Source organism: Neopelma chrysocephalum, unplaced genomic scaffold (genome assembly GCF_003984885.1).
Source record: "Neopelma chrysocephalum unplaced genomic scaffold, ASM398488v2 Primary Assembly neopelma1_97, whole genome shotgun sequence".
Classification (NCBI taxonomy): Eukaryota; Metazoa; Chordata; class Aves; order Passeriformes; family Pipridae; genus Neopelma; species Neopelma chrysocephalum.
In genome coordinates, this window is record NW_020897760.1 from 5,980,875 (window position 1) to 6,112,892 (window position 132,018).

The 132,018-nt window shown below is 38.6% G+C and overlaps 9 protein-coding genes, 1 long non-coding RNA gene and 1 other non-coding gene across 15 annotated transcripts in view; 8 read left to right on the forward strand and 3 right to left on the reverse strand.

Moving 5' to 3' along the window:
• Positions 1-3,082, reverse strand: part of EVI5 (ecotropic viral integration site 5) — an 81,238-nt gene extending 78,156 nt beyond the window's left edge. The window contains exon 1 of the mRNA XM_027694281.1: positions 2,911-3,082. The gene's annotated coding sequence lies outside the window, so the exon portion shown is untranslated. The remainder of the gene's footprint in view (positions 1-2,910) is intronic.
• A 99-nt stretch (positions 3,083-3,181) lies between these two features.
• RPL5 (ribosomal protein L5) lies at positions 3,182-9,889 on the forward strand. The gene is made up of 8 exons (XM_027694302.1): positions 3,182-3,312; positions 4,047-4,116; positions 4,218-4,333; positions 5,782-5,916; positions 6,465-6,667; positions 7,492-7,669; positions 9,014-9,102; positions 9,726-9,889. The coding sequence occupies exons 1-8, from the start codon at positions 3,310-3,312 to the stop codon at positions 9,823-9,825; spliced, it is 894 nt and encodes a 297-aa protein (XP_027550103.1). The 5' UTR covers positions 3,182-3,309; the 3' UTR covers positions 9,826-9,889.
• On the forward strand, positions 7,235-7,331 carry LOC113972959. Its single transcript, XR_003536092.1, has one exon. It is a non-coding gene; the product is annotated as a small nucleolar RNA SNORD21 (small nucleolar RNA).
• A 977-nt stretch (positions 9,890-10,866) lies between the features above and the next one.
• Positions 10,867-25,280, reverse strand: DIPK1A (divergent protein kinase domain 1A). Its single transcript, XM_027694298.1, has 5 exons — positions 25,080-25,280; positions 16,023-16,157; positions 15,639-15,746; positions 14,801-14,977; positions 10,867-13,670 (listed from the first exon to the last, which is right to left on the reverse strand). The coding sequence occupies exons 1-5, from the start codon at positions 25,131-25,133 to the stop codon at positions 12,858-12,860; spliced, it is 1,287 nt and encodes a 428-aa protein (XP_027550099.1). The 5' UTR covers positions 25,134-25,280; the 3' UTR covers positions 10,867-12,857.
• Positions 25,281-41,328: 16,048 nt separating this feature from the next.
• On the forward strand, positions 41,329-61,324 carry MTF2 (metal response element binding transcription factor 2). 2 transcript variants are annotated; one of them, XM_027694166.1, is made up of 15 exons: positions 41,329-41,544; positions 48,180-48,378; positions 48,525-48,606; positions 50,123-50,218; positions 50,605-50,705; positions 51,016-51,164; positions 52,345-52,440; positions 53,530-53,598; positions 54,434-54,557; positions 56,249-56,316; positions 56,671-56,841; positions 57,471-57,579; positions 57,747-57,805; positions 57,941-58,045; positions 58,868-61,324. In XM_027694166.1, exons 1-15 carry the CDS (start codon positions 41,540-41,542, stop codon positions 59,220-59,222), a joined length of 1,788 nt encoding a protein of 595 aa, XP_027549967.1. In that variant the 5' UTR covers positions 41,329-41,539; the 3' UTR covers positions 59,223-61,324. The 2 variants fall into 2 exon arrangements, with proteins under 2 accessions (XP_027549967.1, XP_027549968.1); XM_027694167.1 differs by lacking the exon at positions 41,329-41,544 and adding an exon at positions 46,023-46,042.
• A 5,618-nt stretch (positions 61,325-66,942) lies between these two features.
• TMED5 (transmembrane p24 trafficking protein 5) lies at positions 66,943-75,441 on the reverse strand. Its single transcript, XM_027694168.1, has 4 exons — positions 75,247-75,441; positions 72,940-73,037; positions 72,077-72,260; positions 66,943-69,857 (listed from the first exon to the last, which is right to left on the reverse strand). Exons 1-4 carry the CDS (start codon positions 75,424-75,426, stop codon positions 69,639-69,641), a joined length of 681 nt encoding a protein of 226 aa, XP_027549969.1. The 5' UTR covers positions 75,427-75,441; the 3' UTR covers positions 66,943-69,638.
• Positions 75,442-75,889: 448 nt separating this feature from the next.
• CCDC18 (coiled-coil domain containing 18) lies at positions 75,890-96,436 on the forward strand. The gene is given in 24 exon segments (XM_027694411.1): positions 75,890-75,991; positions 76,333-76,480; positions 76,672-76,822; positions 77,397-77,543; positions 78,472-78,581; positions 79,182-79,310; positions 80,826-80,922; positions 81,663-81,784; positions 83,167-83,476; positions 83,668-83,771; positions 83,881-84,041; positions 84,585-84,805; positions 85,586-85,696; positions 86,326-86,457; positions 87,195-87,332; positions 89,487-89,603; positions 90,467-90,631; positions 91,089-91,231; positions 91,686-91,849; positions 92,656-92,869; positions 93,441-93,540; positions 94,537-94,653; positions 95,096-95,203; positions 95,206-96,436. Coding segments are annotated over 23 exon segments (3,261 nt in total). The 5' UTR covers positions 75,890-75,991; positions 76,333-76,349; the 3' UTR covers positions 95,275-96,436.
• A 206-nt stretch (positions 96,437-96,642) lies between these two features.
• LOC113972892 lies at positions 96,643-97,547 on the forward strand. The gene is made up of 2 exons (XR_003536055.1): positions 96,643-97,057; positions 97,315-97,547. It is a non-coding gene; the product is annotated as an uncharacterized LOC113972892 (long non-coding RNA).
• A 464-nt stretch (positions 97,548-98,011) lies between these two features.
• Positions 98,012-107,837, forward strand: LOC113972891 (retinol dehydrogenase 8-like). 2 transcript variants are annotated; one of them, XM_027694413.1, is made up of 7 exons: positions 98,012-99,627; positions 100,250-100,318; positions 101,455-101,616; positions 102,835-103,014; positions 104,052-104,145; positions 105,807-105,990; positions 106,897-107,837. In XM_027694413.1, the coding sequence occupies exons 2-7, from the start codon at positions 100,288-100,290 to the stop codon at positions 107,128-107,130; spliced, it is 885 nt and encodes a 294-aa protein (XP_027550214.1). In that variant the 5' UTR covers positions 98,012-99,627; positions 100,250-100,287; the 3' UTR covers positions 107,131-107,837. The 2 variants fall into 2 exon arrangements, with proteins under 2 accessions (XP_027550214.1, XP_027550213.1); XM_027694412.1 differs by having other exon boundaries at positions 98,012-100,318.
• A 1,379-nt stretch (positions 107,838-109,216) lies between these two features.
• DR1 (down-regulator of transcription 1) lies at positions 109,217-121,407 on the forward strand. The gene is made up of 3 exons (XM_027694427.1): positions 109,217-109,818; positions 115,094-115,257; positions 118,495-121,407. The coding sequence occupies exons 1-3, from the start codon at positions 109,599-109,601 to the stop codon at positions 118,639-118,641; spliced, it is 531 nt and encodes a 176-aa protein (XP_027550228.1). The 5' UTR covers positions 109,217-109,598; the 3' UTR covers positions 118,642-121,407.
• A 10,145-nt stretch (positions 121,408-131,552) lies between these two features.
• FNBP1L (formin binding protein 1 like) overlaps positions 131,553-132,018 on the forward strand; it is a 57,857-nt gene continuing 57,391 nt past the window's right edge. For all 3 annotated transcript variants that reach the window (XM_027694185.1, XM_027694186.1, XM_027694187.1), the window contains exon 1: positions 131,553-131,838. In XM_027694185.1, coding sequence (XP_027549986.1) covers positions 131,815-131,838 — 24 coding nt within the window. In that variant the 5' untranslated portion in view covers positions 131,553-131,814. The remainder of the gene's footprint in view (positions 131,839-132,018) is intronic.

Consider the following 132,018-nt stretch of genomic DNA (forward strand, 5'->3'; position numbering starts at 1 on the left):
CCCGGCCCGCGCCGCGCGCAGGCGCACTGGGCGCGCAGCCGCTGCGAGGGGCCGCCGCGGCCCCCGCAGCCCCCGGGCCGGGAACGGGAAAGAAAGGGACGGGAAGGGACGGCGGCGGCTCTGCCCCGCCGGGCTCCCCGCGGAACGCACCGGCGCTGCTCTCGGGGGCTGCCACGGGGCCCCTGTGCTGAAAGGCCGGGCGGCGAGCTGTCTCCGCACCGTGCAGGTGTCACCGCTGCCGCACCGGCACAGCCCCCGGCCGTCAGCCGAGCCCCCGCCCGGCCCCGCGTCGCGGCATCCGAACCCCCGCCCCGAGCTCGCCCCTCACAGCAGCGGCGGGGACACGGAGCTGCCGCCACACGAGGCGAGGACGCGAAGCCCCTGCTCCGCGAAGAGTTGGCTTTTTTGGTGTAATTAGAGCGTCTGCCCAGGGATTTTCATAACGCGTTCTCTGCGTTGAAAGCTGCCCACAGTAACGCGTTCTCCGGGAGCACCACGCAGCCTCGGGCTACATGGGCCCTTCCCCACGCACATTTGTCAGACACGTTTCAGCCAGATGCCGATTAGGTTACACAAACAGTTGAGACACTGTCTGCCCGGCGCAGCTTCCCGTCTAATAATGAGCCCATTTGCCATTGTCCTTCTACAATGAGTAGAGGCTCCTAGACAAAACCATACAGAAATTTTCATTTGGAAGAATTCTAATAAAATCTTAAATAATTTTCATTTAAAAATATAAAAGTAATTCCAGGACACATACAGCACTCCATACTACTGCTTTATAACACAAATATGCAAAGAATACACTCTTAAAAAACCAATAAGCAGCAGTAGCAGGAATATGTTAAAGGTAGGCCTTCAGCATAACTCTTTTGTGTGGAAATAAGGCTGTCACTGCTGCGAGTACAGCGGAAAAAGTACAATTCCTACAAGTGACCACAGGTCAGTCCAGTCACAGACAACAGCGTTTCTGCCTTAAGTCGTCTGCAGACAAACAGGGACAGGGGCCCTGGTTGCAGGAGGTGCTGATAAAGTACCGGTTTCGTCAGCCAAAGAGACTTACAAATACAAGAGACTGCTCTAAAGGACCTGCCTGATACCTTGCTCTCCAGAACTCAGCTGAGTAAAAATAACACATAAAATATGACAGAAATTGAGAAATAACATCGGGAGTGGGGGAAAAAGAGTGTATACTTTTTTCTTATCAATGTGTTATCAGTTTAAAGTACTTCATTATAGCACTGAAAATACTGGCTTTTACTGCAACACGTTCAGAGCCTCTGTGAACAGCAGCCACCCTTTCAACAAACACTGTCACTAAAGGCCAGAGGACCAATTCACCCTAATAAGCTCAGCTGGAGCCTCCGTTTTCCAGAGTGACAACGAGCAAGAAAGTGTGTGGGTGCGATGGGTTAACAGGCTGATTTCTGTCATGGTGAGCTACTTTAGGAGTAAAAGGTCTTCTTATAGAGAAGAAGAAATTGATTTTTTTTACTTGTTTAACAACAAGATTAATGGAGTCTTGCTTATGATACCATTGACTGTGAGACATTTGTCACCGAAGTAATTGCCTAGCAGTGGCCAGCAGACCCTTATTGGAGAGCATGAATTTATATGCTAGAGAGTAGCTAAGACAATGTGCTCCCCTAGAGATACTTCATGTATAAATTGAAAAGCATGCAGAATTCTGAGCTTTCTAAAATTCATTCTTAGATCACAGAATTATTTTTCATAAATGACCTCCAAGATCATCAAGCCCAATCTTTGACTGATGAACACCTTGTCAACTAGACCATGTCTAGTCATCCAGTCATTTCTTGAACACCTCAAGGGATGGTGATTCCATTCGTGGTAGGAACCATGCTGGTACTTGCCTGATGTAGGAAACATTTATTATTTCTTTAATTCTCTTGGTTATTTATATAATATTAAAAACTTTTTAAAATATTGGTCAATGTATAACTAGTGAGATGGGTTCTTGGTTTTTTTTAAGTAAAATGAATGAGGATAACCAGATAAATACATCAGGAAAAAAGAAGCATTATTGCCTGACAATGTCAAGAAATCTGATGCCACTTGACCTGTTTGATTCAGTGTGTATATATATATACATATATGTGTATAGAAGCATATGTTCAATTCTTGCTTTAATTCATCAAATATCAGTAATCCCAAACATCTATAATTTATTGTAAGAACAGCATTCAACTGGGTTTCTTGTTTGTTTGATATTTTTAATTACTTACTGTTTTATCAGTTGTGAGAATTTTCCCTAGAAAATGAAGGGAATTAAAACCCTATCATATTTCCATAATTGGTGATTTTTTAAAGATCAAATTTATGTATTTTTTTTTGTTTACGAACCCCTTTGCTGTGATATATCCCTGGCTAATAACTGCTTAGGTAGTTAACAAAAGGAGACTTGCAAGTGATCATGCATTACACATAGGTGTTAGATGACAGCAATATTATTTTTTTTGCTTAGAATTGTATTTCTCTGATATCACAGAATCATAGAATCAGTTAGGTTGGAAAAGACTTCTGAGACCATCGAGTCCAACCTTTGACTGAACACCACCATATTAATTAGACCATGGCACCGAGTGCTACATCCAGTCTTTCCTTGAACACCTCCAGGGACAGTGACTCCACCACCTCCCTGGGAAGCCCATTCCAATGTCTAATCAACCCTTCTGTGAAGAAATTTCTCCTGATGTCCAACCTAAATCTCCCCTCGCTCAGCTTAAGACTGTGATCTCTCGTCGTGTCGCTGGTTGCGTGGGAGAAGAGGCCGACCCCCGCCTCACTACAAGCTCTTTTCAGGTACTTCTAGAGAGCGATAAGGTCAACCCTGAGCCTCCTCCAGCCTAAATATCCCCAGCTCCCTCAGCCACTCCTTGTAGGACTTACCCTCCAGACCCTTCACCACCTTCGGTGCCCATCTCTAGACCCGCTCAGCACCTCGATGTCTTTCATGAAGAGGGGGAAGCAGCACTGGCGGCAGTACTCGGGGTGTGGCCGCAGCAGTGCCGAGCGCAGGGGGATGCGCCCCAAGGAACGCCGCGGTGCCGCGGGAGCGCCGCCGGTGTGTGAGGCCCGTTCCCGGGCTGCCCGCGGGCGCTGCCCGGACCGCGCGCGGTGGCTCCTCCGGGCCGGCAGGGGGCAGCAGGTCGCCCGCGGCGCCCCGCCCCGCCGGGCAGGGAGGAGCTGCGGCTGCGCGGGGCGCGCGGCCTTTCCCCCGTTGCTGCGGAGTGCAGTTGTCGTGCGGAGCGGGCCCCGGCCTGGTGGGACCGGACAGTGCCTGGCACGATGGTCAGTACCGGCCCCGCGGGGCTCAGGGGAGTCCGGGAGGGCTGCGTCCGCCGCCCGGCACCCGCCGTGCCGCCCCGCCCGGGCGGATGGAGCCCGATTGCGCCGGGCCTGGGGCGGCTGCCGGCGTGGCAATGGCTGCCATTGCTGGGGCTGCGCCGCGGGCGGCTACGAGTGGCTCTAGCGGGTCACCTCCCGGCCCCGGCACCAGCGGCGCTGTCGCCCTGGGCCGCGTTCGGCCGGGTCCCGCCGGCCCGGGGCGGCGGCGCTGGGTTGGGTGCGGGCCGCGGGCGCGGGGCAGTGGTGCCGGGTCTGACAGAGCGGCCGGTGCCCGTCGGACCGACCAGGGCAGGGGGCTGCAGGGGGGGAGGCTCCGGGACAGAACGCGCCCGAGAAGTCACTGGCTGTGCGCGAGTGACAGGAAATGACCACGGTCACTGCTCCGGTCCGTGCAGACAGGCCTCCAGTTGACAAATACACTGTTTGGTTTTCTCCTTCTGTACGAAGTTATGGGGATAAGTATGCATTAGTTCCTGTGGGAGGGGCAGAATTTATGGGATTTGATCTATTGTGGTTTTTTCCCCCATTTAATTTTTATGACGCTTTTTATCTAAATGTATAAGAAAACCCGTTTTATTCCTGATTGCACCACGGTTTTATTCATAGCACGTTTAGTTGGATGGTCTTGGCTTATGTGATTATATGTTAATAACATCTAGTTATATTTCTTATCCAAGGGGTTTGTGAAAGTTGTCAAGAATAAGGCATACTTCAAGAGATACCAAGTGAAATTCAGGAGAAGGAGAGGTATTAAATTTCCTGTAACATATAATTAAATGTTATTGATGATTAGTTTTACTAACTAAACATTTACACATTTTTCCACACTGCAACTCTTGCTTTTTCAGAGGGAAAAACTGACTACTATGCCCGCAAACGTTTGGTAATTCAGGATAAAAACAAGTACAACACTCCTAAGTACAGGATGATTGTGCGTGTTACCAACAGAGACATCATTTGCCAGGTAAGGCCTGCGGTGCTTCCTGCCTGCTCACCGGCCTTCCCAGGGTGAACAGGAAGGGGGATGGTTGGAGCAGCTGGGGATTTTTAAGCTGGATCTGAGAAGTTTTTGTATTGTAAAATAGTTCCTTAGAGGAGAACAATCTTTAATGTTGTCACAACTTCAGTAATAAATTATGTTCATCATAGAAAAGAAGTTTTATTAGTGTTAGCGTTCTTCTGTGAGGTTATTTGCAATATAAGATTGTACTGCTTTAATCATGCTGTAATAAGTAGCAAATTTTAGGGAGAGGTAAGATTTCTCTGGGGGGTTTTTCTGCTATGTAAAGGGCTTCAAATAGAGGCCTTTTTGCTTGGCTGAAGACAACCAAGTTGACAGGGTGACTTGTCAACCTTCATCGGCTATTGTGTTGTATCTGAAGGTGCCTTCTCTTTTGATAGTTTTATTTCCATGATGTTATGTGGGTCATATGAAGCAGCAAGGCCTTATGATGGCTTTCCTGTGAGATTAAAGGATACTGGTAAATAAGAATAGTAAGCATTTTTTCATGTTTATGAAGTATGCGGTTGTGTCTTGCATCATATGCTGTTTCTCACTGGGCTCACTTTCTTGGTTCATTTTCAGAATGTTTTGACTAATTTTGAAGTTAAAAACTTAGGCATGTTTGTTGTATCATGAATATATGTTGTTAAGCTCAAAAAAAAGGCAGCTGGAAAAATATAAGTGTTGTTCCTTCATAGAAAGATTATCTGTTGAGAACAGTCAGTCATTGATGAGGTTATTTAATCTTTGAAACTCAAAACAAAAATCAGTGGCAGGTGCTTGCATCTGACTGATAGTGCCTTTCCAGTATGTAGGAATCCAGCAAAAAGGGGACAACTTTTGGATGTAGAAAGGAGGTGGGGGAGTGATCAGAAACATACCTGATAGTACTGCTGTCTCACGGGAGACCCCTGAGATGATGATAGTCTCAGACCCATTAATAAAATCATTCCATAAGGTTAGTAACAGTGTTGTCACAAACTCTGTATCACATGCTTTTTGCATTTTTCTGAGGTGTGCCAGAAAGTGGGACAGAATTCACCCACATCTGTAATGATTCTTTGAAAAGTTGATTTTGTAGGCAGTTTCCTGGCCTCTTGATCTATGTGAAGAGGTAATTACAAATACGTTTTCGCTGTCCTAATACAGATTTGAATTCTTTGTGTATTTACTTGAGGAGTTGATTCTTGCTTTAACCAAAAAACCAACCAACCAAAAATCACAAGGAAAAAAACCCAAACAAACCCCCAGCAAACCAAACCACCACACTCCCTTGAGCTTGCATGCAGAGGTTGGCGGTTAGTGGCACACCTCCATACAGTATTCCTGTTGGCTTAAGTAGATGCCAAAGGAACAATAAATGGAGCCTGGAATTGTGAGAACGCTAACGTTTGTTTCGGTTTTGTCAGATTGCCTATGCCAGGATTGAAGGCGACATGATCGTCTGTGCTGCTTATGCCCATGAGCTGCCAAAGTACGGCGTGAAGGTTGGCCTGACCAACTACGCAGCCGCCTACTGCACAGGCCTGCTCCTGGCACGCAGGGTACGTATTGTCGTGGCGCCTGCAGGTGGCTGCTCTTGTTTTTCTGGTTCTTTTATGAAAGGGAAAGCCCACTTCGTTGAATGGTGTGTCAGCCCACCTCATCTGTGGGTTTCTCAAAATAATAACTTTTGCTCTTTACCATACAGATTTGATGGCCTTTCCTGACTGTCAAATCACAGAAGTATGACAGCACACAGTTTCAGCTCCAGCAGCCCACTTTTAAGTCTCAGCCCCTAAGTTTGGTGGAGGGAGGGAGTCTAGATGAAAATGTAAGAAATGTACCTTAAAGAGTTTGAAAACATGTAAACTGCATCCATCCATTTCCTACATGAGCTCATGAATAAGTCTTAAGTTCATTGGTGTGCCTGTTGGAACTGTAGGTTGAAGCATAACAGACATTCTTACAGTGGTGATAGTTAAAAAGCTTTCTGTAAAGAAATTTGTTAAAAACATGATTCTACTGCAAATTCACATTTTAAGGTGGTGGTGACTCTACCTTCTGTCAACTAATGGGAAGAATTTCAGAAGTGCCTTTCCTTTCCCCACAGCTTCTGAATAAATTTGGCCTCGATAAGATCTACGAAGGCCAAGTTGAAGTTACTGGTGATGAATACAACGTGGAAAGCGTGGATGGCAAGCCTGGTGCTTTTACATGTTACTTGGACGCAGGTCTTGCCAGAACTACCACTGGAAACAAAGTCTTTGGTGCTCTGAAGGGTGCAGTGGATGGTGGTCTGTCCATCCCTCATAGGTAATCTATGTTTGGAAGAATTTCTTCAGGGTTAACCTGAGATGCTTCTGTATATGACAGTCTGCTTATACTAAAGTGCTGTTAACACTTTATGTTAATAATTTTGTTCTGACCTGGTAATGATTATATAGCCTAGGTACTGGGTTGGTGGGTTTTTTGTTGGTTGTTTTTTAATCCAGAAGTGTAATTCTGATATTGCTGCTGGGAATCTCAAAACTGTTGAAATGCTGAGAAACTTTCAGACACTGTTGATTCTACTAAAAGTCAAGTGACTGAATGCATTTACGTAAACATCCTTTAGAGCTCTGTTAAGTCTTTACCAAATTGTGTGTAGGTATTCATTTCACCATGAAAACCTGCGCATTCCAGGTACGTTGCTCCAGTTGTCAGTACAATAGTAAGCCTGAGCAGTCCACCTGCATTTAAAATTATCACATATTACAGCTGACTGCTGCTTTCTGCTGGCAGCAGCAGAGGAAAGAAAATCCTGAGATCTCTTAAGTATTTTCCTTCCCTCTCCCATGCTGTCCTATTTTTGACTACTTGTCCAGTTTTTCTGACTTGGCTGCTACATGATGACACTCGCAATGACTGAACACTCTGTAGTTGGTCCATGGTGTGTGTATGATGTACTGCAGTGTTTCAAGACGGGACTGATGGCAGCTGAGATGAACTTAAAACTTCTGCTTCTTATTTTTAATTAGAGGGTCCTATCCCTCAGTTATCTGTAGGAGAATCTGATGTACCAATAATTTGTGTGGATCTTGTCTCTGAATTAGAGCATTTGGCAGTGTCTTAATTTGACTGTAACTGCTGTTCCACAGTACCAAACGTTTCCCTGGCTATGACTCGGAAAGCAAAGAATTCAACGCGGAGGTTCACCGCAAGCACATCATGGGCCAAAATGTTGCAGATTATATGCGTTACCTGATGGAGGAGGATGAAGACGCTTACAAGAAACAGTTCTCCCAGTACATAAAGAACAATGTAACACCTGACGGGGTAAGATTTACCTAGCTGATCTTGTGCATTAATAGAGCTGCTGGTAAGTCTTGTGTAGGGACTTCTGTAGTAATGGAAGTAAGTTTGATATGTAAAATTATGTGATTCATGCTGTATGTTACCTGTGGAAAGAAAATATTTTTTTCCTTCATTCAGGGCTCTGTAGTATATCACAGAACTTTCGAAATGCTATCCACTCAATCCTTATCCTGCACCACAGCCTGTCTTTTCTGCAGCTGTAGCAATTGCACCTGTGAGCATGTGGTTCCACGTCAAATCTGTGTTAGGATTTGTGTGACCCTATAGGTAGTTCTGTGTTCCAGGTGAACACAGAATAGCCCAAGCTAGCTGTATTGTAGGAGCTAGCATTTCATGAACCTATGGAGTCTAATACATTTTATTTTAGTACTGCTTTAAATTCTAGTGTTTTGTGCAAAACACTGGAAGATATGTAAGAATACAGAGGTGCTTCTTCCACTTGTTCCAAGTATTAAGCTCCTTTCAGATGTTTGTCCTGCTGCCTGTAATATTCTTGCTTGGTTTTCCTAGTAAGTGGTCCTGGAGCTTTAAAACATATGTTCCTAGAAAGTTTTTCACAGCTGAGATCTAGTGGTCTTAATTAACCACCAGCAAAGGTATTCTTAAAATTTGTGCCATTATGGAGCCAGAGTTGTCTTTGGGACAGAGCAGCATTATTGCATCCCTGGGGAAAATGCAGGCACTACCATGGTTCTTGCAAGACTTGTAAAAGCAGCTACAGTTTCACAACTTCTGCCTTTTATTAAGCAGCTTTGTAGTGGGTACTGCAGTAGGGTCTGAAAAGTGATAAGATTACATGTCTGGTGCCAGAGTTTGTGTGAAGAATTTTTTTATTAAGTAAACATGAAGCATTTTATTCTAGGTAGAATAACTTTCTGGCTTGTCTTTTAATTGAAATCTGGGGAAGCTGCAGCACTGAAAGTAGGCTTCAGCAACTGCAAGATGCCAGCCTGTAGTTATGAGACTTCTGAGTTATGAGACTTCTTAGTTCTGTAGGGAACTAAGGCCCTAGAGTAACTAACTATAAAATAAGGATAAAATTACTTTCTCTGTTAAATGCCTTGAGTTGGGGTTTGGAGATTTAAATTTAACATAGTGACAGTAGGAATTTCTTAATGCTGTGGCAGTACTTTTCTGTATGAAGGAAGTGTTTTAAAGGTAACCATGCCCAATTACAAGCTGTATTGTGATGAAACTGGTTTCTAGTGCATGCTCAGCTAGGGATATCTTGGATTTTTGATATCCTACAGCTGGACCATTTTGGTGACTTTAAATTTTAATTTCTTTTTTTTTTTTTTTTTTTAGATGGAAGAAATGTATAAAAAAGCCCATGCTGCTATACGGGATAATCCAGTCCATGAAAAGAAACCTAAGAGAGAAGTCAAGAAAAAGAGGTAAAACTCTCATTCTCTTTAACATCCATGTGACTTCTCAGTTGAGGATATTTTAGTTACAGTAAAACAAGTAATGCAATTCACATAGCAGTTGTGTCAAAATTCACATTGTAGATCAGATTAAGATAAAAGCAGTTCTTTATAACTTAGGAGTTAACTTTAGCAGTAGGAATCTGAAATTCAAGAGCAAAAAAATTCCAGGTGAAGCATGCATGTGGCCTGAATAGCTGGAACTCTGAGGTGTGTATCTTCAGGTCTTAGTGTTTTCAGTGGGAAAGCTGCTTCTCTTCAGCTGAGAGCACTACTTTGTCAGTACTAAACTATTTTGATTTTTTAGGGGTGTGGGAGAAAAGAAATCAAGGCATAGCTATTGCATTGGGCTGATAATGTCTATACAAAAGAGTACAGGGTTTACCTCTTGAGAAATCAAACTGTCCAACTTTTTGTGGTGCCCTAACTACAGCCTTAAGTCATTGCAAGAAAATAAAACATGTTACAGAACTGGGCATACGTACATTCTTCCATCAGACTCTTAATCACAGTTGTGGTGCACTGCAGGCTTCTTGGCCACCTTTTTGCTTATTTGTGCCTTGACTGTATCATACCCTGTGCTTACATTGCAGATGGAACTGTCCCAAGATGTCCCTCGCCCAGAAGAAAGACCGTGTTGCTCAGAAGAAGGCCAGCTTCCTCCGGGCCCAGGAGCGCAGAACTGATAGTTAAGACAACTTCCACAGTTTTCTGTGAAGCTTTGGAAAAAGCTGGAATAAATTTATCAAAGAAGCAACAGTGTAAGACTGGCTTATTTATATAGTTTATAAAAAGAGACAATATTTTTTATTATCTAGATATTCTGTACCTGAAAGGGTTTTTTTCCCCTTTCAAAGTACTGTGTGAATTGAATTTTCACTGCGAAGAGAGGTGATAAGGCTTCAAAGACCAAGGTTGCTGCATTAGAATTACTCCTATAAGAAGGGGAAATCAATTTTATTAATCTTTGGCATGGTGAGTATCAAAGACTAGGTATAAGAGTTTGCTGCTTCTAACTAGAAAAAGATTTTAACATTTTAAAAAGGGCTTTACATGTCCTTCACAATTTTTCTTTCAGCATAATGTTAGGGGGCAGTCTGGATGTAGCTTAGGAAAAGAACAAGAGTAGTCAAAATAGGTTCTAAAGCCTCTGCCCACAGGTAACCTTAGGCTTTCAGGCACTTCACACACTCACCTCCCTGTTCTGGCTGCTACTGAAACAGGTACTGTCTTAAGCTGAATACTTAACATTATTAAGTGATTGATAAGAGAATTCACTTTGAGTTGCACACACATGCTTCATTACAGAGGCCTTGATAAGGAAACTTCCCAGTCTGACCCTTCCCAGACTCCCTGGCAGCCACGACACCAGAGAGTGTCACTGCTGGGACCAAAGGCCCTTCCCTGGGGGCATCTCCACTGAGCCCATGGGTGCTCCACTTGCCTCTCCCCCACCCCCCCACAAGACACAGCCACACTAGGTTTCCCTGAGCAGAGTCCAAGACATCACATTCCACAAGGCAATTTATCCTGGCACAGTAACACAACTTGAGACAGCCCCTCCAAGGAGCACCCCCAACCCAAGAACCCCCAGGTCCTACAATCTCAGTTTCATAGGTGCTTTGTTTCCCATTAGACTTACTGAAGTTGTTTGCGCAGTTAAAACATGGGTCAAGTAGGCTAAGTGAGGAATGTTTTGCTTTAAGATACTGACTGTTGGTGTAAATACTGCTCTTGAAAGAGAAAAGGAGGCCTGTGATTTATTGTAAACAAGTGTTTTGTTCCAACAAAAGCTTCAACTTGATGCAACAGCAATAAATATGAAGGTTCTGTACAACAAATCACATTAAACATGTTTTCCAGTTGTTAACGGCAGGAATCTTCTCTGCCCAAAACCTCTTAGCCATCACTCAGATTTTTTTCACCAAGAACATGACCACTTTACACTTGAGTGCATTGCTGGTTACAAATACTTATTAGTTTGTGGTTGGAGCACAGTAGCAACTTTGAGACAAGAATTAGCATGAGCACAGTATTTCTTAAATTAAAAAGCTGCTGTTCACAAAACAGTACCCTCTTAACCCAAGCTGCATATTATCACGTAGGGTATGAAGACGTGACTTTATGGTGGCCCAGTATTTCAGTTTAATCATTCAAGGACTGCATTTAAGACAGGATACCTAAAGCAATTAATCTTTCAGATATTTAAATAAAGCTGAGAGTGAATTAAGGGGCCAGGATTCAGACGTAATATGGATGACTGGCTTTAAAATCATAAGGATTGAACAACTTTATACCTAAAGCATCTATAAATTAAACATTAACAGATAAGAACTGAGCACAATATTAAGGTGTTTTATGGACATCCAATTCTGCAAGATTATGAACATAAGATGTAAATCTGAAGAGCAACAAGGGGATAATAAAGGTGGTAGAGTGGTCATGCCATGTGGAGTGCCAGGATCAGATGGTGTTTATTTACTCAAGACTTAACAATGACTCATAGATGCTACTAGAAAAAAAAAGGATAACAGTAACACACTGCAGCTCACTTACTTTCCAGCTCTTTCCTAGCTGTTACTATCTCATAGGCTCCAATTTAAGCAATATTCCATGGTCCTGAACAATCCAGCTTCTGTTCTGCAGTTCAGGTCTAGCTCTCACATAAATCTTCTTCATCTATTGCAAGAAGTAAGTAAAAGTCTAGCTAAATTGGGAGGGACAGGAAAGAGTCAAGACTGTGCACAACTGTTAACTTGTTTCTTATATTACACAGCAGATTCCCACCCTATGCAAGCTTTCTTTTTTTAACTGGTAGCACACTTCTGCTATCAGTATTTTTGAAAATTAATTAACTTCAGTTTTCATACAATAGCTTAGTCCACAAACTCCTTACTTTTCAAAATTTGCTACACCTTGATTTGGGTTACAGATTTCAACTGAAATACAACAATTTACAGCTTTTGAAACGGATGCTGGTATTGCTGCTAGACCACATAGATGATTTTAAGAAATAACATTCTAAAATTCTTGGCCCCCACCCTGGTTCACCATACAATGACTTAATTAAGAAGTGTTGAACTACTTAAACATTCAAGATGTAAGCATGAGGTAACAAATGTGTAAACAGAATCTGATTTAAGTCTTAAATTACAACCTGTCCATTCTAGAATAAAATTTTAATTTTCCACAGTTAAAAAATTATTAATGTGCAAATTCTGCCATGCCAAGATATTAGTAAACTTCAATCTCACAATTCAGTTTATTCCTAACAGCAGCTTGGACTTGGACACATTATTTGCAGTAGTGGTGATTCTTCAGAAAACTACTCAGGATAAAAATCCTTTGCAGGTATTTCACAAGTGAGCAATGATTTTCACAGAATTGTAAGATGTTCCATCTCTTGATGTGGTGGCACAGTGAATACTTTCATCCTGTTCAAGATCTGACAAAGTGCACAGAACGGTCAAGCATGCAGAGTTTTTGTTTCTGTAACACAGCACTAAACACCAGAAGTACTTCTGGCCTCTGCCCGATCATTCAGTGGCATGTTCATTCTTTGAGAAGCCCTGTCATAAGGTACCTACTGAAGGGCAAGAGTGAAAGAACCATTAATAAAATCTGAGTAAAGAAATATCTTTTAAAAAAGGTGCAGATTGTTTTTATCAAATGTGGCAGACCACTTCTAATGGCAGGCATCAATACTCCCTTTGCTGGTGAAGAAGCTAAGAATCATTTGTATGAGAAATTTTCTTCCACAGTAAGGTTTTTAAGTTATTGAGTATTAAAGAATGCTCCATTTCCATCTGATTTGCTGTGACTTTAAGGGCAATACATAAGTACAGTTGTTTTTCTAATTCTTCATGGATATCAGAAGGAGCACCACGAAGCAGATAGTCTTTAAGTAGCTGACAGGCTTTTGCCAAGTTTGGCTGAATTACTTCTGTGGTACATCTCATTTTGCTTTGGTCACATAGTGTTCTACAGTCTGTGCCATAAATGCAGTCCAAATCTGAGTCACACTGACGATCTTTAATTATTTCCTTCAAATTAATTTCTGGCACAATTTTTCTCATGTCCATCATTTTCAAATCATATTTATCATTATATCCCAAGTTTTTGGCACTTGTATCACACATAAGAAAGTTTCCATAAGGTCCATGGAAAATATCTTCCACAAATTCTAAAAGCCCTATAGCTATTTTTGCCTTTCTTGGCCATGATGGAGTGAACCATTGGTCCATGCTTCTTCTGAAGCCAGAGGGAATGAAAAGTTCTATAATCCATGGAAGGCTGATTCCATAGAGAGAGGTATATTCAACTCTTTCCGTCACATAGAGATCCCCACAAAAACCCATCAACTTGGGAGTATGTTCTTTATCCTGGAGGATCACCATTAACAGAAACTCCTCTAGCTGCAGAAGTGCCCACGCAGATTTCGCCTCTGGCAAAGAGACTCTGCCATCTTTGTTTCCATCAGCAAAAGACAGGATGAGATTAACCAGTTCTGAAAGATTTCCTTGTTCACCCAATTTCGCCTAAAAGCAACAAGCAAAAAAGATTAAGTATGACTTCATTAACTACCACCAATCCATCTGTCATTCTACCTCCTGTTAGCTCGTATGAATAGCATGGTAGTGTATGTTCTAATTTCCATTGGCTATGGATGTTACAGGACCTGCTATCAGATGCCTGAAGAGCTTCCTTTTTGCTCTTTTTTCATAGGCACTAAGCATATGATCTTCTGAAAGTACAAGTGTTCTTTGCATTTCAAAATGCAAACATTAAAATTCAAACATTATTCTTGGTCAGATCAGTCTTTAGAAAAATCGTATCAACTAGCTTGTTCAATATTCTTTTAGAAAGAGTATGCAGAATTCAAATGTTTAGATCAGGTTTAGTTTTCAGCTGGTTAAACCTTACAGGTATAGAGAAATTACATTATAAACTACATTTTGGCCAACTATAAAAAGTACTAAGATACACTGGGTACAAATCCCGTAACCTAAGTGTACTGAAATGCTTAATTTTGTTATTTGATATAACCACCTGGATTGTGTCAATACACAGAAGCCACTGCTGGAATCAGAACTGTTCCATTTTCAGCTACCATGAATGCACACACAAGGGCAAATAGGAGATATGGGAGACATAGGAGCTATGACAATAGCAAGATAATTTTAAGACAGGAAACCCAAAATCAGAATTAACAGAGCATCAAGGTGATTATATTATGAAAATTCTGGGATAGCATTAAGGTAATAGAAATAAGCATCAAGTGAATGTAACACAGAAAGGACAAGTATGACTGGTCACTCTGGATAGAGAGATTGCTGCTGCTCAGTTAACACAGGAACTCTTCCCAAGCACGAGCAATAACCTCAAAAGCACCAAAAAAGAAATGTTTTTACCATATTTTCTATACAAATACAAGTCAAAGCTGTAAACACGCAAGGTGAATGCCAGCTTCCATAATTTAAAAAGTAAGGAAAAAACCTAATAATTAGTTACTTCAAACTTCAAGGTAAGCACCTCTGGGAAAAACTAGTTTTGTGCTGATTATTTCTACAATATGCACTTGAACAAGGCTCATACAATAGGGTATTCTCTCCAGCTTCAGGAAAACGAGCCTTTCAAGTAAAAATAGAATAAATAAGCATATACTTACTTTAAAAAGACCATATACCATTTCTTTGAATTTCTCAACAGTGGTTCCTCTTGTTGGTTTATCAAATAGGACTATTTCCTTCCTTGGTTCTGGGTCAGTACCAAAATCAAGTTGAGCAGCTTCCTCCATCTGGCATTTTATAACACTTTGCAGATTTCCCCAGATTCCTAAGTACATCTGTGCAGAAAAAGAGGGAAAAAGGTAAAAAACACTGTACAAGTCCATTTGAAGACTACCTGTCTTCCAGCCACTGCTTCAGGAGTCAAATGACAACACAGCTCAGCAAACGGAGTCCTGTGCACAGACAATGCATAGAGCAATTTGAACAACGGCAACCTCGAACATAACACGCTGCTGCAGGTACTGAGGAGACACTATACTACTGGCAAAACACAGCTTCACAAACAGTGTATTGGCATTACTGCCACTCTGCACAGGCTGTTCTGAGGCTGCTGCTTCTAGTTGTGAAGCAGGATAGCAGAGGAGCAGTATGCTGTACAAATGTATGCTTATTCTGTCAAATTGTGGAAGGATCCAGTATATTTGTTTCCAAAACACATATATTATAAAATAATGATATACGCCTCTACATACAGGAATAATCTATACTATCGAATATAGGAGCATATTGTATAAATTAATAGTATGTATTATATCTTCCATGTATAGATATTTTTATGTACATACACACACACGCTCTGCACGTCACAGTAAACGAAGTTTGAAATAATCTGTATTAAACAGATACGACTTGCTGACACTAAGGTCTTCTTGATGTTCCAGACAATGACATTTCAGTGGGAAATAACAGAACTAGGTTGGATGAGTAAAGCCTTACCTGATTGTTGGGCTTTGTTGACAAACATTTTCCAAAATACAATGTTTCTTTAGCACAAAGACTGCTACATGCTGACCCATCAATAACTCCAGTCTTGTATTTATCACACTGAAACAAATAGGGAGAAATATATTTAATAAATTGCCTGAGAAAGGAGACAACAACTGCATCTCTTCCAACACCTGACTCTTGAAAGAAAAATCTAAGAAAACAATTTTAATAACCCTATACCAAAATAATGTTAAGAGATACAAGTGGTTTTATCTGTAACTGAAGTTGTAATCTTACTTCAATATGAGAATTTGATTAAATTACACACGGCACTGACTGAATTGGCTGTGGAATTAGTCAAACACTTTAGAAAGCTATGCTAAATATACTTACTATTATTTTCCTACAGTCATGTCCTCTGCATAGCTCTGTGTAGGTGGAGTACTGAACATACATAACCCAGCTGCCAATAAACACTACTAACCAAGAGATGAAGAGATACTTCACACGCACGTATGACAAACGTACCTAGAGGACACAAAGAGAAAATATGATTTGCAATTCAGTGAGCAGCAGTAAACATGACTTACTATTTCACCTTTAAGGAATGTGACTTCCATAGTGATAAAATAAGCAGACTACATTACATGGAACATTCACTTCCTTCAGGGAGCAAAACTGACAGGGGAGGTCAGTTTGACTTATGTAAATGGAAGGAAAATTGAGATATAAATAAATAGAAGAAAAGGTGTCAGATCCTTATAGGGCAAGCCAGGGTGCAGGAACCAATTTGATCAAAATCATAAACTGCCAGAGCTCAATTACATGCATTTTTCTCTAAGACCAGTTACTTTTGTTGTAAATGGTAAATCAAATCCAACAGATCAGGACTTTTTTTAAAAAATAATCTGTGTTTATATGTAAATATGCAAGGTAGATATGCAAAGAGCATGGTGGATGTCAGGGTTAGGTTCCATTGCTGAAGTCTCCCTCTCCTTCCTTGAAATTGCATCATTTAATTATGCAAATAAAATTCCTCTGTACTAGCCTCACCTTCAGTCATCTTTCCCATAACTGTATGCAAGACTTTCCTGTTGTTTCTGTGGCCTCACATTTACAATTTTCACTAGGGACAGAGGAAAAAAGTATTTAAAAATTAAGAACCGAGGGAGAGCTAAGTGTCTTGCAAATAGGAGGGATGTTTTGATCTTTTTCTTTCTTTTTTTCCCCTCAGAGTCTGATGTGATAACAGTTGGATTTTCTCACATCAGGATTAGAAAATAATTAGAAAGTTAACTTTAGCAACAGGATATAAGGAAAGTGCATGAGAGCAGCTATATCGGGTCAGTATGAGATGCATTTCTATGAGTATCCTGATCTTCAGCATTAACTATAAGAAGATGCTCTCACAGACTGAGAAAATATTATAAATCCCAAATGTGCTTGCAGTTTCCTCTAGAAGAACTTGCTAAGCCAGATGTGATATTCTATATTTAGTAAATCTTAAATCATTTATCTTTCATGAACTTACCCAGACTCCCTTAATAATCCACATAAGCTTTTAGCATCCACAACACCCTTTAGCAATTAATTCCATAGGTCTACTATCCACTGTACCAAGGTCAGGGACCAGACTTTATTTTGCCCAAGTCTGATTCATATTTAGCTTTGTTTGAGATCCCCTAGTTCATTCATTGGAAGAGAGGAGTTATCAATTTCTGTCCACTCTCTCCCCATCTGACATGATTTTGTAAGCCTCCATCGCATGCCTCCCTGTCATGTCATCTCATTTCCAGATCAACAGGTTCTAACTTAGCAGTTCCTCAGAGAAAAACTATTCCATGTTTGGAAAGGGTTCCAAGAAAAGTAGTAATGATGAGCAGTTTTGCTATCACATCCAGAGAACTGCAGCAGACATAAATAAGTCAGTTATTTTTAACTAGGAAGACTGCAATAACTTACTAATATTTATTAAAATACGACAAGACAACCAGCATGCATTACACCCTTTCCTCTTGGGAAGAAATGATCCAACAAAAGCCAGTTTCAAAACACCCAGAGGAGATACCAATCCATACACCTGTTGTCCTGCCACGTGCCTCAGCAGTGCATCCCTATTCCTTCATGCCTTCATACACTTGACAATCTTAAAACTACCTAGTTAAAAAAAGAGAGAGATACAACTAACTGCTTTTATTCCAGTGATAAATCTTGAGCAGAGAGATCCTTCAACCTGTTCTTCTTTTATGATATTTTATTGCACGTGTTGTAAAGACAAATAATTTCTGCTCTTTTCCTCAGAGCCACAAAGACCTTAGTTGGAGTAACATGTAATTTCCTCTAAAGCGTGGTATCCACAGTAAGGATATACATTGGATGGAGTACAAAAGGAGACCAACAGTAATGCTGTGTGGTTTACAGCACATTTAGAAACAGCTAAGAAAATGTATGAGAAAGCTGGGCATAGAACACAAGAAAACAAATCTGACAGCAAGAGGCTGGGCAGCATCAAAAAAAGAAAAAAAGAAGAACATATAAAGAACACTTCTAAAATGACAGAACTGCAAGCCTTTTATGCAATTTCCTAGCTTAAAAAGAAGACAAAATACCACACCTACATGCTTACAACATGAAGCATCACAATCTTCCTTGTAGACCACACTACTTGAACAGACGAACGAAAAGCAGTAGAAGTCAACCTACATGTGAACCAACAGAAAATGAAAACTTTTGGGTTCACAAATACTGCTCTCACCTCCTAAAGAAGAGAACTGAAATCTTAGTTCCAGCATAGGTGGACTCAGTCTCATCGATTCTTTCTTCCAAATCATTTTCTGTATTTAGTAATTTACAATTTTCACTTACTAATTTTTTCTTTCCAGTACTCATCACAAACCATTTGTTTAGACAGTCTTAGTGTCCCCCTCCCAAACCACACATCCTCTGCTATTCTTTTTCTTCCAGTTATTTCCAGTCTATTTTCATCCGACTGCAACACTGGCCTCAGTTCCCATCTTCCTCCACTTTGTCTTCCATCTCCAGTAAGTTTCCAGCACTACTCAGCGCCTCATCCACTTCTTCAGTTTCTCCAGCACAACTTTCCTCCTTCAGAATCCTTGTCCTGCCTCTGTACCAAAGGTGCTTACCATCCACAAGCATCCTTCTCTCTCAGCTCTGGGAAGCCAGCAGAGGTGGTATGGCAAAGCATTAGAGGAGGGTCTCTCTCCCTGTTCTCACTTCCAGAACCAAAGGAAAACTGTAAGCAGGACAAATGGATTCTTTCCCCAGTTTAGTTCTTACACCCACACTACACAAAATAAACCAAAACAAACCTAGAGATCTATTGCTCCCCAGATCTCTAGGAAGCCCAAGATACCAGCTCAGAGGCAGCCCTCCAGCAGAGAGGGCTTTGAACTGAGAGGTGAACCAAAGCAATAGACCTGAATCAGTAGTGAGCACACAATCAGATCTTTCTCAGTCCATCTACAGAACACGATGCGCTTTTTCTTTGCTCCCTTCATACTTTCTGCTGGTCAAATGACAAATGAATAATTTTAGCACTTAGAAACAAGAACTGCTTCAGCACAGTCATGCAGGTTCAATGTCTTCTGTAATAATTTCTCATTTTTTGTTCTTATATCACAAAAAAATTCATGGTTCCATAAACATTTTTTGAATTACTAGGTTTCAACCCAGTAATATACCACTAAGCGCTCTGTAGTTATTGCCTGAAATTATCTAACTAGGTGAGTCACTCATCTATTTTTGCTTTGGCCTAGTGTTTCTGTAACTAGATACAATATGAAAAAGAAAGAATTACTTTGCAAAAAGCACCATGAGATACCATTTGTGCTTTTCTTTAGATGTTGCTGTATTTGTAATTAAAGCACAGTATTTTGATAAAATCAGATCATATTCAATTATTGATAGCTACGTAAAGAAGGCATGTTTAATCATTAGGTTTTTTGTGCACATCTTTTTATCAGCATTGACATCTAGTTGACTAGGCAAGCAACTACCTATTATTTCCACTTCCATTCCCTTGCTCAAATCCTCTGTCAAAGGTTACCACCACATGGCAGACACTGGAGAAGCGCACACAGTTAGGTGTCATACTCTGCATCACCATTTGCAGGAAGAAAAATTGTTTTCACCGGAAATTTCCAGTAGTCAAACAAATAACAAGCTGGAGCAGCTAAGGTATGGGCACGTGCTCACTCTGCCTCTTTAGCTGTAGGTACAGTAAACTAAGAGGGGCATCTTGGACTACCCAGCCAACTCCACAGCACTGAGCAAGTACAATTAGAATGTGCCAGGCTGAAATGAGAATGGCCTCACTCAAACCATCCTGAACTTCTTGCCTTTAAATTGTCACAGAGCTAACCTAAAACATTCTATTTTCCATCTAAATGTATGCCACCAGTGTATTGTTGTGAACCTAATATCAGACAAAGGTTCATCCTGTATTTTGTAAAATAAACCCCAAACAGAACCATCACACACACAGAACTCCAGCAACAAAACTCTTGAGCATCTAACCTGAAAAGGAGGTATGTTTTTTAACAGCTTATGGTATTAGATCTAAATTTCAGGCAGGGGCTTGGGGAGGGAGGCAGGGGAGAGAAAAAGAAACCCTAATCAAACAAAAAAACCCACATAAAAAACACCCTCACTCTCTCCACCCAAGGAAAAAAAACCACCAAAAAAACACAAACCAAACACCAACAAAACTCACACAACATAGATGGTGCTTAGAGTTTCAGGAAAGTCCTCTTCCTTCCCACCCAACCTCTCATGGTCTTTCCTCAGCCTAGAGCTGCTGAGATCAAGAAAGAATGGTCTTCCTGAAGCTCCTCACAAAATTTTTCTCCACAAAAGTCTTCTCTTAACAGGATTCCTGAAAATCCTAATAAGTTAACTTTCTTCAGTATTTCCCCTATGCATAAATAAGGGGAATATTCTATGAATCAGGAATTATAGAAAATAAGTGCTAATGATTATTTTTGATTATTCGAAAGATAAGATACAGCGATTTCCTTTAGAGACGGGATTTTGTTATTTTGCGTTTTTTAAAACTATTTCTAATAACCCTATTATATTGTAGAACATAGAGCACAGAAAACTACTGATAAAATCCAGGGAAGATCAAAATAAATACATTTGATAATTTTAGGCAAAGCTGTTTCACGTATAAAAACTGCTTGGGAACCCAAGCTTCAGGGACAACAAACCCTCTACGTTCCTCAGTGTTTCTTGCTGAAACTTTCCATGAACCTTTATAACACTAAACTTTAAACCAATGTGCTATTTAATGCAAATCTGTATTAACTGCATACCATTTAGTACAAACTCAGAGACCAGCAGTGGCCTGCAGGCTTCAGGACCACTGCAGAATATCGACCATATTTATGTACGGAATAATGTATATATGGGTTTATCAAAATTTTTCCTCCTCAGGCAGAAAGCAAAAGTGTTTGAGACAGAAAATCCTTCCCAAATGCCATCTGACTATATCACATATTTGGCAGGAAGTTCCAGAGAAGCGAGGTTTATTTTGAGCTCAGCACTGTGCCAATGCAGTCGTGTAGCTTTTGACTTGCAAAAGCCATCCTGCCAGTTCAGAGCACGGACAACAGCATCCATCTGCTTACAGACAACCACAAGCTTCCACTCTGATTCAAGGGGAATTACTTTTCTAAGGACTTCCTTATCACATTCAGCAAAAGGCCTGTTCATTATTTGATTTCTTCCCATACATTCCTCCTATCCAATTTCTATTTCCTCCCCACAATCAGCCTGTGAGTGTAGACACACTTGGTCCACTTCATCCAGCATGATCACGTGCTGCATGTGCAGCAGGGACAGGATTTACCAAGCCTGGTTTGGTCACATGTGCACTAATGCACCCACAGTACAGAGGACTCACTGCACATATGCCATGCATGTCATTGGAACACATTTCTGAGCAAGGAGTCCCAGGGTTGCATTTAGGGAGCAACACATACAGACAGGTTCCATTTGAAATTGTGACAAACTGCTAGGAAACTTGTAATAAGAACATATTCGGGGCAACGGGAGGACAGAGTTCCAAAAGTATCAAAAAGGAAGAAAGTGTTCAAACTCAGGAAACAATTTCTCTTTTCAACGTCACTCTTCCATCAAGACACTTAAATATGAGCCAGGGAACAGAAGAATGAGGGAAAGCACATGTAATGCTTGATGTTTCAGAGTCAACTTCTTCCATCACTTGTATATTCTGCTAAGTCATGTGCATTGAATAATAATTAGACATTCATCCCCTGAAATAGAACTGGAAAACCACTTCTGGCAAAACTCAAGCCTGGATGAGCTCCAAAGCATATGGAGAGTAGTGAATCAACATGCAACATAACTTGACAGTTTTTTGTTAAGTGTACTTTTTATTTAAAACACTTTTACGGTTAAAGAGTATGAAAGCATTTCTTTGTTTAGTAGTACAGAGAGCTTAATTCTGCAAAGTATTCCAGACAACCATAGTGCACTTATCTCCTCCAAATCAGAGCTGTTTACTCCATTCGTTTTACACGCTAGCAATAGGAAAGGACAGATAAAAAAAAATGTAGACCAATCATGTTAGAAATCCTCTTTTGTTCTCTGTTCAGGTTGCTTTGTGGATCATGAGATGCACTTCAGGTATGCTGACATGATGTCTGAGAGCATTAGCCCACACTGTCTTGGATGCCATGTAATGGACACGTTCACATCTTTAAGAGCAGAAGTGAATTCTTAAGATTACGCCAGTGTCTTGAATTATTTTGTATCCTGAGTAACTAAACTGAGTAAACAGAGCTGAGGTATCTTGAAATAAAATAGTGACCAAGATAGAAAATGGGATCTCTCTCCTTAAAAGGTTAAACAAAACAAAAGGGATTAAAATCTTAAAGCAAAGAGATGATACAGGAAATTTCTGTTATGTGTGGCTTTAAACTTGCTTATTTTTTGGTCCTTCAAAGACAGTCTTGTACATTACTGAAGTCCATGGGGCACTTCTAAAGAGTCTGAAAACTTGGTCCAGAACCTCTAGAGGCCAGAAAGTTTCCAAGCATGCAAGTGCTCTTTACATGATTATTGTCGTGAGCAACCCTACCGGCTTGTCCTCTGCCTCACGATACAATTGGTAACTACAGCTATCAGAAGGAACTTCAGGTCAATGTCTCCTAAATTTGGGACACTAACCTCTCTTTATAAAACACAAAATGCCAGTGTTAATCACCCAACTGAAAAATCCTATAAATACAATTAGATTACTTTTTTGTGATCTTTAGTGGTATTCAAAAGTTTGTCAGGTTTTACAGTATTTTGGGGTATTTTTTTGCTATTATTACATTACCTATGGATCTAGCATTCTGCATAAAAGCTGAGATGCAAGTAAATTTGCCACAGACTATCTGTTGCAAACCAACTCATAACATCCTGCTCCTATTACAGCAGGAAAACTAGAACAGGTATTAAATTTTGTCTCGCAGAACCTGATGTTCTGTCAAGACATTTCACAACACAGTTTTAAACGAGTCTGGAACACCAGCCATCAAAAGCTGGAATTCACTCAGTGATAACCTTCCACTGTACAAACACCTTCCCCACTGTGCTACTTGAAATGCTGCATAGAAATACTACACAAATCTTTTATCTTGCTCAGAGGCCTCAGTGAGTTAAGTCTAACATTTACTTAGAGAGCACTGGCTTCTTTGGAGACAAATCCCCATAAAGCACTCAGCAATTAGTGCAGTTAAACCATGACTACATTTGTCAAGTACCAACAGTAATGTGCAGTGACAAAAGAAGCCAATATATTGATAGCTTGCTGCCATTCCACAGATGCATCAAACATCAACACAGAAGCTAACACTAACACAGAAAAATATGTTTATGTTCACAAAACCACTATTAGATCTCCTAAAACGAATCTGTAGAATACTCAAAAGCAGCTTCCGGTATAAAAAAAGCACAGTCTGAAATATTTTTTTAATCTGCAATAGAAAGAAAAATTTAGCTTCTTTGGCTTTTCTAATAAATAATTTTGCTGTCTTCCTGTTTCTCAGTGGACTTTAAAATAACATATTTTGCTTGGAAGGCCTTAAATTAAATTTTGAGAAGAAAAGAGAACAATGTTATCAGACATCCCCATATAATGATCAGAGAGAGGTTATCAAGGCAAAGGAGGCAAACAATTTGGAAAATCCTAATTTGAATGGTAGCGTATAGATTACAAATTCATTTTTATTTGTATTGAAGGCTTTCTCCTATAGGAATCCAAATGCTTTACAAGTAATTCAGTAAATAGATCTACAGTAATCTTTTCCAGTCTAAAGCCCAAGTGATACTGACCCAGATTTGCAGATACATACCATAAAACAAATACTAAAGAGGGTAAGATTATACTATATCTGCATGCTTTTCCTTAAACATTATACCCTCTTCTGGGCACTTCCAAAAACAGAGTAAGATTGGAAAAGTTCCAGATAAGAAGAAACTAAAACATTCAAGATTTTAAAATGCATCGAAACAGAGTATAAATTTTTTTAATACAATGGTCACGAAGCATATCAACAGATGATGGACGCGTAAGTAGCATATATAAGAAAAGTAAATATTTCTCTGCTCCAACTTAACAAATACTCATTTTAGTTACAATTCATTTAAAATACAATCCAACCGATAAAAAGGAAACCCAGAGGACACCTGTCAAGAAATCACAGGGTCATATCTGACTGGCATTTCACAGCAGAACTTCCCACTACGCGACTGACACAGCACTTCCAACCAATACGTCACTACTCAGGTAACGTAAGTAATGCAAACGTGTACCTGTATACGTAAATACAGAAGTCTGTCTACGAACACATACACAAATGCATGGAGCAATTACCTACTGGGCAGCAGAAGAAAAGTGCCCGACACTAATTTTTTTAGAACACGTGAAAAAATGAGTCTGCTCATGCAAGTTCTATTTCCCCCGCTGACAGGACGGGTGCCCGCGGCAGCGGCGATAGGTGTAAAGGTTGGACGTGGAGAGGGTTCCCCGGCCCGGCGGTGCCGCAGGTGTGGCTGCCCCGCTGACAGTCCCCCGAGAGCGCGGGGCCACCGCGGACCGGCCGCCGCGTAACAGGTCCCGCGGCGCTCGGGGAGGGCGCTCCGCGCACCGCCAAGGCCCGACCCGCCCGGCGGGGGCGGCGAGAGGCACCGCGGCCCCGGGGCCGCCGCCACCTGCTCTGGTGCCCCGACACCCGCCCCAGCCCCGGAGCCGCCACCGCCCGCGGGCCGAGCCCCAGCCGCCGCCAGGCACCGGCGGGAGGGAGCGGCGGCCGCGCCGGGCCGGGGGGAGCGGCGAGAGCCCTGCGGGGGGCGCCCGCTCCGGAGGGAACTTGGCGGGGAGGAACGGGCGCCGGCACCGGCCCCTCGCCGGCCTACCTGAGCGGAGTGGGGCTTTCTCAGCCAGGCCCCCGGGAAGAGCCGCCTCGCCATGGCAATCACACATCCCCGCAGCGGGCGGCGGTCGGAGGCGGAGCGGCGAGGAGCGCTCCCCCGCCTGCCGCTGCAGCCGCGCCGCCGGCTCCGCGGGGCTCGGCACGGCGAGGGAAGCGCTGCCTCCGACACCGGTGGCTGCCGAGAGACGGCGGCTGTCAGCGGGCAGGGCGGGCGGGCGGGCGCACAAGCCGCTCACGCCGCTGCTCGAAGGAGTCGAACGCAGCAGCTGTGAGGGGGCGAGGCGGGGCGGAGGGGGCGAGGGCGGGGAGCCCCCGCCCCGCCGGTCGGCGCTCAGCGCCTTGGCCGTGCCCGCCCCGAGCGTCCGGGGCTGTCCCGGCCCGTCTGCCCGCTCCAGGGCCGTGCGGGGCTCCTGGAGCCGACAGCCACCCCCGGGTTCCGCTCCTGTCTGCCAGAAGGCACTCGGGCGCTGTCTGGGGACAATTATGGAGAAGTCAGTTAATAAAAAACGTGTGTCGTTGATTGCGAACAGGCTCCTGTCATTTACGGGGCAGGGTATTAAAAACAGCTGCAGGCTTGTTACAGTCTTAAAAAAAAAAAAAAAAAAAGAGGAGTATTTCCTTCGAAATAAGGAAGGGGCATTTGCCTGGGGCCACGTTAACACACGGGAGGGAATTCTTTATTGTGGTGGTGGTGAGGCAGAGAACAAGTTGCTCAGGGAAGCTGTGGTTGCTCCATGCCTGGAAGTGTCCAAGGCCAGGTTGGATGGAGCTCTGAGCAACCTGGTCTAGTGGAAGGTGTCCCTGCCATAGCAAGGGGGTTGGAACTAGATTATCTTTAATTATCTGGGTCCCTTCCAACCCAAGCCATTCTATGATTCCACACTAGTGCCATAAAGTGGGGGAAAAGTTATGAATTTTTTCTTCGCCAGAGGATCTCTCAACCCTTCATGCACTGTGGGAAGTCTCAGTCCAATTGAAATTTGTGGGAACACTGTTAACTTCAAATAAAATAGCCCTTTCTTATGTGAAGTTTGATTTTTGTCCAGCCTTCTTGTGTTTGTGATTTGACTGTGACTCCTTTTAGTGCAGGGGCTATGGGGCCTATAGGGCCTATGGAGTCCTTGAGGCCTATGAGACCCAGAAGGCCTATGGGGAGTCAAAGTCAGAAGTTGGGAGTCTCCAGTTCTGATGCTTTTTGTCTGTGAGACTTTGGGCACAAATATTATGCCATGGTGTGGGCATAAAAATGAGATGAATGTAGCACATTATGGCTTTGGGTGTTCAGTGCAGAAGGCAACTTTGATGAAAAGATAGGTCACAAAAATACTACTGTAAGGATAAGCTGCCATTTTTTGGCAGGGCTTACTATTAAAGAAAGATGTGTCTGTGGCTGGTTTTTGAATAATATAATCACTGCCAGAGTGACCATGAAGTATAAATCTGAAAATTAATTAGTAAGATTTGGCACTCCTGTAAAAGCAATCCTGGTTTTAATAACAGCCAGTGACTCTCATGGTATGGAGGTTTTCTTCTCTTCCTCTTCAGGAGACCCAGATGGCTGCACTTTCTGCATCACCTCCCATTACAGTTCAGTGATTTGCATGAGTTTAGCTTGGTTATGGACATGAAATGGAGCAGCTACACAAGAGGATGCCACAGAGCAAACAGTTTAACATTTTGCTGAATAATTGCAAGCCCTTACTTCATCCAGTGCTCTCTGCCAACCCTTGGAATGACAGGCTGCGAGTAATTGTGAAATGTGGGTCTCCCATATGGCTGTCAAGGATCTAAATGTCTCATTCCTGTTACATCTAGATCCAAACATTTCCTGGCATATGTTCATTAGGGGATATATTTTTCACTTAGTACATGAGATCTTCATCATTTGTGAGATGTGTTATTCCAGCACTGAAGTACTCTTTGTGCCCAGGCTTTGCCAAATGCTAAAAAATGAGGCTATATCAGCCTTTTTGAGTTACCTGTTAAATTCCCAGTTAAGCCTCAGCAGAGGAAACTCCCATAAAAAGCTAAGGCCACGTAAGGCAGAACAGTAACAGAAAAGGTCTAACATGCACTGACTTGGCATTCGCTGGTTGTGCAAAACCAAAGAAATATTCTAAAACTGCAGAGCAGATGCAGAAAAACCACACAGGTAGAATATGTCATATTGATGTATTATTTACTGTACAGCCTTTCAATTCTGCAGTTCACGCATTACCCATTTTTGTATGCCAATGCCAAAACTTTGGTATATCTTAATGTCCAAGTAGTGGACATTATGCTGATTTATTGCTACCTATTAATATTTACGTTTCCTATCCAGCTATAACAACACTGAATGTTGTTATTGTAGTGATGTAGGGTTTGTGTATAAGGTAGAAATCAACTGCTAATTATACAAGTGCAACGTTGTCACTCACAGTGTCAAAAGATAAATGTGGTTTTTTAATATCTTCTTACCTTCATCTGCAGTTCTATGACAACTTGGAGCCTATTACACATTAAGAATAACTCAGAAAAATCAAAGAATGGTTGCAGACGCTGAAGTCTCCAGGAATTCTGAACATATAAGAAATGAAAATGTGAGACAAATGAGAATATTGAAAAACTACAGAGAAGAATCTGATTTCTTCAAGATAGTATAACATGCACCTTTAAAAATATAATAAAGAATTTTATCCAAATTCAAGGAAAGTTTCTTTTACTTGAGCAAGAAATACAGGTTTTAACATTAAATGAAATTAGTATTAAATGAATTAACGTTAACTTATTGCAATGGTGCTGGACTTACTTCTTTCAGTTATCTGAAGCAGCTGCACCCACACATCGATTTAACTGGAATGCTATCATAAGAGACTCCATGGGGAATCCTCAGGGTTCACACATTCTCCCCACCATCACATTATATGCAGGGAGCCTCTGGCTAATGTTAATGATCACAAGACTTCTAATGTTAATAATCACAAGACTTCTGATGTTGATAAATCACAAAACTTCTCTGTCTCACAGCAGCTTTGCCAATTTCCAGTCTGCCTAGCACAGCATCCTAGATCAGTGCTCTTTTTCTTTGGATAGGCCTAAGAAATATTCTATGATCCTGAGCAGTTGTCACAGTTTTAAAATATTACAGCACTAGTAGGAATGAAATTCCTTAACATTTGCCATTTAATTAACATTTAATAAGTGTATTTACACAATATATAACATTACAATAAGTTAAAATTACCTGCATTTTCTAAATGAAGTCTAGAAAAAATTAGAGATTTCTCTCTTTTCCTATTACTTAGCTATCTATTTGCTAAGACATCTATCTAGGAGTGTGTTTTTATACACACCATACTTCCTTAGGCCTTTCTTTGTGGATGAGAATGAAGATCTGGGGACCCATCCAACCTTTAGACCTAAAACTTTCCCTCATGCTCCCTTTGTAGTGAGATTCTGTTTCCTTTCCCTCTGCAAATTTCTCTGAATTCTGACTTAATCAGTGTGTTAACTTTAATTTTGTCCTAATAGATTGTTTCCTATCACATTCAGATTTTTATAAATGCTAATGCTTCTGTTACATGAATAGGTGGAGCCATCTTTTACCCAGAAAGCAGACACAGCCTGTTAAGGATTCCCTTGTGGCTTAACTTGGCATAAACAAATCATTAATCTATTTGAGGAAACAGACTCTTCCAGCCAGCAAGTTTCATTTCTAAGGCTGTACTTACATGGTCAGTTAAATCTCACATAAATCCACCCTGCTACAGAAGCAGATGCTGTCACCTTCTCTTGCTGTTGGTACCTACCTTCTCCCTTGGGTTGGCACAACCATTTCTGTTGTATAAAGAACTAGATCAAAGATCTGAAGTAAAAATTAATCTTGATTCTTTTTTCCTCTGAGTTAGGTTAGAGGCAGTCCAATTCCTTTCATCAGTGGCTTGGACTTAACGCTACAGTAAACTGGCTGTTTGTAATCACTGAAACCTTTATCTTATTTAAACACATATCTGTATAGAAAATCGTGTTTTAATACAGTCTGATAAATTATATAAATGTGTGTGACTCATTTGTCACTCTTGACTGAGATTAGATACAACCACTATTATTAAACATTCAGAGAGACTGATTAATTTGAGATACAAGTATTTACTTTAAGAGACACAATGTCTGTTTTATTTTGGTATACTTTTTAAAATGCAAAATGTACTAGAAAACATTACAGTAAATAGGTCTTAATAACATAACATGTTTAGAGTAAATAGTTCTTTATAAATTCAGAATAGAAAGCTTTACATGTTATGGTCCTGTATACATTAGAGGACTGAAAAAACTCCAGAAATACTGTGCTCAGAAGAAAAGATTTGAAGGTGGTCATTATTTCAGTAATAGTACACATTTGTGTTTGTATTGTTTCAAAGTCTACAAAGACAACACAGCTCAGATTCAATCAACCAATAAAGTTAAGGTTCATTTGTACATATTTGTCTTTCAAGGCTATTTCCTCTATAGTTGTAAGAGTTATGAGGTTCAAGAATTTTTCTCAAGATTAATTGAGGTTATATGTTAAAATGCATGGTGAGTACACTTGCTAAGATTAATCTATTTCTGGTTTGGAAAGTCTTTTATCATTTTCAGAGAACTTATTTTTGTCAATGATTTTTAAATGTATCCAGCTTTCAACATGGTTATTCAATTATCCAGGCTGTTTTCTTCTTTGAATTAGTGGCAAAATAAAGTTATAATCCACTATGAACTTCTATTCACACTATTTGAAGTAAAATACTTCTTTGTTCTGTTTATTTTATGCTCATGGTAGGCATCTGTTAAAAAACAGAAACATTTTTATAGTAGAAATGTCAGTCTTATTCCTATTTATGGACTTTCCCATAAAGATAAACAGTCTAGTTGGCATTTTCTTAATGCCCTACTCCCATTTCCTGAAAATTCTTCCCCTGAATTAGCACTTCCATCTTACTGCTTACTTTATAAGGTAGCTCAGAGAGCCAGGAAACATCCAAGCTCTAGCCCACACTCTTTCAAAAATCCTCTTAGGTCCTAAACACTGGATTCCAGTACTGAAGCCAGTACATGCTGATATAAGAAGGCCAATGATGAGAAGGATATGTTGGCAGAATTCAATTCAGAAAGAAGACATGAATTTTTAACTCCTAAGGAAGTTTAGCATTGGAACAAACTACCTGGCAGGGTAGTACCTTTTTCAGCACGTGGTGCACTTAATTAAAAGCTCTGACTGAGATGCAAAGAGGAAAAGAGCTGCAATGGTTTAATGCATTGCAACCCCCAGCTGTCCTGCCATCCCCTCTGCCGGAGGACATTCCCTCAACAGAACTGTTTCAGTTCACAGTCGAGCACATTTGCTTTAATTGCCTGAGAAGACAGTTCACACTAAAATGCTAGACTATGAACCTCAGCTAGTGAGGTACAGCTCTGCCCTGCCTTCTGCCAGCTATGGTATGGAGGAGGAAAATGGGCAGAAGAGCAACTACAGACAACAGAGCTGCTGTGTGAAGCCCTTTCCTCGCTCGTCCTCTACTACTTACACCTACTCCTGTGCTGTTCTCTCACTTCTGCCGTGCAACTCTGTGTAGCTGAATGGTGAGCTGTTTGCTGAACTCAAATTGAAGTAACATCAAAAAAGAAAAAAGCCACATCAGTTCTCTGTTTTGATTCTGCATGCCACTTCAGTCTGTCATATTTAGAAATGCAGGAATAGCTTGACATTTGGAAGAAGTGGCAGAGACAGGAACTGCTTAAAATGGGATAAGAAGAAAAGCACTTCAAGTCTGCCCTAAAATCGATGTTTCCTTAAAATATATACTCCAACCTGGTGATTTGTTGGGCAGAGTGAATGAATAATTGTGTTAGTTAGGAATTTGAACTGAACTAATCATTGTGTCAGGCCTTAAATCTTACATAAGTAAATCTGCTTCAGTTCACAGGCTTTAATGAAGCTGAAAATCTGGCCCCATATGCAAGAATTAGTACAATGTAGTGGCATGCTTTATCAGACTTCATGATATTGGCAAAATTACTAAAAACATAACACTTTGTCTTACTTGTTTTGCTACATTCAAAACCTCTATAAGTGAAATGCAGAAATTTTGTACTGAATTGTTAAAGGATTCTGACAGCACCCTGAAAAGCAGTAATGATTAGCAGAAATCTTTAGAAAAAAAATATTTCCTTTTGGGAAACCTCTAATTGTAAGGATTATCAATTTGTTAAGTCCAAATCCTTATGCTAATAGAGTACTCACTATTATTTTTATCTATATGCTTCATTTAATTTTGGCGAGGCAAGTATCACTACAGTCATAGATTGACTACGCCATATCAATATGATGTTAAAGTATCTTGTCAAATTAGGCTTATGCCCAGTTGCTACAAGGCTCTACAAGTCTGGTGCTGCAGCTCTCACTGACCAGTTCTGCCACGTGCTTTTTCAGGAGTTCACAACAGAAGTTATTTTTCCCCTGCTCTCTATCAGATCATTTTATTTCTGCATCATGGACATCACATTCCCCTCCCTCCTATCCCCCCTCCTGCCCATCAATATTATTCAATTATTTTTAACTAGATGTTATTTTAAATCCAGATTATTTCTTTTATGAAATTTGAAGCACAGCTGAACAAAGGTTTTGCCTGCACTAGGGGTGTGTGGAGAGCACCCAAAAAGCAAGTTGTGGTCAGAACTTCTTAAACCAACCCAACTGCTAAAGAAAATGCATAATGGAACTGCAACTAAAGTAATTTTGTTATTTGATGATATGGTATCTGTAAGAACATAGGCCTCAAAGGTGTATTTTAAGATTGCTCTGTATGAATCTACATCAGCAATCATGCTATTTGATTCCCTGTCTTTTGTTTAAAAGAAACCAAGGCTGCTTTTTACATACAATTAAGTCTATTAAAATTTCTATAATTTGTCTACATATATAAGTAATAAACTATTGCAGTTAAATAAATCTTTTATTATCTCAGAGGAAATGCACAGAGCATAAATCTTTTGCGATAAACTGAATATATGCTGTGTCATTATGGTGAACAGTGCAAGTGTTGTGCATGCCCTGAGTTCTCTTTGTATGTAGGTCCAGAGCCCTCTTTCCAAACACAGCATTCAAATGACACCACCGTCGCTCTCGGACAGAAGCTATAAGAGAGAAAGCATTTTCTTTTGATTGAGCAAAGGCAAACCGACCCTTTCTAGGTCTTTTATATTGCAATATAGCTGCACAAAACAAAACTTAATTCACAAATCCACATCTCCAAACCACAACACCAATTTTGGTTTGGGATTTGAGAGTATACCTAAAAAAAAAAAAAAGTAGTAGTGAGGTAAACTGAACAGTTCTCTGAAGACACAGAGAGTCTTTGTTAGACTTTTACACCTCTAATATGGGTTAACTGGTAGCTGGTCAATGCAGTCATTGTATTTGACACAGATAGTGTGATTTCTTTGAAAATATTTCAAACTACTACAGATATTTATTTTCTGTTTTGTCTAGATATGTACTAAATAACTTGTTATAATTTAGGTCTACTTTGATGTGAGATTTGCAGAGTTTTCAATCAGCTTATTTTGTGACTGCCTCTTTATACACAAACAAAGGCTTCCTGTGTGTTGACATCCCAGCTGACCTCCTCTTACCTATGTTTTATCCTAGCTTCTTGTTCACATCCTGCAACTGTCCACATAAAAAACCCTTCTACACAGTACTGTTTGAACCTGGACTCATTTACGCAACTGAGGATATAGATTTATGTCCAGTTTTACTTCAAGTCAAACTCAAATCACAATTACTGTTCCCCATCAGATGGGTTACAATTTGTTTTAATTTAAAACCAGAACAGAGTGGAAACTACATAACTTTTCCATCTTTTTTTCCCCTTCCCTCTTCCCAGCCATCATGTATTATTCAAAGTGCCTTCTAAACAAAAGAAAATTACATATTCAATAAATTTGCTGTTTCTGATAAAAAATGTTTCTAAATAAGACCTGGATTACAGGTCTAGGAAGTAAAGATGCCCTTTTCACCACAGGCTATGCATTGGTAATTAAATCACACCAGTAATCTGATACAGCATTATATCTCTGCTAGTATGATAGCATTGTCACAGGCATTTTACATCCTAGAACCTGCAGTAAATTAAAAAGTCCTTAGAGGCCATCACTACTTGACCTCTTTGTCTGCTGAATTCCAGGCAGGTTAAAAGAAAATCAGTTCTACTTTTAGCACTCCTGCACATTAGTGCAGTGTCTTGTCAATGCTTGCCTGCATTTCCTCCTGTCCTTGGCAAGTACAGCTCTAGAATCGATCCTACCTGAGAAATTTGAGACAGCTGGTAAAGTTCCTGGAAGAAGCAAGCTGACAACAGTCTGTCATAATTCGAATGAGAATTGAACTATAGCAAACTGACTTCTGAATTACATAATCCTCACAAATGCTTATTAGGCTTTCTCTTTTGTGCACTGTCTTCTTTAATTTGTCTCAGCTTTTTAGTGAGTTTTCGTATCGACAAGCCCTTTGAATGTGGTCTTTCACATCCTGAAGTTGTCTTCACATCTGCTTGGCAGGTCTGGGTATTCCCCTTTGTGTTCCTCATGGGCATGTGCATGGACTTTGATTTGCTGTAATGGAGCACAGGAGAGCAGAACCATCAGGACCCCTGTATGGCTGTCAGGGCTGCCCAGGTGAGGAAGCATGATTTGATTCCAGTCAGGCTGAGGCTATCATATGATGCCTTTCAATAGCAGCAAATTCACAGGGCCAGGGTGTTTACTTGGAAGTCCTACTTGGCAAACTTCTGCTTTCCTGACTCAAGAAGCAGCTCATTTGTCCCATAGTCAGAAATATTTCAAATGTTCACTTCGCAAGCTGCCCACAACCATGGAACATGCATTTGGCCATCTGAAAGAGATGGCAGCCCATGGGATCAAACTGAAGATCAGCTTCCCTTTTGGCTTGTTGCAGATGTTCTATTCTATAACAGGAACAGAGGAAGAAATAAGCCTTTTGTCTCTGCATTTCCATTTTTATATGAATATTTTTATCACCACTTCTGCTACCTTGGTTCTCTACTCCCTCTTCAATGTATATGTACTCTCAGCTCCTACACCCATCAAGTTACTAAAAGCTGACTTGTCTGCAAACAAACCCATTTTTACATATGCATATATGTGTTATATATACATATATACATCAGTGTTTTTCAGCTAGAGCAGCTCACTGACCTGCATGGCTCCTGGCATAGGGACCAGCCAACACGTCAGATGACACCAGCAGCCCCCTGAGCAGAAGTGAGTGCAACATTAGATGGCAGCAGCTGTCAGACAGGTGTGGCTGGGTCAGGTAACTGTACCCTCAGCTACAACTCCAGAGAAGAGACAGACTCACAGCCCCTTGCTGGGGCTCTCCTCCAAACCCCCTTATTCAGCCCAGGCCTCCCCTGCCTCTGTGAGGAGTACACTCAGGGGACTGAAGCAGCAGAAAACATTTTACCACTGATGTGGGCTTAGTTTATACTACTGAAGCTATGGAGAAGGTCAGAGGAGCACCCAAGTGGGCTTTTAGGCAGCTGTGGCAGCATACCAGGAGGGAAGCAGTGGGACTTCCAGCTCTTAGCTCACATTAGCTACCTGGCAAAATTCACACGTTGCTGCAAAAGCTGGGGCAGGGGATAACTCATCTGGTTGTGTGCATGTGCCACATTCCCCCAGTTCTCCCAAACCCACTTGTAATTTTAGCTGTTTGGTAGCTACATCCATGCTATGACAACTTCAGATTGTACTGTTTTAACTACTTAATCTAATAGAAATATAGCTCTTTTGTGTTTATAAGACCATGTTTTCCTACTATTTTAATGACATATTAGAAGAATTTCACTGGTTTACTGAGGCACAGCCTGGCTTATGGTACACTTCTGCAGCCTGATGATGTTGCAAGTGAAAGTACCGTTACTTTGGCTCTATGTTGATATTTAACTAATGTTTATAGACTCATCACAAAAACACATAGCATGAGGAAAAACAAAATAGAGAAAAATTGTCTGTGCCAGCATCCCCAAATTTTAGGGATAGAGTCACAAGTGTAGAGAGGGGGATGTCAGTGCTGGTGTGAAACATGGCAACATAGAAAACAAACGACTGATGTAACAAGAACTGATTTTGATCCTGTATCTGTATACTGTTTTTTTAGCTGAATGCAGATAAGCAATGCTGTGTTAGAACAGAATCTCGGCTTTCAGGCTGAGATAATAGAACATCAGTGTGGAGTGATCAAAATGCATGCCTGACAATACCTATTACATTTGCATTAGCTAAAACAATGATACTTAGATTGCACCTTTTAAGTAAGCATATCAAAGTTAACAAATGTACCAGTATCATTATTTCATCAGCAGTGCAAGAATGAAGTAAGGAATTGATGAGTTGGCTGGTGCGCTGGCCTGGGACCAGTTATGGTTATTTCTGCACAGCCCCCTTGGACTGGCAGCAGCTACAGAAAGGGCTACTGCCTTATCTTCAGCCCCTGCAGCCGAATTTCCGGGCTGCAAACAGCTCTTCAGTGTTAAGTGAAACAACTCTAAGTGTTAGCAGGGTCCTGTCATGCTGCACTGTTCAGAAGTATTTTGTCTCCATCTTCATGGCTAAAGAGATGTTATCAGGAAGATGAAAAAAAAAGAAGAAAATAATAAGAGAAGTGAGGAATTTTCCATCTGAGTGGGACTTGGCAGACCTGCTGAAAGCTTGTGAGAAGGCCCATACTGCATTCCAGGTGGTGGGAGAGCAGAAGGAATGCTGTACTAATTCTCCCTCCAGCCAGACTGATGTCCAGAACAGATTTTTCACTGCAGATGAAATGGCAATATTCTGCCATGTAACTGTGTCCTGAGGGGCTGTTAAACATATTTTAACTTCAGTTTCGAGTTAAGAGGTAAGTCTGGTCTGTACTGCTACAAAATTTAACCACAAAAGAGCTGGAAATTCTGCTCTAGCAGACATTTTTACAGTCCACAAAAGAGCATAGATGCTGACAGACAAAACCTTACCATAAAACTGTATAATGCCACAGTCTTCAAGAAGTTACGATACAACCAACCACAATGTAAAATATTTGAGATTGCAATTACTTTTGCAAATCAGCAGAGCAGAGCTAAAGTGAATGAATAAAATGCTTGCTGAGGCTTTAACTCTTAAATGCTGACTCTGCATTTTAACTTTAGTCACTAACTAGAGCTTCAGTAACTGCTTTCAGATTTGTGCTTAGAGAGTAGGGGAAGGAATGCATCGCACTGTAGCACGACTGAATTCCCAGAGAGTTTGAGAACTGGAATCTCTTTCCGATCCAAGCAATTAACCAAATTTCAAGTCCTGGCAGCTGTTTGTTTTCTGGAAGGAGGCAATTATATGACCACAGCAGCAGAATGACAGTACAGAGAGAGAAGTAAACCTCTCTTAAATTCCATCTCTGGGTAATGACCTCACATTTTTATGAACTGATCTCATAAGAAAAAGGAAAAAGATTACTCAGGACTATGCTTGCATACCTTCGCAAAATTCCCACTAGCTGGAATAGTAGTAAGTTGCAGTTCTCTCACAGCTATTTTCTGGAGCTAAAGTACTGCTATATATGCTCCTAAGTCTTCAATATAGAAAAGACAGTATTAGCAGTAAGAACATAGGAACTCATACATAAGCACTGTCAGCAAGGCCAAATCTAGTCAAGCACTTATTTTTTCTCCTTCGGACCCACTCACTGTCTTTAGGTACAAAAGAAGTGTTAGTAGAACTAAGATAGATGGAAGACATAATCTCTTACAATAAAAGCCTTTCCTGCCCATTCCAGGATGAGGACGGTCACCTCTCAAACAGGGACAGAGATAAGGCAGAGGTGTTTAATGCTTTCTTTGTCTCTGTCTTCAGCACAGCTGACCGACCAAGGGGGTCTCAGTACCCTGAGCTGGAGGACCATGACTGCGGGAATGATCAACTCTCAGTTGACCCTGAAATTGTGCGGGATCGGCTGCTACAGCTGGATCCCTACAAATCTATGGGGCCTGATGGGATTCATCCCAGAATCCTGAAAGAGCTGCTGATGTCATCACACAACCTCTCTTGAAGTGCAGCTGGAAATGGCAAAGTGCTTGCACTAGAAAAAAAATGCGGTTTTATGTGAAGACCAGTATCAGGGTACCTTACCACCAGTAATATTAACGTAGTTTCCTCTGTATTGTTGTTATGTGAGGATGAAAAAATTAATATTAAAAATATTTTAAAATGTCTATTTTAAAATATTTTCAGTGCTATTTTTATATCTTTAGTATAAAGAGAGAATACTGCAATTTTATGAGAACAATTGTTAGCTAGTGGTAAGACAATTAATACAAAATTCTTTCTATCTTATAACATCACTTGCCTATTTTTTAAATTTTGAAATTGAAGATTCTTTTCTGAGTTGAGCCCTAATAAATGCAGCATATGTGCACTGTCTCACTAATTATTATGTTTATGTAAAAATGGATGTACCATATTTGTCTTGATTTAAGATAGAAAGATCCCAGGTGAGCTTCCTCGCTGTTCCCATGCTTAAACAATGCAGACAAAATGTCCTGGGATCTAATTTTCCCTCCTTGCTGAACTGTGGTCATGACAACCATCTGTACAAGGATAAGCTTTACAGTATTGTCTTGTTCAAGGGTATCATTTTGACTTTATGTTGTGTGATACAATAAGGTAATGGAAAATAATACTGTGCAGCAGTTGGTGCTCTCATCCACATACACTGCTGACATATTTTTGGGGTTTGTGTGTTTTGGTTTGCTTGTTTAATATTTATGTGGACATCGTGGCAATGAAAGTATAAAAAACATAACAACATATTTTTAAAAACACATTAGCATTTGAGAGAAGGGCCACGGGCCAAGAGAAATGCCACTGTTCTGACTCTTCAAATTTATCCATTTCTGCTGGGTACCAGGGAATTTATATGTTGAATATGAAATTTAATTTTTCTCTGCTATGTCAGCAAGGCAAGATACAGTTTTAAAAATCCAAGAGTTTGCTTTGGCAAAAGAGATTGCCTACTAGTATGTGGTCAAGTACAAAGAGAGGTAAAGACAGTGCCAGGTTGTTATTATTTAGCTCCTTTCTGAAATACAGCTATTTATAAGATGATGTGGAATAAAGCTGAACATATCTATTATTAAGCACAATCTGACAGATAAACAAAGACTATTTCTTTCCCCAAAACTTCTACAAAAGAAAGCCTTTACTGACATTGGTGGTAAAGTAATTTAATTTTACTTTGGTCACTCTGTGCCTCTAAGTACATACATAATATGTCTGGAATTGAAAATACATGAGGAGAGATTGTTTAAACTGTATTTTCAAATAATTTTGAGATATTAGCAGAAGATATAAAAGCAAGTAAGTCAAGAAAGTTCCTTCTAAAGCCATGACATACAGTCTTGCCAAATATTAACAGAAGAAATAACTGGTTGTTTTACTACTGGCACTGAATAGAAAACAGACAAAGATTTTAGCTTGCTCCAAATCAGATTAATCCTACATGTCTCATAGTATAGTAATGGGAATGATGGAGTGATTTAAACACTTTAAATTGCTAAAAATAGCAATTTTTACTATTGCTTTTGATTTCTTTGCCCCACATATGCCAGTGATTAACAAAGGTCCTCCTTCTGGCAAAATAGATTTGTCAATTTAAGCATTCTAACTTGAAAACCATTTGTAAAGGATCATTTGCACATTTCCAGTAAGATTCCCAACCCTGTAATAATCTGGTAAGGCTGGGCAGAGGAATAACGAATGTTACTCTTTCATTGCAAATTTCTTGTCCTTGAGTACAAGTTATTGACTGTAAGTCACCTGTGTCTATGTATCCCTTGGCCATTTGATTTACTTGGTCTAGCAGATGGATCACATGGGTAAGAGTCACACAGTCTCTACTCTAGAAAGGAGCTCCCTGTCAGATGGAGATTCAGTGACTTGCAAAAGTGATCAAAAAGGATGTTATAGTATGAGTTACTAAATTAAGGTGGTGGGGGATGAGGTGTCTCTGTGGGAGGTATACAGCTTGGAATTTTTCTAGCTATCAGTAATAGCTGGTCTTAAAGGAAACAGAGTTTAAATTTATTTTATTTGATGTTTGGCTATGAGCTCATATTGTACTTCTTGATATTACAGGAGAATTACGTGGAATCTAGGTTGTGGTAAAATACTCATACAGTTTGCTGTTTGTAGTAATAAAGCTAATGGTGACAAGCTTCGGGGGTACATTCTGGCCTAACTAATGCAATCCCTGCAATAGCAAACTAATCAGTTTATTAAATTCTCATTATTCTTATATAACATAGGGATTCCTAGTTTCTTTTTTGTGCTGCCCTCAGATAATGCTATTTTGGCAGCCAGTCCCAGCTCTGTGACAAATGATGCGTTACGGAAAGGATGGAGCCATGCAGCTCTGCAATTCTGCAGTTAGGTTCTGTAAACTCCCTCTGGGAACAATATTTTAAGGGCAAGGAGGGTAGAGCTAGCATGTGTCTAGGGCGTTGTGGTGCTGGTGGTGAAACAATTCACATTATAGGTGATTCTACTTTGGCAAATTTTGATCAAATTAATTTCAAAGATACAGCAGGACAACAGGCCAGTAAGACCTTCCAAGTATGACACTGGAAAAGGAAGTCGTGAGGTAGCCAATTTTTGATGTTTATTCTGTTGCTGACTGGAAAATTTGCTGACCACTGGTTCTCACACTACTGTTGTGATTTAAAAATAAGAATTTGTATGCAGATATACTTCAGATTGAATGTAATTTTTTTTCTCCTGATGGTGGCCCTTTACCTTTAGCACTCGCAGTATCTGACTGCTGCTTGCAGTACATGGAAATCTGTGCAGAACAGACAAGGCCCTTCGTGTTGTCCAAGTCTCTTTTTAGCATATCATCACAACACCTGAACTCTGTCTAGTTAGTACATCCAAGGAAGAACTATCCCCTAACACTTGTATTTAAAATAACTGTGATCAAGAGATTCTGATCATAAGTACTGCTCTATTCTGACATAACTAAGAATTGGCCAGACCAAGCTGTACTCCAGTGTTTTGCCCAGGATTCTCTCTCTCTGTGCCCTTTTCCAGGGATGGCAAACTGATCCAGTATCTTATTTTTGGTGGCTTATCTCAAGAGGAAGGTGGCTTTGAGAACTTGGGCATTTTCAGCAGGAGAGAGACTGGAATCATAAATTCACCCTCCAGTCCACTGAGTTCTGCCATTCCTGAGTGTGTGTTACACCAGTTGGTGAGTGCTGATCCAGGGAGCACTTGCATTCCAGCATTGTACACAGGCCTGAGCAACTGCCCTTGCAGCGTTACGACAAGCTTTACAGTGTTTGGTACCACTGTATTGGGCAACTGCTGTGCTAACCATGGGGACTCTGGAGGCTGGCCCAATACCAATGCCTGAACAATTGCAGAACTCAACTGATGGAAAACAAGAAGCCTATTTCACAGAATTACGGAATTGCTGGAGTTGGAAGGAGCCTCTGCCGATCATCTGGTCCAACCCCCTGCCAACGCAGGGTGACCTGCAGCAGGTGACACAGAAATGTGTCAAGGTGGGTTTTGAATGTCTCCAAAGAGGAAGACTCCACGACTTTGCTAGGCACCTTGTTCCATTAGCTTGGCTAGTACAGCTGCAGCTAACAATTCAAGCTGAGGCTCATCTGAAATGGCTGCAGCCCGCTGTCACTGCAGAGGAGCACACTGTCCAGCCCGCAGCCTCACAGGCCGCCCAAGGCTGCCTCTGCTACCTGTGCCGGGCCTCGCCGGCCCCCTGGGCAGGAAGGCGGGCCCTGAGTCACTGTAGACGGCAGGGCCGACCCCACCAAGGCGGGGAGCTGCCCCGGGGCCGGGCAGGGATCCCGCGGGGCAGTGAATACAGCGAAACCTAAGCGCTGCCGCGTCTCCGCAGATGCGGCGGGAACAATGACCGGCCCCGCCGCAACGAGCGCCGGCGGCGCGCATGGATCCGCGGCGACCGCACGGCTAAAGTAGTCCCTCTTTGTTCGGCAGCGGCGCAAGCCCATCCGCGGCCGTGTCCCTCCGCCGCGCCGGCCCCGCGCCCGCTCCCGCCCCCGGCGCTGGCGGCGCAGGCGGGGCCGCCGGGGCGGGGCCGCGGCCCTTTGTGCTCCCAGAATGCACCAGCGCCTCCTCCGCGGGAAACAAAAATGGCGAGGGGCTGCGCCGGGGCCGGGCTGCCCGTGAGCCGGCTCTGACCCTCCCTCGCCGCCCGCCGCCGCGGGGCCGCGCCCGGGGGCCCGCTGTGCACCGAGCACCCGGCCGCACCGCGCCGCGCCGCCGGGGGAGGCTCCCGAGCTCGCCCATTTCCCTGTATGAGGCGGTTGGCACCACTGGAGAGACCGAATGAGGTGAGGGGTGGGGGGGAGGGAGGGGCGGCCGGGCCCGCGCGGGTTGGGGGGGGCGATCCCGCAGCCCGGGCCGGCGGTGCCGCGTCCCGCATCCCCCGCCGGGCGGGCAGCGGGGAGAGGGGCCCCGCTCCGGGGCAGGGGGCCCCGAGGCCTTGGGGAAAGGGGGAGGGAGCTCCCTGCGAGCGGCCGCGGGCAGCGAGTGAGGGGTCAGCGGTGCTCTCGGTGACCAAAACAAAGGCGGGGAGGCAGGGCCGGCCGGGGGGGCCGCGGCGCGGAGGTACCATCAGCCCCGCGTCAGCTGTATTTTCACCTTCACCTTTAAGGATATTGTCGAGGCAGGCTGCGTTTTCTCGAGTGCGGAGAGAGCAGCACAAAGAGCTGCTGGTGCCCGCTGGTAACTTTGGTTTTGGTTTCTTTTTGTTGTTTGTTTGTTTGTTTGTTTGTTTGCAACGCCTCACCTCTCAATCTCTGTCAGGCTTGACGATTTGAATGTGCACAGTACGTTTTTTGTCCACCAAAATGCGGTAACTGTTGCTGGCTGAAAGGTTGTGCAGTAACGCATTTTCTTTTCTTTGGTATTGAATTCTGTAGGAAGAATGGGCTGATATTTGCGTTAGTCAAAGAGAACAATATGGTTCTGTGCTGGATGCTCTGGACACTGCTATTAGTGTTGAAATACGAGGGGTTGTCGTTCATCCATGAAATATCAGGGTGCTATTAAAAGAAGAGGGGTTGTATACTTAAATGAAAGGGTCTGCCAGGAAAGCAGTGTAGCATTATGGCTGTTTCTGGAATTTGTGATAGGTAGGCCCAGCTCATAACTTTAAAAGGTCAAACGTAGTAATGGATAATGGCATGATTTTCTCCTGACTTACTGTAAGGGAACATGATCAATGACATACAATTAACCTGGCAAAAACGTGGGATAATAGCCAAACAGTTTCCCTGCTGTTTTTTCTTTTGATCTGTAATCAGGTTGGTAAAAGTTCACACGTTAATATTTGTCCCTTTTCTGAGATCTCAAATTACATTTGATTTGAAAACATCTGAGGTTGAAAGAGGGAAAATAGTTTAGTTTCTGTATTATTAGAGTACAGGTTAATGAGTTCATAGCTTCTCAGTGAAAGGGGAATAAGGGAACACAGATTGAAAAGATGAAAAAAGGTGCATAATATAGTGAAAATGAGAAGGATCTTTGCAAGGAGCTACAAGCTGTGAAATGTGGATCTGTACTGAGAGTATAATGTAGCAGTGTTTTCCACAGTTAACCCTTATTTCATCAAATATAGATGTGTGGCTTCTCAACAACTTGCTCTTTCTGTTCTGGGAAGAATTTTAAATCAGATGTAGATGCTTCTCAAAAGTTGACTTAATATGGCTAGTCAGCAGTTATTGAGGTGTGTATATTTTTTAATAGGTGAACGACACATGTATTGGTAGTATCAAGTTATGTTTTCCTTCCCTGCATTAGGAGATCAGGTAAAATTTATGAGAAGAGCAGCTGTAACAAATATGCTACGGTTCATTTCCTAGTAGGGAGTGGACTTCTGTATTCCCTGGAGATAGATGTGAATTAATATAGTACTAGAGGCAGTAAAGCATATTTTGTGCGCCTCCTGTGAGTTATGGAGGAGAAAGCCTGGAGAGAAGAAGCACATGTGATGAGAAACCAACACGAATCTTCTCGTAGTTTGTGAATTAACAGCAATTTTTGTGTGACTGGCCTCTGAGCTTGCTGCAGAGTTGGTTTCACCTTCTTTACAGGCCTTCCTTGCAGGAAATGGAGGGGAAGTGTGTCTTTGAGCAAAACACAACAGGAGAAGAATTATAAAACCACAGATATTGCTGGAGGTATAATCTCCATGGAGGAGTGAAATCAAGCAGCTGAACTTTCTTTGAGGAGAGTTAATGATAAGAGCATTCCTGCTGAGTCTGGACATACTTCATTCACTGAATATCTTAGAGGATAATACTACTTTATTTATGTTTTAGATCTTTTTATTTTATTAATTCTGTGGAGTGCTTATGAAGGTTGCTGCTCTTGTAGATGAACCTTAAAGAAGGAGGCTTGTCTTTATGGGGTTTTGGTCACCTCTGAAATACTCTTTCTTCCCCACTTCCCCTCAGTGCAAGTCAGCATGTTGTCATTTCTTTTCTACTTGGGTGCGTGCTCCTACCTCCCTTAAGTATGTTCCTGCATGTACTGGAGAAACCCAAAAGGCAGTTTCTGTACTCAGGGAGGTGCTAGGTGTACAGTTAAGGGAAATTATGATCTGAAAAGGTGTATTGTGACCTGATAGCATTGTTTTCTTCCCTGTACTATGTTCTGCTTCTTCTCTTTGTGTACAAACACATGATCAATCCCAAACAAATGGCTTTTGCAGTACAGGGCTGCCCAATCCTGTTTCCCTACATACTAAATATGTAAGGAAATATGTTATTCTGTAATGATATTTTAAAGCGTAATACTCTCACTGTGCATATCAAATAGAATTAGAACACTTCTAGTTAGTTAAGGTTTCTTGAGGGAGAACATGAGCAAGTAAAAACAAAATCACAAATGATTGTGTAGTATTATGGACATGAGAGTCACTTATTCCAGTGACTACCTCTTTTGAATAGTATAAATCAATCTTATTAAGGACAGTCATACTTCACAGGGTCAAAATCTGACTCGGGTTAGAAGGGGTCTTGGTGTTCTGTAGTCCTGCTCAGCTTAGCGTCAGCCATGAGGTCAAACCAGGTAGCTTTATCCAGCCAGCCCTTGAAAACCTCCAGTGACAGAGGCCACACAACCACCTTGTGCCCCTGTTCTGCTGCTGAACTGCCCCCATGGGGAGGGGGATGTTCCCTCCCCATCAGAATCTCTCTTATTCCAACATATATGTTACCACTTGTCCTCCTGCTATGCACTACTGTGAAGAGAGTAATTGCATCTCACCAATATTCTCCTAGGGGCCGGAAGGCTGCTGTTAGGTCTCCCTGAAGCCTTTTATTCTCCAGGCTGAATGAACCTGGTTCCCTAAGCCCCCTTTCATAGGGCAAGTGCTCCAGTCCCTGACTATCTCTGTGGCCCTCCACCAAACTCATCTACTTCAATGTCTCTCTTGCACTGGGAGAACAAAAACACAGTATTCCATCTAGGTGGTGTCTAACAAGTTTTAAAGAAACTGATTAATCAGCAGTAATGCCATGCTTCCAGAATTTGAACTGATTATCTCTGGTTATCATAAGTTCTTTCACTAGGTCTTCCTCTCCTGTGTGATACCGCATTTTCCAGTTTTGAGATAGATCTTAAACCTGCATGAGTTCTCTTAGTAGGGTGGTCTGTGTGTGATTTCTAATCTGAATTCCCTTCTGATAAATCTTTAAACTCATCTTCCCTTCCGTGTGATTTGTATTTAGTAGGAATAAATGAGTTATCTGTCCCACTTTAATGAGTTTTCTCAGTGGATTAAAATTTTCCCTTAATATTCTTTGGGCATTTTGTTGTTAAAACTTAGTATCTTTAAATTAACTTCCAAGAACTAGCTGTGTTTATAGGGTAGCTATGACCTGTTACTGTTGCAGCACTTGTGAATCAGGAGCTCTTCTGGAAGAAGTTTCCTGAAATTGCATGGATTGTCAGTGAACCTGTGACTGTAGTTCAGTCATGCAGTCTGGCAGTGACAGCTGAAGGAGTTTGTGTCCCAAGTTGCTTGTTTGAGTTTATTCAGTTGTGTTTTCAAACCATTCTGTGAAACAAACCAGTGAACTGAGATGGCCCGGGAAAAAAAAAACCTGTCAAGGGAGTTTTTTGTAACAGAAGTTTCACAGCAGTTGTTGCAGCTGAAGGAGTACAGGAGTATGAATATCTTAAGGAACAAACACTTGGAAGCAAGAGTGCTCAGTCTTTTTAATCCTCCAATTTCTTCACATCTTTTGCTCTAGCTTTTCAAATATATTTTAACATGCAGACACATTTTACTGACTTCCACCACTAACTTATGAAATATTGTATGGGTGTGTAAGTACGTTTTGTTTGCATTCTAAGTGCTTAAATAAGAATACAGCACAACATACTTAGTATTGAGTAATGGGTGTAAAGCCATACATGCTGTGTGATGTGCTGTGTAGCTTGGTGATGTGAGTTAAATTAGATAAAGCAGATTTTTATATCAGGTAAGTTTTTCTGAAAAACAAGGTATCGGTTGGATGTTCCGTGGTTATAAGGTCTTGGAGAAAAGCTTTTTTAAGAGGGGGAAGTTGTTACTTAAAGGTTGTTAGTTTAGTTGGTAACTATAAATAGTGTGGTAGGAAGGTGCTATGAAGCTAACTTTAGGGAAAACTTGAAAGCAAGTTTCTGGAAAATGTGGAACCTTTAAATTAATTTCAAAATCAGCAAGCAAGAATTTAACTTCAGTTTGCATGTTATCTTCCAACAAAAGTTTTATTTTAATGGTAGGTATAACTTCTTGGTATTCCACTACAGCTGAGAGAGCTGTGGCGAGACAGATGAGTACATTAGTAACATTTTATGCATGTAGCTTTTACACTGGTCTGCACTACATTTCTTGTGCAATGGTTCCAGAAGATACTTCAGAGACACCTACTTTAAGTAACTTATGGCCTGTTCATTAAAGTCCGCTTGTTAAAAACAGTGGCTCTTCCTACTTCATCTCCATCAAAAACATTGAGGGAATGTTTCCCTGAAGAGAAACTTCCTATCCATGTGGAAAGCAACTGTTAAGCTACTGTCAGCCTATTGTGATAACTAACCCTATTTTCAGTCTCTGTGAGATAAACCATAAACTGCCACAGCAGGAGCTGCTTCATGAACTGTTTAGCCTTCACTTCAGCACTGCTATCACTCACAAAAACAGCAGTGTGGACAAAGGAGAAGTGTCTGGTTTATTGGCTCACATCTTTACTATGTATCAAGATTCTTCAGTGTCTGAAGCTGCTGTTGTGAATTTATGCTGTTGTATAAGTCAATGTATAGATTCATTTAAGTGTGTTGTGCCAGAAAATGATGCACGCTTTTTTGTTATCATTTCAATGGGGATGTGGGACAAACTTCAGTACTTAAAAGAATGCTTTTGAAGAATTTTTTTAACATAGAACTCAGTTGTTTTTTTTAAATGGACTTTGTGTCTTCTTGCGTATTCCGTATGAGATCTTTCACACCTTTTTTCAGGTACTGGAAAAGAAGAGCAAACATTCCTGCCTTGTAGCTGCTTTCTCTAGGCTCTTAAACTGGATAAAAATCTTTGAACCTTTTTAAGAGAGTAGTTCTGTCAAAACACTTGTAAACCAGATGTTACTGCTGAGAAGGCAGCAAAAAATAAGTGTCCTGGGCTGCCATGCTTTTACTCCGTTATTGTAAACTTATTTTGAATGCTGCATGTACCCTGTCCCATCTATCAGAGGTTAGAGTTGAACTGGGGAATAGCAGCAGTAACTTGAAGCAGCTTTTGCATAAGAAGCAGCAGAATTTATAGGATTCTAACATTGCTATAGCAATGCTCAAACTATATGGGACACTGATTAATTTAGTGCTTTTGTTGGTGCTTTGCGATTAATTCAAATGTTTCTGGTGCTGATGATGTACCTAAGCTATCTTGAGTGAGGTGGAACTGCTCTTTCAATTGACTGTATCCTATTTATTTCCCTAATCTGTCCTATGTTTGCATCCTAGTTATACATACTTTAGTTTCTATAGAAAATACATCTGGATATACAAGTGGCAACTTTATTACATAGTCTCAGATTCTGCCTATTACTTATGGAGATTCTTCCTTGTGCACTATTTGATCCTGTTTTATAATTTTCTATATTTTATTCCTTTACTTGGAATATGATGTTTGATAGCTAGTTTGACATAAAAACATATTCACACATGTAAATAGGCTACATTTCATGGAATTGTATGTGGAAAAATGGTTGATTCAAGTAACTTATAATTTTGGGTTTCATGTATGAAGAAAGGTTGCAAGATGTTTTGTTTTTCCTTCCTTATTATTTTCCACTCTTGTTCTAACAGAGAGGAAAATTTATTTTCCATGAATTTAACATGTAGAAGTTCTTTCTATGCTGGAAACCTCTACAGCTCTGCCTATGGGTCAAGTATTTACCTTGGGTGGTTTCTCCACACCTCAGCCTCTGGTTTTTGTTTTGTTTTGATTCTGAGTAACTGCTGAGCACCCCATTAGTTGTCAACTACTACTCTCCCTACCAAGATAATGCAGTTAGAACTGGCTTAGGACCTTTTTAGCTTCCCTGGAATTTTAGAAAACTGTCAGTCATTTGAGTGACTGAAGTTTTGCATAAGTAATCCTGTATTGAATGTTTTTGATGTGTTCTTTGATGCCTCTGGTGACTTTATGAAGAGTCTCTGAGCTGGAAAGTTTGTGTCTCCCCATCCCCATTTACATCAGCTGATTTCATAGAACGCTTTTTTTTTTTTTTATAAACTCGTCTCTTTCAAATTTTGTAGACTTGTGTCATAGCAGAGGCACCACTACTAAAGGTGTCTAAAGTCTGAAGACATGAGCAGGTCTTTAGTTACCTGAAGTTCTGGAGTTAGTCATATTTAAAATACATGGTTTCTTTATCCTAATTGTGATTACCTTTTTTTCTTGCTTCCCTGTCTTTAGAGACTCTACAGCGGTGGGTAATTCACTGGTCCATAAGCGCTCTCCTTTACGTCGCAGCCATAAGAGCTCAGCATCTCTGACCAAGCTGTCCTTACGTGATGGACAGAAAGCCAAAAAGCCACTTTGTAAATTTGAGGAAGGTCAGGATGTCCTAGCTAGATGGTCAGATGGCTTGTTTTATCTTGGAACTATCAAAAAGGTAAACGAATTTTTAACTTCACTGGAGTCTTAAAGTAATATATGTAGTTGAAAATTGCAGTATTATTGTGCCTCTTTTGTAGTATGAAGTACATTCTTCTGTTTAGCCCTTTTACTCATGGCTTCCACTGTATTTTTGTTTTTCAGATAAACAAACTGAAACAGAACTGCTTCATTATATTTGAAGACAGTTCCAAATCCTGGGTTCTCTGGAAGGACATACAAACAGGCAAGAACTTCAATGAAGTAGTCCTTGTTTAGTATCTTTTTTGTTTAGATTACTATATTTGTTAAAATAAATGGTTACATTATATTCTCGTATCCTAAAGAGTGATATGATTTAATGTGATCCAGGATCACAAATTAGGCAAATGGAAAAAAAAAAATCTTTTCAAACAACTGTCTATCACTGAAGTTCCTGTTTTTTGGGTCTGGGTTTTTTTTGGTTATTTTGTTTTTGTGAGTTTTTTGTGTTTTTGTTTTCACGTAACTATGTGCGAGAGAGTGGAGAAGACTTCTAAAAATAATCACATTTGATTTTGTTTGGATGGGGATAGAGTCTATCCTCTGTCTTAACAGAGTACTCTGAGCCCTAATTTACACCAAGTTTATGTCCTCCTACTGTTTTCAGTTGAAACAACATGTTGTGGAAATAAACTAAAACCTGGAAAATCTTTAATGGAGTTTTGACATTTAAAAGTAACACCGTAACTGTTGCACATAAGAAACCATTACAGGTTTTTGAGTATTCATATCATATAAGAAAAGTGCAATTATCAACTGAGACACCTATTGTATAATACCTTTTTGGTTTTCAGATATTTGGAGAGTAGTAGAAGCATGGATGACAATTTCCTCATCATATAAAAGCAGTGGAAGCCTGAACTGGCTGTCATTGATTTTTGATGTTTAAACTAAACACTGTCTGCTAAAAGGAGAAGCTTTTTATTTATGACAGCAAAAAATCAACTCTTTTATTTCTTAGAAGCTTGTAAAAAAACTGCTGTTCTGCTTCTGTATAGTACAAGTTCATGATCTTTGATTCATTTATTGTAACTATCAAAATTTAATGAATGTGTATAAGGGCATTTCAACTCAGAATATTCTGTGATTAAGAAACTTGTGTTTTAATCCAGATTTTTACATTGAGACGTGATATAAATGGAGTAAGATGTAGTTTTGTTTCCAGATTGCAAGCTTACTTTTTTCCTTACCTCTGCTGTAACTGTGTGCTTTTGTATGCTTGCAAATATGTATAAGTGGTAATAACATCTTTCCTAAGAATGTTGGAGTTTAATATTAAAGCATCTTGAACAGATCTGTCAAAAAGATATACACCAAATTGTGTATGTATTTACATGAAAAGAAACACAAAGTAATATAAACATAAAGGATATTTATTAGTTGTTCAGATAGGGTTTATTTATCCGTATTTTTAGCCGGAATTTACATTCTTTATTCAGTTGTTGAATTTTTATTGTTGATGTTAAGGAACCGTGGACTGCATATTAAGTAGGCAATATAAAGCCTATAAATATCTTATAGCTTATGATAAGTAATATAAATATTTGTAGCACAGTCTGTACAAAATGTCTGAATGTATTCTTGGTAAGAAATTTTTCTCTGTAACAATGTGTTTCTACAATGCATGCATCTGTAACTGAAATTAAAAAAAAGCTATACGTGTGGTAACTGTTCCAACTCCAGATGTAATCTGAAAAAATCACACTCTCATCTTTGTCTAGGAGCCACTGAAAGTGGGGAAATGGTCTGTACAATATGTCAGGAAGAGTATTCAGAAGCACCGAATGAAATGGTTATATGTGATAAATGTGGGCAAGGTAACTAGATTTTTTTTTTTTCCTATTTACTGCATTTTAAAAGATGTTTTGATTTGTTTCACAAAGGGGGATATTTGCCTGGCAATGACTGACTGCTCAACTGATCTTAAATTTTGTAGCCCTTAGTGGCTATTAACAGCTCAGTGAATGATGAGAATCCATGTTAAAGTGACTAACACCTGTTCTGTAAGTCAAGATTATTATTTTTCTACTAAGAAAATTTAAAATACCATTTTGAATTTGTTACTGATTTTTTTTTTTTATCAGATTTTTGGCACTTAGTGATAGATAATGCCTTATAGTTGCATTAAAGTTATATGTACTTAATTCTGTGTAAGCTTCTTTTGCCATTTTAATAACCGTTTGGCTGATCATTTTTTATACAGGTTATCACCAACTGTGTCACACACCAAATATTGATTCCAGCGTGATTGATTCAGATGATAAATGGCTCTGTCGACAGTGTGTTTTTGCAACAACAACAAAGGTGTGTTTCATATTGCATGCATCTTTGTTTTTGAAATTGAAATAATAAAAAGATAAAGCATTTTTTTCAGTGATTTCTTTTTTGTTATCTTTGATCTGAATGCAAGTTTTGTATGTTGAGAAGTAATACTTATTTTAGAAATAGGTGATAAGTTGCTTTTAAACAAACATGCTAGTATTAAAACATAAATGCAGGTGAAAGTATTTGAGTTGATTATAGACAAATTTTCATAACTTTCAAATTAAAAGCTTTGAAAGCTTCAGAAACGTATTATTGTTTCTTGTAAACTAATGTGTTTGTTTTGGCCCAGAGGGGTGGTGCGCTTAAGAAAGGACCAAATGCCAAAGCACTGCAAGTCATGAAACAAACGTTACCATATAATGCAACAGACCTTGAGTGGGATGCAGGTCATAAAACCAATGTGCAGCAGTGTTACTGCTATTGTGGAGGACCTGGAGAGTAAGTAAATGGATAATATATAAGAACTTTTCTCTATAATGCAGCTGCAAACTTTGACTCTTTTCTTGTAGACTTTCTTGTGAACTTGTTAGTTTCTTTTCCTATTGTGTGTAGGTATTAAAAACTGGATGCAAAGTGGGCTTTTGTATTCTCTATGCATTTTTAAGTGTCTCATGGGAAATACATTATTTCTTCTCCCATAAAATATTTAGTTTTGTTTTAATTTTGTCATGTGACCATCACATAAAATCACAGTACATTCTACAATCAGCAAGAGGCAGTATTTTTCTGATGTTAACTTGGTCATAAGTCACAAAAATAAATGTACCTAGAGATTAGTTTATTAAGTTTTGTTGGAATATGCACCTGTCTGATTCTACCATAACATCATACCCTGGTTTTCAATCACTGGCAGGGGAAAGATTCTTTTTCCTCTTATGGCATTACAGAGTCCTCTGCTGGTTCTTTTTTACAAGAAAGGCAAGAAGAGGACTTCTTAAGCAGGTAGAGATGAGTACTCTGGTGTCTGCATGAATGAGTGAATGAATAAGATAGCATTGAAGATTTGAGATCAAGGCAAGTAAGGAGTCAAAAAGTCAAAGAAGCAACGTTTTTGAATTTACACTCACAGGACAGAGCTCTGGTTTGAGAATTTTGGAGACTTGGACAAACATCACCTTCAGTTTTGCATGGTTCCTTTTCTCAAGGGAGAAGCTGAAAAAGGAAAAGAAAACCCCTGTAAACTATGAGGTTTCTTTTGAGGATTCAAGTAGTTGAATCCCCAGAACAAATGTTTGTGACTTAATGCAGCTGTGTTTTGCTTTGAAAAATAACAAGGAAGCTAATCTGGTATGTCAGAAGGAGTTTTTTTGGAGTTACTAAATTCTTATTATTCTGAATTAGAAGCTGGTTGACAGAGTAAATGAAATGTCTATTTTCTTCATTTAATAACTTAGTTCAGTCTTTTACTGGACTGTCTTTTATTAGTCCTAGTCTCTCTTTTCTAGTAGTGATTCATTAAGGAACTAAAAGTTGCTGAAATATCTCTAGAGATGGCTATTTTATAAACTGTGAAAATCAGTTTGGGTCAAAAGATCTCTTGATATTTAATTTACATGTAACAAAGAACAATTTCCAGTAACTTTTTTAACACATCTTGTTTTTCTTTCTGTTGGCGAAGCTGGTATCTAAAGATGTTGCAGTGCTGCAAATGTAAGCAGTGGTTTCATGAGGCTTGTGTGCAGTGCCTCCAAAAGCCAATGCTTTTTGGTGACAGGTAAGAAAATTGAGCTGTACTTCATGGTTGTCTCTGTTTAAAATGTGTAGGAAATCTTCCATGAGCTTTTATTTGGGCAGCCATAATACAACAGTATTTTTCAAAAATGGGTTGTGTTTTGAGTAGATTATACAAAATAAACATGTGTTCAGGTGCCAGGAAAATGCAGTTCTTCATCTCAGTTGAATGAAGGAGGGTGTAGTGGTGGGTGATGGAGATGTAACCAAGGGTTAGTTGAATTCCAACTGTTGCTGATTTCATTTTGTGCGTAAGTCCATTATACTGTAGGAGCTGGCAACTGGGAGATGGGAAGCTTTTAAAGCAGACCCCTTTAGTGGGCCTAAGTTAGGATAAGGGCTTTTGAGGTCACATTGTGTAGGTGACTGATGTCTTACAAACGATGGACACCCTGCTTGGAGATGGGCTGTCAGTGAGCGTGTGCACTGACTGTGGGGGATTGGAGAGAGCTGGAAGGATACTTAGTCTGAGGGGAACTCTACATCCTCTGTTCATGTGGGATGAGTCAGAACACAAGGAAATGAAAAAAGGTGCTGGTCTGTGCTTTCTTTTGAAGAGGAACTTGGAGCATTTGCAGCAGATGAAAGAAAACTGGAGAAAGGAACCAAGGAGTATCTCACTTGTTATCTATTAGACTTTCTTTTAGCTGTTGGTTGTGCTGGAATATTTGTATGAAAGAACGGAGTTAGGACCCAGGAAGGCATGAGTCCTTAAAGTGCATGCTTACACCGGTGCACAGGGTTTTGCATTTGAGAGAATGGGGTGGGGACATTACAGAGCATCTTCACTGACACAGTCACAGGTTGAGGGAGTTTCTCAGGGAGTATGAAACAGTGGGTACCAGGATGGAATTCAAGTACCTTGGATCTGACCTAGTAGGTATCAGCGCAGATTGTGGAAGTTGCTTAAGTGAGGTGCAGAATAAAGAGACTGACAAATATCATATGGCTGGGTTTCTAGCTTGCTTAACTCTCATTTTCATAACCAGGATGTTAAAACATTGAGAGCATGTGTGTGTAGGGACACCCACCACCCAGACACATGTACATATACATATGTGTATATTTTTAGGTTTTATACGTTCATTTGCTCAGTTTGCAGTTCTGGACCAGAATACCTCAAACGTTTACCCTTGAGATGGTAAGTATGAATTTAAAAAAAAAAAAGGGTGAGTTAAATACATGCTCTGCTTTTCTTTTTGGTGTTTTGGTTCTCCTTGCTAAAAAGGAAATCCACTTGTTAACTTGAGCTGTTCCCTGAGTCATTCTTGCTGTTTATCAGGGATAAGTTTCATTCAAAGTTTATCCTTAAATGTAGAGATATATTGTGATTGCATGCTCTTGAGGTTTATTTCTGGGATTGTTCAGTGAAGTAGTAAGCAACTACTCACTTGTTGTATATGTGAAGATTAAGATATCTGAGTTAAATATTTTTTGCAGGCTTAGGATCCTGCCGTTATGTAAGCCAGATGTAGTGAGTACTGGAGTACACGTCTTGATACATTTTTATAATAATGTCCTTGATGAGTCTTAATAGTTGTAGTTTGGAATCTTTGAACTAACCTCTATTAGAAATTATATCCAATTTAGTGTAAATGTGCCTAATGCTAAATATATGGAGGAAATTATGTTGTTAAATGTTAGTTCACCAAAATACTTGCATGAAATCAGAGTTGATACATTCAAATGTGAATTCAGACTTGCTTAAATATGCCATGGTTCTGACCAGTTTTGGAGTTTAAAAGAAGATCATGACAGTGCAATGAAAATGCAGAAATGAAAGTAAAACGCAAAACAGAAGGAATCACTTGAAGAGAAATTACAGAAGCCTTTGTGATATTGTCTGGATTGAGTGTTTTGTGCTTTGTGTTTTTCCAACTGTACTGTGATAATATCTTTTCTACTAAATTATTTCAAAGGAAAGCAATTGGAAATAAAATGTGGTTTGTTTTTTTTTTTTAATTCAAATATTCTAGGGTAGATATAGCACATCTATGCCTTTACAACCTAAGTGTTATTCATAAGAAGAAATATTTTGATTCGGAGCTTGAACTTATGGCCTACATTAATGAAAACTGGGATAGATTGCATCCTGGTGAGGTAAGTAATTGCAATACCCTTTCTTGTTTTTTCTCACAGTGCATGCATGTGTCCTGAAAGTTGGCAACCTATGAACTGTCTTATTCTGCATGTTAAATCCTTTAGTACCTTAAAATCTGGTAATCCTAAATAAGGAGATAAAAAGCATTCTATTTCTGCAAGGAAATTAGGTGGTGTTATGTTTTTCTGAGCTGTAAAATTTCTTCACATTATCCATGTAACTCATTATTTTCATGGTGACTTTTAATTATTTATACTCAGCTGTGTATACTATTGTATATCTCTATTTGTCTTTCATGTTATAGTTCTCTTACTATGTTGATATTTTCATGTGCCCCGACCAGAAAATCTAAATGTAGAACTGAATGCAGAGTATATTGCACATGAAGATATATCCAAAGTCTCTAAGATATAACAAAATATTGTACACAAACATTTCTTCTTCCCTTCCTCTTTCAAACAATGGGGATGGTCAGTTTGTGTCCCGGTCTAAAAATTGTTTTGATCCTTTTCCAGTCTGATTCGGCTACTTGTCACGGCATCTTGTTTTTAGCTCATTACTAGACTAGTTATTTTTCCAGCTGTTTTGATAACTGGACATTTATCTTAGCATTAAAAGAAATCCATTTACTCAAGTAGATTGACTTTATATTTAACTAAGTGGGTCAGTGTCAGTCTTTGTTTCTGCATGTAATGTTAGATGTAAACAATTTATGTCCAAGTTCAAATTGGCACACTGCCAGTAGAGTATGTAGAGTACACAGAGTATGCACTTTTTGTGCATGAAAATTGTTTAGGGTTTTAAAGTTGTTTTTTTTTAATACAGGTGGCATATAAATGGTTTGAAATTTTCTTATCATGAGTACATCCTACTTTTATACTTTTCAGTGAATTCATACATCTGTAATCCATTTTTACTAGCAGACACAATTTGAGAATCAAATACATGTTCTTGGTTTAAATGAGTAACTATTTTTAATAGATAATGGCAAATAGTTTAAAATACATATGTTCAGACTATCAGTGTAAATAGTTTGTTAGACAGGCAAACACTAAAACGTTACTAAAAAATTAGTGTCATTATGAATAGATGTCTGGTTAATTGATATGTATGGCATCTCTTACCTAAGTTGTATCAAATCAATAATTCTGTCATATCAAGTCTCAGACTTTAATTAAAAAAAAAGGCTGCACAAAATGTAATTCTCACACCATCTTTTCAATAGAATATATTACTGTATAGTTTTACAAATATGCAAGCTGTGTTTAGTTTTGATTTTTGTTTCTCTTAGTATTGAGGGAAATGTAGAAGGAATTTGTTTGTTCATTTAACACTTGTCCACTTCTTTCTTTGTGTCCAGCATACTTGCTCTCCTTGTCTCTGTAATTCTTAATTTTTCAGAGAGAAGATTCCATGTTTTAAAAGCTTGATAGGGACTAGTTACTTCAGGCTTCAGTGAAAGGAGGGAAGTTAGACTGGGTCTTAGCAAAAGAGGCATGAAAATGGATTTACTTTTTTTTTTTTTTTAATTCTAATAGCTATTCTGGGTGTTTTCCATATTTTATTTTTTGGTATCATGTTAAGTAATGTTGAAAAATTCAAATCTGTAGTTACAATGACTCAAAGTAACTGGAATCTTTCTACTACTGAAGAATTCAGATAGGCTAAATGATTTCTTACTACTTTACAGCTGGCAGATACACCAAAATCTGAAAGATATGAGCATGTCCTGGAGGCATTAAATGATTACAAGACCATGTAAGTTATTGGTACTTTTGCTTTAAATGTTGTTCACCTATTTAATCTGACCTATATTAGTCTTCAGTCTAGGTGATAATCGCTTTGGCCACAGATAACATTTAAATTTTAATTCTGTGTCTATTTCAAACTGTAACATTTTGTAACTATTTGAGTGGAACCCAGATGATGAGAAAAATTGTTGTAACTTCCATCCTCTTTCCACTTCACATTCTGTGCTTGAGAGTGAGGATTGTGTAAAGTAGCATTTGAATGAATATTCTGTTTGCATAGTTTTGTTTGCATGTACACTGTTATTTTGAAAGTTGCTTTCCCTGTGATCAGAATTATAACAATTTGTTTAAAATTGTTAAGGTTTATGTCTGGAAAAGAAATAAAGAAAAAGAAGCATTTGTTTGGTTTGAGAATTCGCGTTCCTCCTGTGCCACCGAATGCTGCTTTCAGGGCTGAGAAAGAACCAGAAGGAGCTTCTCATGAGTTCAAAATTAAAGGCAGAAAGTCATCTAAACCCGTTCCTGATGTGAGGTAAAATAACCCAGTCATTCTAGCAATGGGGCTCTTTGGGCTTTTTTTTTGGTGCCTACAAAAAAGACCTTTTCATTGTAGAATGTATTTTTTAAAAATAACTGTAAAGGTGGATTAGTTGTGAGAACAAGGTCTTAGAACAAATATAGTTAACTTTCTATTAGGATTCTTCTAAAAAAACCAACATGAAATTTAGCAGTAAGGACAATAGAAAATATGTCGACTTTGCTACCATTTGGGAAACAAAATCTCTTGCCTTTCTGGGTCTCTTGGGCAATAATCTAACTAGAATTCTGAATAGGAATTATGTTGTGAAATTGTAACTTGTATTGGTAAGTGTGCCACCATTTTGACCAAGTGTGTTCATATGAATAAACAACATTTAACACCTGTTCATTCCTCTCAACATGTGGGAATCAGTAATGTCCCTAGAAATATCTTGTATCTGTTAATGTTATTATGCAGACAAAAACATGTAGCTTTGTAGCTGACAATTTTAATTTGCCAGAATAACCTCATTTAGTACAATGTTTCAGTAACAGATATCTAAGTGCGTGTTCATTGCCAAAGGAAATATTAAATGAAAATTATCATCAGTAATACAGAACAAAATACAAATTTTCTTCTAGGGAACTAAGTAATGGTATAGAGAAAAAGGGGAAAAAAAAATCAGTAGGTCGTCCACCTGGTCCCTATACAAGAAAAATGATTCACAAAACTCCAGAGTCGTCTCCTCTGGTAAGAATATTTCTTCCCCCTTCCCCTCTTCCTTCTAACTGCATCGTAATTGTTGAAGAAAAACATAACAAGTTAACATGAATTGTGATATTCCCCCACTAACTCTCAAACAAAATTGGTACAACAGTCAAAACCTAAGCTGAGGTGTCTTTTTTTTTTCCCCTTAGGACAATGAACCAGTTCCGGTGATAGAGAACCCAGCCTTGGAATTACCCTGCACTGTTGGGTAAATTTAAAAAAAAAAAGTCCTGTGAAACATTATAATACCATGTAATTTATCTGTTTGCTTCTGAAGTGTCAACTCAGTTTTTAATATAAGATTATTTTCATTGCATGGCAATCCTGTTATCTTGCAAAACAGGAAATCTGATGGAACTGCACATTCATCCAATACCTCAGATGTGGAATCCACAGGTGCTGCCAGTATGAAAGAAACTACCTCATCTAGCATTTCCAGACATTATAGGTAACTATTTAGTTACTCTATCTGCTATAAAGATTAAGATTTGCAGTATATGAATTTTAATATGATTTTCTCAGAGTAGAGCTATAAATTGCATGGGGAAATCTAAAGAAATAGGACAAAAGAAAACCAGTCTTGATTAGTTCTGTGTACAACTCACAGAGTGAGGATTTTTTGGTGCTTGCCAACTGTTGTTCTTTGTAAAATGTGTAGCTAAGTTATATTTGCTTAAAAGAGTTAAACTCCATAAACACTTGCTGAGCTTAGCTTCCTGATAAAGGCCACAAAAGAACTGATGTGTACCCTGAATTAATTTTAGCAGCTTTTGTTTCTGTAGGTTTGTGTATTCATGTTAAAGAATACTAAGTATGCTGTGATTTTCTACAGTCAATAGAGCATGAAAAAATTCTGGCACAGTTTTCATAAATAAATTATTAACTACAGTTGGCTTTCCTGCAAATAAATTGTTACTTGAACTTTTCTCTCTCTCAAGTTCAGCAAACAAAAATTTCTCTTTTATTGAGGTACATGTATTCTACTACTTTGTCTCCTCTTTCTGGTGCATGCTATCAAGTGCTTTCATGAGTCAATTTTGTGTGCATTACTGCTCTAAATAGTCTCCTTTCAAAAAACTCATGTTTAGAGTTCTGAAATTGTTACCTAAGTGCCATACTTATAGTTACCTATTTATAGGCAATAAGTATTTTTATCAGTGAAAAACAGAACAAAAGTTATTTCATGAGTGGCATGGAAATAGCTGATGGTAAGGCATACATTTTGAGTAGATTCCTTGGAGTTAATGCTGTGGGGTTTTATTTTCAATAGTTTATCTGACTCGAGAAAAAGGACTCGTACAGGAAGAACTTGGCCTGCTGCAATACCGCATTTGAGAAGGAGAGGTCGCTTTCCACGAAAAGCACTCCAGACTCAAAATTCAGAAATTGTTAAAGATGATGAGAGCAAGGAAGATTACCAGTATGATGAACTCAATACAGAGATACTTAACAATTTAGCAGATCAGGAGTTACAGCTCAATCATCTAAAGAACTCCATTACTAGTTACTTTGGTGCAGCAGGTAGAATAGCTTGTGGGGAAAAATACCGTGTCTTGGCTCGTCGGGTGACACTTGATGGAAAGGTGCAGTATCTTGTGGAGTGGGAAGGAGCAACTGCATCCTGACTGTAGGACTGAACATTATGTTCACTGCACTGTCATCTGTAAGTACAGTTCATAATGCAGAGCCACGAGAGAAATGGTCTTTAAATGTATTTCTAAAAAAAAAAAAAAAAACAAAACCTTTTTAGCCTTAACATGTAATTGTTATCATTACAGCTCTTGCGATAAAGACTTATCTTTTTAAAATCTGATCTGAGACTTAAATTTTTTAATCTGAACATTGTTAGATTGTTTTAGGTTGGGATATTTTGGGTTACAATTGCTTAAAAATGTGCATGGTGTTTAAAAAAATATGACATTTTCTAGAGAACATTCCATGGATACAGTTATTGTGATTTAGAGAAAATATTATGTAGATAGCACAAATATTTGAAAAATCTTGGTTTGTTTTCTTACCCAAATGTTTGCAGAAATGTATTTCTATTTCAATACTTTCTAGATTTCATAAGTGCAGTGTATATAATGCCTACTGAAGACTGTAAAATACTGAAGTTTTCTTTCAAAGTGTAAAAAAAAAAAAAAAGAAAAAAAATATATTGAGCCTGTAAATTGCTCTGTGACCAGACTTCATTGTCTTCTTAATATATTCTGTGTGTGTGTGCGTGTGCGCGTGTGTGTGTATATACATATGTATATATGCACACACTTACCTGTGCGTGTATATATATGTGTGATTGTGACTATGCAATACAAATTATGGGATTGGGCAGCTTCTGAGAATTCATCCCATAATTCTTTTTTCAGGAATAGTTGCCAGTATTTACACAGCAGCATTTCTTCTCAGGCTTATTGGGTGCTGTTGCTTTTTATGTACTAAGGAAGAGTGTCCAACCAGTGCAGTGTGTTCTGGCAACGGGTGCAGTCATTGACGTTCATGTGCTCTATATTCCATTATTTTCCATTTGTCAAAAAATAAGGCAGGATCTGAACATTTTGAAATGAACTCTACTGGAAATAACAATGTGCAAGTTCTTATAACACTCTGATTGTAAATTTTGTGTCCCCATTATAAAGAAAGTTGACAGGAGTCACATGCAGGATTTCTGCATATCTGTAGAAACAGTCATATTTTGATAAATGTAGTATGAACTAAGTGTATTATTGCACAGGGTCAACAAATGTTGCCATTTGAAGTAACATTACTGATTTTATTACAATATTACCTCTTTTGTGTTTATAAAATGTACCAAGTTTTAAATTGAGGAGTTTACTTGTTTAAAAAAAAGTCAAAAAAGTCTCTTGCCAGTATTAGATGTTTTTTCTTTGTCTGCTACTTTTGAGGGGGTTTTAGCCAAAGAGTAAACAGAAGAATATTTTTACTTTGGTGGTTATTCACTGTACTGTATAAGGTTAGATTTCTTACATGCTTACAGTTTACCACCAAAATAAAATTATGTAACATTAACAAATGACAGAGTGGTTTAAAGTGTACTACCCGGGTTAGTACCTATTTATTCCATTACTTGGTTATTTGACTTTTTCTGCTCATCTTGAACATCTTAAAAAGGTGATTCTTTTTCTGGATTTTTTTTTCTGTCACCTTATAGCCAAAGGAAGCAGAGAAAGCTTTTTTTTTCCTGTGCTTGGATTATGGCTGGCTGGGTTATATTAGCTTTATAAAAATGCTAATTAAAAACTGCCACTTCTGTTTACCTTCACTAAAATGTGTGGGTTTTTTTCTCACACCCTCAGCTATTAATTTAATGTTGCCTTGCCTATAGCTGCAATATTTTGATAACACAGCAACTTCATGTTAATTTTTGAATGTTTATATCTTGAGATAATGCAAAATGTTAAGCCTTTGTAACCTTACTCACACCATCTGTATTTGTTTTTATTGTTTCACTTTATCCAAGTCCTTTAATTCTAACTGAACACCAGCAGTATTTTTCATAAAGCTTCGTTTAAAGATAAATATTGGAATGTACTTGGGGACTTCAGTGGGGATTGGGGGGGGGAGAAAATATTTGTCAAACTTGAGCTGTCCATAGACTTAACTATTGTGAATGTCATTTCATTTTATTATGGTGGTTGATTTAACTCTGATGTTCAGTTTGTATTTTTGGAATTGATTTTTTTCTTAGAATTAAAAGACCAACATTAAATGTGTGTATTTTTTGAGAGAGAAGAATGAGTTTTGATTCTGTATTCTTGTGAAGCACATACTTGGTGGCATCCTCCCATCCATTATATCCCTATCTCTAGCTTTCCTGTTCCTGTCCTGGAGACACTTGCCCTGCACATAGACACTAACTTGTGTTTCAGCTCTGGTTGAGGGATGCTTTGTTACATACAAGGTGTCATGTACTGGAAAATGCTGCAATAGTGCTGCTGAAGATAGGGCTAGAGGAGTAGTTAAAGCACACCTACAAATGCCTTTTTCATTTTATGTGAATTTCATTGTACGTGGTAGTGGTGTGTCTAAAGGAAAAGACAAATGTTGCTGTATGTAATGATTTCATTTTGGTATAACTCGCTCACTGTATGTATGCATCTGTGTAAATATATGTAATTCAGCTTTGTTGTGGTCGCTGATTTAGAACCATTTCTATGTGTATGAGATCTAATATTTTTCCAATATATATAATTTGTATTACAGTAGTATTTAGGTAGGAGGAGTCTCTTGTGACTGTTCTAAAAATATAGGTATTGCATGAACAAGACAGCAAGGAAATAATGGCACAATACTGGCCAGAATTGTAAAATAAGCGTCGTAGCAAACTATTTGTCAAATCATTGTTCTCACAAAACTTCAACAGAAAATTTAAATAAAAGTATGCTTTTCTATGCATAACAGGCAGTTTGAGTGAGATTACGAAGGAATTTGAAAAACCTCTCAGCGTGATATGTGAAATGAAGGTCAATATTTTAATTTAACATGAAGACAGAGGTAAATCAAAAAAAGGCATTGAAGGTGATGACAAGCACTTTATTGTCTAGGGAGGGGGGAAAGATAATTTAATAGAAAGAAAAATGGTTTTGTCTGTGGAACATCCTATTAAAGTGATCTTTAGTGTTATATTTTAAAAGGAAATTGGTGAATTGAGATGGAACTTGCCAAGGCTGAAGAAGGAGCAATAGTCAGAACACAGTGATAAGGATGAACTGGACAGGAACATCAGTTCTGTGCACAGAGGGAAGAGGATGAATCTTGCAAATGCTATGCAGGTAAAATTTTCAGGGACATCTCTAGTTCCCTCACATCTGTCTGAATGAAAAGTAACATTGCAGTTAAGGGTATCAAGTCAAGGCAGGAAATTATATTCTGTAGAAATGGAAAAAAAGATACTGAATTTGTTTGGTCAATGCTGAACTTACCTGATGGCTAAACACCCATATGGATGTGTTAGATCTACTGATGTCCTAGTTTGGTCAGAAAAACATAGTGATGCACATGGAAAAAATCAGAATTGTCAACATTTGTAGAAAAGTTAGTTTATTTTTTTGTGTAAATTGGATCATATGTAGGTGAGGTGTAAAGAGAAAGACATGGGAAAAGAGTCTTGTTTTGGAGTTGCTGAAGGAAGTTGAAAGTGAAATGGCTGTCTTCTAGAAAAGAGTGCAGGACAATAGCAAGGAAAAGCAAAAGACAAGTACTAGTACAAGCTGTGCACAGCCTGAGAATTAGCTTGGAATTTGATGCTTTTGCTGTCTTTCACTTTCATCATTCAGCAACAATGAAACAAGATTTTTGTATTGTTTTGATGTTTTAATATTTTCCATTTTTGTAGCCCTTAATGTTTCTCTCAGCTAGCTCATCTCTTGCTGTCTTTTAAATGAGATTTGTACATATTCCAGCATTGAGATCCACGTACCATAACATCAAGAGTTGTTCTGGTTTTTGTAGCTACCAATGCAATGTTTTGCCTGCAGATATTAGTTTTTCAAATACAGCTGTAGCTCAGACAGTTCTTTTCTTATAATCTTTCTTCTGATCTATCCACTATTATTTCATCAGCGTGTTTGTCTCTTCCACTTTTTCTAGTTTGTTTCCAGCTTCTGAATTTGACAATATTCTGTTTGTTTCCCACTGTTAACTATTTTGTGTTTGGCAGTGATTGACTTCCATGTGGTTTTGGTTTCCTAGTCTTCTGTTGACTTAATGTTGAGTGTAGTAGCATTAACTTCTAATCTCGACATCTGCATTTTTACTGTAACAAGCTCATTTGCTTCAAAGCCTGCTTTAAAGCAGGAAGCTAATTAATGATTCTATATTGCTCTAAATAAAGTTTGTTTTTCTGTAAGCACCATTTCCAAGTCCTTCATTTGTGCTTTGCCATTCCCTAATGAATACTCGCAAAACTTGCTATCAGTGTATTCACTTGTGTCACTCTCTGATGGGACGGTTACTGCTTTGCTATGTGTGTTTCTCTCATTCTTGTACTAAGGTTGCGTACTTTGTGTTTTTTGGTTGCTCTAATTTGGTATTCATAACTTCACAAATTGTTTGCATGACAGCAGAGATCAGAAAGCACTAAGATAATAAAATTGTAGAGATCATCAACAACGGTTGGAAATTCTGGGAAAGGGAATTAATGAAAAATTGGAAAGGTTTTCAGGCTGTAGGATGCTGAAATATATTTGTAGTCATAGCAGGAGGAAAAGGGAGCCTAAGAAGGAGAAGAATAGAAGGTATAGCAAAGAATTGATCAAGATAACAATGCAGAGCTCCTTGATTAGGGAAAGTAGGGATGCTTTTCATACAAAATCTACATTCAGAATTGTCCTGCCTGAGAAACTGAGCAGGGAGACTGCCTTCCTGCAGAAAAGCGTGTCTGTATATGTATGTAATATATACATTTATGTGTAGAAATACACAAGTGAGAACTACAACGAGAAACAACTTGAATGTATTCAATTACAATGGTAATTTATTATTTTTAGAGAAGTTTTTAAGCAGGCTACAAAATACTTTGATGGACTGTAAAAAAACTAAACCAAAATCAACCCACAATAAAAATTGTTGATTCAGTCCTTGCTTTTTTCACTCCCATGGCTTTTCTTCTCTGCTTGTGATAACAAGCCCCCAATATTGTAGGTGCTCACCTGCTCCACAGTCATTGATAGGTAAGTGCTGAAGCTTTAGGAGGGGAACTCCTGTTGGCCATCTGGCACCTGAGCCTGCTTCCTTCTGCTCCAGAAGAGGCAGCAGAAGGGAATAATGGCTGAAGCATGCTCAGGGCTTTGGAGGGGGTGTGGTGGGGTCTGGTTCTCCCTTTTTCTGTCTCTTCAGAGAATGTAATTAAGCGTCTTCTCACTGTTTGGAACTAGGATTGAGTGAACTGTCAGCGGCTTTTGGTATGGACAGTCACAGGTATCTTTGACTTTGGTTTTTACCGCTCCATGAAGTCCTTCGGCATAATAGAAAAATGACTTTAATTAGACAGTTAATGTCAGGCCCCTCAACATAAGGTTGAAATCTATAGATATATGCTTGTAGAACTTTCCTTTTGGCCACTCTATGCCTTCCTTATGCACCTGTATTTCAATTTGGCAGGTAGTAGCAGATGGAGAGTGAAGAAAGATATCTTGTTTACAGAAATCGGTATGCACCAAGGAAATAAAGGGATTTGTGAGTTGTGTGGTTCCAAGTCTCATTAAATGTCATAACTATAGCACTAGATAGCGTGAGAGAAGATGTAATTCAGATACTTCTGGTGAAATTTCAGCACTGTAGGTATGTTTACTAATATTTTTAATTTTTCATAATTATTTTATTACCATTTTATTATCTTTTACTTTTGATAAAAATCAAGTTATATGAGTTTTGTTTTGAAAACCAAATCATACAATAAGGCATATATAGCTTTTGATCTGCTCTGTAGTAATTTGTGAAAATTGTGCTTGCTCATCTCTGTGCCTCACTGTTCATACAGCATTCCTCCTGCATGACTAGTGAATTTCTGTGCCAGGATACTGCTGGAGCAGGAGGAAAGCATGGAGAAGGAAGGGCTTAACATAAGCCATTTCTAGGCAATCACTAAGAGTTTGTGTTTCCTGTATGCACCATAAATTGCTAAGTTTTAAAATGAAAGCGTCTCAAAGAGAATTATTTTTTGAAGCACTGCTGAACATGAGAAGCAATGGACTTGTGCCAGTCTAAGGTAGAAGACTGTTGTGTTGTACATGCAAAGTGAAGGCAGAAGGTGTTATTTCTTGTGGTGCATACTTCTAGAGAGCAGGAAAGGGAACTTCTGCGTGCATTTCTGAGGTCTGTGTCCAAAAATTAGTCTTGATAATTTTTATTGTGCACGTACCTTCTCAAGTCAAACCACTGTTCCTTCTATCATTAATTGCCCGATCTGACAACCTAATGTTGTCCTTGACTATTTTATGATATCTACTGCATTGATTCAAAACACAGCCCATGAAGGAAGTTCCTGTTTCATTATGTGAACAATGTGGTCAGCAGGCTTCCGGACAGGCCCAGGTTTCTCAGGAGTCTTATGAAATGGTAAACAAGCATGGATTTGTCATGTGTATTACTTAATTAACCTGAAAAAATGCTCCAAAATTTTGAGCTTTATTCTCAGGATCTTGTGTGTCACCTTATGAATAATGTAAAAATACTACATATTAATAACTAGTAGTAATTTATTTTATGGGATTCTTAATTGTGAGTTTGATATTCTGATACTACTTTGCTGTTTTCCCTCTATTTTTCCCCAGGTGTTTATTTTTAATACGTTGACTATACCTACTCAGAAATGAAAACCCTTATATTGTGAAATAAAATACTTATTTAGAGGAGGGAAATACAGGAATTAATGGAAGCACTCAACAGGTCATCAGATGATGTCCTGAAAAAGGACATCAAAAGTTGCTGCTGAGAAAGACACTGATAAAATTCTTAGTTTTATGTGACTGACATACTGTTGTTAACTGGAAACACAAACACGCACACAAGTTTGAAAATGTATCGAGACAAAGTACCTTCTGTAAAATCCTTTCTGAAAAGGGCTTATGAGGTCAGATGGCAATTGGGTTAGAGCAGTAAAGTGGTTTTTGAGCTAAAGTGTCAATTTGCTGCTTTCTGTGGTATCACAAGCTCACAAATTCCCATAATCTGTTCCTTAGGGTGTATTTCCTCTCCCTTTTTGAGGAGAGAAACTTTGGCCTTGGTTTAGTTACTAATTAAAAACCACTCAACTAGACAGTTTCCAAAAGTCACAGGTCCTTATTTAATACCAAGCTGTCTAGACTTAGACTGGCATGTGGGTCTTACTGTCTCTGGCTTTGAACACAGAACTTTACTAGTCTCAGTAGTATAACGGACCTCTGCTCTAATTTTGCACAAGACAGCACTGACTATCCTTCCTGCAATTGCTCCTAAACTTATTGCCCACATAAGTGGAAGGTCATCTGTTCTCTGTGTGTGTAATAAACTGCTGGTGCAATAAGGAATACAAGCATTAGGGTGCATCTATTCAAAAAAAATAAATGAAGGCTCACATCTGATATGTATCTGGTAACTTGAAATATTTTCTGTTACAAAGACCAGACGTTGGTGTCATTCTGATCTGTCACCTCTGTGAACCTTAAGTTATTTGCACTGATAAAGTTGATTTTGGATACGGTGAATAAGAACAGAATTTGAACACTGCATGAGGAAGAAGTGAAAAAGCTGCATTACTAAAAGTTCTTGTTAGCTTAGCATCCCTGATCTTTTGCAGCATTCATAGGTAAAGCATTCTTCCTTCATGATAAAACAAAAACCACAAAAACAGGTTTAAACTTGATTTATTGAAAATCTCAGTTTTGCATAATTATTCAACATCTGCAATTCTTAAAACATTAAATTCTGAACAAAAAGTCCATTAAGAAAAAAATGTAGATTTATATTCTCCTTTGTAAATTTTATACACTCAAAAGCAATGTACTCTTCAGAATCCACATGAAATGTTTCTTAACTGCAAGTTTACATGCCAAATCCTTCACCTATCATAAACCTATTCCAGCTGCCAAAGTCAATGCACAGTTACCTTTCTAATTATTCCCTCTTTCATTTTCTATAGTTGAATTTGAATGAGGAGAAAATACAGTCAGAGCTCTCAGCTGCAAAACAATAATTTCTTCCAGATGAACTCTGCTGACAATTGTTGCATTATTTTCCTTCTACCAGAGATCGTTATTTGTAATGGGAGAAACTGAACTGCAGCAATCCTGTGTCTTTGATCAGAGCAGTCTGCATTCATTAGCAGGTTAAACTAACACACCAAACTGTTTCACCACTGTCAGAGGCACAGCAGAGCAGCTGGGGGACCTAACCTCTTAAGGTGCCCCTGGAAAACTTGGCAGAGCTTATCTGTTGGAGTTTTGAGCTGAAATCTATATCTAGTAGCTTTGATAGTAGAGGTAGATGTCTCATTTGCAGCTTCCCAGAGCTGGTTCAGCATTTTGCAGATGGTTTGTAGCATCACAGTCATGGTGATGCAAGCAAAGATAACTCTGTGGTATAATTGGTACTGGGAGAGGGACAGGGAAATGGCAGGAAAACATTATTTGCCACTCTAGCTGAAAGAATTATTTTTTTCCCTAGCCTTTGTCCTGATCACAGAAGTAAGCTTTCTAATTCCAGTTTAGAATACAGAGCATCATATGGAAATAAGACATGCAATACCCTAAAGGGGTACAGTCTTATTTTGGACAGAGCTTTGCAGAAAGATGAAGTAGCCTTTGGAGCCCTCTATAAGTTCTGTAATAATACTTTTGCTTATAAAAACTATTTAGAAATATTATTGCTAGGTCCTGTTGTCTGCAGTTGAAACTGAAGTGCTGTTTCTATGTTCTGTAGCCCTTGCTAGCATCTGCTTCATTTGAACAAAATGTTTCTTCATGCACCTGTTGACCCTGTTTTATCTCCATAAAATAATCACAGAAAGACCCAAAGTTACAATTCTGCCATTCATACCTAGATGGCCCCACAACAGGCACAACACTACTACATACACTTTTTTTTAAAACACCTTTTAAAAAAGTGTTTTTAAGAAAGTTTTTTAAAAACCTGTGATGAAACGTAGTTAACACGTTTATACAAGAAATTTCAATGACTTGGCACATTGTAAAAATTACTAAATTGGATATATTAAAAAAAGTTAATTCTCATGCACCAGGGGTTTTGGCAAAAACTCTGTACCTCACTACAGTGTTAAAAGCCTCTTCATCCAAAAACTACAAATTTCTGATTTGATATTAGCTTTGCCTTAGTTAAGTGATACTGCATATTCAGTTGATCATACAGCTTGAAGCCTATACTTGCTGCTCCTTGTAATTCATGCTTTATTCATATGAACAGCTAAATATAGAAACAGTGTACTTACACAGCTAAAAGACTTGTGAGGGTGAGCAAAAAGGGAAAGTTTTGGTGAATAGCTTTGGTTTTATATGCCTATGTAAGTCACCCTATTAATTGTTACATTAGTCACAGCTGTAATAAACAAGAACAAATAAAAATATATTGGCAAATAAGAGGGATTTTGAGACTATAAAAATCAATGTTTATGTAATGTTTTGGCATACCGTAACCTCTGCCTTTATTAAAAGGAAAAACATGAGAAATTACTTTTTTTAAAGTTATCTATTACACAAGTTTACAGTAAGGAAGAATTTGCAAATCATACCTCAAAGTGTGTGTGTATTTGTTTGTATAGCATGTAGTCACTTGTGTCACGTAACAGCCAAAGAGGAAAGAAAAGGTTGTGCAACTACAGGACAGGAATTGTACCTATTTTCTCCAATTCTTTTCAACACTGACTCAATTTCACATTGATGGTGCTTTTTTAAAGTGCTGATATTTTTAATTTTTCTATAAAAAGAGTTCTCATGTCCTTACAATGTTAGCCCAGCGTTTCTCCATGATGCCATAGAACAAAAGATGAGGATTTTTAAAAAACGTAATTTTGAAGATAAATGACAGTAATTACAGAATATCCCTGTGGGCCCCAATCCTGTAAACACTTAGGCACATAGGTAAATTCACTCAGTATTTAACAGTAAATAAACCAATGTCTAAGTTACTACTTAAAGTTTTATGTGAAAATGAAAACAATGACAGTATTAACATTACTTTGCAAATGCACCAGGTGTGCTATGCATAAGGTAGTCATTACAGTCATTGACAAATCATACAAGTACAAAAAATATTGTTAGTAGCATTTGGAAAATGGGAGAGCAGGGGGTGAGGCATTATGTTCGTGTTTTAAAAAAAAAAACAAAACAACACCACAAAAACCTACAGAAAACCCCCAAACACAAACAAGACCACCACCATCACAACCGAAAAGCCCAAGATGAACTGAAAACCTGATTTTTACTGTTTGTTCAAAAGAATCTGAAAGGGGTCTTTCTTTTTTTTTACTGTAGTTTATTGCTCCCCCTCTCCTCCATACCTGTTACTATTGGTATGATCAATACTGAATATTAAGTTCTACTTTTCCTCTTATCTTCAAAAAGACTTTTCAACATGTAAACCTGAACGGCCGACACCACCACCATGACTCCCAGGTTGACCATGGACCAGAAGTTCACTCTGTCAAAGTTGCTCTCTTGTATATTGCGGTCACGGGCCTCAAATGCTCTGAGCAGGGTCTGAATCTGGACACTTTTGCTTAATCTGGCTTTGACGCTGTTGATGGATTCCTGGTAAGTAATAAAAGAGTATTTTTAGAATCAAAAACAACACCTGAATTAAATGTGTAGCTTGCAGCACATACAAAAATATGAATACTATATTACCACATGTAATTTCATTTCTCGGCCAGTATATCATCTAAAAAGCCTTAATTAACAAAGCATTACAGTTTTGTAGTAATCTGTTTTTTCCCTTTTAGAGGCTAGGGAGGTGAGAGAGAAATCAAAAAGCAGTGAATTCTTCAGAACTAGTCTCAAAACAAGTTACGTAGTGGCAGACAAACGTAGGTTTTTTCCTGCTGAATAATAAAATTACGGTGCTTTTTAATGCAAACTACCCTCAGGGCTATAGATGTTGCTAAAGGAAAGTACAATAATGTTATATTCCCGTCTGCTTCTGGTGCTTCCACTGTAGTGGCTATAAACTGCTGCTTTAGCTTTGATACAAACCAGAATTTTGACAATAAATTGTGAATAGGACAACTGGAAGTCCTGCAAAGCACATAGAGTGTGTCCCTGGGAAGTAGAGGAAGCACAGGAACGCTCGGGCCATGAGGACAGCAGCAAGAGCTGCACCTTATTCTGCAGTTACAAAGTAAACACCGGGGCCTAAGGTCTGTTTAAGTTTCATCCACCACATAATAGATAATAACAACATAAAAGCTGATCTCATGAAGTGCTGATTTGCGTTCTTCATATAATTAATTTTGGGACCCTGAAGTAACTTCCAGCAAGAAGAGTAATTTGTGCAGTAACAGGAGGCTATAAATTAAGAAAACCCCACCAGGTTAAACCCAACAGTAAACATTTTCTCCATGGACATTTTCTATGTTGCATGGTTAATAAAAATATTTCAAAATAGCTAATTTGGGGAGCCAAATAGTTTTATGATGATAAAGTTTACTGTTACACAATAAGGAACATCAAGAGCATAAAAAAGCTTTAAAAATAAGACATAATTCACTGTTTTCCCCAGAAAACATGTGATTACTAACTAAATGTTTTTTGTAAATCCTCAGAGACCTTGCAAGGAAAGTAATATCTTGACTAAGTAAACAATGGCATCAAATACTAATGTTAGGTTTACAAAATTACCTACTTTTATAAGATTTTTCAAGGCTCTCGAAGACAAGTTCTGTATTTATTTTTCTTTTGGAAGAGATACCAGTATGTAAACAAGTATCTGTCAAATACATTTACGTATTGTGATTAATGTGAGAGAGATTTTCTTTACAACTTCGCCTATTAACTTTGTTTTTTTCTAATTGTCTTGACTGCCAATTTTAATGATCTAGCCAACTCTTTGGATTCTGTATTTAGTTTTATTACTATTTAAAAGTGTATCATAACCTATAAAAGAGTTTAAACATTGTCTTCTATTTAAAAATCTGTATTTTGTCTATGGCAATAAATAATACAAACAGTGTAATTTTCTACATACATAGTGTACTCAGTAAGTATATGTGGATGTTGGTTTGGGTTTTTTGATTTTTTTTTTTAAAGATACCAATTGTAGCTACGATCAAACAAACAATAGATCCCTGCATCCTACCAAGCACTAAGAACAGTGGAACACCGAACAATCCTTTGCTTCTAGAGTAATCTCAACATTTAATGATCATAAAGGGAATAAAAGCTTTGACTCAGCAATGGTCTGATTCTTACATCAAATAGGGTCAGCATCCAGTTTAAGGAAACATAATCATTCAAAGAATGTCTCCAAAGCTGAACCTCTGGTGTGACGCAAATTAACTCCTGTTCATTAGTTTGAAAAGATGTAATAAAATTTGGGGGCAAAAGAACTAATAGAGTAATATCCAAGTTATTGAAGATAGAAATATTAATCCGTACTACTTTATTTTCAAACGTTGATAAAAATCTATGCAGTGGTTCCAACTACATCACTGAGATTAAGTAATACTTTAACGCTATAAATATTCATTGCTGCTAGGGAAAAATGTCCCATTTTAGCAGTAGGAAGAAAGGATGCTGAATTGGAAATAGAGTGACTTTGAGACCTAGGCAGTTTCTTCTTGCTGATGAAGGGCCTATTCTGAAAATATTTTCAAATTTCTGTTTGTAAGCAAGAGACCCATGGTGCTAAGCTTCCTGTATTAGTAACTGGTAGTTTCCAGGATGACACACCAGACCAAGGCAGAATGGCTACATGACACTTGAGTTTTTTCCAAATGTTCTTACATGGAAAAGAATTAAAGATCAATACTAACCAGAATATCTTCCAATTTCATATCTAGGAGATCTGTGCCTGTAACATATTTCTTCCAGTCTTCCTGATCTTGTCCATCTTCTCCCATATTGTCCAGGATCAGTTCAAAGAAAATTACCTTTTCAGAAATGGTACTGAAAGTGTTGTCAAAGCAGAACATGTAATCTCCATCTTCTGTTTCCACCCTGTGTATATAAGCAAAATGTGATTAAATTAACTATACTTTCTGTTCTGGTTCTCAAAAAGTGAGTTTTTGTAAGCAAAGTTTCACCTTTAAGACTGACAATTATGCATTCAAAATAACCAAATATGCTTTTTGTATAAGAACTCTAAGGACATCTTACAGATTGCACAGTGACAGCAAAACAATCCCACTGGCTCTAAAGGCTCAAAATGATGAAGACAGCATTTTTCTTTTTGGGGATTTTGAATTATTGTTAATCACTACAAAAAACCTATAATGAATGGAATTCTTATACTCTATAGTAAAATTGCAACAATTATTACATATTTTGATAAAAGGATTGGAAAAATATGGGATATTAGCTTCTTATTTATATGACTGACAAGATCTTTTGACATTAGATGTGGGGACCTTTTTCAACTCCACAATAATTATTTTTGTTCACCGACCCTTAACAGCTATCATTAAAACAAAAATATCCTTTGCTTCACGGTACGTTCCATGTAAAAAGCATTCAGTGTTTATAAAAAGGAAGTTGGTATTCTCAAACTGTCCTATTAGAAAGTCTTTTCTAATACTAAGGAATAAAAAGTACTCAATCTTTACTTTAGTTATATGTGTTAAAGAAACCAGAAAAGTACTTCATGTAACACTTCTGAGTTTGAGTATTTTAAACTTACGTATGAACTCCATCTGATTTTCTTTCATCAAAAACTAGAGTTTCACCTTTTGGAGACAGCAGATGAAAATCAACATCTAATCCTGCTCCATCTAGAACCTGTGAAACAAACAAAAAATGAAGCTCCAACCAGTGGAATTCCTGTTTGCATTGCTGATGGCAACGTTTTTAGGTAAGGGAACTGACACAAAGAATGTGAAAGACTAATCTGTCTGTATGAGTTCACACCAAGTTAACTGGAAACAGACTAAAAACTGGTTCAACCCAAAAGCATTTTAGCAGTTTCAAAATCTTAAACTAAATATGATCTAATTTTGCTAGGCTGGGCTTATATTGAACCTTTTCCTAAATACTTTAAAGAATGCATACAGTTTTATCAATGGGCGACCTGTAAAAATACCAACAACAGATGCCTAAATTTGGCCTTTCTATGGCAGACATTACTGATTGGTAAGTACCAGCACTAGTTCAGTGGCAGAAATTTGATAACAAAAGTCACTCCTATGTATATACTTGTACAAGAACACTATGCACTGTCATCCCCAAGATGTCTTTGTTGGGTGAATTAACAGTGTAGAAGACAGGACCAGACTTCTTACGCCAATCAAAGGTGTACCACAGACCTTCTTACCTTCTGATGCAGATTTAAGGTCTGAACTCTGCCAGGGTATTCTTTTCTTCTCCAAGGTAGGAGGAATTGAAGGTGTTTAGCTTCCTAAGCTCATAAGAAGTGTATACAGTATTACAAAGCTGTGCTGCTTTAACTGTATAACATGGCTACAGTTTTATCACCATATCTGTTGTGTTGTGGAAATTCTCTTAACTGCATAAGGGGGCAGACAGGGATCATTTTTATGACATTACTTAGGTCCACGCTAGGGCATTTTTTGTTTGCTTGTTTTCCAGCAAGCTTTTTGAGTATAGCAGTCTGCTCCTGCTGAAATGGAGGGCGAAGTTTACGCTGACTCAAAGGGGTACTGGAGACTTACAAAAAAAGAGACAAAGACAAGGGAAATTAGTAGCTAACAGCTGAAAAACCACACACAGGGACATACCTTTAGGGCTTTGATCCACTCAAAACACCCAGAAAACAACTTTGTATCAGCATAGTGCTTATTGCGTTATGTCTTAGAAAAATTACCCGCATGCTATGTTAAATATTCCTATGCTTTAGCCACTAACATAATAAGGTACAAAATCAATTTTCAACATTGAGAACATACAGAGCTCCTTTTCTAACATTCAAATAGAAAGATGAATCATTACTGTTAGCAGTAGTGCTAAGACATTTATGCCCGAGTAGAAAGAAATTCACTGTTATACTTATTTGTTCTCTCTAAAATAATGTCTTTATTTAGTTTATGATGAAAATAAAATCCAACTCAGTGCAAAATAAACTTCTGTTATGCTTAGACAGGGCTCTGAACAAAGCTTGAAAACGTGTCTTTCATTCTTTCTCAGTTTTGCATGTAACAGTATTAGAAATTAGAAAATAATCAGGATTTTCAGCTTTGTACTTTCAGTTGGGAAGCAAAGGGGGAAAAAAGGGAGGGGAGGAAAGAGAGACAGATCCGGGCACAGTAGCAGGGTGGGAAAATATTCACTGCAGCTTCCCGCACTGTATCTATTCTACTGGACAAAAGTCTTCGTTTTATGGACAGGAAAAAAGGCCCGAGAGAGAAATCTTTCCTAGACATATTTGGGAGATTCAACTCTTGCCAACAAAGACATCAAGACCTTAATTTCCGTCTAGTTAAACAGGGCTGTTTTTCTAAAACTTTCATCACTGTGATAAGCGGTGTTTTAATATCAACACACACATAGGCAAGTAGGGGCTCTGTGCATCAGCACAATGTTCCTTACGCTTTAAAGGTCACATCCGTGAACTTCCTACGTTCTGCCGTTTTAAAGGATGGCGACTTGAGACCTTGGAAAGTGTTAAAAAAAAAATCTGCCAGCATAACTACAAAAGGCCGTTCAAGTAATTTTCTCCTCCCAAGGCAGAGCTTTTAAGAGTGTACGATTCCAGCGTGGCTCTGCGGCAGCCGGCGGGGCTCCCCCGCCCCGGTCTGGCTGCTGCTCGGGGCAGGGCACAGCCCACCCCGGCTCCCGCAGCAGCGCCGCGGCCCCGGAGGGCAGGACGGAGCGCCCGGAGCGGGGCCAGACCGAGCCGCTACACAGGGGCACGGGCAGCGGCGCGGACACGGCGGGATGCGGGACCCCCGCTCCCCTCGGGACAACCCCGCCCTCCCTGGGCGGCCCCGGCCGCGCGTCTCGTCCCGTCCCGTCCCGTCCTCCACCCCCCGACCTGGTACTCGAGCTCTAGCGAGGCGTCCCTGCGCATGGGCTGGTAGAAGCACTCCTTGCGGCCGGCGGGCAGCGTGAAGGTGAAGTCGCTGTCGAGGGAGGGGCTGAACTCGGCGGCGCGGGGCGGCGGCAGCAGCAGCGCGAGGCACCCGAGCGGCACCAGCAGCAGCCGCGGCGCCATCGCGGCCCCGACCCCGCGCGCTCGGCCGGGGGCGGGGCCGGTATAGCCCCGCCCCCGCCCCTCTACACCAATCGCAGCCGCCGCGCCGCCGCGCCCCGCCCGCCCACAGTGCACCGCGGCCGCCCGCGCTGACCCCGCCCACAGCGCGTCGAGGGTGGTGGGGCCGCGCGTGCGCCGTGTGGGACCCGCGCGGTTCGAGCGCAGTCGGGGCGGCTCCGGCGCGGCTGTGCCGGGAGAGGGGCGGGGCCACATCGGCACCGGGGCTGGGCCCGACACCGACACTGACCTTCTCGGGGCCGCGGGACGGCCTCTCTTCGCCGACCCCCTCCCAGCGCCCCGTGCCTCAACCCTCTGCCAGCTCGGGCCCCTGACGGGGTTCCCGCGGCGCTCTCCACTCGGCGCTGCTTCCTCCGCGCCACCCGGTGCTGCCCGTCCGCCCGAGGATAATTTGCTTTTGTTTGTCGTTTCCCTGGTCACTGGCAGCGAGGCAAGTTTTGCTCATTGGCGTGTGCGCCGTTCCCGTGTCGGACTCCCCGGGAGCTCCGAGGTCACCGCGATGCGCTGTGTGAGGGAGTTTTGGCAACTAATGTATAGCGGGCTTTGCAAGTTTTCCTATATGGCAAGTTGCGAAGCTTTTTGTGTTTCATGAACGTATACAGAACTTCTTTTCTCAAAGGAGGCAATTTGTACAGTTATTTTTATCCAGTGAACATGGCAAGAGGTAGTGTGTGAAATGTACCTTTACATTTGGAAATTTGTGTTTTCTCTTTTCTTAGAAAGAAAAAAATATTTGCTTTTTTTTGTATTTTTGTCTTCTCTCCACCTTCTTTTGGTATCTTTAAAAATATCTTTGCAAATGGTTTTCACGTATGTTTAACAGTGTTTTAATATTAAATATAATTTTAGCTATATTTGTGGTACCAATGGAATGTACTAGGTGGACTTGCCCTAAAAGTGGTGCTGATGAAGACCTGCTTGCAAACGTTCAGTTATTACAGAATCAGCTGAGGAGAACTGAAAAAAACCTTCAAACAGTAGAGAAAGAGCTTTCCAGGTATGAGTGTGTTTGGGAATTAGAACTGTCTGTCTCTCATAGTGTGAATCTGTCTTGTTCAGTGTAATGGATTACTGCAATTAGCTCCTTTTGTGCTTTCCGTTTGAACAGTCTTGAATAAACAACCCTAGTAAGCAACTTAATGAAGAAAAACTAGAGTAGTAACTTTTCACTCTCCCTCCTAACACTAGTACAAATGAACATTACAGCCACTGCTTTGCTGAGGCGACAGACTTCGCTCTGGAGGATTTTGTACAGCCTAATTATAACAGTCAAGGCTTTTCCAACCCCAAGAAGAATTGTGGTAAAACATCTCACCAAGATTTTCAAAGAAAACCCAAAGTAAATATTGCTCTTTATTACTTATTATTATTACTTTGGTTTTCTAATCTTTGCTGGTTTTGGATGTTTTTTGGCTGGTAGGGCTTGGAGCGGGTACACTGTAGCACTGGACAATGATATCAATTGAGCACTCTTAAACAATATGGTTTTTCTGCAAAGTTTCCATTACAACCTTTCAATGCTTGAAGGAGGTTTATAAGAAAGATGGGGACAAATTTTTTAGCAGGGCTTGTTCCAATAGGACAAGGGGTAATGGTTTTAAACTGAAAGGGGATCAGTTTAGATTAGGTGTAACAAGTAAGTTTTTTACCGTGAGGGTGGTAAAACACTGGCACCAGTTTTCCAGACCGATGTTAGATCCCCCATCCCTGGAAACATTCAAGGTCAGGTTGGACAGGGCTCTAAGCAAGTTGATCCAGTTGAAGTTGTCCCTGATCATTGCAAGGTGGTTGGACTAGATGTCCTTTAAAGGTCTCTTTCAACCTAAACTATTTATGATTTTATGATGTATATATTGCTTATGTATTCATATATAAGTGTGTGTGTGTATATAAAAATATATTTTTGTGTCTAGTCTTACTCAGTATCCACAACTTCGGATAAAACTGTGGAAGAAAATGAACGTCTTCAAGAGCAAAATGCATCTTTGACTTCTCAGAACCACTACCTAAAGAACAGAGTGGAAACAATGAACTTTGAATTGATGCAGTCAAAAACAAAAGTATGTATCTTTAGCATATTCATCAAAAAGAAAAACAAACCCCAGCCCCCCCAAACATCCCAGTAACCATGACTTTTGAGTTTATAATTCCAAGCAGAATATGCTGGTTTTTTGTCCTATCTTAAAGTTTAATATCTAATATGTATTTAATATTCAGTATTAATATTGAACAGAATATTTTGGAATCTATTTCTCCATGGGCAAAACAACTATATTAATTATGAATTCTAACTATTCATGTTCCAAAGTTTAGTGTAAAGCCAGTAAGCCATGGAATGAAAAATACATTATGAAAGAAAATAGTTCAGTATATGTATTTAGTACTGTACATTCACATGTCTGAGCTACATTGAGATTAATGTGAATAATAATGGCACAGTAGTCATTTGCATAGGAAATGAAGAGTTAACCTCAGTAATCCAAATTAATAAATTAATAAGTGAAGATGGATTAAAAAGAAATATTATATCTAATAAATGATTACTGATTTAGTATATACTTGTCTGTACAGGTTTGTTTCATGACAACTATATTCTTGTATTTGGTTTGTATATAATGTTAATAAAACATAGCTATGCTTAGTGCTTTTTGTTTGAGAAATGTTATCTCCAAGACAGTACAAATAAATAGACAAACAAAACATTTGACTACCTGACACTGAAAGAAGAAATACTTGAATATAAACTTTTTGGGAAAAGCAAGAGACTGGACATATAAAGAAATTCCTCTGCTAGACAGCATATCACATTGGAACTGGAAGGGATGTTAAATGAGCAGAAAACTGGAGGTCAGTTGGTGTAGATGAACAAAGGTAATTTACAGTAGGGTTAAGAGCACTGTCATTCAGTAAGCAGATTGTTCTTAAGTGTTATCACCCGAAGATATATATGCAAGTGTTAATGCAACTCCAATTATGTTTGTATTTCAGATTTCGTATCTTGAATCCACTTTAGGTACACATTTAGTCAGCGTTCCGAAGTTGAAAGAACAGATTTTAAACTTGGAAGCAGAAGTTTCAGCTCAAGATAAAATTCTGAAGTAATAAGTGTACTTTTAAATCAATGTTTTATTGTTGTCTGCTTGCTAGTCCAATCTCTTTTTTGGGATGACAAAATTACTGGTACTGTGTGAGTCATGTAATCTGGGGTCTGAAACTTTCATTTCAGAGCCAAATATAGGAGGAGGGAGGTGATCTATTTTGTGCTGAATGTACTTCAAGAAATTCAGAAAAAATTATAAAGACTGGTGGAAGAAACCAGGTTATAGTGTGTGCTAAACACAAATATGCCCTGATAACTGAATAGAGGGATTGTGTGCTACATGACTGCATATATTCTGTTGTAGCAAGCATACATATTTTCAAACGTGATGGTGCACTTTGTGATATAAAGGGTCAGCCACCTGGGTCCTTGGCAGTTGTGACACCTGATGCCTATTGATGAGGTTTGGACACCACTCTAGACTGCAGACATACTGCTGGGGAGTCTGGAGACTGCGGGTATTCCAAGCCTAGTCTAGAGAGATGCAGCGTGTTTGACTAGTGTTTCTCAAACATCATGTGCAGAAAAGAACAACAGAAATCTATTTTCTTTACAAAAAAGTTCCTAATTTTTTTGTTATGCTTTATTTATTTGCTAGAGATGCAGAAGATAGACTAGATCAAAACCGGAAAACAGCAATGGAAAGAGAAAACATGTTGCAAAGATATCAAAAGGGCTATAAAAATCTGAAAATGGAGTTAATTAAACGGAGCAAGCAAGGAAAGAGGTACTAAGTCATTTTAATAAATGGAATACAAAATAATACGTGTGTGCTTATTTCCATTGATAGTTATTTATTTTGTGGAATCAAATTACTTTTCTGCTTTAGGGATGTTATTTTTTAAAAAAGGGGAAAATCTATGTGAAGGTTCTGGTTATTTAAACAGGCACATTTAAAATCTTGAAATTAGCTGGTAATTGCAGACTAATATTGTACACTAGTAACCAGTTTATCAGCTGCTTTTTTCCCTTCAGGACAGATGTACTGCAGTGGAGAGCTGAAAAGTGTCCAGAATATATTTTTCCTAAATTATTTTTGTCTTTGTCTTGCAAGAACCTACAATCCATGCTCAGTATTCAGCAGTACTGAGTGCTGTATTTTTGGGGTTGGTGCAAGGAAAGTGATAAAGGCGCAACATAATAGAGAGAACATTTTTGTTATCCTTAATATTACCTGTCTATATGATACTGTTGAAAAGGGTTCTGTAATTCCGTCTCCTAGTGGCTCTGTGGCTATTGGGAGGGTTAGCTAATTTCTTTTGACTGTTAGAAGTCACCATGTACAGTCCTATCACTTCCAAAATGTCATTTTCAAAAAGTGAGAGGATTAAATAAAAAGATTCCTATCTGCCCTATTCATTTAACTCCATTACCTGGGGCAAAAATTAACTGATTACTTGGGAAAGCATTTCCTGAACCTTTTGAATGCAAACTCTTTGTTTGGTTTGTGTATCTACCCATAAAATTACCTCTAACCTTCTTATAGCAAGACAAATGTAAATACTGTGGGGCTTGCACTGCTGGTTGAAGAAATGTGTTGCTTTATGATCACCATTTAGAGCATGTGGAGTTGGAGCTACTTGTACTTAGTTACCAGTTGCAAATGTAAATATTTTGGTGCTTAAGAAAAGTTGAGCCTCTGCCAGGTGTTAAAGGCAAGTGTTATGGCTAGTGTTAGCAATTATTACAGTTTTCTTTTAATCATTAATTGCCACAACTTACTATTCTTTGGCCAGGGAAACTGAAGTGCTTTAGACTAACACTGTTGTGTTATTCTGAAATCCTTTTATCCCCTTCTCTGAATACTTTTGCCGTCTCCAGATGGGTGGTGGTCCTCAGACTGAGAAACACTGCTCTGAGGGTTGGCTGTACTTAGAGGAGGTGTTGCCCCATGCCCACAGCTCCCTTAGTGGAAGAGAGAAATGTTATTGAGCAGCAGTAATTCTTTGTGTGCCTGTGTTGGGTGTCCTGAACAGACTGCATACCTGAGCTTACTGCTCCAACTTCTTCCCTAGTGAGTAACAATAGGGGAATGGGCAGGGGCGTGGTGATAGAGGGAAATACTAGGGATTGTTCCTTTGAGCAGTTTCTCACATGATATCTATGCCTTGGAAAGTTAGATGAGGAAAGGAAGTACCTGGAGCAATTACTTTAATAATTGTTTTTAGTAACTGGAGGAGATAGTTACATAATGGCTGGAATTTGTGGTTTTTGAAATTGTTTTGCTTCTTTGGCTTTGCAGAGCAGAACAGCAAAGAAATGAAGCTTTGTTGAACGTGAAGGAGCTGACAAGAGCTTTCAAAAAGTATAAAGTAGAAATAACTGAAAAATTAGAAAAGGTGAGAGTTTTTTCTTCACTAGTTTTTGCCATGTTTTTAAGATTTTTCTTCTTCCAATAAACAAGTCAGCTAACAGCAACAGGTTCACCAGTGAGTCAGTCGTTTCTGCTTGTGAGTGGCAAAGTCCTAAGAGAGATGGGATAGGGTAAGCAACTATTTGTGGTGATAAATTCAGTTATACAGTTTTACACTGTCTTTGCACAGTCTGGACAGTCTGCATCTTTAGAGTATCCTAATAGTGCTGTTGTTTCTTCTGTCCCCTGCTTGCCAGCTGGGAATTTTACATTTTGGACATATAAGATCCTTTCAAAAGAACTCTTTTTCTCTGTATGTTTAACCTGTTAAATGAAACATGAGCTAGAGGACAACTAGGATGAAGTCATCTCCCAGAGTTCCAGTGATCAAATTGTTAATGCTTCCTGCCTTGTGGGAGGAGAAAATATAGGTCTGAGACAGTTAACTCTGACTGAGATTTTTTTTAATCGGACTTCTTTCCACGTAGAATGAGATTGCCCACCATAAATATGCCTTAAAATATTAAATTAATTTTTTCCCAGATGACACAAGAAGAAAACTTCTTTGCCCCTTTTCTTCACAACAGTGAGCAATAGAATTATTTACAGACTTACCAGAAAGGAAAAAAAGAGCATAGTGTTTATAGTATTCTTTTAAAAATAGCCAGTTGGCCATGGAAGCTTAGTTTATTGTTGTACAGTAATGAAAAAAAATTGCTTTTTAAGGCTAAAGCTGAAGAATTAGTCTTGGGAAAACGTTTAATTAATTGTGAAAAAGAAAAAGAGAAGTTGAATGAAAAGTGTATCAGCTACAGAAAGGATCTAAACATCCTAGAAGAGCAACTAAGGTAACGCAAGGGCTTTTAAAAATCTCTATGGTTTTTTGAGAAGGAATTGCATGATACAGTTGTCACTGTGAATATGCTGCTCCATTCATGTAGTTCAAACCAATAATTTTTTCTACATTATTTTCCATAACTAATCCTTAAATGTTTTAATCCCACATGCTGCCACACATTCCCAGTAAGATGCCACCCTCCCCAAGCCTTCTGGGGACATTGGTTCCCTTGGTCACTCACTGCTGCCTGTGCTCTGTGGGCACTCTGGTTTCATGTGTACCTGTGCTGCTGCCTGTGCCCTGCTAATGCTCCTACCCTGTGAGTTCCCTGGCTGGAGTGAAGGATACCCTTGGCATCCAATGGGGAAGCTGCACTCAGGCTGCAGTGGAGGTTGTGGTGCTGACTGCAGCTTCTGGGATGGTCAGACATGGCTTTGATGTTTTCTGTCACAACTCAAAAGTCCTTTTCCACTTACAATTTTTTATGCTCCTTGTATGTTTTGTTTCAAGCTGAATGCCCCTTTTTTCAGCAGTCCTTTGTAATTCCCTCGTGACTTTAATGGGGGAAGACAACCATGAGCTGGTTGTCTTTGAAGTTGTTAAGTTTGGACAAACACCTGCACAGACATTTTGGGGTATTCTGTTTACATGCATTGTCCACACTCACATTCCTGTCTAAACCATTGTTCTTTAGGCCATTTTGGCAAGATTGGGCAGTGTGTGAACACCCTTCCATGAGTTTGAGCCTACTTAATAGGTCTCTGCTGCTGATGTTGTTTTTTTTTTCTTGACTGTTCTCTTTTTTTCTGCTCAGTTACACCAGGTTTGGAACTCACCAGGGCCTTTGCTGAGCTAATTCAGTTTGGTAAACCACCAAGTACCTAAAAAGTAAATAATTTGAGATGAGCTAAAAATACATTTGTCTCAGTGTACAAGCAGATATGAAGGGAGAAATGGGACCCCTCCTTCTCTTGTTAGTAACAGAATGAAAGAGTAGCTCAGTCTTAGTATCTTCATCCATTTTGATTTTATGTATTGTTATATAGTTATTTTATCCTGTTCTTAAATTGCCCTGGCTTCTGCGCAGTTAAAGCTGTTTGGTTTGTTTCCTACCAGTGACTGTCCTGGCAGTGCTCAAAATTCCATGAAGTTGCTTAAGAAAGAGAAGTTGTTGACTCTCTCCTTTTGTTTGCTGATAACACTTTACGTCTTGGTCCTTAGGAACAGTGAAAGCTTAATAAAGCAGCGAGAACTTTTCTGTCCTTTGTATAGAGCTAAGCCTGGATTTTGAGAGGGAGGAAACTGGTAAAACAGTGCAGGTATGGTGTGTTCTGGTACTTCTAATAATGAAAATCCTCTATGTTGAGCTGTATCTTTTAAATGCCTTTTTAGGCAGTTAAAGGAAGAGAATAGTAGCACAAAAGAAGAAATTAAGACTCTAGAGGCAAAGAACACTGAAATGACATCAATGCTGAGTCGGTCTGATCAGAAGATCATCAAACTTGAGAGTGAACTTTCTGAAAAAGAAACTGTGCTTAAAGAGCAAAATGCTCTAATAAGTGAAAATGCAGAGCTGAGAGCACTTACTGCACAGCAACATAACCACTTGAAATTATGTCATCAAGAAATTGAGAATTCAAGAGAAGAGCTCAACATACTAGAAACCATTATTTCTCAGTTGTCTTCAAGTACATCTGAAGAGGTACAGTAACAAATATGGACTTAGAAGTGTATTATGTGTTGAATAATTTTAAGAATCAAGTTATCCAAACTTTTAACATTCTGGTATATGTGTCTTAAAATTTATATGCTGGTATAATACCTTAATTAATCATGCTGTGAAGCAATATAAAATTGATTTTTCATTGATCTTCGTTTTCCCTTAACTTTTAGTTTAAATGGCACCATTTCAAACACCAGCTTTTGAGTTCCCCAACAAAAGAAGTTATCTCAGAGTCTTGTGGTGAATCAAGTAAACCTTTGATTGCAGACCCAAGGTATAACTTTCTAGTTACTGAATTATGGCAAGAATAGGCAGATAATAAGGTGGTGTTAGAACTAGGATATAGAAAGAATGTTAAATAGTTGTCTCCTCCTTTATAATAGCATTAAACTGTCAATGAAAGAAGCTGAAATTCAAAAGCCTCGTGCAAACTTAACTATCTGTACTGGAACTGAGCATCTGTCTAATGATAATGAAGGACAAGAAAATAGCAGGTTATGTGGCCTAGAAACAGAGCCTGTCAAATTGATCAGAAGTCAAGGAGGTAAGCTTTCTGAAATAGCTGTGCAATTCTGTCTGATTAATCCACAGAACAGAAGTGTTCTGGTGGGGTTTAAATTGTTTTTATAGTTTTATTTTTTAAATGTATCTCTGTGAGCTATGAAGTATGGTTTGGTTGAACAGTGAGCATTTTGCCACCTTGGAAACTGTCATGTTCTCCAGGCACAATATTCTTTCTTTTGCTCGTTAAGTTACTTGTTCAGCAATAGCTAAGCTAGGAGTTGTGCTGAAATGGAACCATGTATTTCTTTCTTAGCAGTTATGCTAAGGTCTTCATATTTTTGTTGATGCTCTTCTCTGTAACCTGCTGTTGCAGTATTTCTGCCATTGCTTCTGTGATTACTATCAGGACTGCTCCAAGAAATTCCTTCAGGGCATCTAATGATGCTGTCTTGGTTTCTTCTTGTTTGTTGGGGTTTTGTTGGGGGCTTTTTCATTTGTTTTCATGAGTCATAGCTTTCAGTTACGTTATACGTTTGTATGTACTTGTATAAATTAATCTTAGATTTGTTTGTTCTACTTTGAGAGAGGAGAAAATGCCAACAGTTGGAACTTATAAGCAAGCAATTTGAAAAGATGAGGCGAAGATTCCAGAAAGAGATAGAAGAGTTACGCACTAAACTGACAAAAGCAGATGATGAAAATTCTTCTTTGAAGAGCAGCATGGCTCAAAGGACCAGCCAGTTTCAAACCATACAAGAAGACCTACTGAAGAAGGCTTCAAAAACTAGTAGCTTAGAGAAAGAAGTAAGTTTTTAGCAGCACTGAAAAAATGTCACTTCTTTTTCATTTCAGTAAGCAAAGACAGTGAAGACAATAGTTATTGTCTTCAGTTAACTGTAATTGCCGTATTAATTTTAAAATCTGATTTATTTGAGAAAAATCTGAACTAAACTTTTCAGCAAGCAGAAAAATTTAAAGATAGAAGCCTCAGTTTATTAGCTGTTGGAAATATGGTTTTAAAGCTGATGTAGTAGTGCGCTTTTCTAGTACTACTTTGAGTTGTTATGTGGAAACTATGCTCAGTCTCGTTACTTTGGTGTGGTTTAATTAATGTGTAATCTTAGGAAATAGATGTTGAAATACACTTGTATTTTTCCTCATTAAATGTTAGTGCAGTTGCCAGAGATAAACATCATTACCAGAGAGTCACAAATGAAAGAAATTAGGCTTCAGCTCATCTCAGGTTGAATAAGTTAAAATGCTAATGTTTACATTCTTATGCTAATGTGTTTATAGAGTTCAGCATAATGGGATTTGAAGTATTTCCTAATAATGGACGTAAATATTATAACTCTGGAATAGCTATTTTGCTCACAGTTATCATTAATTGGATAAATTTTAGGTAAATTGTCCTGAATCTTTCTCTTTAAGTAATAAAATTTAATAGATCAACAAAACAAACGATTAATTAAAAATGCTATAGTAGCACCTAAAATGGAACCAGTGATAAGAAAGTATATACAAATACTTGAATAAACCCCTAACAGTTGTTTACATGCTGTTTAGTGCCATGTTTAATTTCAGATAAGAAAGAAATCTTCTCAACTTTCTGAACTTGAGGAACAGTTGGAAGAAAAGACTATTGCTTATTCCACTACTGCAGCAAGAAATGCTGAGTTGGAACAGGAACTCATGGTAAAATGTTCTCAATGAGAAACTATATTTATGTAAAAAGACATAAGTGGAGATTAAAGTTTAATTTAACAGTAGTATTCAAAATGGATAGACTTTCAGATCTGGTAAATAATCTGTGCAGTTTTTAGGGTATGCAGTCTTTGAAAGCTGAATCTTGTTTCAAATAAAACATTCCTTTTTCCCTGCCTTTGAATGTGGTAAGTTATTAACAGACATGTTACTTTTTCCTTATGATATGTGCAATGAAGATCTGGTCCTATTGAAGTCAATTGTAGCATTGCCATTTGTTTCAATGAAATACATGTAGACCTGTGACTAAAAAAGTCTTCAAAATGCTATTTTAAACGTGCCATCTCTCCATGGGAGGGTAGAATTTCTTTTTATCTTTGTCAGAAGTTATCTGTGCCACAGTCCACCTTGGCAGACACCTTGTCTCTGTAGCTGCTGCTTCTAGTGATTCTTCTCTACCTGTGTTACAGATGTGACATCCTTTTAGATGACACATGCAGCGTGTAACTTCAGTATTTTCTGTGTTGTTCTTTTACAAAATCTAGAAACTAGATGATCAAATAAACTGCTAATATCACAAAATATTTTTATTAAGTCTTTCTGTTGTTGCCGTTTCCCAGGAAAAAAGCAGACGCATTCATGAGTTGGAAGCAACTATCAGTGAAGAACATGAGAAAATAAATTCTGCTTTTGAAAATGCAAAGTTGGTTCACCTTGAGCAGCACAAAGAGATGAAGAAACAGATAGAACTAGTAAGACCTTGTGTGCTAGTATGTTAGAGTGTTATACTTGGTAACTTTTTCCTATGTTAATTTCTTTGTCTTTCTTGTAATTGTGAGACACATCCATTTAAAAAGTTATATTAAGAAGTTCATTCTTCTCCATAGGTTTCCTGACTTTACTACATTTTCCATCTAACTACACAACTGTCCTTCTGAAATATTCATATCCTCTTTTCTGCTCAACTAAAGAGAAGTAAGGACTTAGGAAGTTCTTTGCTCCAAACAAAGCAAAACAAAAAAAAGTATAGCTTTATTGCCTACTGGATTTAAACCATGACAGCTTCTAACCATGTTTTCTTTTTGGCTGAACCTCTGCCAGCCTGAGCCTTATGAGCATCTGTGTTCAGGGAGAATAGTTGGTAGGTTTTTCATTCTTTGAAGAAGAATTCTGTTGCTTCATGTGATTAGAAATATAACTGTGGCTATTTCTAGCTGTTCAAGAAGCTTGTCATCCTTTACTGAAAAATGTATGCATGTCTTGGCTGATGACAGATTATTACACTCTGTCTGCTCTCATTCTCTGGATTCTCCTCTTGATTTAAGACATTAAGTGTTTGGGATTTCTTGATAATTTTAAGACTGTGCAATGCTGCTGATGGCAAGACTATTTACTTTTCATTGGAAAAGTGGTGGGTGAATAGAACTGAATGACATTTAGATGGAAAAATTCTTATTTAAGTAATAAATTATGATTTACTTATGAACAGCTTCAGACACAGCTGGAGCAGAAACATGAACAATTCATTAAACAAGAGAAAATAATATCTGTTTTACAACAAGAGGTTATACATAAACAGCTTCATTACATTGAATCATTGGATGGGCTGCTGATAGGAAGCAGAGAGGTAAGGTTGGCTCTTGACTTTCTTTAAATGCAAATTGAACAAGTGACTAATAATAATGAAAAGCACATCCATAAATACATGGGAAAATTGGAGAAAATTAAAGATGCCTATGTTTTTACTTTTTAATTCTTGTTTGACTAATTGACTGAACTAGTGTAGTCACCAGTTACTGCTACTACTACTATATATTGTACAAACTTCAGTGGCCTTTCATTTTCTTCTATCTCAGCATTCTCTTTATGTCTCTGGTTTGTCCCTTGGGCTTCTTGCTCTGATCAAAGGAAATAGATCTGGATAAAGAAAAGTTGCATCTGTTCTGCACTAGGTGGAAAACCAAGAATGTTCTAGTCTGATAATGCCTGCTGCTGCAGAATATGAAGGGACATCTGTCAGGAACCAAATTTACTTCAGAGTATCATGTACACAAATACATTATAGAAGCAATTGTGTTTTAAATACACTGATCTGGGTTTTTTCCCTTGATTCTTAATGTGAGTTTTTATTAAATTACTGTTACAATATTTACATTTTGTTCTCTTGAATAAAAATATGTGTACAAACAGGAAATGGAAAATCAAAATGTCAAGAAAGATCAAGGATTGAAGATGCTGGGAAGTCACTTAACAGAAGAAACAATCAAAGTTAATAAGTTCTTTGTTATTTTCAATTAATAGTTTTGAAGTTTGCAGTAATGGTGTATTTCCTTTTGTCCTCTATAGAAAAAAATTTTTATAGAAATTTGTCTTAGGTAAATATTTCAGAAGTCATTGACCTGAAGTTTTTCCATTTTTTTTCTGTTGTTTCTTTTTGGTTTGGTTTCAATTTTTTTAATTAAAACGAGTATGGTGAAACCTACAGTAAGGCATTATGCAATGCATAATTGCTTTATAAAATTATTGTAGTTACAAATAGGACAGACTTGTGCTTATTGTACTCTCAAAGTACAATTTTGTCTAACAGAACTAATGTTATGTATCTTTTTTGTCTAGATATGGCATATATTTTAGATATATATGATGCTATAATATTGGTCACGTTTTTAGCCATCTATACCTCTTCCTAGTGTTTGCCTGATAAATATTTTCCATGCAGCACTTGCCACAGTATCTTAATGAACCAGTGCCATGTGGTGATTTACCCCAGTGAGGTTTCAAACAGTGTTAAATCTCCAGGATATCAGCAGGAGAAGATACTGGGGTCTCAGCTGTTAGCATGCTCTTTCTGGGCTTGTGTTGGACCTGTTTGCTATCCAAGTGGCTTTGCAGTATTTGGGACATTTTACAGAGGTTTAAAATTAAGACCCATTGTAATTTCTCTTCAACAAACTCTTGAATGGGATGGAGAGAGAGATATACAGTCCAGTGTGATTTAGAAAACTGGTACTCTGCAAAATGGAAAGCGTCAGCCAATCTGCAGCTAAATTCAGCACAATTCTCATTGATGAGAAGTCTTAGCATCGAAACCAAATGGTTAAGAAAAGCTTAATTACTATGGCTCAAGACCTTTGGGGGTTTGTTAATTATAATTTTTATCTATTTGAGGTTATAAGATATTTGTTAGAGATTACTCAAATTCAAATTAATATTGAAAGGGTAAAGCAGATTAACAGTGTTGACATTGCTCAAAGCTCTTCCTTTCCCTTTTGGTGAAACTCTGGCACTGTCTCCCAGTGCAGAAAGGGAAAACATGCTGTTAGTAACTTTCTCAAAAGAAGTATATCAGGAGTGCTGTTTTTGTATCTGAGTGTTATTTTTGGAAAACATGTGTCAACTCACATATGATGATAATTCCAAATTTATTTATACAGTTCTATCTATAACAACCTATGATGGATTAATGATTTGGTATTGGGCATATGTCTGCTTTTAAATTCTAGCTACTGACAAATATTGGAATATCTTCTCGTAACTGATAGTCTCATCCGGTTTAAACACAGTCTAAAGTACTGTAATTGAATTTCACAAATAATTTTAATTTCTGAATACTATTTCAGTTTTAAAGTTTATCATAATCTTCCATTACTATTTTAATACTCTTTCGATAAAAATGTAGCTTTTTGGACATTTTATACAAAGATAACTTTTAACACAATTTTTAGACTAGCTAATACAGACCATGCCATGCAATTTTAAGTGATCTATTGCATCCAACTAGGTACAACAACTCGAGTCAGCATTAAAGGTATGTAAGGAAGAAGTTGTAATGTATTTGAGTCAGTCACAAGAAAATAAGAAGGTGTTTGAAAATCAGCTCAAAGACAGGTCTGAAGAGGTAATAGCTTATTTTACAACTCCTCTGTATTGCAGAGAACACCTGTTATGATCGATTTAATCTGAAAGTTTGTAAAATAACAGTGAAAACATTTGCAACAGGAACTGTGAATAGGAAGTAAGTTGGGAAAGATGATGCATTTTGTGAGGCTAAAGGGGAAAAATCATACTTAAGAAACACTTGATAAGCTTAGGGAAAAGAAGCACTCACGATAAATGAATTATTGAAAGAAGTAACAAATCAGAATTATGTGAAACAAAGCATTCTCTTGAGGAAAAAAATGGAGGGAGCAGTATTGCAATATAAATTTAGGTGCACATAATTGATTTGTTTTTCAACTATCTTAATGGGGAAGAAGTCCTGTGCATAAGAAAATGTTTACTTCAAGCCCCAGAGTTTTATCATACTTTCCACTACTACATGAAAGCAAGAAGGAATTGAGTTTAAATATTAGTATGAATTTTTCTTTGTGAGTATGCCCAACCACACGAACTAATCATATAGTAGGCTGTTCATGTCAGTGCTGACCTGCTGAGAGAGAGGCTTCCGTCAAACAGAGATTGCCAGACCCTGAAATTAAAAATCTCTTATGTATGTTCTTAAAACATTGACAAGTTATATTTAGAAAGCAAGGATCAAAAACTAGGACTGCTAAGTTACCACTATCTTAACCTACTTTATAAAGCACAACTCAGTGATGAATTATGAGGTCTGTTATGTACTGTTGCAACTGTAATGCAACTAAATTCAGAGCCAGAACTTCTATTGAATCATAGATGTGATTCTGTGCTCATTAAGAGAGAATAGCTATGCAAGTGAAAATAAAAATTTTTTATTGTAATGGAAAATAAATGTCTTTTCAGCTTGATTTTTTACAGAACGAAATAAAAATAAAAGATCAGAATATTCAGGACATGAGTGAACAAACTATTCTCCTACAAACTTTGCTTCATCATCAGCAAATGTTACAGCAAGAAACTATTAGAAATGGGGAGCTGGAAGATAATCAGATTAAACTTGAACAACAGGTACAGTATGGTGAGAAGTGTCTACATAAAGAGAGAAAATTAAATGCCTTTAGATGTGTTTCTGTAATACCTTTAAAATCTGAATGTTTCTTTGATAACTGAGTTGATAATTATGATTTTAGATATATCTAAAATAAAGAGTTTAGTGGTTTGTTTTATCTTAAACCAGGTTCTGTGCTATCAGAAACGCTAGCTCGCATTAGAGTGGCTAGGTACTTTGAAAATCAAACCCTAGACTGCAATTAAGGAGAGGTGCATTTAAATTCAGAAAGTTGTCTCTTGTTGTATTTACTAGAAACTATTTGTCTTTCAAATGTGCAAAGTTCTAGTCTTAAATTATATACAGACTGTAAAGACGTGCTGTGTTAAACCCCTCATTATGTTATGTGAGTTGCAAGACAAGGATGTATGTTTCTTTGGAATGCAATTTAAAAGTACTCTGAATACTGTTTGCCAGGTATCCACTTTGGAAAAAGAGCTTCAGAAGCAGAAAGCATGTGCAGCAGATGAGTTGAGAAAAGTAGAGGAGAAACTTCGGTTCGCTGCTCAGGAAGCAGATTTAAACAGACAGAAGGTGGATGGACTGAATTGTACAATCAGGTAGGTTCGGTGTAACAGAGGGATGTTCTGCACACAGACATGGATCAGAAAGGTTGCTGTCTGAAATGGTATTCAGCTCTGTAGTTACACACTTCAGCCTCTGTATGAGCATAGACTCAAATTCAGAAGGGAAGCTTCTAAATAGCAGAGGCATGAGTTTCTGGAACAGTTTTCCAGTGGAATTAATGCATGTCCTGGCAACCTATTTAGCCTTAAGATGGTACTTCATGATGCAGTTCAATTCATAAATGTATCAACTTTCTTGTAATTGTAGATAGTATATTCTAGGGGAGCTTACTAGTCTTACAGAACATTGTTTTGATTGCAAGAAAAACCTACTTAACATGACTTTTTTATTTCTATTTTATTCACAAACCCTTGTCTTAGAGCATGTAAGGGTATGCACATCTTGTTTTTATTACGTGGTTCATTTTTTTCTGGTTGCTTCTATTAGGCAGATCAAATTGGAGATGGATCAGTGCAAGAATGAACTTATTAATATGGAAAAAGAATTAGTGCAATTACAACAAGATGGTGAAAACAAAGTAGTGCAGATAAATCAGTTGGATATCACTTTGGAAGAAGCAAGATCAAAGCTCAATAAAAAGGCAAATGAGGGTAATTTGGCTATTTTGTTTCTCAGGCTTCCTTTCATTATGCTATTTCTCTTTATGTATTAGACATTTTTCCATTTCCCCTTGTTTTATAATCAAGTACATGAGAGTCAAAAAATGATAATTTTTTTAATGTATTAGTAATTCCATAGCTAAAAAAACCCAAACAAACAAAGCCAAAACCGACCAAACAACACCCCCACAATGCAAAAAAATCACAAGCTTTTTTTTAACATACCTTTGCAAATTCTCACTTCTGTAGTATATACCTTTACCCAGGTGAAATGAATAAGTAGTTTCCCTGTAAATTGGCAATGCAGATTCTTACTGTGATAATCAAATGAGGCACATACATTTCATAAAGGCATATGCTATTCACAAAAAATCAGCTCTTTAAAAGAAACAGAAAACCCCACAAGGGAGTCTATGGAAATAAACTTTCTAATCCATTATCTCAATTTAATTTAATTGTACCATTGTTTTGAACCAGAGGAATACCAGCAATTCTGCTTGCATTTTTCAAACCACTACATATTCAGTTGCTATATTGTCCCTGCACTTTCTCCTTGGCCAGGTGTTTTTAGATATATCCTCATATTTCAAGTCATGAATTGAATGAAAACATAGCAAAGACTTACGTGCCATAGGAAGGCTTTTGTATAAGAAGTCAGTGTTTTTCTAGATTGTCCTAAAAAATACTGATACTGAAAATTTATTATGACCACAAATGCTACTAGGTAGTGGTGTTGCATAAAGACCCTGACATGCTGATGATTAGGCATTTTGTCTTTTGTGGTGTGTGTAAAATAGTGAATGATTTAGAAGATAAGCTGCTTCAAAGTGAGACTTGCCACAGGGAAGACTTACAGAAAATAGCAGAACTAGAATCTGCATTACAGAATGCCCGTGGAGAATTAAAAATCACTTTAACACAGCTTCAGGAATTGCAAGATGCATTACAAAATGCACAGTCCTCTCTGGAGGAGAAGCACATTGCTATCATGGAGCTAACAACTGAGCTCAGGTAAGCTGATATCTTTTCCATCATGAAAACTTAGTTGTGTTAATTTTTCCTTAGGAATAGCAAGTAGCTTGGATGGCTTTTTTCTGATGTTCTTAGCAGCTCTCTATAATTTTGAGGTGGTTTTCAGCTGTAAGATAAGTTGATACTTGAGCTCACTTTTAATTTCTAAAAGTGGTGCTGAATTCTTTTTTAGGAATTCTGTTTTAAAATCTGCTAAAATTATTTTCTGAATCCCAAAGCTGTGAAGTAATTGTACTAAGAATAGTGAAATTTTCCAGTTTCCTTTCTGACCACAAATTAATGATACTTTCTTCAGTACTATTCTTTTTTAAGAACACATTTTCCTGATATAGCCAATTAAATAACTTGAATAATGAAATTGTTGGGAAATCTCCACCTGGAATACAGTAAACAGAATTATTCCATCTGGGTTTGTTTCTTTGCAATCAATTAGTTGATTCATGTTTAGGGTGATATGGCTGTAAGTAACAGAGCTAATGATTTCCAAGCTGGATACATGAAGCTAAGCAACTGAATGTGCATTAAGCAATTAGACATATGAGAATTTCAGGTATTGCAAGGGTGAAGTTGAAGACAAAAACCAAGAACTCCTTGAAATGGACCAAGCACTGAAAGAAAGGAATTGGGAACTGAAACAAAGAGCAGCTCAGGTCAGATTATTTTAAGTATGTTACTGACAATTGTTACTGTTATGTGGTAGATAACTTATGAAAAGCCTGCTAGGTTTGGTTGCTTTGAGGTATTGTCTCAAACTGTACTGTTACTATAGCCACAGAGTCAAGCTCAAAACCAGCTCTGTGTTACTGAAGCCTTATGGTACCAGGAAAATCAGGTTGTGCTCCCCTAAGGGACCACAGAGTTCTGTTTGGATGAAACAGAAGCCTCATACAAACCCTTCATTAGTTCTTCATTAGTGATAAAGTTATAAGACAACTGTTCTCATCTTGATGTGTGGTAAGAGGAAGAAAGAGCTGTGCTGAAGTGTGCTTGGAGATGATAGACTCCTTTCCTTGTTTGCACTGGAGCATGTTTGATTAGCTCTAAAGCAACCTCTAAATATGAAATGGGCTTCTTTGGTGCCCATCATGGGAAAATTCTTTTTCTGCCACTTATAATTAGCCTCTTCCTGCAGGAGTTACTAGCCTTTGTATTCAAGAATATTTGAGCTTCAGAGAGGAGAAGTGGGGATTTCAATAAATCTGTTTAAGCAACTGACACTGTAAGGAGGCCAGATCTTGCAATATATTTTTGCCACAGTATCCTGTGAGCTGCTCCAGGAATTCATCAAAGCATTTGATGAATCGATGGGTTTTTTTGGTTTGGTAAAATCTGTCACTTTCTAACAAGAGGGATTTGTATAATTACTCATTATATTTCTTTTAAAATGAGATATAGGCTTGTATTCTGTGTATATGAGGACCTAACATATTCAGTTATGGATTTTTTCCTGATTTTCCCCTTTTCTTTTTATGTTTGGCCACTATTTTTTTAAACAACATAGCTAGGGTGCAGTTTTAGAGAATACTCTTGAGGCTACAAAGGATTAATTTCATTCATTTTGCTATCATGGTTTGTAATATTGCTTCTTAAAATCTGCATACTAATTCAAAATAAAATATTTTCTTTTCTTCCTTCCTTACCTGTAGATTACACAGCTGGATATGACAGTTCGTGCATACAGGGAAGAAATGGAACAACAAATAATTCAATTACAGTGCAATTTAGAAAAGTCAGAGTTGGAAATCAAGGAATGCAATAAAAAGGTAATTCTCACTTAATTAAAAACAGTCTCCCTAACAAAGGGCAGCTAATTTTATGAGAAAGTCTGGTCCTGGGACACAATAGCTGGACAGGTTTAATCTAGAAGATGAAAACTGGTTTCTTATTGTAGGGAGAGGGAAGGGAGTACCTTTATAATGTACCAGCAAAAACACTTCATTTGTCAATTGAAACAATAAATTTTGCAGGGACATAACAGTGCAAAAACAAAAACTTATTTTTTCACTTGATATGATATAGCTCCCAAACTGCTCTTTTGGTAAAGGAATATGTTGACAAAATAAAAAATCGACAAGGGAATCCAAAGTCAACGGTAAAACTGATGGTTATTTGTGAGTTTTCTTTGTTTTGTGTTTTTGGGGTTTTTTTAAATCATTCTGGCTTTGGTAAAATATCAGTTCTGATTTAATTGCATTTTCTGTTCAGATTGAGAGCTTAGAGAAGAAACTTCAGCATTCTAAAGATCAGCTTCGTGAAAAAGAGTTTGAATTGCTCCAGAGAGACCAGGAAATAAATCAGCTGAAGAAAAAAAAAATCAAAGAAAACAATATAGCCTAGAAGCTCTTGAAAAGGTAAAATGTACACAACAAATTATCAATTTTTAATGCCATTACTGTACCTGCCTAGAAGGAACTATACAGTGTCTCTTTAGCATAAGTGTCTTAATTCTCCCAGAATCATTGTATTTTATATCCTGGTGTTTGCTGAATCTTAATCCCCTGAAGTTAAACCAGTTTAGTTATTTAAAAATTACAAATTTAATGGCACACTCTTAATTGTCTGCTTTCTGTGGAGAAATTTGAATACTGATTATCTTTAGTAACCCTATTTTCTGACTGTGGACAACATGGTCTTCCTTGAAATGAAACAAAACAAAATGCTGTATAATGAGAGCTTCTCATGATTTAGGTACTATCTTGCAAAAATTATTGCATCCAAAGAGCCCTGATATATGGCATGTTTATAGGAACGGGAAGTGAGAGTTTTTTGGCATAGTGAATGGGAGCATATGGATAAAATAAACTTTATAGATGACTTTATGAATTATACAAATCTTTGGTTTGGTGCATGAATCAGTCACTACAAGTATAAATGTGACCTGAGATAAGTAGGCTTTGTGCAGATGATTGCCAGCTAGAGGTAAACTCCAAAGCCACAATGGCTCCTGCTACTTTGGTTGTGCTGCATTTGTGTGTTTCTTTTCCCTAGGGTGAGATATCAGAGAAGGCTCATTTCTGTGTGGTCACCAAAAGCATTTGATCTGTATTCTAGATCATGGGGGCTTGGCAGTGTAACAGCTGAATATGAAGGTTGTTTCACTGCCAATTAAAGCAGTGTCAGCTCTCCCGTCTTGTTTTCTGTTAGGTTGTTTGTGACACTTGAGAACAGGACAGTGACTGCTGCTACCGTTCACACATATCATTAACGTATTTCCAACTTTTCCTGAGGGATGATTCTGAAGGAAAGAATTTCCTAGCTAGCCCCCGTACAACTGCTGACTAGACCCTTTCTTTCCAGACAAATTGCCTTGTTATTGTTTTTGCTAAGGAATACCAGGTAAGGAGAGACCTTAGAATGATATAAGAAAGGCTTTGAAAATAGACCTACTCCACTCATGTTCCTTTAGAGACTTGGGATGAAGGAAAAGAAATTTTAAGTTTATTTTCATTGTAATGAGGAGGATAAAACACTAGATTTTGGAAGCATTCTGCATAAAATACAAAATACATTGCAGAGGGCTTCTGGCTCCACTTAGAATATGATGTGGTTCCTTCTTTGTGTCCTGGGGTAAGCAGCCCCCCCTCCGGTGGGGCTCTGAGTTAGAAATGGTCAGTTCCAGTTTTCCCTTCCCCCTATAGAGGTGTGCCTGCCTGAAAGTTTCTCTTTGGTGTTGAGGTAAAATCGTGGGAAGGTGGGGGAAGCTTGGAGATTGGATTTTTATTTTTGTGGTGGTCAAACCACCACATTTTGTTTAAAAATTGTGTATATTAACAGGATGTAAGAAAACGCTTTCTCCCTTAGTAACACATTGCAGACTGACTGACCAGTCTTCCACAGAAACTTTCTGTCCTAGTTCTAAAAACTCAATTGCCTAATTTATCTAGGGAAAAGGGGTACGGGCTGTGTGTGTCTGGCCCAGGGGAGTAGTCTGTCTCATTCTTTTTCCTCTTAATACACCACCTTGTCTGCTTATTACAGAAAATATATTAGTTCAGGGGAGGAATTGCTAGAGAGGGTTGATTTCTGTCCTAGTCCACTCTGCCCCTTTGGGACTCATAAAATAACCAGGTCACAGATTTTTCAGTTGAATCGTTCTTTGTTCTTACTCTGCTTCAATCTGCAGTGAGGATCTTGTAACAATTCAGCACTCTGCTACCCTTCGAAGTTGTAAGTATTCCAAATAAAGGAACTGAAAATATCTTACTGAACATTAAGAATGGGTTTTTCATTTTTCTGGGAAATTGAAGTAATTTCCTTTATTAAAAAAAAAAAAAAGCAGATTGGACTTATAGCAAACTAATTTTTTGTGACCCTAGTTTCTTCTGATATGAGAAATGAAAGATAAATCTTTTTACAAATTGATTTAGATATAATAATTTGAATGCAGAAGTTTAAAGGTTCTGATCGCAGATACTTTGTTTCAGGGGCAAGAACCGTGAAGAAATGAATGTTGCCCCATGGACAAGCAGCAACCCAGGAATGCTACTGCTGGCATCATTATTGTGCATTCAAAGAGGAAATGTCAATGTTGTATTTCTAAAGAAGGAATATAGTTATTTGTACTGAAGCAGATGATACCCTTTTTATTTTTCCAACTGTTTTTGAGATTATTGCCTTGATTTAATAACATATTAATTTATTTTTTATACTTTAAAAATTATTTATCTTAAGTTGTAGGAATTAATTTCAGCTGTCATCTTTTTCCAGGGATTTTGAATGGTGTACTTGTTTCATATCTCACTTTTAATTAAAAACACAATGGTATTATTAAGAATTTTTGTTTGGGAATATTTTATCTTATTTTTTTGTACATATGCAGTGTTGCAGACACAACATCTTATTAAAATTGGCCTGTTTGTAAGATGTTTTAGGACACTGATGTGATCACAGACACTGGCAAAACCTGCTTGCTTTATTCCAAGCACTATCTTTAAGATGCAAAAGGACAAGGCCATAAAGCTTTCTGAGCTTTGAGCTTTTTTTTTCTTCTAACAAAAATCCCTACAAAAATTACCATAGATTAAAATGGCATCATAATTGTGCATTCTAAAACATATTTATTTCCATTTTTCCACAAGTACTACACAATTTAGCTGTACGAATGGCTGGTGGCCCCTGCAAATGTGGTTATGAGGCCTCAATCTGAGTCTGAATAATGCATACATGATTTATGTGCATTAAGACGTGATTCATACTTCAGAAAATCAAGTTAATAAAGTTACTTGACTTGAGGAACAGAATTGAATGTGTTGCAATTTAAATCCTAAGCCTCAGTTAAGTGTTTTGTATATTAAAAGTGAATCTTGGCCAACAAATATATCTGTTGTGTCTCTGCAACTCTGCAAGTGGTCCTGTGCCAAAGTCCTTGGGCAGTCATAGGCCTTTCATTGTTTATGTAAACACGTTCCACAAATGCCACACTCTAAGTGGTTCTGCAAAACCAGCCACACATTCTGCTGCCATTGACAAGGTCAAGATACACTTATCTAAAATATTTCTGCAGTTTCAGATTATTTAATCTGCTATTATGAAAATTATGATGTAGTGAAAAATACTGTTCCTTACAGAAATATATTGCGTGTTTTACATCAAGCTGTACGTTTCTCTACATAATAGTAAAGGAAAAACATTAGAATTAGGTTGACTGGTGTAATAATTGCAAATTAAACTATTATTTTTTTCCTCTCTTTAGGAACATCACTTTGCCTTCAGGCTAGAATTCTATGCATCAAATTTCAGACAGATTTTTTTTAAAGCAGTGGAAGCCCTTCAAACTAGGATTTCAAGTGGAAAATACAACCAATCTGTAATTACAGCTGCATCACAACACTAGTGGAATTCCACTAACTAGCATTGCATAAAGCCTCGCTTGCTCCTCCTACATGCACTAAATATAAATGTGCATGAGCAGCAAAAGCAATTTGCCTAATCTCTGAATCAGCTAAATAGCATTTGCACTAAAATTTTGTCTCTATACTAACTTATCTGGTTAAACTGTGGGTCAAACCTGATAAATAAGCAGAATCATAATTATGTTTTCTCTTTAGATGTTGTGCTATTTTGTTGCTTGCCTGAGAAGTTAATGATTCCACTTATACTGTTCAAGTCAATTTATTTCTTTTGGAAAGGATGGAATTGGTGTTTTTTAACATAATTTCAGTTAGATGTTTCTGTAGGGTCCTACTTTTCTTGAATTAGTAATGAATTTACTTCTCTGCAAATCCTGGAACACTAAGTTCATTTTTCTGAAGTGCATTGCATCACATGGGATTGTTGAGTCTTGGAAAACATTTTACTGGGTATAATGGCATTGCAATTAGCTAAATGCTGCTCATAAGGCTAATTGCTTATTAAGGTCTTTCTTTTTTCTGTCACCGAGGGCAGAAACAACACACTGAGTTTCTTTCTGCAATGTATCTGCAGTTACTGTATGTTAAGTTCGCATTGCACCAAAGTGCCAGTCCAAATGCCCCTCTGTTTAATCCACAGTTTATATGCAAAATTGGTGGAATATTTTCTCCAAAACTAGAACGGTCCAAAACTCAGACATCATGCTAGTTCTGATTTTTCTAAATTTCCATGTTGTCATTTGCAGAATCGAAAGTGTTGAAAGAGATTCCAGTCTTAGCAAGCACGTAGTGAAGCTGGTCTGTCCAACATCTTCCTGTCAGTTCTCCGCTGCCAGTATACTTGCTTGCTTTCTCTATTCTTGGTTGGGAACTCTGCCAAAAGGAAATGTGAGGAATCTGTCCAACAACTTGTCTCTTTCAAAATCCACATCCCATTTTTCAATTTTTTTTTTCTGTAATGGCTATTAGGACTCAGTAAGGGATTGGGAAGAAATCCATTCTTCATTCTGTTACAAAAGAACAAGGAGGGTGCAGTAGATGTAGAAAATCTGACCAGCTTTAGCTGAGGGATCCCACTTTGGGTGCAGTTTACTTTCCATAAATATGAGTGGAAGACTCGACACTACAGACTGATTGTAACTGTGGCAAGGCTTTTCCTGTCAGTATTGTGCAAGCTGGTTATTCTGTTAAAAAAAATTCATGTAGTTTACAAATGTCTTATTTTTAAGTTTAATCAAATTTCGTATTAAATATAATCCGTGTTGATAATGCAGTTTATAAGCACATGCAGAAGCATCTGCTTCTGTTTTTGTCTAATTGGAGATTATCCCTTAATCATGCAAGGCCCAGGTGTGCACTTTCAGATTTGTTGACTCAGGGAAGCTGGAGGTAACATTAAAGGCCAGTCACATTGTACTGTAGTTACATTTAGGTTGTTGCTCTTCTGAAGAAGACTCTTGGATGAACCACTCAGTGAAAAGAATGGCAAGAAGAAATGTCCTCATTACAGGTTGCTCCTCAGGAATTGGACTGGCATTAGCTGTAAAAATGGCAAAAGATGAACAGAAAAGATTTAAAGGTAACCATGTATCTGTTATTTATCTTTATAAAAAGATTCTGTTCAAGACAGTGCTGTTTTTTCCTCTGTGATTTTACAGGCAGTTGTATTCAGCTTGGTGACTCGTTTCTTGTTAGTTTTCCTCTTTTACTGCCAAGAAAATACAATACAGTGAAAAATATACTGTTTTCTGTAAGCAGTTTATATTTCTGTAGCTGTATTGAAACTGAACAACTACTGGAAGCGAATAAGTTTACACACACTGGGAAAAGATGGGAACATAAAGCCGAATAGCAGCAGATGTCTGTAGTGTGCTACCTCAGATACACATTCACAGCTTTGCTCGGGGCTCCTAAAATCTGTTGAATGAAATGTATGTGCCCATGCCCATTTGAGGACCAAAGAAGGGAATTTAGGTAAACAGTTCCTAAATTTGCAGTTTTTTCTTTAAAGCACATGTCATTATTCCAACTCTGTGCAGGCATAACTGGGTGAACAAAGGGGCTGGGATTTATCTTACTGCTGCAAAACAGGGTATTTGCTATGACTGAAAATGGATGGCAAGGTGAACTTAGCAATCTGTGGTCATTCAGTTTCTCATACTTACTCTCACAGTTTTTTACTGCTAACTGACTGGATGCAGATTCAGAGCTTTCTGAGTAATTAGGCCACAATAATGTTAAAACTAATTTCTATTTTGAGAAGTAGCTTGCAAAAAGTAGACATTTTTTCAACCTAAGGAAGTATTTGTCTTCCACTTTTTTAATAAAATTATGGTTGGTCTACTAAACAGGTTGATGGTGATTTGAAACAAAAAAAGAAAGAGATAGGTTTTGAGTACCTAAAAAAAATTTAACCATATAACTTGATATCCGTTACTTAAATTTTGGAGATAATATTGTCTTTATACACTGCATCCTTCATTGTGCATAGTGGTTTAATTCTTCTTTTGAATTTCTTGAAGATTTCAGAAACAGTCTCTGGGAAATCAGTGACAATATATGTTGAAAATAGTCTTTTTACTTCTAGTTTTTATCTGGTTTCTATCACTGATATGTAAGATCTGGATGTAAAAGCAATATTCTTTAATACTTCTCAGTAAGAGCGACAGAGTAAAGATTTTATTTCTGATAACTGTTGCTTCTGATGTGTTGCAGTTTATGCCACAATGCGGAATCTGTCCAAGAAAGAGCCACTGGAGGAAGCTGCGGGTCACAGGCTGGGCAAAACCCTCGAAATCAAACAACTCGACGTCTGTGATGAACAGTCTATTAAAGCTTGTGTGAACAGTATCCCTGACAGAAGGATTGATGTCCTAGGCAAGTACAGGATGTGTGTGCTATGAACAGATACCAGATTTCTATGTATCATCATCTCAAATAACCTGCAGAAGTTTCATTAGTGTAGTTTTTAAATTATCAAAGTAATAATAATTGTGTAGTATATTCTGTTCAAGATTTTAAGACATGAGTAGATTAAATTTAACCCTGCTTCCATGAAGTAGGGAAGCTTGTTTTCCTTGTTTATAAAGGAGAAACTTGATCACAGGGAAGTCTCTTGGATGATACAGTTTTTAGTAAATGTGAGAACTTTTGCCTAAACCAGCACCTTCATGAGCAAGACTTTCTACTCTATTGTTTAAGCGACAACTCTTTGTACTAAGAAAGCAACAGTATTTGGGAATTAGCAAGTAAAAGAACAAATGCAAAGAAAGGAAGGATATTTTCACTTCGTATTGAGAATTTAAATTGTACTTTACAAATAATTCAACAAGAAGTGTTTTCATACTGTTTTGCTAAAAATAAATATTAATATCTTAGTAAGATGGAAATTGCTTACACCATCAGCTATTAAATCTTCTCTAATAGAAAAATATGGATCTACATTTATTTTGATTAATTATTAAAGCAGTGCTTAACAAGCTGTTTCTGCAAAATGTATTATACTCTAATTTGACATACCAGTTGTAATGCAGAATGCCAGTCCTATCATCATTCTCCACTTACAAATATCCAGGAGGCAAATAAAAATCAATAGAAGTGTGTGTTTTGTTCAGTTGGTTTGTTTTGTTGGGGTTTTATTTCCTCTTGAAGATATGAATTTTAAGAAAACAAAAAGCAGACCACAATATGGCCCAGTCTATCATGTTTTGAAGACTTCTGTTCATTCTTATGGGTATTGACTGTAACTTTTAATTCTTAATACTGAATTATAAACAAATACAGGTAATGCTTGTCTCATTTTCCTGTAATACTTTAATAATTTTTTTAAAAAGGACTAATCAGAAATAAATTAGTTAAAATGTATCTGATAATTTAAATTGGATTAAAAGCATAGTTAAAAATAAAGAAATCTGGAAATGTCAAGTGTACTTGCAAAGCTTTAGTGACAATAACATCTTTTAATCCTTTCTTAAAGGATTATTTGAGGATCATTTAACCCTTAATCCCCATTTTACTTTCAAATGCTTTCCAGTAATGATTACAAGTTTATGTTTATGGAGGTTGTTGCTCACTGTTGTCTCCCATTTTGCCCAGTGAGCAATGCTGGAATGGGGCTCATTGGGCCTATTGAATGTCAGACCATAGATGAAATGAAAACTGTGATGGATACCAACTTCTTTGGACTGGTTCGACTGCTGAAGGAGATTTTGCCTGACATGAAGAGGAGAAAGAGTGGGCATATAGTTATAATAAGCAGTGTTATGGGAATACAAGGTAAAGTTTGTTTGTTTGTTTGACCTAAGAGTTCAGTACTCAAAATTTAAAGCTTTCCTCTTTTCATCTAAAAGAAAAAAAAGTAGGAGTTGACATATCTTAACTCTTGCGTTTCTTAATGCTGAAGTTCCAACCATAAAAAGCACCTGATGGGTTTTATGCATCTAAGGGGGATGTTACTACACAGCTACTCTCACGACATTTTAGCAACAAAACCTGCAGAGTGAATCTTTTTTTAGAGTTTTAACTTAAAGTCCATTTTTTTAAAATTGTATTGTTTTATTTTTATTATCTGGAGAATAGGGCTTAGCATTACTTTTATCTTTCCTACTGGAAGAAATTATGGGAACAGACAGACATGCTTATTACACTCTGCAATAATCATAATAGAATAAAATCTAAAATCCAATCCTGAACAACTGTACCACCTTTTTGTAAAGTTTCTCATCTCATAAAACTCGGAGAGTAAAATTTCACTGACAGATAATAGTACTCCCACTCTCGTGTCCCATCCTGTCTAAATGTATTTGTTTCAATTATTACAACTTACCTGGATTATTCTGGTGAGCAAGGGCCCTACAGCAATCTGCACAAGTTGTAGTATTAATACAATATTTACCCTCCACCTAAATGGATTGATGCAGTGCTTTTTCTAACTCACTCAGATGCAAGTTGGGTCTCTTGCACGATTGGATGTCCTGCATTACACTCAGCTCCTGTGTTCGTCTATTTAAGTCTTGCTGATAAATAATGCAGATGGTATTATGTGTACAGACACTTCCACATCTTAGACAACAAAATAATATCATCCAAAGAGATCACAGCATTGCCTAGGAGGAGGAAAGGTAGTAGTCAAACATCCTTTCCTAGACTAAGCAATTTCGAGAACTTAGGCAAAAATCAGTGTTTAGATTCAGCATGCATGAGGATTTTTCTAATGTTTTCCCAGCAAGACTGTAGAAATGAGTTTTTAAAATTAAACTATTAGTATGTTGAACACAATCACATTCTAAGAGATGTTTTGTTTGTACCATTAGGTATTTTATTTAATGATGTTTATGCTGCATCTAAGTTTGCTGTGGAAGGATTCTGTGAAAGTTTAGCTATTCAAGCACTCAAGTTCAAACTGCAGTAAGTATTGATCCACTGGTGTAAATTGTATTTTAGATAGTTTAAAATATTTCAGACCTAGTAAACAGATTTTTAAAGCTTGCTGCTAAAGAGATTGAGAACCCCTTGAAAACCATATGTCACAAGGCATAGAAGTGTTCACGCTCTTCACACTACATAAGCAAATAAAAAGATCTAGATGTTAAAATAAACATGTTCTCTTGAATAGTTAAAGGCTGTTTAGCTGTGGATAAAATACAGTTTATGTAACACTCCTGAAAACAGATTCTTGCATACAATATCACAGGAATAAAATTATAACATCAGACTGTGATCTTTTCCTTTAGAAAGGAGAACAGCCTTCTTAGGCAATTCACAGATGAAAAACTTCAAGGGCTCACCACAGAGAGTGAGCAAGTGCAAATCCATCAGAATGGAACACAGGGAGAGATATCTGTAATGACAGGAGGTGGGAGCAAAGAGAGAACAGTATGCTCTACTATTTCTAATGTTTTAGACAGTATTTAAGAGACTGGTCCTGTTCATCATCTGTGGATTTTGGGGTTTGATTTGTCACATGTATATTCATACTCATGTAATTCTGCTACTGTTCTTCATGTGAAGCCCAACAACTGGTAAATATCCACTGCATCTGTGTGTGCCCAAGCATTTAGCCCCCTGTGCTGTGGGAGACATCAGCTGTTGTGGGATTTCAGACAAAACTGTGATTCTACATACTGCTCTGCAAAGTTTGGAGGGATTTAAAATAATTGTATTGTAATGATACACAGGATATAGCAGAATTCATAATTAGATTTCAAGAGTATAACAGCAAAAAGGAGGTTAAAAAAGGAAGTATAAAAGGAAAAGTTAAGGGTCCGATGGGAAGAGTGACGCAAGAGAAAATGCTTTAGTTCCAGCAGTAGCTGGAATTCTGCTGTGAAGGTCAATAGCTTGATTTAGTTCTAAAGAAGGGCCTTTAGAACGTCCCCAAAGAACTCAAGTCTAGAAAGCGGTCCTATTCCAAAGAGTGTTTTGGCAAACACAGTGGCTGAGAGTTTTTACTGCCTGAGAAGAGAACTGGGAAAAAAACACGACCAGTATCTGTATTTCAGTGATTTGCTCTATGCTACTGAGCAAAAAAACACAGCAAAAGTCTCTGTATTGTAGTTTATTATTATACAGTGGAGGGATCTTGAATTATCTAACTCTGACAGCTTGACAAAGAAAATCCATGTTTGGGCAATTCCCCCATCTCTTTCAGCTACTTCTACTTTTATCAAGGGAAACAAAGAAATCAAGGCAGAATTTTGTTCAGAAAGTAACGAATTGTTATCATCCATTAATTATTTTTCTTAATATCTGCTAAATTCTTGTGGATAAATCATCCTTAGATTCCACAGCTGCGAGACAGCAGGTAACAACTGCACTCACTTATGTCATGAATTAAGTTACAGCACTTCTCTGAAATTTAAACTACGCAGATTTCTACTACTACATGAGGATGGGTAGGAGGAGCATGAGAACAGTAATGCAGCATGGGTTGCCTTTACAGAATGTACTGTTTAATATTGTTTGCTAAGAGTGCAACTCTTCAATATTTCTTTTTTGGGAAGGATTGAGGGGTATATTTTCCATGGGGGATAGTCAAAAAACAGTATATCTTTGCTTTTTTTGAACAGGTTAAGTTTGATTGAACCAGGCCCAGTGGTTACAGAGTTTGAAAGAAAAGTGTTTGAAGATGGAATGAAAATGGATCTTTCAGCTGCAGATGCAGAAACAGCTGAGATGTTCACTAATATTTACCTTAAAAATTACAAGCAGATTTTCCAGAGCCTGGGACAAAGTGCTGAAGATGTTGCAGAGGTAACTCATAAACAACTCTCCATCTACTTTTTTTCTCGATTTTTTCCTTTGTAATTTACAACTGCAGTGGTTTGTTGGTAGATTTTTCTGGTAGAAGCATTAGATTTAATTAAATGTAATACACATGATTGAAAAGGGTTTTCAAAAACTCAAGAGAATATTAAGAGTTCTAAAACCCTTTAGAATATTAAGAGAATGTTCATTTTGAAGTATTGAAGACAACTATGAGTTGTAATTTAAATACCACTGAGGTATTAGATGCCCTGTACGTCATCTGTTGAAGGCTGAACACTCTGCAGCGTTACCATACGCGTGCACAGGGCTCCCACCATTGGCAAAGCTGCTGCCCTGTCCATCTCCCTGGTGATCCCTCCACTGTGGGGAAGTTCACTCAGCCACCCCAGACCGCCAAGGCACAATAGAAGAAACATGGACGTAGTTTCTGGCGCTTGGGGCTTCCTGCAGAGAGACAAGTTTAGGCAAGCTGGGGAAGGGGACAATCATTTCAGGTGTTTGGTGGTAAGGAATAGCTTCAGTGTCAACTGAAGGTTTCCAGATCTTGCTGCAAAATGCACTGTCCCGATCCTTTCCCAGTGAACTGTAAAAGAAAGGATCTACTATTGTGGACATATTTTGGAAGACTATTCAGGATACTTAGGTATAAGGTGCTATTCACCATGGTATAGAGAAACAGAAATAGGACTAAGAATAAATAAGAAGTACTTCTTATGGCCATAAAATATTTTAAGAAAATTTTCTAATGAAATTCTAATAAAACTATATAAAGGGTTTTACATAATTCTAGGACTTTATTCTTTCACTTTTTCACTGCTAACTGAAAACTGGGGTTTTACTTTACTATTTTGGTAAAGGTCCTTTGAAAATTCTATTTCTCCTTCTCTACAGCATACAGTAAAGATAATTCTTTCAGAAAATCCACCTTTTCGCCATCAGACCAACACCTTGTATACTCCAATGACAACTCTGAAGTATGCAGATCCAAATGGAGATCTACCTATTGATATATTCTACAAAATGGTTTTTCAGCATGACAAAATCTTCAGTGCAAGTCTTAACTTCATCAAATTGCTACGGTGGAGAAGTAGAAAGAGCTTTGACCTGGGAAAACCCTCACAATAAGTATGAGATTATATAGTGCAAATTGGGATTACTTGTAGGTACCGATGACTCAGTTTGTTGTTATTCAAGTGGCTTTGCTCTGTAATTGTGAAAAGGCATTCGAAATGTTTATTTGAGCTTAGCCAAGATATTCAGCTGAATGTGTATATCTTCAACGTTACAGTTTGCAGAACCTTGCAATTAAAATCCTCTAACTACAGTTTTATTCTGTTTAGTGTTTGCTTTTCACACAGATATGTTTTCGTGGGAATGTGGACACTGACTGACACTTGTGTATTCAATATTAGCCCGATCCCTTCACTTAGTAGAATATAATACATAGTGAGATGTGTACAGTAGGTAAACTATTTAGATTCTTAATATCATAAAAATATTATATCTTTTTACTTATTAGAATAGGATAGAATCAGTAATCCTTCAATCACAGCTGCATTCTTGTTTTCAGAAGTCGGATCTATTTATCAGCAACAGAAGAGAAAGTCTCATCAATCTTGAAGTGTCACAAGTGGAATATTTATTATTCATAAATATTTATTATAATATTCTGAATGCTTCCTTTATGTGCAATGGTTACTAGTGTATTACACTTAGTGAACAATAAAATGTTTTTTAAAAGCAACTTAAAATATCTTCTTACTGTCTTGGTACCATTATTTTGAAAACCAAAGTATTGTCAGTAATAAGTGATTCCAATTCATTAAATGCCTTCAGTGCCTTCAGTGTCTGAAGCAGAGCCACAGGCTCTCCTATTCTAAGCTATCCTAATAAGCTAAACCAAAATTTTATCATGAAGAGAAGGCCTTTTCCTTGTCTTACTCTCACCCTAGTCTGACAAGTCATCTGAGGCCAAACTGGGGGCCTGGGTTTAAGTGCTGTTCTTGCATGACATTCCTGTTCCCTGACCTCCAGCCTTGCCCCTCGGGCCTCCAGGCTGGTGTTTCTCAGCACATTCCAGCAGCTGTCCTTGTTTCACCCAGAGAGCCCAGCTGGAGCTCACTGCGGATACAGGAACTGTCTTTCCTTCAGTACTTTCTCACTAAGCCAAAATCTAACTCCGTGCTGGGACTTGCCCAGCCCTGCCCTGCCTCTCCCCAAAGGAGCTCCAAGGAGCCAAGCAGCAGCCCAGGCGTGGGCAGCTCCTGTGGATGCCAAGCACTGCAGGGAACACGACTTGCTCTGCAGTCACGACCCTCCTGGTGGGGCCCGAGGTGTGGGGGCGTGCAGGGCCCTCCCCGGGACAGCAGGCAGGGGAGTGAGGGGAGAACAGCACCCGCGGCAGCCCCTGTGCACAGCTGGAGGCCTCAACCACCTCCCACTCCTAAACCAAACCTCCTGGAAAACACGGGGCCGGTGCCTGCAGCCCAGCATCACCGTGTGCATGGCACAGAGGTGGGAACAGCAGCCAGGCTGAAAAGGAGCAAGCAGGAACCAAAGGACAGCAGTGGTGCTGGCGCTGAAGGGAGCACGACCACTCGCCCTCTGCAGCCCTTCGCCATCAGTGAGGGGCCAGCGCTGGGCACAGGCAGCCAGGGAAGGGCAGGGCGTGCCACGAGCAGCTCAGTGTCGCTCAGCTGTGGCTGTCCCTGGCCCGCAGGCTGGGCTGGGCTGGGCTGCATTCCCGGGCAGTTTTCCTGTGCAGCACAAAGCAGCACGGTGCGACCAGGGCCATGGGTTGTAACGGCCCTTCCACGAGCACCGGCGCGGTCCGATTAACTCTGTCTCACACAACCCTCTCGCTACTGGTTATGAGGTGGCTGAAAGCACAAAACGCAGCTTCACAGACGGATGCCGAGCAAATCCCTCCGCGGCTACGAGTCGTGGATAAACGGCGGATGAAGAGCTGAGCGCCAACCGCGCATCCTGCTGTGGGAACGCGCCTGCCTGGGGCGTCAAACACCCCGCTACGACCGGAACCGAGGGAAGGGCGGCCCGAAACAGCTCCTGGGGCAGCCCCCGGGCTGACGGACAGACGGACCCAGAGCCCCTCGCCGACCCCGCCGCCCGCACGTGGCCCCGTGCCGCTTCCGGCGCCCGCGGCGCGCGGCGGAAGCTGTTCCGGCTTCCGGCGGAAGTGCCGTCCCCGCAGGTTGAGCCGGAGCCGGAGCGTTTCCGCCTCGCGGCCGCCGCTCCGCCGGGCCGGGTGAGCCCAGCTTAGCCCAGCCCAGCCCAGCTTAGCTCAGCCCAGTCCAGCCGAGCACCCCGCGGGCCATTCGGCCGCTCGCCTCCCCTCAGCCCGGTCATAAGGCGGCGGCGCCGGCGCCCGAAGGATGTGTCGGAGGCGGCAGTGGCAGGCGCCGCGGCCGAGGGAGCCCTGAGCCCGAGCAGTGCCTCCCGGCCCCGCCACCCCCGGCCCGGCAGCGACCCCCAGCCCGGCCCCCCCCGCCCCTCGCCCCTCCCCGGCGTCGCTCCCGCCGGGTCCCTGCGCCCTGGAGCCCCGCTGAGCGCAGCCCGGAGCCCCCGCAGCCAGGATGGCCTCGTCGTCCGGCAACGACGACGACCTCACCATCCCCAGGGCTGCCATCAACAAGATGATCAAAGAGACACTGCCCAACGTCCGCGTGGCGAACGACGCCCGGGAGCTGGTGGTCAACTGCTGCACTGAATTCATCCACCTCATCTCCTCCGAGGCCAACGAGATCTGCAACAAATCGGAGAAGAAAACCATCTCCCCGGAGCACGTCATACAAGGTGAGTTCCCGCAAGCGCTGTGCTGCCGCCGGCTTGGGCACCCGTGAGCCACTCCTGCCCCGTGCTGCTTTTCCCTCTCCGGTTGCTCGTAGCTGTGTAGGAGACAAAAGGCAGGATCTCGTAAGGGTCTGGAGGAAACGCGTGTGTTGCCCGGCTTGCCAGTCGCACTGCACGGGAGGCTGTCTTTGTGCAGTCAGAGCAGCTGCTGCGTGTGCTCGGCACCAGCTCTGTTTTTGTGGTTCGGAGAAGCCTTGATGCTGATGAGTAAAGTCACCAAATCTCTTGCTCTTTTTCGTACCCGTGAAACGAGGGCTGCTTTTTCGAATGGACATGCAGCATGTTTTAAGATCCTCAATGTATTCAATGTCTTTCTAATTGGAGAGTGATTGAGTATGTGGGCCCAGGCTTTAATCTGTGGTAGTCCTGTCTGGAAGCTCTAAAGAGCTGTCTTTACAGTCTGGTTGTTTAATACTGAAACTTTGTTGCACAAAGCATTTAAACTGACCTGTGCCCTTTTATCTGTTTCTGCTGTTGACTTTCACTTCCCCTTGCTTGAATAAAAGGCGAATTCTCTCTGTGTCTCATTTGCTTGTCTTTAAATTCTGCTGCAAATAGGGAGTTGTCTTGCCTCATCCTGAAGTCTGCATCGGGCATGTTTTGTCAGGACTTACTCACTTTGCCTTAAGACTAGGCTGATACCTCTGTCTGTTGCAAACGAATTTATAGCAGCAATAGTGGATTACTTTGCTGCCTAGTAGAGATGTTAACAGTAGCATTTGTAGTAGAGTTATTTTCAGGACTGAGATGGTATCAAGTTAAATTTAAAAAAGGTTGTTAATTTGATGGGGTTTTTTAGTAATGATTTGCTGTTTGAAACAAAAAAAATAAGTCTATCAGCTTGCTCACCAGAAGAGGCTCAATTACTATGTAGCATGTATGAGCTTTAATATTAAGTAAAATACATGTAAACTTAAAAGCTTAGCAAAGTAGCTCCATCACAGAAGGTTAGGATGTAAAGAGTAAAACCTGTGCTTGCACATTGAAGCACACTTTGGATGTAATGCTTTTTAATACATGGATAGTTTCTTCAAGTCACCATGAAAACATTTGAGCTTAGTTCTTAACGCAGGAATAGACATGATCTTTAATGCTGAGGACAATAAAGAGTTCACATATGAAAGTATTTTGTGCCCAGTAGTGGTTGATGGTCCTTAGAAAAGATTTCACCTGTTGTTGGCCTAGGGTTAGTCTGGGTTTTTTGGAACACAAATTGAAACTGTATGTGCATATCATCAGCAGGTGGTCCCATACCAAGTATTTCACTGGGTTCTATCTCATTGTGTTGGGAAAAATTATCTTTGTTTTAGAGTTGGGAAAAGTTAGTTTCAAATTAAATCTGTACTTTTTAGTCAAATATTGCAAAGGAAAACTTTGGAGATGTATCCGTTTTTGCAGTGCTCTATAGATGGAAGGAGTTGTTCTTGGATTTTCTGCTGTTCCTGTCTTTAGGGAGGTGTATGTGCTCTTAGCTCCTTTCAGGTGCTGGTCGGTTGGCAGATGATCCTTCTGTGAGGTATGAGGGTTTAGATTGCCATTTTTGGAAACAGTGATTATGTGTATATAGGTTGAGTATTTCAGCATTTTCATCCATCTTTGTATATTCTAAATACTTGCTCTTTTGACTGCTTCTTGATGTAGCTCCATGACAATGATGTTAACAAATTAGGTAATTGAAATGTGTGTGTTGTGGCTATCCATGTATCTTGTTCCTTTTGAATGCTTAAAAGGAAAATGAGGCTAATGGCCATTGTATCACACCTGGTCCAGTCTAAGCACCAGGACCTGCCCAAAGGAATCTTTTTGTACTGTCTCTAGAGCTGGACCTGGCAATTCCAGACTGACCCTGTGGCTTTTGAGAATTTAGGGGGGGGCACAGTTTCCTTTCAGGTGAGTTTGCTGGTCTGACTGGGCCTGTAAACAAAAAGATACAAGATTGAAAACAAGAAGTGGGAAGGGTATTTTGTTGGGAAGGAGGAAAGGGAAACAGGCACTCTGCAGTTGGTGACACTCTGCCTTTGGACTGTGTGAGAGGTAATGTGGAACTGCTCGAATGTGTACTAGTGTGTACTAACTGTACTCATGTGTTTGCAGCCATGGTGCTTAGGACACCCTTTCCTTTGCTGCACTATTAAAATGATTGTATGGCCATGTGCTGAGCAAGAAATCTTTCCCCCTACCCTTGGGTTGTGTTTCAGATAGATGGAGTCCCTGCTGTGTTTCATTGTGTGGTAGCACAAACACTTGACTGGCACAGTGCTGTCAGCAGCACAGGGAAAGGAAAGCAGAGGCTTCTTGCATCCCATGAGAGATCTGATTTGATAGATGTACTCAGACCATGCCAAGCACTCACTACTAGGAATAAAACGCAAAACAGCTTCCTTGGAGAGTATCCAAAGGCTATGTCATAGTTGTAAGTGGAGATAGTCTCCATGTTTATTGTTGAATCCCACCATCAGAAACCCAGCTGTGAGTCTGCAACTTTAGTAAGCAAATGAATGTTCATCCATCCTGGAACAGAAGAAGACTAATTTAACAGTTATAGAAGTTGTGACAAAACAACCTTTTTATGAAAAATCAAACTTCCATTGAATTCTGAAAATGGTGACTTGTTAAATGACCTTTTTTATGAAGTTGGTTAATTTGATTACTTGGTCTGCACAGAACGGTTGTGCAGTAAGGTAGGCTATGGACTGATGGCAAATCCTTCAGCTTCTTTTCATGGGCTGCTAGGGTACTGACAGTGTTTATACTAGCATTTAATTTTAAAGAAATCCCACAGAGCTGTTCATGTTTTGGATTTTAATTTGAAAGTTATTTTTTCTTTGAAAGGAGCAGATCAGTTAAATCTCAGATATGAATGACCTGAGTGTATCAAAAAAAGTAGTACTAGCTGGGCATCGCTGATTAATCAGATCTGCACCTTCATGCAGTCTTTAAGAGTGGGAGGAAACTGGGGAAAGGACAGTTGTGATTTGGTGTTTGTAGACATGAATTGTTTGCTGTGTTTTGGGATTCAGCCATTTACATTTAGTGTGATCATCCTGACCTCAGTAAGATACGGAATTTTTAGCAGTCTGGGCAGACTGGTAGGTTTCAGACTCAGAAGATAGAAAGACACTGAGTTTTGATGGAACAGCAGCTCTGATAAGGTAGTATTCACTTGTCCCACATTTTAGCACCATGCTGATATAGAGGTATCCATATCCTTCTGTACATGTGTTCCATAAAGCCTTGATGTGCTTCAAGAAGACAGTAAATTTGGTAAGTCCTTTCACAGCCAGCAGAATTTCGTTGCAGTAGACCTGTGATGTGTGTATGGTTCTTCATAGCTTTGTTGTACTGAGCAGTTGTACAGATTTGTCCTGGTTATATCACATGGGGAACGTTATTTGCTTTTGTGTGTATGTGTGTGCTACATTCAATACACAACGCTAAGTTCTTTCCATTAATTTATTTTCTTTTAAGGACCATTTAAAATTTTTGTAAAAACACATCTTGCCGTTGACTTCAGACTGGGCAGTTGTTCATATTCTGATGCAGCAGATTGCCAACCCTGATCCGTGAATGTTCTTTCAACAAGCACCTCTGGTTTTACCGTGATGGTTTGTCTTAGTGATGTTAGATTTGTAGAGTTCTTAAAATTTTATATTTTGGTTAGAAAAAAGATATGACTTTAGATAGTTTCCTGTATGTACTGTTTACATTTTAAAATTGAACAAGTTCTTAAATATTTGTAGTTTGTTTAGATAACCAGTTCTGGACCATGGATTTGCCTCCTATATGCTCAGGCTGGATTGAACAAGTTTCTGAAAGTTTTTTGGTAGTTCTCCTAGAAACTGTGGGTTAATTGGGAAAAGTGTTTCCAGTGTCTGTGTGTGGGCTGAGGCTGAACTGGCATAATGTCTCTGAAGCAATTTGACTATCTCTAAATCAGTTTGTCTTTTAACTTTTTTTTTTTTTTTAAGAAATAAGTATTATGTAAATTCATTTGCCAAATGTTATCTGTTGAAGGGATGGTAGGGTTGCATGACTAGACAGCTGCACAGACAGCCCTGTTGAAGACAGTGTGGGAATTCTCTCCTTGAGTTCAGGTTGGAAGTTGAAAACTCAGAGAACACGTTTGGGTTATTGTTTAGGTTGTGATACAATGACATGCTGACATAATTATGGTAGGAAAATGTTGCTTACAAAATTAGTGTTAGAATATAGTCTGAGTTCGTGTAACTAAGAGCTTGTTTAAAACAATCTCTATTGATTGCTGTTGTGCAGTCTACTTTAGTGCTATTTCTTGAATAGGTTGTCACATAAGGTCAAAAGAACTATTGTACTGTAAACTCTGAATTGTGTAAATAGTGGAAATGAACTAGTTTTTTTATTCAACTGATACTTGTTTCTAGTGTAATTGGTGTTTGTGTAATGTCTCTAGGATATTCTGTAACAGGTTCACTTCGGGTGTGTGTGGAGGCATGTAGTAGTAAATGGTGCGTCGGGAACTGCCTTTTGTCATGTGTTCTACCTGGGTTTTTATAATCCTTCCTATTACCTTTGCATTCTTTAAAAAAACTGTTGTTGCAGAATATAGCTGCATTCCAGATTTCTTTGGGCAGACAAAAGTGCAAGATTTCAGTTTCTGAATACATTTTAATGCGGAGATAAAAGAGTTTCTGCTAAGAAATAAAACAATAAAGAGCTTATATATAATTTTATATAACTTCATATGTGTGAACTATGCATTTTATATATAGGCATTTAGATACTAAAAGACAAAAGCTAAAATAAGACTTGCAACGAAACTGGAAAGATACAATCCCTGAGACATTAAAGGTTAACAATTCAGACAGAAAGGACTTCTTAGCTCTATAGGTTCTGTTGATTCTGATATACAGAAGATGGGAAAAAGATGTCTTGAAGAATAATGCCTGTCTCCAGGAAAGTGTATCCAAAAGCCCTGAATCCTCTGCAAGTGCAGACTTCTTTGGTTGTACTTGACTAACCCTAATTTTTTTAGCCTGAAAACCTGTACTCTCGAATGGCATAGGAGAAGAGACAAGGAAAATAGCTGTCAGATCTTTTTTATGAACATATTTTTGTCACCAGGTGATAGAAAAGTAATCAAATGTTTTAATTTTTTTTTGTCTTTTAAATTAAGAAGTGGATATGTATTATCAAAAGCTTTGTAAAAAATAAACAATGTGTTTTCTTTCTTTCTTTCCAGCACTAGAAAGTTTGGGATTTGGCTCCTATATCAGTGAAGTAAAAGAAGTCTTACAAGAATGCAAAACAGTAGCACTAAAGAGAAGAAAGGCCAGTTCACGCTTGGAGAACCTCGGCATTCCGGAAGAAGAGCTACTAAGGCAGCAACAGGAATTATTTGCACAAGTAAGTAAAGCAATACTTGTACTGATGTGGTTGGAATAATTAATGTTGCAGGTCTAGGGCCACAAAAGCATGTGCACACCTCAACAAGTGTCCCCTTGTGAATTGCTGTGGCATCCAAGATGCTATTGGCCTTGACCTGTTGGATTTGGGGAATGTGAAGTCAACAAATAAGATGCTGCTACTTGTTACTTCTGTGGTTTGACATATAGGACTTTGTATAAGAACAGATTTTATACTCTAGGTTTAAAAAGCATGGGGTTTTGCTGCTACTTAGGTATTTCCATTCTACTGTAGTAAATACATTAAGAATTACTTGCCTGAGGAAATAAAAGAATGACAGCTGGTGTTCTAGGAAATTACTGGTTTTGAAGCATTAAAAAGTGAAAATAGCTTTTCTGTTTCTGACCATCAGTGCACAAATGTTACTGCTTATCCTTTGAAAGAAACTTTACTCTTGGCAAGACTCTAATTGGGTGAATTCATGCATAAATTTTTAAAGAGGCAATTGAGGCATGGAAAAAGCATTTGCTTGGAAATAGTACACACATACACACATTCTCCTTCATCCCAGCATTATTCCCTTCCAGCTTTCCCAGATAGTTCGTGAACATCTCTTATTTTAAATGACTAAACACCAATTTCATTTATGTATCTTCCTACACCATCTTTCTCTCTACTATTCTTTTAGTTTGACTAAGAGATGGTAGAGTTATCTGGGATTTCTCTTTCCTCTTAACCAAGGCATGAGTCTAATTTTCTCAATTTTCTTGCTTTAATTTTCTCTGATGAAAATGCTTATTCAGTTAATGTCTGATTACTGTGACCTCTCCCCTTTGCTGTACTTGTATCTTGCTGAAACTGTTGTTTTTCCTATTGCAACACGCCAGCTTCTTTAATCTTAATTACATGATGAATTTTAAGACATTTGAAGTTACAGCATACCATGTAGCTATTGCCAGCATGCAGTGAACTAGTTATGATCAAGTCACGTGTGCTTAACTCTTGTTTGACTGTACTAACATTAGAAAGACCAATATGGCTGCTTCTGAATTTTGGGTAAGATTTCCAAAAAATAGTCAGTTTGAAACCTTTTTTTTTACTTACTATTGTGTTCAAATAACTCAGCATGGTGTACAAAATAAAAAGAGCAGCAAACCCAAGGTGTGTCAAGGGAGTACTAGCTCCCGAGTATCATTAAAAAAAAATAAAATTAAAAATGCTGGAATCATGGCCACCTTATGCAAGCCCCACTTCATCTAAGAAATGACAACTTGAAATGTATTCTTTTAAAATTCTGTGTTACTGTGCCTTAACATATAAATTAAGGCAATGCATGCCAGTTTGACAGGATTGTATGAATGATTTTTAAAAATAGTCTTTGGTAATATGGAAAATGTTTGCTTAGATTCAAAGATGGGAGTCTTATTTTTCAAAAATAGTAGTGGTGATATGGTGTTGGAGGTACTGTAATTATTTTTAAAAATAGTTACATGAGTGCATGTTTGTTTATTTGTGTTAATCTTGTTAATATTCTAGAGCATGACACTAATGCTGAACTTATTGCTCTAGTTTTAAAGTACCTACCTGTTAATGTTTTGAATGTTTGACACCTGTGTCTTGCCTGGTTGTAAATATTTGAAGTCAGGGGAATAGCTTATCCTGACATTCATGCACGTCTATAAGTTTTCGTGCAAGACAAGGCTCTTAATGGATTTGGGTTTTCTTTGAGGCTTCCTCACTGAGATTGTGTGGTAAATGACTTAAGTTTACTAGATGCTTACAAAGCTTCTTGGTCAATACAACTCAATGGAATTTTTGTTGTTGTTGATTGGGGTTTTTTTGTTCCATTTTTGAAATGGCCAAGTGTTACCATTATAAATCCGGCAGTGAGGGTGGGCACTGGCAGCAGGATCCAGGTGGTGTGAGGTGCTGAGCCCCTGTTTCCTGGTGCATCGCTGTGTGTCAGCTCGTGGAGTGTGCAGTTAACTTCATTGTAGCAGGGTCAGTAGGGAGCCCTGTTATCTCATGTGTGATAAATGTTTATGCCTTTCCTGTATGCGCAGATGTTGCTGTCTTCCTTTAAAACTCTATGGTGTCTTAAATTGTTTTCCAGCCCTTTTAATTGTGCAACCACTTGAAGTTTGAAATACTAAAAAGTCTTCATTGAGAAAAGATTTCTACTTCTGTAGAAGTATTTTCTTTTACTGCTAGAACAGACTGACAAGCTGTGACATTTATAATAAGGGAAGACCCCTTTTCTTAACATTGCTAAGTAGATAAACTGGGTTTGGTCATTTTCCAAAGCATCATCTTTTTGGCATCCTAAAGTTTGCAAAACTGTAAAAAATGTTGATGCTTTGGAAAATAATAGGAATTTTCAATGAGTGCAAGAGGATTAGAAAGGAAATTTTTACAATCTTATTGATGACTTGTAAAAATAGAAATGTAAAGAAGACTGAAAATTTTTAATTTTAAGAAGTTTTTCATAATCACTCAAAACAGAAATTAAATTTTTAACTTGAACACAATTGATAAGTATACTGTTGAAATCAACAGGAGTTGCTGAAAAACAAGTGAAAAGCCTGGATTGAAAAACAAGGGTTCATCAATTGAACTATTTGAAATGTTTTGTTAGAATGTCTTGTATTTTACTTTACTGAAAAGGACTATACATTTCTGTAGCACAGCCATCCTCAGTCTGCATACCTGAATTTGAGAAGAGCTTACCTAGTTCTGTTTTCCAAAGATTGCTTAGCAAAGCAAGATAATGGCTTTCTTTATGTTTTTGTAATAATGTGTGCCTCTGTGGTACAATTGGGTGATTTTATATTTGGAAGCTTTAGTGTTTGTAATCAACAAAATAAGGCTGTTATCATCTCTGAACTGTGATTAAATGTTAAGTTCCCTTGAAATTGAAGTCTAAAGTTTCTATTGCTTTGACTCACTTAAATTTTCATTAGGAAGTGGTTCAGCAGAATTCCTACAGTTGAACTTAAGTACACTATCTTCTGTCTGTTGTTTTTTCAACTGTAAGGCCTCCAAACAGTGGTGTCTTCAGAGGAAGACAGAATATAGCCAAGCATCTTGCTACAAATAACTAGGTTTTGCATGTACAATTAATAAAAAGCTATACAAAAGGAATCTGCAGGTACAGATAAAAATGCTTTTAAAGATAATGTGTTCTGAAGGTTCTTCACAAGCTCTGTATGGCCTTAACTATTAAATTCGTGTCTCTAGGCTAGACAACAGCAAGCAGAACTGGCGCAGCAGGAATGGCTACAGATGCAGCAAGCAGCTCAACAGGCACAGCTCGCTGCTGCCTCAGCCAGTGCATCCAATCAGGCAGGATCCTCTCAGGATGAAGATGATGAAGATGATATCTGAAAATCACCAGCTGAGTTGTCTTACTAAGAAATACTTTTCCTGCACAACGAAAACAGTGAAATGAATGCTTACCTGTAAGTTTGTATGCATCGTGGACTGGCAGTTGGTATTCTAGGGGTGTCTGCTGTTGTGTGCTGTACATGTATAAACTGTCTTTTTTCGAACTCTTGAAGAATTAAGGTTCAGTATCATATCAATTTTGGATTTTTAATGGTGTATATGGAAATTTTAGATAGCGGTGCGTCATTTATTTGATCAATAAACAGTGTTACAATAAACAACAAGTTTATAAAATATAGTGAGATTTATACAAAAAGCTCTAAATCCACATTTGCATTTCTTCCCTTTTAACTAAACTATAAAATCTTACTTAGAATTTTTAATTGTTTTTGGGGGAGTGGTACAGTAGACATAATCTGTTAATGGGAAAAAGCAGAGTTCAGCATAGAAGAGCCTGAATTCTTAGTTCTTTTTAAAATGGCAATAAACATTATATATGCTCAAATACCACACTGGTTAAAATTTGAAAATGATGCATTTTCACCAAGCTAGGAAAAGGTATGTTTAATAGGAGTTGTACAAATTCAATCATTTTTTTGTATAGGGGTGAAAAAAATAAACCCGTGGTTTTATTATGACATCCTTTGACAGTCCTAACTGATTATGTCTCTTCAAAGAGACTGCCTGGTTTGAAGAACTAACGTTTCTGTTATTTCACTCCAGTTTAATGTTAACTGTTGTTGATGGTATTTCGTAGTCCAGATTTATTCATATTGTTGAAATATAAAGCCGGAACTTAATGAAACAAAACTGTTTGTTCCGCTCGTGACTGGGAGTGATTAAGTATTCAAGCCTAAGAAGGCAAAAGCTGACCTTAAGAGCATGCTTATCATAAAAGAGGGAATTTATTTAACTTTGATTAGTCCTTGTTGTCAGCATAATGCTAACATTCTCCAGACTAGGTTGCCACTGGATTACTAAAATACCTTGTTGAAAGACAGCAATTTCTTCATTCAGATTGGTTTGTAGGTAAGTCCAGGTTTTTGATAAACTATTCCCCAAGAGTGATCAGCAATACATGAAACAGAAATTATGTACTTGTCCTTTCGATAGTTCTGTTGATTTAATGGATGAGCAGCTGTCCTTTGTGTTGAAATAAAGCACAGTAGTGTCCATTGCTGAGTTTTAATGTGTTACTTGAAGTAATACTGGCATATCTTCTGGTACACTAATCTGAGCAGACTAGAAAAGCCACTTGCATGCTGCTGTAGATGATCTCTATCTCTCTAACAATGTGGATTGTTCTATTAACTTATGTCCTCAGCAAGCTGGTCCAGTTAGAATTCTTGAGGAGGGCTGCAGCAGTCTGTTTACATAAGGATGCAAACAGAAAATGGTGGGCCCATTTTTACATGAAGATCTGGACAGGATATAATTGGCATATATTCAGATCTCAGTCACATAGTGACTTTTGATTTAAATTTGGGATGTCTTAAGTTGCAGATTGGATAAATGCATTAGTGCAGTGAAAACTCAGAAAAGTATTTGTTTGAATGTTTAAGTTTAAAAAAGAAAAACAAAACAAAAAAACTTTTGTGGATACTATATGACAGATGTTAGGCAAGGTTTGACCAAGGAAGTGGTTTTCTGTAAAGGTTTAAGTACCAAAGGTAGAAAATCTAGTCTAGTGATACAATGTTAATGTGCAGTGTTGGCTTTTCTAATTTGTACTGTAACACCTTCACACTTTCTATTTTAAATGAGTCTTTTCCTTCTAAATAATACTAGGTATATTTTCACACCTTTCTTTTCTGATGCAGAAATCAGGTTAACATTTTACTGCATCTGGTATGTATGGTGTAATATGTTTGGATTCTTGTGACCTTTCTTTTTGGACATTCTTGTGCTTTTTCATATGCTGTATTCTTCAAGCAATAAAATTCTGATGTGTTTTTATAAAATTGCTTTTATATTTAATGAATAGTCTGTCTTCTTCATTGCATTTAAAAACAAAAAAGTTAAGACGACTTAAACCCTGTTGTTATTTTGGCCCTCTGAACACTATTTGTGAACTGAAGTCTGTACAACCTGAGCGCTGTTGGATAGCATTCCTGTTCACTGGGGTTGTTAATGCTTGCAAACAATATTTCCGGGCTTGACCTGCTCTCTTTCCTTTTGGGAATTGCATTTTGTATATATGCATTTTTATAATCTGACATTCTTCACCTGAGAAGTTGAACAAAAACCCTGTAGATCGTGTATCAGCTGCTGAAATACTTTCACAAAGTGAAAGGCCACAGGCAGAGGCTGAGGAAATAAGAATTTAATTTAATATAGATAGTCATGTTTAGAGATTACTTATTCAGCCATCCCACATCAAGTATGAAAAATAAACTCTGGCACTTAGAGGGGAAGAATCTTCAATGATCTTTCAACAAATGAAGAATTTTGTATTACTTTGTTATTGTGCTTCCACGCACTACATATTCAGTGAAGACAGATTTCTGAATTTGTGGTACCCCTGATGTTTTTGGTACACCAGGTACATGGAACATAAAGTTTGGTTAGTGAACTGTATTGTTACTTTGTCTCAGAAGAAACATGTATAAGGATGTGTCTTTCTTAAATATTGAGTTGATGAGATTATCTGTGGGTTTTCCATAATTATGCTGACAGTCTGTTTCAGAGTGCTTTCACTAAGTGACTTTCTTACATAATCTTTCTTTTCTGTTACTTTAATAAAGTGTATGTCTGTATGACATTGTGGATAATGAATATAGTTGTATTTACTACACTGAGGTACTTTCAAAGGAGTGTCTTAAGGATTCTAAACATCGAATGCTTAAAATGGTATTTGAATTTCAGTATTTACATGTGGCTAGTTGAGTTTGGTTTTGAAACACTGGCATTTCTGCAAGAATGGAAAAAGTCCCAGAAAGCCACAAATATAAAAGATGCTCTTCAGATTTTGTAAAAGTACCTCCATTAAGGAGGACTTGTGTAATAACGTCTGGTTGATCTTTTTGTATGGAAAGATTGTTTTCATTTGAAACAATGCCAAGTCACGTGACTTAATGATTGTTGTGGAACAGCAAAACCCTTACTCTGAAATGTGTACCTCATGTTAGTCTCCTCGTGTTGGATTGTGATTTTGTATAAATCAGGCAAAAAACAATGTGGAAGGAGGAGGAGAAGTGTAATATGAAAGGTAAAATATGCTGTGGCTAGATTTACTTTTGGTGTTATGCTGTTAACCTGTCTAAGATGGAAAAGGTTTACTTCGCAGCTTACACAGCAAGAGCACATCAGTGGGATGCAGGCCAGTGTTAAGATGAATTGTGCTTACAGTCAGTACTAGACAATCTGGCTCTTTGAGCCCTTGGACCTGGTAAAAGTTCAGTCAATGCATGTGCCAGCTGTGACTAAAGTATGCTGTGTGGGTGTGACTTGGTGATGAAAAGGAGTGTAGGCCAGTTCAGGTTTGCTGGCAATCAGGAGCGATAGGTTCTTTGCAAAATGTGTTTGTGCTTAGTTCAAATATTTTTTCCCTGATTGAAATGAGTGCTTTTCTTTTTGATACCATGCAAACATAGCTACAGAAATGGGTAAATTGAGAATTTAATAATGTCATTGGAAGTACTTATCCCAGTTCTTGGGTATGTGGGGCAACAAGTATGCTAGAGCTGTGCATGCCTGGAAAGAACCAGATTGAATGCTGTTCAGTTCTGTGACTGTGCTATAATGTAACTGAAGCCACTACTTGAGGAGTGATTGCAGCAAAATGATTAGACAGTGAATCAAATTGGATGCACCAAATTCCACACATCAGTTGTTGATAGATCAAATAAGCATGGGTTTTGCTGTGTGGATGAGCCTAGCATAAACTTCAATAACCTAGGGTAGAAATCTGTGGCAGGTGATGCGCCTTCATATGTTGGAAAAAGGGACATTTGATTTTAACTCATCATGGCCGTGATTTATTGCTACATCAACTACTGGAATAGATGAAGACTTCTATCCCCCAGTTTGAACCAAAGTTTCAGGTAAGGATGGACAATAGTCTGCTTTACATATCTAGGATGAAGATTTATAAGAGGCATATTAAACGATGTAAAGATTACACTTCAGGCTGAATGTTCATGTGGTTAATTTTTGTAGTACTTCAGAGATTTCTTTTTTTCTTGTTTCAAAGGAAGTAATTGATTTTTTCCCTCAGCCCCCACCCAGGGTAACTAATGTTGAAGTTGTAGTATTGCACGGTGTAACTTTGAATGATTTCCACACTGATTTCAGTAGTTATTAGTCCAATTTTGGTATTAGTGCAAAACTTACTAGTCAGTAATCATAGACTTTTACATCTTCAAAGCACTGTACAAGTATTAGGCGTGGGCAATGTTACACTGTGCTTTGAAGTTAACACATGCTACAGAACTAAAACATGGTGCACTGTGTAGAGGAAAAAGATGTTGTCTTCATAGTACGGTGACTCATCTAGAGAGCAAGTAATTGAGAAAACAAACAGGCTTATTGTAAAAGTCATTGTCACAGATGAAAGCATTTATTTGTAATAGTACAGTGCTTGGGATGGCTGGTTATGGGCTAGGACTTGGTTTCAGTAATGTGTTCAAGTTTCATTCTCTCACCTCAGAGTGAAAAACCACAGCTGAATTAGAAATCAAATTCAATGTTGTTTTTGTTGCAGGTAGAGTTTGTATTCTCAGTTAGAAAGCAATGTAACCCATGGAAGAGAACTAAATTTATCAGGGCAGTGTCAGTGTTAGTAATGCAAAATCGGAATGTCTTCCCCATCCCAGCCTGCAGTAAAGGAGACTTCACTCTCTGAAAATATTAGAAAATATGTATGAAGGAGTAAGGTGAGCAGCAAAGATCTATTTTTTTCATACTGTTATGGAGACACCTAACTGGTATAATTTTCACATGCAGATAATTAATACTCAAACAGGTAACATTCAAACTTAAATACAGTTGCTTCTTCAATGTGTATTTATATACATCTGTCATATTATCTGGTGGTCTTAGTTGTTCTATACTTGTGGTAATTTAGTTGTCTGGGATTGCTGGGCAAGTTGTATGCAACTAAACTCATTATCCTTAAATTATGAATAACTTGTTCTCTTGTTTTCAATTTGGTCTGTTGGAAACAATCATGTTTTCATTTCTACAAAAATTATACAGGTTTTGAGGTGCTTAAAAAATTGGTTTTAAAAATATATTTCTAAATAAAGTTTAAACAAAACTAAAGCTTTATAAACAAAAGAAATTAGGTTAGCTGAATATATTATATAATTAAAATGAAAGGGACAGTTTTTGACTGAATATGAGATAGGTATTTATCCTGTCTGCAGGATGTGAAAACACAGGTCTAAACTCTCTCACTACTGTTGCTGAGTTATCTTTTTATCTTTTCCAAAATGTGTAAAAAAAAAAAAAGTTCTTTTACCTTTTTTAGTAGTGCTAGTTGATGTTCTGAGACAAAAATCACCCCTCAGACCTTCCTCTCAGGAAGATAATCAACGGGCATGATGCATCCCTTCCTAGGTGCAAAGGATCTAGGGTGTGAATCACACAGTCCTGCAGGAAGAACTATAGTAGCAGACAAGCCTGGAGGGAGGACATTTCATTGATTGCTTTAACTGTGCCTTTGCTTTAATCATGTGAAAAGGGGATTGAGAATTGGATGTTTCCCTAAAATGAAATCTCTGGTATTGACTGTGTTACAATAGCATATTTTAAAAGTTTCTCCTTTATGAATACAGAATAAAGGTTCTGAATGTTTAAATAGAATTTCATATGTATGTCTGGTTTGGGATATATTTTTGTAATCTGCCTCAGTGGTCTATATGTTCCAACTTAAAGGGGCAATTTATTCCTCAAATTCAGTCAAGTTTTTTATTTGGTGCTGAAAATTATGCATTTTTTAGTGTGAAAAATGGTCATAGGAAATAGTAATGTGGTACCTTCTTTTTGTGGATTAGCTTTTAAGGACACAAATGTAGTAGCAACACAACTCAAGCCCTCATGTTCTGTGTATTTAATTTTCAAAAGTTCATCAGCTGGTGAGATCTGAACATCAGGAGAGTACCCAAGGTAGTGATAAATCCAAAAGGAAAAAACCTTGTTTACTAGAAGATGAGTATATATACATAAATATGTATTCTTCCCTTTGCATCTCACCTTGTTTCAGAGGGATGGGGAAGAGTGTACAAAGATAAGGGGGTGTGGAGGACAAGACTCTTACTAGCTGGCTACTTGTTAGATTTGATCTGCCTTTGAAGTCCAAAGGGCTGGTATTGGTCTTTGAATTTAGTTAAATAGAGATTAAAAAATGTAATGTCACAAACCCAAAATTCCTTCATAAACAAGTGATTTCTTTACTTTTGGTTTGGTTCTTTCGGATTATTTGAAAATTTCTGCAGTTAGTCTTTGTTCAGAACCTCACTTGGAACAAATAAAAATGATAAACGGAGTTGTAGCTATCTTTATTAGTGTGAGACAGAGACATAGAAAGGTAAATTATTTGCTTAGTGGGATATCCTGTGCACAGCACACTCTGTTCTCATTCTCTTTGTTGATTTACTGATTTTTGTTCTTTTAAAGTGATTAATAGTGGGAGGGAGTTTTCTTGGATATGTGAATTACTTTTGAATTTCCCTCCAGACTGTAATCCTTAGAAAGTTTTTCTGCATCAGTTAAATGTGGTATTATGCATCGTGGACATCAACTTTCTCATGAGAAAAGGAGGAACCACCACAGATGTGAAATAAGGGAAGGACACCCGAAATTAAACCACTGGCCACTGAAATGAAATATTTGAAGGAGAGCAGTCAAGACCTGCAGTTGTACGGAAGGTAGGACAGTGAAGGGACCGTTGGCCTTCTCAGTTTCCCATTACCGTACCTGACCCTCATTCCCTTCAGTGGGATGCGGCTGATGCAGCAGCAGCGGGGCGGGGTCTGTCCCACTGCGGGGCTGTCCCTGACCGGCAGGCGGCTGTCGAGCTCAGGGAATGGGTTTCAGCTGGATGTGGCGAAACTACTGAAAGTGAACTGAGCCGGGCCGTCTGTGGTGCTAATGCATGAACCAGTTCTAAATTAAAACTCCTTTAGTGACATTAAACAGTAGCGTAGGATACTGATTACGTTCAGTGTTAAAGCATATTTTGTACAACTGCATATACATTTCTGTTCCTGATCGTAACTCAAAGTCAGATGATAGTAAAATATTTTAGCAAGTCTGAAAATGGGTGGTGCACTGACTATTCAAGTCTTTGGTTATTATCTCAAAATTAATAATCTTTATGCCTGTAAATAACATGGTAATGACAAAAATTGACTATCAGAACTATCCATAGCCATACCTACCTCTGCACATTGGATACAGATTGATGTTCTTTTAAATTAAGGAAACGTGCATGGAAGGGGTTGATGGGAGAATGGAGAAGGCATGGGTTAGGTGAACTGGAGGTAACAGAAATTAAGGTAGCAAAGCCCTGGCATTATATTTTGATATAATTCTGAATGTATGTATAATGGAAACAAATGGATTTATAATATTTGAGCAGGTAATGCAAGCATTAGAAAGTTGAAAATAGTACTTTAAAATCATGATTTATGGGTATTACCTGATATTTTGTAACTGTCCAGCCTCTGGGTTGGGATACAGATTATTTTATCAAAAGGAAATGCTGAATTATTGTGTGATAGTCTTGTTTCACTGGTAAAAAAGTAAATACCTGTGAAATAAGAGACTGTTTGTAGTTATAATATTGCTAGTTGATGCTGATCGACAACACATTTTTCTGCTACATATAGTGTAGAAAGATGTGCTCTTGGCTGTAGTGCAGGCAAAAAAAGCAAACACAGGATATTTCATAAAAGCAGATGGAAGTTCTCATTTTCCTCCTATTTATAGCTGGTGGACGTAGTGTCCTTTCAGTTCTGTTATCCAGTCACTGGTGATGTCTTTCTGTTTGCTGAGATGAGAGGAAAAAGAAAGAAACAGGCCTTTCTTTTGCTATGTAAAATGCATTTCAGTACAGGAACTGGACTGGAAAAGATGGAGGGGTACAGTTCTTCCCACAAAAATTCAGAGATAGGAGAAAAATTAGAATTTTAAGTAGTGGCTTAGGTTGCACTAATAACTGCAGTTTTCCTTCTGCCTTGAAGCAGGAGTGGTGTGGTCTAACTAATATAGTTTCCTGATAATTTTCTGCTTAAAAGAAAAATAAATCCGTACTCAGAGTAACACTGAAAGTTTATTTTGCCTGACAGCTGAAATAGGAACCCAGTGGGCATAAAGCCTCTAGGCAGAGGCACAGCTACCAACTCTTTGCATACTGCTGGTTATGGTTAACCAGCCTCTGGGAGACACAGGAAGTCTATGGGGAACTTGGCACAAGCTGAAGTGTCAAGACACCTATTCTTTTGTCTCAAAGTATTTCCTGAGCTGTGAAGTAATGATTACCCACTCACCACATGGAAGTGTCATGAACATCAATATTTTTTAAAATTAGAGCACTTAAAGAGTGCTGGTGATGGGGGAAGTACATGTGTAAAGCAAGGAGGGAGCTAAATTCTTTTGGTTTTGAAGCAAAAAGAAATAATACCATTTTTGTAACACTTATTGTCTTTGTGGAGTAAAAATCCAATTTTAATACGACAAAGAGACTGCTGGCTAGCAGAGAAAAGGATTAATGGCACCTCACACTGAGACAGAGATATTTGGAAGTAATTTGTTTGGTCCTGCTGATTTTTGTGGCAGTGGAAAGCTAAGCTGCTTCTCTCTTTAGAAAGCATGCCCACAGGGAGTGCCAGACAGCTTTTCTGCCACTCCAAATTAATCATGCAGATTGTTCTTCTGCCAAGATAATATCCTTAGGTACCTTTGTAAACTCAAGTACGTTCTGTTGAGAAGTGAACAGAATTAACAAAATACATAACTATTGTAATAACTGGAATTATGTGGATTCAGTCTAAAAATAGAATTGGGCTTTTTTTTTTTTTTAAAGCTTGCATTAATTAGTCAATGATGGGAAAACCAACTAAATATAATGGTAAATTTTCTGTGCTAAAAATAAGTTGTCATCAGCTTCCAGAAAAAGCTAATGATTTACAAGGATACTAGAACAATGCAATTTATCATGATCCCTTTGCTGCATGTAAAAATTACTTGAATATGTCTTTAATGTATTCTTGAATCCTTTCAGTGGCATCCCCTCCCCCAACTGATGATTTTAAGGATGTGACTAGAAGAATAAAAATCTGTAGGGTAATAATTACTTCTAGGCCTAGGGCCAGTTGCAATCCTTGATAATGGAAACAATGTCAAAATTCTAAATGATTAATTACAACATTTCCGGCAATATCCTGCAGAGATGTAGTAGACTCTTCCCCTTGTCTTGCAGCTCGGTCATTTCACATCCTGAACAGCTAAAGTGGAGGACAGCATAGCTCAGTATTTATGTGGGAATCTCCCAAAGCAAGAGTGTACTTAAGCAGGAAAAGGGCCTAATGATGACTGATGTCAGGCTTCTCACTAAGCTGAAGTGGTAAGAACTATGCTGCTAAGACTTCTCTTTTATTTTATTTCAGTTAAAGTTTGTTTTGGTCACATGGTCTTAATTAATATACTGTTTGTTTATGAATTTCAAATTTATCTAAGTGCTTTTTGTCTTCTAACTTCATATCAATTGCCTTTGTCATTTATTGTGATGAGCTACGATCTTCTCTTTATTGATTAAGTGACTCCTAATTTAAGTAAAGGTGTAATACACATTTCCATATATGTACCTGATATGTATACGTACTTCTGTTTTTGGAAGAAGTATGGGTAGAAAGCAAACTAAAAGTCAGAAAACAGTCTGGAAAACAGTTGTTCCCATGTTTAAGTTAAAACACTAATAAAGCCTCTGTAGGGAAGAAATAGGCTTTGCACTTGACTTTTTGGAATCCTGTAAAATGAAAACTGCATAAAATGTGTTATGAAGATTTTTATCCTAAACCACATAGACTTTAGGCTTACATTGTTGTTCTTGTTGTTAAATTATTTTAAAAAATAATAATATGTCCAGAATAGATTTAGAAATACTTGCTGGCTTCCCAGTAATATCGGAAGCAATCATTCCTCCATTTCCCTCTAGTGCATATAAATTGTACAACTGTTCCCCAGCCTGTTTTGTTTACTTCACCTGAAGAAGCAACATCTATGGGCAGTATCTCAGATAATTGTGAACAGCATCTTTTGAGGCAGATTTTGTGTTAATTCTCTAGGGATCTTTCTACATTGCACAATGAACCTCCAAGACCTGAGCTAGTTGCGAGCAAACCGATGCAGCTAAATGGTCCATTGCGCTTCCCTGCACGAACACTAGGCTGGGTCCCAGGAACAGTGTTACTGTGTACCATGTCTAACCAGCCTTGCTTCTCCAAGTCTGCTTGTTAACTTCTGGAGATGAATAATTAGCCAGACTGGAGTAGTGCTCTGGTGCAGTGATAGTGTCCTATCCCAGTGGTAGCTTGTTCAAAGCCTGCTCAGTAATACCTTTTGATTGCTCCTCTATAGTTTACATGTGCTCTTAAAAGGCAGGTATAGCCCCAGAGGCTGCTGTGATAACACCTGTCCTATTTTACACAGTATTTCAGAACAGCCTCTCAACCTGTTCTGGAGGTTGTGAAGTTACTCAGAATCTCTGTAACATCCCCCAGCTCCTGACACTTGCTTTACCTGAGGGCTCATAAAGGTGTTTTTTGAAGACAGCTGCATGGAAATAAGGAATCCTGTTTGTCCTGGGAAAACCTCTAATTGCTAGAATTAGGCTTTTTAAGCATTACTGAGAAGCTAAGTATTGTATACCTATGATACAGGCTGCAGTCTCCTTTTCCTAAAATGTCTACAAATCACCATAAAATATTCAATTTTCATACATTGCTCTGAATTGAAAATAAATCCAGACATGTTGCGAATGTTGGCCTTGCACAATTTGCAGAAATAGGAGTAATTAGTTAATTCTTAAATTAGAGTTAAGTAAAGGAACTTGAGGGTTTATGTATCAATCAACAAACCACAAATATAAGTATATATATTACACATTGAAACTCTCTTGATGTACGTTTCATGCAATGAAAGGCCAGTATTTCAAATCTAAGTGCCAAGTAAGTGCCTGACTTTCAAAACTTCTGAATCTATAGACTTAGAATTTAGGGTCAATTTTCCAGTAGATTAATTTTCAGTACTGTATTAGGGCTTCCAAAGTTGAAATTTTTAACTCTGAAGTTGTTGTTCTAGGGTTAATTTTCAGAGAACTAAACTGAAACAATTGGAAATATGACTTTTTCAGAAATGATCAGGGAGTGAAAAATCCTGTCTCTCCAAAAGCTGGCAACAAATTTCAAATTCACTAAAATGATCAGGACTCTCACCCCTGGTGTTTAAAGGTTCAGTGTACATTTGTTTCTCAAGATGATGCTTTTTAAAAAAAATAACGTGCCAAATCAGGCATCGGAAACCAAAGGTGTCAAGTTCATTGTGTGCTTTTATGAACCTTGGACATGGTACAGTATGGATTAATGTGTGATTAAAAACTGTTGAAATGCCTCTTTCTAAAATTATTGCATGTACAGCAAGTTATAGGTATTAATTTAAAAGAGATGTATTACAAAACATACAAAATGAAAATTTAAAAAAAATTTTTACTTAATTGTGTTTTAAACCTGTGTTATTATATCATCTGATTAAATTTTTTAAAGAGTTGTATAAAGATATGTGACAAGCTTGTAGCTAAGCAAAAGGCTGATTGATCTTTACAGCATTTAATGGAAACTATTTTTTCCTAATTCTGAAAGCCATGTAAGTTGAGTGAATTCAAATATATACTTATTAATAATTTTCATAATTTGCTTATTTCTACTTCATTACCCGAATCCTCAACATGTGTTCTGCTCACTGAATATTTTCACTAATGTATGCAGTCTGCCAACTGACTTAATGTGCCAGGCTTCAACTGAACTGTGCTCACATGTGGAATTTCATCATCAGAGTCTAAAATCTGTGGGGTTTTTGACCACCAACTTCCTAAAACACACAGCATGTGGCACGTTAACTCATTTTGTGGATCCTCACGGACTCAAATGCTTATCTTGTGTGAAGACCTCTAACATTTCCCTCTGGAAGTTACACTGATCTGTGAGTTCATCTGCTTATTTTGATGTTCTGATGTTATTCTAATGCAATAATTTCATATCCATTTGAAAAAACTTGTGTTTTCCTTTCATATGGAAAATAGAACTAAACCTAAATTAAGTGTGATGCCAAGGAACATTACCTGACAGGTGACTTGGAAATGAAAAAATAATTGGATTTCTGTAATTTTTTGTTTCATGATATAGAGACTTGGCAGTATTTATTGTTATTACATTGAGGTTTTATTGCAGCATATAAAAATGACTTCTACGCAAAAATGAGAGGAAAATCAAGAAATGCCTGGAGAAGGCTTTCAAAACGTTTCCTTTCTATTAGTAGCTTCATAACACTTTGGTGGAAAAATAATCTTTGATAAGGATTTAACACCCGTCCTTTCCTAGCTGCTGAGGAAACTCCCTGTTACAGTCAACAATATGATTCATCCGACTACTCCATCAAAAATGGGCGCTTTTTGTTTTCTCCTGAGTTGCCAGCCTCGCATCTCAATTTCTGATTTACCTACAGACCTGTGGTGTACAAAACAGGGCGGTCGCTGTGTCTTTCTCGCTGCCGGCGCGGTGCTGGGGCCGAGGGTGCGAGGCCGGGCCCCCGCCGTGACTCAGCGTTTCGGGGGGCACGGTGGCCCCGCGGCCGGGCGGGACACAAAGGCCCGGGGCCGCCGCCTCGTTAATCAGTAACGACGCTGGGCTCGCTCGGCGCGGCACCTTCGCCCCGCGGCCGCTCCCGTCCCGGCCCCGCCGCTCCAGCCGGACCCGCCCCTCTCCCAGTCTCCTCCGCGGCTCCCCCTCCCGAGCCAGGCGGAGCTGGAGCTGGGAGCGACGTTGTTCTTCGCCGCCGCTGCCTCTCCGCACTGACCGAGGGCACCGGCGCTGCCCGGGGGGGACTCGTTCTCCGGCCGCCGCCCGACGCCTCATCCCTGCCTGTGCCAAAGCCGGCACTGCCCGCGGAGCAGCCATGAGCTGGGGCACGGAGCTGTGGGTGAGTCCCGGCTCGCCCCTCATTGTGTCTGAGATTCGCCGCCTTCCCTTGTCTGCTCGGGCGGCCGCGCCGGGGAGGCGTGGAGCGGCCGGAATGCAGGCGGCGGCCGAGGCGCGTTGCTTTGTTCGGCGCGGGGTCCGGCGCGGGGGTGGCGGGGCGGGCGGCGGGAGCGCCGGGCCG

What these genes read in the sequence shown, in the direction of transcription:
- RPL5 (XM_027694302.1), top strand. An exon ending in GAAATTCAGGAGAAGGAGAG is followed by an intron (nt 4,117 to 4,217) that starts GTATTAAATTTC and finishes TTGCTTTTTCAG; the next exon opens with AGGGAAAAACTGACTACTAT. An exon ending in GGTCTGTCCATCCCTCATAG is followed by an intron (nt 6,668 to 7,491) that starts GTAATCTATGTT and finishes GCTGTTCCACAG; the next exon opens with TACCAAACGTTTCCCTGGCT.
- DIPK1A (XM_027694298.1), bottom strand. Translation starts at nt 25,133, where the DNA reads ATGGCGAGGCGGCTCTTCCCGGGGGCCTGGCTGAGAAAGCCCCACTCC. An exon ending in GAAAGCCCCACTCCGCTCAG is followed by an intron (nt 16,158 to 25,079) that starts GTAGGCCGGCGA and finishes TGTGTCCTCTAG; the next exon opens with GTACGTTTGTCATACGTGCG. An exon ending in ATGACTGTAGGAAAATAATA is followed by an intron (nt 15,747 to 16,022) that starts GTAAGTATATTT and finishes TATTTGTTTCAG; the next exon opens with TGTGATAAATACAAGACTGG.
- MTF2 (XM_027694166.1), top strand. An exon ending in TTAAATGATTACAAGACCAT is followed by an intron (nt 56,317 to 56,670) that starts GTAAGTTATTGG and finishes AAAATTGTTAAG; the next exon opens with GTTTATGTCTGGAAAAGAAA. An exon ending in CTCCAGAGTCGTCTCCTCTG is followed by an intron (nt 57,580 to 57,746) that starts GTAAGAATATTT and finishes TTTTCCCCTTAG; the next exon opens with GACAATGAACCAGTTCCGGT.
- TMED5 (XM_027694168.1), bottom strand. Translation starts at nt 75,426, where the DNA reads ATGGCGCCGCGGCTGCTGCTGGTGCCGCTCGGGTGCCTCGCGCTGCTG. An exon ending in CGCTAGAGCTCGAGTACCAG is followed by an intron (nt 73,038 to 75,246) that starts GTCGGGGGGTGG and finishes TTTGTTTCACAG; the next exon opens with GTTCTAGATGGAGCAGGATT. An exon ending in AAATCAGATGGAGTTCATAC is followed by an intron (nt 72,261 to 72,939) that starts GTAAGTTTAAAA and finishes TTATATACACAG; the next exon opens with GGTGGAAACAGAAGATGGAG.
- LOC113972891 (XM_027694412.1), top strand. Translation starts at nt 100,201, where the DNA reads ATGAACCACTCAGTGAAAAGAATGGCAAGAAGAAATGTCCTCATTACA. An exon ending in TGAACAGAAAAGATTTAAAG is followed by an intron (nt 100,319 to 101,454) that starts GTAACCATGTAT and finishes GATGTGTTGCAG; the next exon opens with TTTATGCCACAATGCGGAAT. An exon ending in GCACTCAAGTTCAAACTGCA is followed by an intron (nt 104,146 to 105,806) that starts GTAAGTATTGAT and finishes TTTTTTGAACAG; the next exon opens with GTTAAGTTTGATTGAACCAG.
- DR1 (XM_027694427.1), top strand. Translation starts at nt 109,599, where the DNA reads ATGGCCTCGTCGTCCGGCAACGACGACGACCTCACCATCCCCAGGGCT. An exon ending in CCCGGAGCACGTCATACAAG is followed by an intron (nt 109,819 to 115,093) that starts GTGAGTTCCCGC and finishes CTTTCTTTCCAG; the next exon opens with CACTAGAAAGTTTGGGATTT. An exon ending in AACAGGAATTATTTGCACAA is followed by an intron (nt 115,258 to 118,494) that starts GTAAGTAAAGCA and finishes TCGTGTCTCTAG; the next exon opens with GCTAGACAACAGCAAGCAGA.